This window comes from Culex quinquefasciatus, chromosome 3 (assembly GCF_015732765.1).
Source record: "Culex quinquefasciatus strain JHB chromosome 3, VPISU_Cqui_1.0_pri_paternal, whole genome shotgun sequence".
Classification (NCBI taxonomy): domain Eukaryota; kingdom Metazoa; phylum Arthropoda; class Insecta; order Diptera; family Culicidae; genus Culex; species Culex quinquefasciatus.
In genome coordinates, this window is record NC_051863.1 from 102,105,865 (window position 1) to 102,240,577 (window position 134,713).

General features: G+C 37.4%; 4 protein-coding genes and 1 long non-coding RNA gene across 6 annotated transcripts; all 5 read left to right on the top strand.

Moving 5' to 3' along the window:
- The first annotated feature begins 7,496 nt into the window (after positions 1–7,496).
- On the top strand, positions 7,497–9,495 carry LOC119770344 (suppressor of cytokine signaling 6-like). The gene is given in 3 exon segments (XM_038265026.1): positions 7,497–8,275; positions 8,334–8,398; positions 8,401–9,495. Coding segments are annotated over 3 exon segments (987 nt in total). The 5' UTR covers positions 7,497–7,604; the 3' UTR covers positions 8,652–9,495.
- Positions 9,496–14,636: 5,141 nt separating this feature from the next.
- On the top strand, positions 14,637–91,644 carry LOC6054015 (F-actin-uncapping protein LRRC16A). Of its 2 annotated transcripts, XM_038265514.1 has the most exons (18): positions 14,637–14,872; positions 15,835–15,932; positions 16,088–16,138; positions 19,625–19,753; positions 19,817–19,900; positions 19,960–20,103; positions 51,232–51,476; positions 51,541–51,638; positions 51,703–51,890; positions 51,952–52,029; positions 52,086–52,972; positions 53,038–53,290; positions 53,352–53,527; positions 88,420–88,582; positions 88,650–88,721; positions 88,884–88,904; positions 88,979–89,228; positions 90,883–91,644. In XM_038265514.1, exons 1-18 carry the CDS (start codon positions 14,836–14,838, stop codon positions 91,629–91,631), a joined length of 3,723 nt encoding a protein of 1,240 aa, XP_038121442.1. In that variant the 5' UTR covers positions 14,637–14,835; the 3' UTR covers positions 91,632–91,644. The 2 variants fall into 2 exon arrangements, with proteins under 2 accessions (XP_038121442.1, XP_038121444.1); XM_038265516.1 differs by lacking the exon at positions 88,884–88,904.
- Positions 37,280–40,900, top strand: LOC119770514. Its single transcript, XM_038265517.1, has 2 exons — positions 37,280–38,008; positions 40,425–40,900. Exons 1-2 carry the CDS (start codon positions 37,307–37,309, stop codon positions 40,443–40,445), a joined length of 723 nt encoding a protein of 240 aa, XP_038121445.1. The 5' UTR covers positions 37,280–37,306; the 3' UTR covers positions 40,446–40,900.
- Positions 71,298–74,921, top strand: LOC119770515. The gene is made up of 2 exons (XR_005278868.1): positions 71,298–74,244; positions 74,305–74,921. It is a non-coding gene; the product is annotated as an uncharacterized LOC119770515 (long non-coding RNA).
- Positions 91,645–122,663: 31,019 nt separating the features above from the next.
- LOC6052979 lies at positions 122,664–124,476 on the top strand. Its single transcript, XM_038263554.1, has 3 exons — positions 122,664–123,211; positions 123,270–124,348; positions 124,405–124,476. The coding sequence occupies exons 1-2, from the start codon at positions 122,870–122,872 to the stop codon at positions 123,621–123,623; spliced, it is 696 nt and encodes a 231-aa protein (XP_038119482.1). The 5' UTR covers positions 122,664–122,869; the 3' UTR covers positions 123,624–124,348; positions 124,405–124,476.
- Positions 124,477–134,713: the final 10,237 nt, after the last annotated feature.

Here is a 134,713-nt window from a genome sequence, read left to right on the forward strand (position 1 = left end):
GATCTATTTGGGTCATACTGTTTCTGAAGAAGGTATCAAACCAGATCCTTCGAAAATTGAAATAATTAAAATGGAGCAGCCCTAAAACGGCTGATGAAGTAAAGAGATTTGTAGCTTTTTCTAATTACTATAGAAAGCACATCAAAAACTTTGCCAAACTTTGCAGTCCTTTAAATAGACTAACAAGAAAGGGTGTAGATTTTGAGTGGTCGGAAGAATGTGAAAACAGTTTCCAGCATTTGAAAAATTGTTTTATTACTCCACCAATATTAGATTATCCAGATTTTTCGGATAAAAACACATTTACTTTACACACAGATGCATCAGGAAAAGCTATTGGTGCTGTTTTAAGCAACCAAAATGGTAGACCTATTGCATTTGCGAGTAAAGCATTGAATAAAGCTGAGATAAACTACAGCACAATTGAAAAAGAACTACTTGGAGTGGTTTGGGCAATCAGACATTTCAGACCATATTTGTATGGGAGAAGATTTGATGTTTATTCAGACCACCGTCCTTTAGTTTATTTATTCACATTAACTGACCCTTCGAGTAGATTAACCAAATTTCGGTTAGCACTCGAAGAATATAAATTTGATGTCATATACAAAAAGGGATCAGAAAACGTTATAGCGGACGCGTTGTCACGTATTTCTATTGAAGATCTCCAGGCACTTACGCCTCAAATAAATTTTGTGTGTACAAGAGCACAAAATAAAAATAAAATTAAATCAGCTGAGAAAAATGAAGATAAAAGTGAGGTTGCAACAGATTACATACAAATCCAAATTGGAAATAATGAAAATGAATTTAAGATTGAGGATGGAACTCTGATTATTAACCCTAAAACGTCAATATCTCACCTACGGGAGTATTGAAACGACTAGTGGTGTTTACAGAAAAGAATCCGATAAAAGGCCTAGTCATGCAAAATACGCAGACATATAAAAAATAAAAGAGCAAATAGAAGCTCTAAAAATAAATGGCATGCCACCTATCATTGTAATAGGAAATGAAATAAAACATGTTGAAAATAAAGATGAGCAACAACTCATCATTAATAATTACCACATATTGCCAACTGCAGGGCATGCTGGTATAAAACGAACACAAAATACCATCAAACAAAGATATTACTGGAAATCCATGGACCAGGATATCTCAAATTTTATTAAAAGTGTGGGAAATGCCAACAAAATAAGTCTTTCCGCACAAAAGTACCTATGACAATGACAAGCACAGCAAAACTGCTTTTGAAAAATATTTTTGGACATTGTTGGTCCATTATTACCAGACGCCTACGGGAATCAGTACATACTGACTACCCAGTGCGATCTGTCAAAATTCATAACTGCAACGCCAATTATTGACAAGTCAACAAATGCAGTGGCCAAAGCATTTGTTGAAGCAATAATTTTAAATTATGGCGTTCCCGACCAAATATTGACGGACAGAGGTACAGAATTCATGTCCTCTGTTTTCACAAAAATTTGTGATATGCTGAAAATTGAGAAACTCAATTCAACAGCATATCACCATGAAACAATTGGAGCGTTAGAAAATTCGCATAAAGTGCTTGGGAATTTTCTACGAATCCAAACAAATAATTCTTATGGATATTGGTCTGCTTGGGTGCCGTATTATAAGTTCGCTTATAATACTACGGTACACAGCGCAACTGGAAAACTCCATTCGAATTAATATACGGGAAATTATGCAATTTACCCTCAAGCATACAAGATGAAACGGAAATCAGTCCAGTCTACAACATAGACGACTATTCCGCTATTCTTAAATTTAAATTACAGACAGCTCAAAAGCAAGCTAGAGAAAGTCTGTTAAAATTTAAAGAAATGAGAATTGCTAAAAATACCGGACATGACGATAAAAATCTATATAAATCTAAAGATCTAGTACTCATTAAAAATGAAACTGGTTCCAAGTTGGAACAGAAATTTGAAGGACCATATGAAGTTCTAGAAGATTTAGGAAGTAATCTAAGAATAAAAATTAAAGATAAAATAGATATTATTCATAAGAATCGAATACGAAAATTCATCTAAAAAAAAATTTTTGAAGGAACAAGCAGAACAAAAGAAAATATATAAAACCACAATACACCATTATAACATAATACACTACACTTACATATATTATAACATCAACACATACTTACATATAGTACTTAGATTAATTTTCAAATAGTATTAAAAATTATCACTATAGAATAATTTTAATTTTTCCCAGAAGAGGCGTGTAGTGGGTCAACACAAGTTTTGTGCCAGTTTTACTGACTCATATTACAAAGTTGAGGCAGAACAATTATTTATGTTCTACTTCTTGGGCGACCTACTTGTCACCCAAATTCAGTAACACGATCATCAGCAGAATACTCGTTTCCTTGTTGATATTTAACACTGACCCTCTTTATGGGTACCAGATGTTGAACAAACAGGCACCGAGCATTCGGCTGTTTACAAGTTACCACCCGAAGAGTGCTTCGAGGTAAATAACTTGTATGACTGACTCTCGCCATCTCTTTCTGTACGTTATGTAGATGTAACGTGAGTACATTATGATTATGTAACTAGACTTAAGCAGGGTAGTTTAAGTCCATGACAAAAATAAAGAGGCATTCTAAAACTGGAAGTCGAACTGGTTAGATTTCTTTTATCACCGCCCGCTCCTAACAATTCACGATAATAAGCTATCCCTTAATGCTTACATATTCAAAATTCTCCAAAATGTTTAGATATTAATTTGACGGGCATTTGAAAAACCTATCAAAGTCACCCCGGGCTATCAAAATCACCCCAGTTTACGGTATTTGTCTAATATCTATCGATCTACATTGTTACATCTCGTAGTGGTTGATAAAGTATTGTTTCAATAGTCAACGCTAGCTTCTATTGTTAGTGTCCGAACATTTCACTTTCTTTTTATCATTCATGTATTTATCATTCATATTGTTGTCATAATATCGAGTTCTTTCAATGTGACTAGGTCAAACCAACGGGGTACAAACTAAATAATTCTTAACCACAAGTGAGCGAGTAGGCAAGATTCCATTCATTCTCATATCAGGTAATATAAAAAAAAATCTCATTTTCCGGGAAATGTCCATTCCGGGAAATGTCCATTCCGAAACGTCCATTCCGGGAAATTTCATTCCGGATAACGTCCATTCCGGAAAACGTCCATTCCGGATAATGTCCATTCCGGAAAACGTCCATTCCGGGAAATGGAATTCCGGTAATTGTCATAGAATCGACCTATACATGTCAGGGTACCAAAATTTTCGTTATTGAAATACGCAACTTTTGATACCCCAACATGTATAGGTCATCGCTGAAATTTTAAAGTTATCGCAGTTTTAGTGGAAAAAGTTGATTTTTTGCCGATTTTGTCATTTTTCCGTTTTTGCGCCCGGCGCGTTGAAAAATACGGATTTTATTTTCAAAAAATCGTATCTCAGAATATTGAAAACATAACTTCACCTTTTTTTGATATGTTGTGTAAAATTTTCCGAGGAATCTGATACAAATATTTGCAGACATAGGCTCTTTGGTCGCGAGACCTTCAAAACAGCGTTTTAAGTTTTCATACGACCTTTTCAAATGTTGAGCTAGGTTTTAGAAACTTCTTACTATTTTTCTTAAATAGCCAAACTAATCACCTTTCTTTTGCGCCTAGGACAGCAAATATCGGATAAAATGGCGGGGAGATATGGTTTTTTGAAAAAAGTGGTTTTTGTGAAAATCGACGAAAATTGCCATTTTTTGGCCCACCCTAACACGGCGTAGGCCACCCTAATGGCCAAACAAAAAAATACGGGTCTAATTATTTCCGCCAAGGAACCGCCAAGAGAAGTTGAAATCTGGATATGAAAATCAATCATCAGCTTGCCACGACCGGAGTCCCGATAGTAAAATCCGGATATCCACAGCACGCTTCACGTCGCCAAACCTATCTGCGAAAATATTTCCCGGATGAATCCGACACAACCGGTGGAACCGATATTCCCGGCGAAGGAGGAGAACCTATCTAACGAGATCCCCGAAGACCATTTCTAGCAATCGTGAAATCTGACCAGGTGTGAAGGTATTAATCACTATGTCCCAGTCAATCAACCCGAATTCTGGAACGGAATCTAATTAGAATCGTACACAAATTCCGTTTCAAACGCAACAACCGGTTCGAACACGGAACCGGTTGTTGCGTTTGAAACGGAATTTGTATACGATTCTAATTAAATTCCGTTTCAGAATTCGGATTGAGTTAACTGGGGTAGTGCTGCTACCAGGAGAGTAATTCTCTACGAAATCGGTCTTTTTTCTTCAATTTTATTTTTTGTATTTTTTAATCCGGCTGAAACTTTTTTGGTGCCTTCGGTATGCCTAAAGAAGCCATTTTGCATCATTAGTTTGTCCATATAACTTTCCATACAAATTTGGCAGCTGTCCATACAAAAATGATGTATGAAAATTCAAAATCTGTATCTTTTGAAGGATTTTTGGTCGATTTGGTGTCTTCAGCAAAGTTGTAGGTATGGATAAGGACTACACTGAGAAAAAAATGATACACGGTAAAAATTGGTGATTTTTTATTTAACTTTTTGCCACTAAAGGCTAGTACGCTGATCGAAAGGAAAGGGGTCAAGAAACAGCTTTACGAACAGCAGAACAAAGGAGAGGGAGCGATTTCTTAGGGCTTTTCTTCACCCTCTCTGACTTGCTTGCGCTGCCGCTGCTGTCCATTTGATTTTTTTCTTGACCGGTTCCTTCCGAAGGGCGTATACCGCTTAAAACTTGATTTGCAAAAAAACACTATTTTTATTTTTTTTTATATGTTTTAGAGGACATCAAATGCCAACTTTTCAGAAATTTACAGATTGTGCCAAAAATCTTTGACCGAGTTATAATTTATTGAATCAATACTGATTTTTCAAAAAATTGAAATATTGGTCGCAAAAATTTTTCAATTTCATTTTTCGATGTTAAATCAAATTTGCAATCAAAAAGTACTCTAGTGAAATTTTGATAAAGTGCACCGTTTTCATGTTGAATCCATTTTTAGTTGACTTTTTTAAAAATAGTCGCAGTTTTTCAATTTTTAAAATTAGTGCACATGTTTGCCCACTTATGAAAAAAATATTTTTGAAAAGCTGTTAGTCATGGTTTAAAAACTTTGAAAATATTTTTTTTTTTTCGAAAAGATCGACCATTAGTTGCTGATATATCGACGTTAGAAAATGGTGGGTTGTTTGGGTGAGACTTGGTAAACATCAATTTTCCTGTTTTTAAACCTTTGCATGGCAATATCTCAGCAACTAAGGGTCGTATCAACAAAGTTCAAAAAAGCAAAATATAAAGAATTTTCTCAGCCTTTCAAAAATATTTTTTTCAAAGGTGGGCAAACATGTGCACTAATTTTAAACAATGAAAAACTGCGACTATTTTTTTAAAAAGTCACCTTAAAATGGATTTAACATGAAAACGGTGTACTTTATCAAAATTTCACTAAAGTACTTTTTGATTTCAAATTTGAATTTACATTGAAAAATGAAGTTGAAAATTTGTTGCGACCGATATTTCGATTTTTTTTTAAATCAGTATTGATTCAAAAAATTATAACTCGCTCAAAGATTTTTTGCACAACCTGGAAATTTCTGAAAAGTTGGCATTTAATGTCCTTCAAAACATATCAAAAAATAAAAAAAATAAAAATAGTGATTTTCTGTAAATCAAGTTTTAGTGCCAAAAAGTTAAATAAAAATCTTTTTTACCGTGTATCTTTTTTTCCAGTGTAGTCCGTACCCATACCTACAACTTTGCCGAAGACACCAAATCGATGAAAAAATTTCTTCAAAAGATACAGATTTTTGAATTTTCACATATCATTTTTGTATGGGCAGCTGCCAAATTTGTATGGAAAGTTATATGGACAAACTGATAATTTTTTTTATTTATATTTATTCAGATTTTTTCTTTGCTCTGTCTGTTGACGTCTAAGACCGTAGAAGATCCATCTCGACATTCAGATTTTTTCTTCCATGTACATTCATTCAGTTAAAATATTATTGAGTGTCCAAACACAATCGATGACTTTTCACCTCAATTTTAAATACTAGCCGCTTTCATTTATTCATGAAATATTGTAGCTTTCGCTATTCAGTGATTTCAAATGTAGGAGGTCCTACATGTACAAAAGGGAAAAGGGATACCTTAAAACTAACTTATAAACTATATAAAGAGCGGATCAATGCAGCTGAAGACTGCAATGATTTTTGTCGAAATGCATCAATTATCTTATTGGACATAACATCCAAAGTGTCAACTTCGGCTAATTGATGAAGTTCACTGGTGCTGAACCAGGGAGGAAATTTCAGAATCATTTTCAGAATTTTGTTCTGAATCCTCTGAAGTTTTTTCTTCCTGGTTAAGCAACAGCTTGTCCAGATCGGCACAGCATAAAGCATGGCAGGTCTGAAAATTTGTTTATAAATTAACAGTTTATTCTTGAGACAAAGTCTAGAATTCCTGTTTATAAGAGGATACAAACATTTAATATATTTGTTACATTTAACCTGTATACTTTCAATGTGATCCTTGTAAGTAAGGTTTTTGTCAAAAGCAAGTCCAAGATATTTCAGTTGATCCTCCCACTTTAAATTTACCTCATTCATCTTTATAATGACAAACTGATGATGCGAAATGGCTTCTTTGGGCATACCGAAGGCACAAAAAAAGTTTCAGTCGGATTAAAAAAATACAAAAAAAATCGAATGACCGAAATCTGAGAGAACTGTTCAGGAGTCTTTCCCAGTCTAATCAATCCGAATTCTGAAACGGAATCTAATTAGAATCTTACACAAATTCCGTTTCAAACGCAACAACCGGTTCGGACACGGAACCGGTTGTTGCGTTTGAAACGGAATTTGTGTAAGATTCTAATTAGATTCCGTTTCAGAATTCGGATTGAGTTAACTGGGTTGCTTCAACGGACTCGACTACTCGCAGATTCTCAGAGGGAAAACTACGGTCAAGTTCATCGCTCAACCCAAAACCAGTGAATAGTGAATTTAGAATAATGTTTAAAATAAACAAATAAAACATGTTACATTTTTTAACTGCATTTTTTTGTTTAATTCGAAAATATGAAGTAATATAAGCCCATCGCAAACTAAAAACTTCATATGACATTCACTAAATAAGCATGTAAGATTCATAAAAAAAATCATTTAGCTTTTACGTGTGAAGCACGTAGAAACGACGTGAGATGATCTAGCTAGGCAAATTTCATTTCTACTAGGGCCGCATCGTAGAACTTACGTGAAAACTTTGGTGGAAAAATACCACATAGCATTTCACGTAACTTCAACTTGAATATTTTTTTGAGTGCTAATATGCACACTGAATGTTTTCTATGTTGATTTCAATGGAGCACCCGCCGTCGAGCTGTTTTTCGACAATGCATTTCTTATGGAACGAACTGTCAAAAACTGCTCGACGGCGGGTGCTCCATTCTTTTAGCGTGTTGGTATGTGTCTTTTTAGGCTGAATTAAGCATCCTACTGATGAATTGAATTACTGTGACAAAAACAAATGGATGAAATAAATCAAAATGGAAATGATCGACGATACAAGTGGTTTGTGGTTAAAAAGCGAACACCAAAAGCAGACACACAAAAAAAGAGTAGTTCTAAACTGTCGATCGATTCGAACAGATGCAGAAAAATTTTCTCCATGCGAGAAAGATTCCATCAGCTAACTTCCGTCAAAGTGAACGCATATGAAAACGAATTGGTAGCAAAATTATCAGGCAATACCATTGAAGATGATGATCGTCTAGCAGGGAGATCACCTCCAATCAACACTGTGCGATTAGTAAGTGAGAGACAAAATCTGAGCACACCGAACTCAATACAGTTCTTCCAAAACATTAGTTTGAATACAGAACCCTGCAGAAAAGTATCAATCTGCCCAGGAAATTCAGCCACACAAAGTACGAATGCAATTGTTGAGACAGATCATAGAGCTCTAAGGGAAAATAATACAAATATGGATTCGACGATTAAGAAAATGAGAGGTGAACTCTCTCGTTATGGCTGGTACTGGGGTAAACTAAACCGAAATTCAGCTCAAAAAAAATTGGCAAGGAAGGAAAATGGAAGCTTCCTGGTTCGTGATTCTCAGACAGAGGAACTTTTCACTGTAAGCTTCAGAAGCTCGGGAATCACATTACATTGCAGAATTGATTATACTAATAATTTTTGGTAAATTGGTCGAATAGTAGAAATAATTATCTTTTGATATATTGTTGCTCTTTTATAGGTCACTTTCTGGACTCAAAACTCCTACGAAATGTGGATCACTAATAGAACTGATTGAGGATACAATGAAAAATCAGAATTTGGTATAATTGGTTATGTAAAACAAAACTCATCGTTAACTCCACCGTTTCCAGTGCGTTTGACGAAACCAATCAATAGATTGTATGTAGTACCATCTCTTCAGCATTTATGTCGATTTACAATTCGGCAAAACATTGATTTTAAGGACATAGATGTTTTACCTCTGCCAGGTAAATTGAAAACATATATAATTGAGAACTTTTGGGATTTTAGAAGAAGAAAAAATACTATCTGCTGAGAAAAGCGTCGTCTACATATAACACAGTCCAATAAAATTTCTGCGCAGGCTCAACTTGAGGGGAAGCATGAAGTTTGGAGTCTCCAGAAACACGTGCGTTTTTTCATTGTTTTTGACAGAGTACTCATAACACTAACCTACAAAAATTGACAAAAATGACTGCGCAGGCTCAATTCGAGAGGAAGCACGAAGTTTGGAGTCCCCAGAAACACGTGCACCTAGAATTTTTCAAAAATAGGCATTAAGACAGGGCCGAATGGTTTTTCTCCAAAGTTTGTATAGAGAATTAGTGCTGTTTGCTACTCCCACATATAGCATGCAATATTTTCAACAGCGACGAACCGCCCTAATTCACCATACAAACTTTGGAGAAAAACCATTCGGCACTGTCTAAATACCTATTTTTGAAAAAAATCTAAGTGCATGTTTTTCTGGGGGCCCCAAACTTCGTGCTCCCCCTCGAGTTGAGCTTGTGCAGTCATTTTTGTCAATTTTTGTAGTACAGTGTAATCAGTCATCAGTCAAAAACAATAAAAAACGCGAGATCAAAATGCTATCAAGGCATTTTATGTGAATCGATCGATTTCCAAAAAATATTTTGTTTATGTTTAGCCATAAGCAAACATTTTATAATATTTTCCAAAACTGAGTTTTCTTTATCTCATTTGATCACGCGTATTACTGAAAAACCACAGACAAACAGACGAGACTCTCCATACAAATTGTCTGTGGAAAAACTATCTGTTTTGAGGATTTTCTTTGCGTCGAAAAGTATAATTAGCATCGATTAGTTAAGTAGTATTGCAATAGAATATATAAATTCTTCGTGGTTTAATATACGGTATAATTGCGTTATTTATTTAATCCGAATACACCAATCAAATGTACTTCCCCTATTAGGTTTTACGCCGGCTCGATTTGAAGGTCCTGAGCATGGGTAAATAACAAGGGAAATGCGTAATAATACATTTCTCTGGTATCAATACCAAATTTTGGACCCTTTAAAATTTGTCTTGAGGATTATGCAAGAGCAAAATGTGGTATCATACCAATTTAAGATATTGTTTTGATATTGCAAAATTGCAGAATTTGTCAATGGTCGAACACCACATTTTGGTATTCTTTTGGTATTACAGTATTTTATCAAATTCCTCTGAAACTATGGGAAAATTTTGACCAATTTTGACAAAATAACTAATTTTGCGCTAAAATGATGTCTCAAAGCATAGAATAGAGATAGGTAGAATTGCCACTTGCCGATTCCCCCTTGTAAACGTCAAGCGACTCTGCCGACAGCGCCACCACTGCTCGAAACGGGGAACTTCAGTCGAAATGCGCACTGTGCACTTTGATGGAACTGCCCTGTGCATTCTGGAGGGTGCGTTTTGTTTGACAGTGACAGATGGAAAAAGGCTTGTTGACGTTCAGTTGGCAATCAAAAATGTGAAATGGTGCTTGGAAGCCGGATGAAAAGACGAGACTAGTGAAGGCGGTAGAACGTTAGGATTAGGCGCAAATTGCGGTTTAAGTTGGAGTGCGGAGTCTTTGCTGGAACACCACGACCACTTTTCTTCACTCCGAACGGCAAAATAGTCATTTCCTCTTCCGATTCTTCACTTGGTTTGACAGCGACAGCGAAATGTCAACATGACAAAACAGATGTCTTGGAGAAGTGAAAACGGGTGTCAACTTATTTGGCATAATCTTGAAATTTAGAAAAAAAAAGATGCTGATGCGAAATAAAAATCATTTAATCTTATTTAAAACAAAATATCCTAGTTAAGGGATGCACTTATCTTGAATTTTCATAATTGTTTTGATTTGTTTTCCATGTTTTTTAAAATCATTTTACATTTTTAATAAATAATATATATGTGCCAACCAGTTCTCCACATTCTTGACAGTATTATGCGCAGGGTGTTGTAGTTCCCCGTTTCGCCGCTGGCATCAGTTAGGCAGCACAGTTTTGTCCCCCGTTCGGTAAATGAGTGGCAATTCTATCTTTCTCTATTCTATGGTACAAGCACAGAGAACAGATGTACATCTTGGTTCTAACTTGTGTGTAAACCGTGTAAACTAAAAAAAATGCGTTGCATACAATCTTGCATCAAAGAAATTAGAGTGTGCAGGATACGCTTGGCGGCGCCACCGTCGCGGCTGAGAATACTTGACTTAACAATGAAAAAGGCTCAATAATTTCGAAAGCAAATAAATGTTAACCTCGTTTAAATATAAAATTCACTTCTGTAGAATTTCAGTTGACTAAAAATAATGCAAAATGCATTAACATTAACGAAAACATAACATAAACATAATTCATTCAAAAATGGGGTTTCAAGCGTCAACTTAAAATAGTCCCTTTACACATGTTATGTCAGATTTCGTTTTGTTTACCTTCTTTGGCGCGTAAAATTGCAGTGATTAGATGGCCCAACGTTCTGCTACTGTAGGCCATCATGATTTTGGAAGTGGCGCTATCTAGGCGGTTGGTGCACACCCTAGCTCTTTTCAACGTATTTTGGTTTGAATTTTTACACACGTTTTTCAATGCTGTTTGTTCAATGATATACATCTGTTCTCTGTGTGGGGTGTAATATGAAAATCAATTTTCCAGCACAGCAATTTTTCAGTTCCTTTTGGGGTCCTAAACAACTCCCCAAAGTTTGAGAACGATTGGTTTAATTCTCACATTGCAAAGCGATTCAATTTTCCATATAAATTTGTATGGGAAAAACCATTTTTGGATTTTTATATTTTCACGCTGTACTAAAACCGGATTCATATTCGGATGCTCTGGAATGTACTCTAAAACTTTCCCTAAGAGAGTATGGTGCTAGCTTGTCGCTGAAAGAAGATACAGCGTCCTCAAAACTCGTCTAAAACGTGATTTTCGATCAAAAAACACGCTTTAGACGAGTTTTAAAAACGCTGTATCTGTTTATAGGAGCAAGTTACCACCATACTCTCTTCGGGAAAGTTGTAGAGCACATTCCAGAGCATCCGAATATGAATCCGATTTTAGTACAGCGTGAAACGTGGATTTTATAATTATAAAAATCCAAAAAAATGGGTTTTCCCATACAAATTTATATGGAAAATTGAATCGCTTTGCGAAAAGTGAGGACTAAACCAATCGTTCCCAATCTTTGGGGAGTTGTTTAGGACCCCAAAAGGAACTGAAAAATTGCTGTGCTCGCTAAATTTGGACAACTTTATTTTTTTCCATACAACCATATTACACCCTAGTGGTACAAGCTTCCCATGCGCCAGTGACAACGCACATCGCGGGTTTTGTTTTCTAGCTTCGGTACGAGTCTTTTTTGGTGTGTTAGTATTTTGGTTCATCGTACCAGCGCACCAAAACACGTATGAGCCAAGGTGGATCACTCGATACGTTTGCGTTTGTCGTAGTGAAGTCTCACCGAGCGCTCAGTCGCAGTATGCTTTCCAAACCCAAAAACGCCTAAATGCATACTACATAGTTTTCTGGCTTGCTTATTGAAAGATCACAATTTTGCCTAACGCCTAAATGACAGTTTAGTGAATTACAGTAGGCGTTTCAAAGCTTTCAAGAACATTTATGCGGCTTTACCGTTACATCGTTTACAACACGGCAAATTCTCGGGTGTGGAAACACTTTCTGCCAGTCATTTTGTAACCACTTTAACGCTCTGGAGCAAAACGGAATTATTTTGTTTTTTCGTTAATTCTTAATATTTTCAAAAGTGCAAAAAACACTCAGAGAATACGAACAATTTTGCGATAGGCAGAAAACATTATGAACATCGCAAATAGTAAGCTAATTCTCTGCCTCACAAATAATTTGTTCTGATTTAAAAAAAATCGAAAATGCTTGTGTGCGAGCACAGCTTACACCCGGCCATGGCAACTGAGGCAAAAACCAGCGCTTTTCAGTTTTATGAAAAAATCATGTTGAGTTTTGAGTTGATTAATGAATGGACCATTCTTTATTTTGCTATTTCTTTGAAAAAAATTCAACTGCCGTTATCTTCCTTTTGTAAGAAAGGCTCTATCTCACCCCAGGTGGGATTAAATCGGCTTTTTTTTTACAAAAAAGCCTCCAAATTGCTAGTGTTTGAAATAACCCATTTGAATGAAATAATATAAATTGTCATTGTTTTGTTTTACCACATAAAGGGTGGCTCCTCTTCCCCCAAGAAAATTATATTTAACACTTCCATTACCAACCACCTCTGAAAATATTCAATTACAGATTCAATAAATGATTTTTTGAATATGGACATTCTCTAAAATGTTCCGAATATGAGGGATGATTATAACTTTTATAAAGCTTACTGCTGGGTTTTTTGAAAGGTCCAATAAAACATTTTATTTTTTGCTTTTTTATGTTTTTAAAACCGCCATGAATCAAAACTCCGGATTCTAAAAACTAAAAATAAACATAATTTGTCAATTAGTAAATTTTTTGTACATTTCAGTGCATCTCTTCACGTCAATGAATTTTTACATTAAGAATGAGTTAGCTCTTCGTTAGCTCACTCAAGAGTGAATTATTTGTATAGGTTAATTCTGAAAAAAAAAAGATACAACGTATATTTCGATTCGCCGACAAAATCCATTTCATTGCTTACTTTTGTTTGTTTGACCACTTTCTTGTTTGTTTTTGCTGCCTGTGCAGAGATAGTTCTAGAAATTCGTTTCAAACAGGCAGATGCTTCAACAGGGAAAAACAACTACCTACTTTTGCTCACCAGCTCACGTGAGCGCAAAACGCTCCGGTGAGCGTGAGCGAGCACGAGCTACCTGATAAAACTCACGCTCCAGCTGGAGCGAGCACTCCTTCCGTGAGCGCTCGCTCATTCGCAACCCTGGCGAACAGTAAATTGGTTCCACTTTGACAGTTCAAAATTCAGGCCCAGGTTAACATTCAAGTGGCTCACTAAAACGTTTAAGATGCAATTCAGCACCCAGGTTAACATTCAAGTGGCTCACTAAAACGTTGGAGATGCAACATTAGGATGTAATATCAAAATCGATTTTCCAGCACAGCAATTTTTCAGTTTTTTCTAAACTCCCAAAGTTTGGGAACGACTTTGCGCAAAGCGATTCTATTTTCCATATAAAACCATTTTTGGATTTTGATATTTATAAAATCCACGTTTCACGCCTAAAACCGATTCATATTCGGATGCTCTGGAAGGTGCTCTACAACTTTCCCGAAGAGTTTTAGCTTGTCCCTGAAAGAAGATACAGCGTGTTCAAAACTCGTCTAAAACGTGATTTTCGAGCAAAAAACACGTTTTAGACGAGTTTTGAACACGCTGTATCTTCTTTCAGGGACAAGCTAGCACCATACTTTCTTCGGGAAAGTTGTAGAGCACCTTCCAGAGCATCCGAATATGAATCCGGTTTTAGTACAGCGTGAAACGTGGATTTTATAAATATCAAAATCCAAAAAAATGGTTTTTCCCATACAAATTTATATGGAAAATAGAATCGCTTTGCGCAAAGTGAGGACTAAACCAATCGTTCCCAAACTTTGGGGAGTTGTTTAGGACCCCAAAAGGGACTGAAAAATTGCTGTGCTCGCTAAATTTGGACAATTTTATTTTTTTCCATACAACCATATTACACCCTAATGCAACATACATCTGAGTCATAGCAAAAGCACGTGAAATTACCTTTTTGATTTTCGGAGTAGCTCACTTGAAAAATAATTTGATTTTGCTATGTTGGTTTCTTTCAGTGTATTATTTTTATATATGTCCAATCCCTACTCGCCACCAGGAGGCGTGCTTCAGCATCAGTTGTCAATCGTACAGTATTTAAAGAAATTACAAATTCTCTTTTATAAGTGTAAGGGAGCGTCCTTTTATTACGTAACGCAGTTTGGTTGGGGAGGTAGAGGGGGGTCGAAGACCGTGTTAAAAAAAAGAAATTTGTATGAAAATTTTGTCACGAATCCAAATTTTGCGTTACGTAATAAAAGAACGTTCCCTAAGTCTCCAGTGATGTTTTGACGATTGCAAATTGGAAGATAAAACTCAGTTGCCACACAAACTCAACCCCCTTTTTGATACGGAAAATTTGGATATTTTAAAAGAAAAACACTGTATTCTGATATGTGTTCATAAGTTACACTAACGCTTCTTCAAATTTATAAACAGTATTATACTTAAAAGTTAAAGAAAAGCTAACAACAATGTCGACCAGATCGCATTTGACAAAAGATTTGAACGGTGAGTAATTGAGATAGGGGCTCAAAAAAAAAACTGGGACTACTTGGCTCACAGAGACGGTTCTGGTGAAGTCTTATGTTCTTTTTTTTGTTGTTGTCAAGATTCATAAGCTACTAGTATGATTGACCTTTGAGTTTTTAGTATAATGGATGCTAAAGTTTGTATGATTCTTACCATACATCAGCACAATGTTCGCACTGAATCATCATTTACGATTGATTTCCAACATCCGAGTACCATTCGGAAGACTTCGGAACTATACATACCAAGATATACTACCAACTGTAGACTTCACAACTCCTTCAAGTTTAACTTCCGATTATTTTAGAACAATTTGTCTTATGTGTAGTAAATCTGTGTACTTCTACGATTAAGTTGCTTAGTTGATTGGATCGTTGTTTGCAAATACTTTACTGGAAGCTGATAAGATTGTTGAATCAACAATGATCGTTTCGTTTAATTATTTTAGTCAATTAAACTAAGCATTTAGGCTTGTCGTTGAATTATGGGACAGGCAAAAAACACCACTGACAATAATCCCAAATTTCTTAGAGGTTGTATAAGGCAAAACGGTTGACCCCAAACTGGTGCAACTCCAGAGCAAACCAAGTATTCAGAAAGTCACTCAGACCAGAGAGAAAAGATTTGATGGATTGGATATTAGGTTTGACGCCGACTCGATTTGGAGTTTAGAAGGAGTGCACTGTTTACATGGACTTAACACAGTTCGACGCGCTCGTCGATTTTGTTCGGGGAAAATCGTCGACAATCGACGAAGACCATGTAAACAGTGCACACGAGCTGTCAAATTAATAACATCACGGTGTAAAACCTAATATTGCAAGGATCGCTCGTCCGCTAATCTTATAAGTTGATTTAATCCGAAGAACACCATAATGCGATCAGAACCGTCCAACTGGTACTTATATAAATAAATTATGTTTTTTTAAATTTTATTGCAGAGAGTGTAAAAACAATTCTGGGGCGGAATGTTAAGATTTTGGTGAAGTATATGGTGAAATTGGAAACAAAAAGTGATAAATTTGAAAACAGAATGTTGGTAAGTTTTCAGTAGTGCTACCAGTATCTCATTTCTAACCTGTTGAGTAGAATTTGGACAATAAGCCCAAACTAGCCTTACTAAAACTAGACCATGAGAGATTTCCATGCCTTTAGTACAAAAGTTGTTATTAATTTCAATAATGTTTTTCGTAGGTTTTGACACCCGTACGCGTTTATTTGTTCACAGCTAAAGTCCCCACCAGGGTAAGTTTAGAATTTTGATTTAAAAAAATGGCGTAAAGCTGGTTTTACAACTTTATTGGTACGTTCGTTTGAAGAATCGATGCGGCACTGAGTGCCGCACTTGTCGGTGCCAGTTTTGGTTCAATCGAACGTCATTTGTCAGTGTGCGTGGAACTCGCATGAAACTGAAAAAAATATCGAGTGCGGCACTAGAGTTTCAGTTCCAAGATGGCGGCGAAACTCGTGCGGAACTAGAGCGAATTACTTCAAGGAAACACTTTGACAGCTCTGAGTGTGGCACTCAGTGCGGATCTACACCCTTACCAAAAATCATGATTTTTGAGTTCCAAATCCCACTTTTCATACGAATTTTTCAGTTCAACCCATATAATAATTTTGATGGTTGTAGTACCTCAAAAAATAAAAAAAGTGGGATTTGGAACTCAAAAAATCATGATTTTTGGTAAGGGTGTACCCTTCAAACGAAGGTACACCCTTACCCAGGCCTGCCCAACGTCCGGCCCGCGGGCCGGATCCGGCCCATGAAGCCATTTCATCCGGCCCGCGACGGCTTTTCAAAATAGTTGTATGACCGGCCCTTAAGGCTGTTCATGAAATATTAAATAAATAAATTGATTGTCTGAATTTAAAAAATAAGCTTTAAACTAAATTTTAACATATTGTAATAACATTCTTCATGTTTGAGTTTAATTCTTATAATTTCTATATTGATAATTTTAAACTGAAAAATGATGCAAGAAAACAAAATTATACATTTAAAATTGTGAAATGTATGAAAAAGCTTGGATTATTTTCTAAAAATGTACAAAAAGACACTAAATTTAAATTTCTCCATTTTTAACTTCAAACTGATGTTTTTTTCTATTTTTTAAAGAAACAGGTAAACAAAAACTAATGTTTTTTTTTTCTAGAACAACTTTTCAGTGATAAAGTGTTTTTTAAGCTTAAAAAAGCAAATTATTCATACTGATAAAAGATCGCATCAAATATTTTGAAAATATTAAAAATGTCTCAAAATGAGTCAAGAAATTTTGGAGCAAAATGTATATTTTCATAAACTTTGAATTTTGAAAATAACGAATTGAAAATGATTTAATATATATTTTTTACACTTTTTAAATTTTGTGTGTTTTTACAACCATTTTAAAATATTTTAACACTCATACGCTCGGGTAGTCATTTGACCCCTATTTTTTTTTCTTAAAAATCTCATAACTTTTGGTAGAATTGATCAAACTGGATGCTTCCGGTTGCAAAAGATCCAGATTTGTCTATATTTTGAACTGTCAGATGGGGGACAAATATGGTCCACTTTTACCAGAGATATTCCAGATTCCGTTGGGGTACCTCGGTCCTCCTATTTGGGGCTTTGGTCAATAGAATAAAAACCATTGCACAGAAAAATGCCGGAAATGACGCAAAACTTCAAGGCATCATTCTAATACATCATCCTGCATAGCTACATGGCATGGACAAGACCTTCGGGCACCGAAACAGGATCCAACCGGAAACGGTTCACTGAGCTGATGTCGATTGGTGCCCAAATGGAACCAGTTCCGGTGCCCCGTAGGACTTAACCATGTCAATTATTTTTGCTGGATGATGTATTAGAATAATGCCTTGAAGTTTTGCATCATTTCCGGCAATGATCTGTGCAATGGTTTTTGTTTTATTGATCAAAATCCCAAATAGGATTGCCGAGGTACCCCAACGGAATCCGGAATATCTCCGGTAAAAGTGGACCATATTTGTCCCCCATCTGACAGTTCAAAATATAGACAACTCTGGATCTTTTGCAACCGAAAGCATCCAGTTTGGTCAATTCTACCAAAAGTTATGAGATTTTAAGAAAAAATAGGGGTCAAATGACTACCTGAGCGTTTGTGTGTTAATAAAGGTGCACAACAACGTAAAAGTTTTTGTAAAGGATATTCGAATCCAAATTTCGTTTGAATAATTTTTATCATGTCTCATAGATTTTTTTTTCTATTGAAGTGTTGAGGAAATCAAACTAAAAAAAATTGCAACGAGCATTGAAATTTGAATGTTTTTTTTTTTCATATTAAAATTATAGCAAGGTTTTTAGTTACAATCGTCAAAAACAATAACTATACAATTTCTAACAAACAAAAATTAAAATAAGTCAAATAAACACATTTTTGAAAGTTATTTTTGTTTTTCATTCCTAAAATCAAGATATATGAATCTTATTTGCAACAATACATCTTTTATTTATTTACTTAAAAAGAACCCAATCACCAAAAATTAAAAAAAAAATGTGTTTACTTTATCAACTTTTATCAAATATTAGTTCCGGCCCGTCACTGCTTCAGAAAAATCAGATCTGGCCCGCAGGGCCAAAAGGTTGGGCACTTGCGCCTTACCAAAAATCATGATTTTTGATTTAAATCCCACTTTTCATACGATTTTTTGAGTTCAAGTACTACGACCATAAAAATGGTTATATGGGTTGAACTGAAAAATTCGTATGAAAAGTGGGATTTGGAACTAAATAAATCATGATTTTTGGTAAGGGTGTACCATTAGGGTGTAATATGGTTGTATGGAAAAAAATAAAGTTGTCCAAATTTAGCGAGCACAATCTTTTTTAGTTCCTTTTGGGGTCCTAAACAACTCCCCAAAGTTTGGGAACGATTGGTTTAGTCCTCACTTTGCGCAAAGCGATTCAATTTTCCATATAAATGTGTATGGGAAAAACCATTTTTTTGGATTTTGATATTTATAAAATCCACGTTTAACGCTATATCAAAACCGGATTCATTTTCGGATGCTCTGGAATCTGCTCTACAACTTTCCCGAAGAGAGTATGGTGCTAACTTGCTCTTATAAAAAGATACAGCGCGTTCAAAACTCGTCTAAAACGTGTTTTTTGCTCGAAAATCACGTTTTAGACGAGTTTTGAGGACGCTGTATCTTTTTTCAGGGACAAGCTAGCACCAAACTCTCTTCGGGAAAGTTGTAGAGCACATTTCAGAGCATCCAAATATGAATCCGGTTTTAGTACAGCGTGAAACGTTGATTTTATAAATATCAAAACTCAAAAAAAATGTTTTTCCCATACAAATTAATATGGAAAATTGAATCGCTTTGCGCAAAGTGAGGACTTAACCAATCGTTCCCAAACTTTGGGGAGTTGTTTAGGACCCCAAAAGGAACTGAAAAATTGCTGTGCTGAAAAATCGATTTTGATATTACACCCTAGTGTACCATATATTCATTTGAATAACTATTGTTTTTTTTTTGCAAGCAGTGACATAACCAAACTTTTAGGCACCCTCCGCAGACGTCAAATCAGTACAAAGTTGCTGATGCTGTATTTCTTCCGGAAAAGATCCGGCAACAAATTTGTATAGTTTGACGTTTGCAGAGGGTGCCGAAAAATGGCATCATATCACATTGACAATAAAGTTGGACGTAATTTTCATAACGAAATTAGAATTGACTAACCCGCAATGTTTATTTCAGATTGATAGCAATTTTCACTACCTTGACATACATACAATCGACAGTAAAGATCCAACACACTTCTCTATTTCAACATTAGACAAAACGTATGTGTTTTCTAGTATCGGAGATGCAGGAAATTTAAGTTCGGTAGGATCCCATTCGACATTTAATGTTAATATCTGAGTATCAAGCATTTTTTTTTATTTTCAGAATGCGGACGTTATCCTTACTGATTTGTCTTCTGCTATCAAGCAAATTTTTCCAACAGTGCCACTGAAATATATTATTAAAAAGGTTTGTTTGTCGTTTAACATTAAGCAGTTTGAAACTCAATAACCATTTTTTCCCTGCAGATTGAAGTGAATCCCATAGAACGTGCATCAATTTTTTCCGATGAACTTCGCCCTTCCGACCCACGAAACGTTGGACCATGCGGCGGGTTTAGCGTCCAATATTTTTGCATGTGTGATTACCACGGCGTTCAGTACCGTGAGGAGGTTAGTATTTAGATTCAAACTTGTTTAACTTATTGAGTAAGGCAGGGATGCAAAATGATCAGATGGCTGCTCATCGTTGTAGTCACTCTAGTTACACTGAGCAAAACTCCCACAGCGCATCGAAGTGTTTCGCACATGATCTGACCCTGTTGTACAGAGCACTCAAAAATCAATCGCAAAACACTTGAAATTTCGGTGATTGGCCATGAAATAATTTCAATACAAGCTGTATACATATTCTCGCTTGCTCTCGTCGTGCACTCTACCACTGCGCCGGCCGGCCAGTTGAAAACGGGAGAGTCGTTCTAGCTTCGCTTCTAGCCTTCGATAAAAGTCGCGCTAAAATCAATCAGTGAAACACATTTAATTCAAGTGGAAAATCACGTTGCCTTTAAATAGTGCTTAAGATCAATTTCAAGTGTTTTCCTCATCACTTTGAATAGTTCAAGACAGTGGGACAAATTCATGAGCAAAACACTTGAAAAGCTTGAGCCACCCGAATGAAAATAACGTGTCAAAAAATACCAAAAAGTCAATCGCTCAAACACTTGCATTCGATAGTGGTTTGGATTGATGTGGAAACACAAAACAATTAAATCTATGATGTGGTTTTATTCAATCATTCAAGTGTTTGGGCACTTGAATAAAAAGTGTGGCGTATTTTCAGTGTATAGTTTTTCGGTACAGCTATAAAGGAGCGGCCGTGGCTGACTGGTTACGGTGTTCGCTTTCTAAGCGAATGGTCCTGGGTTCGATTCCCATCTGCTCCCAACGAGAAAGTATAGGAAATATTAATCTTGAAACTCTGAACATGAACGAAAAATCAAAGTCGCCCGAGTCGAGGTTCGATCCCCCGTCCTTTGGATCGGCAAGCAAAAATGCTTACCACTACGCCATCACAGCTTTGTGAGCGATGACTGGAATCAGGAATACTGTTACTATCAACTATATACGCGCTGGGTCCTTGTCCATTTGACAAGGGTTCGGAAGTTCTAAATAACGTTTGAACCCGATTGGTGCAAACGTTCTTCAGGGCGGGGCTTGTCGATAAAGCTGAAGTACCTCGCGCTCGGCTAGCCAGCGTAGAAATGGGTCACCGAAGCTCGGCAGAGCTTACACCTTCCAAATGCCTATGCGAGTTATTTGCATGTATAGAATGAAGATCAAAAAATACATGGAAACAACTCAATTTGTAAGAAGCGACCGCGTGGTCCCGTTTGGTTGGTTGCACACACACACACACACATAGTTTTTCGGTACAGGTATCATATGTATTCGGATCCAACTATTTTTAGGACCTTTATTTGGATATTCTCTTGTTTACTTCATAAGTAAAAGCAGTTCTTTTCAAGGCTATTTTATCCAGAGCAGCAAAACACTGCCTCCAAATTGCATATTTCCTAATTGTTGGATGTTATTGTGCCTCCATAACTGTGGAACATCTGAATTTAACTGATATTTTCACGCAAAAAGTTATCATATCAATTATTTTCATAAATTTGAGTGTGTGAAGTCATTATTTTGTTTAAAATAAAATAACTTCTGGAGACAACCAAAGTTTGTTTACACTCGTGTACCGATTTTGTGGATTTCAAGGGTCAATGTATTTCTTTAAAAACTGGATCAAAAAAATCAAATCATCCGCTCTACAGCATTGCCTTGGCGTTCTCCATAGCGAGATTCCTACTCGAAACTTAGTGTCCGAAGGCTTGATTGTTGAGGCAATTGCAAACCTCTTTTTACACCTAAGCTTCCATCTACCCCGGGATTCGAACTGAAGACCTTTGGATTGTGAGTCCAACTGCCTACAAGCGACTCCACCGAGGCAGGACCCAGGGAGACGACTCCTACACCTGGACTGAGCTAACGATCTAACCTCTAGGTTAGACCAGGGCCAACATTTACTTCCCGTCCTACGGAAGGCGTGATCAGACAAATCTCGTCCGAAAAATGCCACTGGGACCTTCTGGGATCGAACCCAGGCCGACTGGGTGAGAGGCAACCACGCTTACCCCTACACCACGGGTCCCGGCTTGACTTGAAACGTAAAAAACTTGATATGAAACGTAAAAAATCACAGTCAGTAGATACATCACTCGAAAGATCACAAGAAAACCTTTCACATGAAGGTAAAAGCAAATTATTTTGTTCAACTATCGATTTTCTATGATTTTCTGAACACTGGCCGATAGACTATAATATATCATTCGAAGCAATCCTTCAAAAAATTCAAGGTATACGAACCAATTGCTTCAAAAGGGTTGGCCCTATCATTCATAGTTTTGAAAATATTTATCATCAAACTTTAAAAATCGATTTTTGATTTCGACATGCGACATCGATTTTTTGACTGATTTTTTAAATTTTAAATTGGTTTTCATTACCAAAGTGTTTTAGACAATTTAAAAAGTAAACAACACCGGTTATGCTAAAACTGAAAAGTGATGTGCTCTGAAAAACATTTTTCTTGAACAAATAATGTTGGTCTTATTGGTGAAAATTGAAAATTTACACATTTGAAAGAGAGTATGCAAATTTCAATGCACGAAGTTGATTATAAAAGGGGAAATCGAGCAGAAAATATTTCAAAGGCCATTTTTTTACACCATGAAATGTGAAGCCCATCAGTATCGGAAACGGGTGTATCCCATTTGGCATAAAGCCATTTGGCATAATGCCGTTTGGCATAACGCCGTTTGGCATAATGCCGTTTGGCATAATGGACGTTTGGCATAACGGTCATTTGGCATAATGGCCATTTGGCATAATGGTCATTTGGCATAATGATATTAAATTTTCAAAATTATGTCAATTCCATAGACTGGAATCAATCGGCACTACAGTTTGAATGAGGACAGCAGTTTTTAGTACATTTTAAAAGCTTAACATTTAGAAAACGATGCACTTTTTTGAATGTTATAGAATTTATAACACTTCTTCAGTTCTTCAGGCAGCTTGCTTGCCCACTGAGAATTTTGGCTCAAACCATGAGTCGATCTGGTTCGAGATCGAGCCCGAATCGAGTCGAGGCTCAAGCAAAATTCTCAGTGGGTGGTTACATGAGAGTAGCCTGCCTCAATATTTTCTGCAGTAGCAGCAAGTGCTGGCCGAAGAGCTTAAAGAAAAAGTTGAAGTTTTCAGCGGTGGTGTTATAAAATCTGTAACATTCTTAATATTTGACGGATCTTGGCACACTCTTCGGTTCCTTGGTTGTTCCTGGGTTGCTCCTGGAACACGAACTATGAGGTCAAATTCAATAATCAATAAGGGACTAAAAACTCAAAACCAAAACGCACCGATTATACGGGTTTAAATCCCATTTAAATTTCAAAGTCAAAGCGCCAGGTCCTGTCACAATCAATCAAGCTCATATTTGGGATTCGGGCTTTGTGCATCTAGGGAATCATGACCTGAAATGAACGCAAAATTCGCTCATTTTGTTACATCCTACCAATATATACTCATTCATATTACAGGGTAAATATTAATTGAATATTTTATCAGCAAGTGGCGCTACTTCCATTCAAATATACACAAAACTGAGATTTTTATTTGAAATGTAAACACGAATGTAAAGCATTCCACTTTGTCATATACGTAGAAACATATTCACCGTCTTCAGCTTTGGATCTAACCCAAAAAAGCTGCGGGTCATTTTTTCTGAACTTTCAACTGCTGACTCAAGGTTTATATTTCCTTTAAAGAAGGGGACACTTTCTAGGCTTGTGACAACTGCTGATAAAAGTTGAATTTTCTTCATTAAAAAGGGAATAATGCGCTTCAGCGGTGGTCACAACTCAAGCAAGTTTTCCCTTCCTTTAAAAATATTCACCTATATCAGCAGTCAAGGAGTTTTCCCTTCTTTAAAGAAGGGAAAATTCAACTTGTATCAGCAGTCAAGAGATTTTTCCCTTCTTTAAAGAAGGGAAAGTTCAACTCATGTTAGTAGTTATCTCAAATCAAAGAAAGTTTTCACTTCTCAAAGAAAGGTAAATTCAACTTGTGTCAGCAGTCAAGAAAATTTTCCCTTCTTGACTGGAGAGAAAATTCAAACATATAGGGATAATTCAACTCGTGTTAGTAGTTATCACAAGTACAGATAATTTTCCATTATTTAAAGAAGAAAAATTCAACTTGTGTCAGTAGTCATCACAAGTCAGTGAGTTTTTTTTCCTTCTTTAAATAATGAAAAATTCTCTTTACTTGTGATAACTACTAACACGAGTTGAATTATCCCTATATGTTTGAATTTTCTCTCCATTAAAGAAGGGAAAATTTTCTTGACTTGTGATAACTGCTGACACAAGTTGAATATACATTTCTTCAAAGAAGCAAAAACTTTCTTTGATTTGAGATAACTACTAACATGAGTTGAATGAGTTTCTTAAAAGAAGGGAAAACTCTCTTGACTGCTGATATGGGTGAATATTTTTTGAAAAGAAGGGAAAACTCGCTTGAGTTGTGACCACAGTTGAAGCCCATTTTCCCCTGTTTAATGAAGAAAATTCAGTTTTAGAAGGAAAATTCAATTTTTTTTAGAAAATAAATGATGGTAATATTCATCAGGAAATGGTGCCAGATTTTGAGTGAGACATCAGAAATTGGTAAATATTCATCAGTTTCTGATAAATATTCATCAGGTTCACATGTTTAAAAAAAAAATTAGGTAATATTACTCAAAAAGAGGTGATATTCAACCAACCAAATTTTCAACTTTCCAAAATTCAACTTTGATTCTGTGCAGTTGTCACAAGCTTAGAAAGTGTCCCTTTCTTTAAAGGAAGTATTTACCTTCATAAATGTCGAACACAGCAAAAAAAAGTTGAATTTTGGAATCTTGAAAATTTGGTTGGTTGAATATTACTCATTTTTTGAGTAATATTACTCAAAAAATGTTTAAAAATGTGAACCTGATGAATATTCATCAGAAACTGATGAAAATTCATCATTTTCTAAGGTAAAATTTATCATTTATTTTGCCACAAAATCTGTCACCATTTCCTGATGAATATTACCATCATTTTTTTTTCTGTGAACATATTTGGCTCAATCTAGGGGTCAATGGCTTAAAATAGCCCTGGGAACAATATTCAGCATGTGGAGCAACGTTTTGAACAAACGTTTCAAGTTCTGGGCACCCATACACAGAAAAAAAATGATGGTAATATTCATCAGGAAATGGTTTGTGTCGAAAAAATGTCTAATCATCAGGAATTGATGAATATTCATCAGTTTTTGATGAATATTCATCAGGTTCACATTTTTTATGTAATATTACTCAAAAAAGCGGGAATACGGGAATATTCAACCTACCAAATTTTCAACCTTCCAAAATTATTTTTTTTTGCTGTGTAGCCAGCAGTTTTTAAATAATCTTAAGGAAAGAAAAAAATCAGCTTTCGCCGGCAGTTATCACAACCTAATATGGTCTTCTTAAAGCAATTCCATTATTAACTTTATTTTGAAATTTTAACATCATTATGCCAAATGACCATTATGCCAAATGGCCATTATGCCAAATGACCGTTATGCCAAACGTCCATTATGCCAAACGGCATTATGCCAAACGGCGTTATGCCAAACAGCATTATGCCAAATGGCATTATGCCAAATGGGATACACCCATCGGAAACCTACTTGACCGAAATGTCAAGCTCATATATGTGTTTCTAATAATAGCTTTTCATCGATCTGATGGCCGAGTGGGCTAAGGCGCCAGTTAAATTTGATCGGTCACAAGCCTGTTACATGTTGTTTAAAAATACTTGAAGATTCTCTCTTCGCCATATTGAACGCCATCTTGGATTACACGCTACTGGGTCGCCGTGACCAATTTTCATGGTCATATTCGGGTTCAGCGACCCCAAATTAGTTAAATTTGATCGGTCACAAGCCTGTTACATGTTGTTTAAAAATATTTGAAGATTTTCTCTTCGCCATATTGGACGCCATCTTGGATTACACGCTCCTAGGTCGCCGTGACTGATTTTCATGGTCATATTCGGGTTCAGCGGCCCGAAATTAGTTAAAATCGACACGTCGACAACCTTCAGGAGTGCTACTGGGGACGCGCAGTCTTGTTTTTTCGCGATAATTTTCGTCTCTTTTGTGTCGTTATTTGTGTGCATGGGGTGATTGGTCATTATAATTGGATAATGCCTTCATAAGTGCATTGCTACTGGGGACGCGCAGTCCTGTTTTTTTCGCGATAATTTTCGTCTCTTTTGTGTCGTTATTTGTGTGCATGGGGTGATTGGTCATTATAATTGGATAATGCCTTCATAAGTGCAGTGCTTCTGAGGACGCGCAGTCCTGTTTTTTCGCGATAATTTTCGTCTCTTTTGTGTCGTTATTTGTGTGCATGGGGTGATTGGTCATAATAATTGAATAATACCTTCATAAGTGCAGTGCTTCTGGGGACGCGCAGTCCGGTTTTTTCGCGATAATTTTCGTCGTAAATGATCGTAAAAATTTATTCCAACTTTCAGTTTTAGTATTAACTCATCAAACTATCGATTTTATGAAGAGTAAAGCGTCATTTATTTACTATTTTTGAAATTTGCTCGCGTTATCTAAATTGTAAAAACAGTAAAATTATACTGATAAGCCCAGCCCATAGCACTACTGCTCGGCTGGCACGCGTTCGATAAAAATAAAACATTTTAAATAATCAATTATCTATCTTTCCGCAGCCGGCTGCCTAAGATTTAAAAATTTCAACCGATAAACAAAATGCTCATGGTCACATCACTGCCACTCGTGAATCCTGACCTCATACCCATCTACTAACCCCTCAAAACTCATGTGATACTTTGTCGGAGAAGCAGTCGATTGGGCGGTCTCTATCACTCAAGTATCGGACTAACATTCCCATCCACTTCCCCGTGACCCTACCACTGGTCGTGGCCGGCGCCGGTATTGATCAGCATGATAGGGGCCTTTGAGAAGTTGCGAAGCGAGGAAAGATAGCACCCACTCATCTTCCACGGCTCGTGGATGTAACTTCTGGAGGTCCTGGTCAATAACGGAGTAGCAACTGCGGGTGGGCACCTATGCTTATGCTTATGCTTAATCGACACGTCGACAACCTTCATACTGTGATATTGTTGACTTCTCTATATAGCCGCCATATTGGTCGCCATCTTGAATATCTCGCTTCCCTTAAGGAATCCGGCTTCGTGACCGCGATATTCGGACTCAGCAGGGTCGATTTAGCCTAGATCCATCAAAACCTGGCCTGTTACACGATTTGCCGTTAGACATGCTATTTTTGGGTTTTTAGCCCTGACTATATGTTCAATTATCGATTTTCTATGATTTTTAAACATTGGCCGATCTGTAAACCGTTTCGAATATGTAGGATGACTGTACTTTGTGCACGAACCCAAAAACACTATTTTGAAAAATATATTCAAAATAGTTTTTACTATAAAATGTGTTAGGTAAACTTGTTTCCGTAAGTAAAAATGTTTAACCTGAGCATATATTGTACGATCAGTACCTAGCTGGACTCGGTCACTGGAAACGACCGGCGGCTCAGTGACCGACGAAATAGGCGGCGGGCCAGATGCGGGCATAAAAATGTCAAAATCTCTTCCCCTCACTTCGTCTCACCATCCAGCTGCAGATTTGTTGACAAACAAACGGAGCACGCGGTCGCATGATGGCGGCATCGAGCCAGAATTAGGGGTGATCATGTGATTAAAAATGAAAGTTTATTCAAGAAAAATAATATTTTTCCGACCGAATAAAAAAATTGCGAGCATTTTCAAACAATTATTCCTGATGTCGGAGAAGTGATAAAAAAGCAAACTGTTAATCCATAATTTTTCTATAAATTGATTTTTCACTCCAACTGGGAACCCCTAGGTCTATCCACGACCGTTTCCAATGACCAGCTGCGGGGTAAATCCACAATATCAAGGCTACGGCTTGATTGTTTCATGAAAAACTATTGTGTTTCAAAGTTTCCCAAATCTTGTGCACAAAGTAGTCTAGCGCGACTTCTCGAAGTATAATCTAAGCTTGTTTGTTATCTATATTTTTAAACTACTGTCTATTTCTACATCTACTTGCTGCATAAAGCTTTTACTTGTTATTCTTTATCATACACAGAAAAAAAAGTTGAATTTTGGAGTGTTGAAAATTTGGCAGGTTGAATATTACCTCTTTATTTGTGTAAAATTACATAAAAAATGTGTAAAAATGTGAACCTGATGAATATTCATCAAAAACTGATGAAAATTCATCATTTTCTGGGGTAAAATTTATTATTTATTTTGCCACAAAATCTGTCACCATTTCCTGATGAATATTACCATCATTTTTTTCTGTGTACAATTATTATCTTTCTTTTACTACACGGAGAGACCGGCCGGGGCAAATCTAAGAAAATCTTGGTTAATTTAACTAAAAGTATGGGTTAATTTTTTACACAGCTTTTTTTCAACAATCGATTGTTGATTTTGTTAACCCGAAATTGCTGACCACTGATAATTAAAATTAACTAAAAAAATACTTGGAATTGCCATTTTTGTTGGTTAAATGGCCGAAAAAAATTCTAGCAGTCGACTGCCAGAATATTTTTTTTTTTTCAGAAAATTAACTAAAAATTTCTTGTTTTCAGCTGAAATATTGTGAAATATTCTGTTAAAAACTGGCTGGGAAATGTTTTTCAACTATTTTTCAACAATTTTTTTTCGTTGTATCAACCGAAATATTTTTGCATGCAGCAAATTATTAGTATTTTATAACAAAACATTTTTTAATTAGACATAATTTATGTAAGTGTTGATATATATTTTCTTTAATTATCTAACGATATAGGCTGGGCCGAATTTCTAGCTATATTTTAACTATTGTCTTACTTGAATTCAGAAAAATATTCGTACATGTAGTCAATAACTAGCAGTTGTTAGCGATATTTTTAAAGAATTTGCAGTAAATTTTGTAATAATGTCTCACAAATTAATGCTGAGTGTTTTTATTTTCGCATTTATTCTGCCTAAAAATTTATCGTTTTGTACTAATTTGTTTTTTTTTGCATGAAGTTAATAAGTTACTGTTAAAAGCATCAAAACAAAACTTTTTTTTAACTGTTGTTATAAAACATGTAAAGTTTGATTAATGTTTTAAAAATCTACGTTGCATTAAACTAAACATAATGAAAAAGCATATTACAAATTTTGTTAAACATATTTAAAAAAGATGTTTAATTTAACATGAATTCCTGAAAAATAGAAATCGAGCAAAATTTTCACCAAGTTTTAAGCTTATATTTTTATTATGTTGTATAAATTTAAGTGTTGTATCCACTTACCATCACTGTGAAATCATCAGATAAGTCATCATCATCTACAATGGTCTCAGGTTTAGTTATTTTTCTTGTGGTTGGAAACAGAATTTTCACTAAAGTGAACCTTTTGCTGCAAATAGACATGTGAAATGTATTAGTAATTTAATACAAAATTCTTAATTTCGGCTATAAACTGAAAAAAAAAGGAACGTAAATAAATGAAATTATATTGAGGAAAGAAGAAATATCAATAATGCTACTTACCAAAGTTGCATTAATTTAACAATTACTTTTGGCAACAAACTTTCATTGCATTTGATTCAATTTATTCAACGTACTTCGATTCCTGAAAAAAATATTTTGAGTTTTACTTACCAGTTTATTGAGCAGTCGTATTGCAACAAAACTTTCAAGATAATAGTTATCTTCTTTTATATATTTTATATTTTTTTATTTTTTTTTTTATATTTTACTTCATCTCTATTTTTTATGTTGTTTATGTTGCTTACACATGGCATTTCTATGTATTTTATAATTGATGATTCTGGAAAAAAAATAATGGTTCATTAAGATTTTATCCGTCGTAAGCACGGAGCTTTTTAATGATTCAGTTTTCTAATAAGAATCACATTAGATAAATTATTGTGCAAAAATAAACCCATACTTACTTGGATTAACCAACATTTTGTTAAATTTGCCCGGGCTGCTCTATCCGTGAAGAGTCGGCCCGCATTTCCCTTCTATTGCCCTCTCGTTCCATCAAACATTCTTCTAACATGTTCAACTCACTCGCATTGGAGGTCCTCATGGCAAATCGTCCTCTTGCTCTTCATAGTTTATCACCTGCAAAGAAATCATCAACAAACCTACTCACCAATTCCACCTCCCCAGTTGCAACACTTTGATGTGCCACTTCAACATTAGCTAAATAGTGTAATTTTCACCTTTCACATTCTCTCACTTCATAATTAACAACACAAACTCAACAAATCGACCGCTCTCGTTCGAATCCTGACTTCAAATGACAGACGTAAACAAACCCAAGTTCATCTTTTAAATATTCAACCAAATGTAAATTATATTCAACCAACAAAATTTTTGATTTTCCTAAAACCAAAGCTAACAGTCGAGCACGTTCATTCGAGTTCGGGAAATCTGTTAGCTTTTTGCCTCTAGCATTTCCAACAAACAGGTTATTAAATTAATACTCAATTTTAGTTATTCTAACGGAATATTGGCAGTAACAAGTACGTTTTTGTTAAAATTAACGAAAGTAAAATCAACAATTTTACTAGTTAAAATTTCTAGGCACGGTCTCTCCGTGTATTGATTCTTTATACAATAAATTTTCCTCGCTAAGGACAAAAAAATGTAACAATGCACAGAAAAAAAAGTTGAATTTCGGAATGTTGAAAATTTGGTAGGTTGAATATTAACTCTATTTTTGAGTAATATTACATAAAAAATGTGTAAAAATGTGAACCTGATGAATATTCATCAAAAACTGATGAAAATTCATCATTTTCTGGGGTAAAATTAATCATTTTTTTTTTGCCACAAAATCTGTCACCATTTCCTGATGAATATTACCATCATTTTTTTCTGTGTATTCCGCGACAGAAGAAATTGCAACAAATAAACATGATCCAACACTACACGCAGAAAAATATTTTGTACGATCAGCCTGTACGAGGTTTGATTCAACAAAATTTTTTGTTGAATATAATCAACGCCGATTTTGCGTTGAAACAAACCTTAATTATTTCAATCCCCCAAAAATTTTTGCTGTTTTGAAAAAGTTGCTTTGACGTTAAGTGTTGATTCAACAAAAATCTTGTTTTTCAAATCAACAAAATGTTTTGTTGATTCAAATAGGGGATTGGGTAACAAGCTAAGGAAATGTTCGTTATAACCCATTAAAAACTTGTAAAATGTGTCGGATTTTTTTATAGTCATCTTATTCCAGGTCTTGACTAAGACTTTGATAGAAATAGTTTTTAAAAAATCCTTTTTTTTTAATAAAAAAAAAGATTTAAAATTTTTTGATTTCTACTCAACTAGTGGAGCAAGACTAACAACCCGTTGGGGCTAGAGGAAAATTGCATGAAATAACATGTTAATTTGCTAACAATTGAACTGTTATCACTTAGATACATCAAATTAGAATGTATTTGAAACGTTTCGTTCACAAATGTTTATCAGTTTTTCTTACTTATATTTTATACAATTTGTATTTATTTCCATACTAAAAATCCATATGGTACACTAGGGGAGCATGAGCATGAGAGACCACCCATGGTTGTCCTTCTCCGTTGCTGAACAGGACCGTAATATCATATCAACACAACCGGTCATACGCTTCAACGATCAAATGATGTTTCCCTTATCAACAGCATGCATGAATGCGCTGAAAAGATTAAACATCACGATCATCAAACCTAGAGCCGTTGCTTATAGGTAGGGTTAGTGAAATTTCACGATTTCGCGGACAGCGTGAAATCCGTGAAATTTGGCTTTTCCGCGAAATCCCGTGAAATTTTGTGTTTGTGTGAAAATGTAACGATTTTTCTCAAAATAATTTATCAAACTCAAAAATGAATAAAAATAATCTTATGAACTACTCTAGAAATAAGCGAGTGAATATCCTGGTTTAATTATTAATATAGGGTTAGTGATTTTTGGACGATTTCGTGGACGGCGTGAAATTCGTAAAATTTATCAAATTTTCTTAAATCATTTTTTTTAATAACAGCTTAGTAAATATTTCATCCGAAAAGACTGTTTAATTAAATTTTATTAGTTTTCTATTAAAAAGCATGAAAATATATGTATGTGAAGTTAATATGAACCATTTAAAGTAATGTTCAGATTTTTGAGTTTTTTCATGAGAATACGCGTGCCCTACATTTTGTTTCAACATATATTTATAGAGCCCATCGATAAACCAGGAGGTTTTTTTTAATTAGGAAAATTTTTACATTCACAAATTTAGTGAAGATTTTTTCTAGTTTATTGAAGAATAACATATGAGTAATTCTCGCTGAAAGTGGACCACTCACTATTTACACAAGGTGCTCAAAAATCAAAAGCAATGTACTTTTCCAATAGCCCCCACCAAGTTATGAATGAAACCATGTTTGGTTGGTTGAATTTGTCCTCACCTCGGCGCCACGAAGCTAAAACATTTTTTTTAATTGGTAATTTTTTGACTTAGGCGCGTCCACAAAATTGCTAATAACTTTGCAAAACTTCAACGAACCCCTTATGTTTAGGGTGTTTTGGAAAGAAATGAGCAGAGCTTTCGAATGCACTTGTCAGAAAAATACCGTTCCATACATTTTTAGCCATAAAACAACAATGTATTTTTAAAAGTCATTTTTGAAGGCCGACGCCCCGCTTTATCGAAAAACTGACAAATCCATTCGAAAGCTGAGACGATTTCACATAAAGGACCAATAAATCTAAGGTGTTTGTTCCTCCTATCTTTTTTAATCTAATTTTGATTCACTTTTTTTCTCACTAAAACTCAAATATCTTTGCGTTGGAGTATCGAGAACAGAACACTGATGAAGTCTGCAAGTAGTAGACGAAATACGTATCTGTCAAGATATTAAAAATATATAGCGGAATTAAAAGAAACAACTCGTCTCTTTGTATTCATATCGAAATTACGTTTTCTCCTCGAGAAAAATGTTCGTGGTGAAATTTCCTACATGCTACATTCATTAGTTTTACTGTAAAAATGTCCACCCAATTGTAAATAAGCATTTAACAACATAAAAAGTAAACAAAAACAACTTTTCGACATTAAATTGCCTGGCAGAACCCAAAACCTTAAATATTGCTCAATTATCGATAGTGCATCTTGATCCTTGGATAATAAACTATCATTTAAAAAGTGAGCACCTATATTGTTTGACAAAACCTTAAATTGGGGCAAGCTAATGTAACATTTTGGGCGCCCGAAATACGAACGGAGCGCTGCGCTCTCAGAATCAAAATTAGATTAAAAAAGATAGGAGGAACATACACCTTAGATTTATTGGTCCTTTATGTGAAATCGTCTCAGCTTTCGAATGGATTTGTCAGTTTTTCGATATAGCGGGGCGTCGGCCTTCAAAAATGACTTTTAAAAATACATTGTTGTTTTATGGCTAAAAAATGTATGGAACGGTATTTTTCTGACAAGTGCATTCGAAAGCTCTGCTCATTTCCTTTCCAAAACACCCCTAAACATCAAGGGTTCGTTGAAGTTTTGCAAAGTTATTAGCATTTTTGTAGACGCGCCTAAGTCAAAAAATTACTAATCAAAAAAAATGTTTTAGCTTCGTGGCGCCGAGGTGAGGACAAATTCAACCAACCAAACATGGTTTCTTTCATAACTTGGTGGGGGCTATTGGAAAAGTACATTGCTTTTTGAGCACCTTGTGTAAATAGTGGTCCACTTTCAGCGAGAATTACTCATATAATGAAGTATAAAAAGTAGTTTCTGTGATTTAAACATAGGATTTTTAAAGTTATTTAACATTTTTAAAGTTCCGCGAAATTTGCGTGAAATTTGGTGTTTTGAAATTGAGGTCCCCGTGAAATTTGCTATTTTCGAGCGTGAAAAATCACTAAGCCTACTTATAGGAAACAGTCGTTGGCCACCAACGGCGACCGCCATGTCAGTTTGTAGATCTCGAGGGGATGGGACGGGAATGTTAGTTAGCACAGGCTGCTACCAAGGGTGGGTTCTATACGATATCCACACCCCCGCGTGTGTGGATTTTGTTGGTGGGAAAGGGTAATGGCCAGGATTCATCATAGTGGATGATGATGTGGCCCAATAATCAATGAATTTCGTTGAGTGATAGGGTTACGTATTATGTATTCTCAAGGCAAACAATCGGATGATGCGGATGAGACCATTCCCGGTCTCACCAAATAGGTGTTGAGTTTAGCATAAATGATTCAATCTTAGACAGCCGACTGTGGAAGGATAAAATCAAAATTATGTGTAATTAAAAGGTGAAATATTATACTCAGCGTAACATATTTACGTAGAGTTGACTTGAGACTATTTATACTTTTAAATTATTATAAGATAAGCGACCAATTAATTATTGATGAGTTATGAAAAAAAAATCCATATGGTACACTAGGGTAGAATAACCATTTTTTCAGTTCCTTTTGAGGTCCTAAACAACTCCCAAAAGTTTGAGAACGATTGGTTTAGTCCTCACTTTGCGCAAAGCGATTCAATTTTCTATGGGAATTCGTATGGGAAAACCCTATTTTTGGATTTTGATATTTATAAAATCCACGTTTCACGCTGACTCGAGCAAAAACACGTTTTAGACGAGTTTTGAGCACGCTGTATCATTTTTTAGGAGAAAGTTAGAACCATACTCTCTTCGGGAAAGTTGTAGAGCACCTTCCAGAGCATCCAAATATGAATCCGGTTTTAATATGGCGTGAAGCGTGGATTTTCAAAAAAAATCAAATTATTCGCTCTACAGCATTGCCTTGGCGTTCTCGATTGCGAGATTCCTACTCGAAACTAGGTGTTCGAAACCTTGATTGTTGAGGCAATTGCAAACCTCTTTTTACACCTTAGCTTCCATCCCCCCCGGGATTCGAACTGACGACCTTTGGATTGTTAGTCCAACTGCCTACCAGCGACTCCACCGAGGCAGGACCCAGGGAGACGACTCCTACACCTGGACTGAGCTAACGACCTAACCTTTTTAGGTTAGTCCGGGACCAACATTTACTTCCCGTCCGACGGAAGGCGTGATCAGACAAATCTCGTCTCGAAAAATGCCCAGGCCGACTGGGTGAGAGGCAATCACGCTTACCCCTACACCACGGTCCCGTGGATTTTATAAATACCAAATTCCAAAAAATAGGGTTTTCCCTCGGTTTTTCCCATAAATTCCCATAGAAAATTTAATCGCTTTGCGCAAAGTGAGGACTAAACCAATCGTTCCCAAACTTTGGGGAGTTGTTTAGGACCCCAGAATGAACTGAAAAATAGCTGTGCTCGCTAAATTTGGACAACTTTATTTATTTCCATACAACCATGGAGCAATTCCAGCTCAAATCAGGATTTTTTCTGGTACTTTTGTTCCCGATCCTCTCCGATTTCAATGAAACTTTTTAGACATGTTATCCTAGGCCTATATAATCTATTTGTGTGTATATGGAGCCAGTTGCACTCGATAATGATATTTGAGAAGGGCGTAAGAATTTCAATACGTATGTATTTTGTAATTTGAATATTGCTGTATCTCGAAGCCGTTGCATCGTATCAAAAAGTGGTCAAAGACAAACTTGTAGGAAATTAGACGAGCTTTTTGAAAAAAAAAAATACACTGAAAGATGTTTGTGAAAATAGCCTAAAATGTGACAAAAAGACTCATGAAAAATGCAGGATGGTATGTCTTTCCTAAAAAAATACAAAAATCATTTACTAAAACTGTTTTTTTCAAAAGTGGTCTAAACGTCAAAATTGTCAAAAACCGATAGTGGGAATCGATTTCCCAGACAATTTTACATAAAAGTCTCCATATTGATCATTGTCCTATGTCCAATCCTTGTGAAGATACAGCGGTTTTAAAAATAAAAATGTTGAAAAAATAAGTTTTTTAGTGTTTTTTGGCAATTTCTATATGATAGACTTGATTTTTCAGTCTCGTAAATATTTTTACCGGAAAGCTCGTCCAATTTCCCATAAGTTTGTTTTGACAGCTTTTTAATATGACTCGTTTGAATATTTAAAAAAAGCAAAGTAATCCACTTTAACGACCCCCGGGTCTTCTGTGTTCTCTGTTGCAAGTTTCTGCTCATTTCTAGGCGTCCGAAGGTTATGTGTGGTGAGTCACTCAAAACCTCTTTTACGCAAATGGACCGACGTTTTACTTCCCCATCCGATAGAAGGCGTGGTCAGGCAAATCTCGTCTCGAAAAATGCCACCGGGTCCGTCTGGGATTGAACCCAGGCCATACTGGGGTTTAGAGGCTACCACGCTAACCACTAAACCACCGGACCCGGCTCGTTTGAATATTAACGTAAGCTTATTTACTATCCAGGTTTCTAACACACTGAAAAAAAAACTGTTTTCAGTTATGAGCAATGGAATTAAGTTTATATCTGTAAGCCCATACATTCAATTGAAATGCTGTCAAAGACAAACTTATGGGAAATTGGACGAGCTTTCTGGTAAAAATATTTACAAGACTGAAAAATCAAGTCTGTCATATTGAAATTGCCAAAAACCTGTTAAAAACCTATTTTTTTCAACATTTTTATTTTTCAAACCACTGTATCTTCACAAGGATTGGACTTAGGACAATGGTCAATATGGAGACGTTTATGTAAAATTGTCTGGGAAATCGAAAATTTTGACGTTTAGACCAGTTTTGAAAAAAACAGTTTTAGTAAATCATTTTGTTTTTTTATGAGAGACATACCATCCTGCATTTTTCATGAGTCACATTTTAGGCTATTTAATAAAAACAAAAACAAAACAACAAAAATTTTGAACGAAAAAAAATCATGACATCACCTTAAAATTTAACATTTAAATTTGAAAATCTCATAGAATTTGCGTGCCTTTTTCTTTCAGTGTATTTTTTCAAAAAGCTCGTCTAATTTCCTACAAGTTTGTCTTTGACCACTTTTTGATACGATGCAACGGCTTCGAGATACAGCAATATTTAAATTACAAAATACAAAAATATTGAAAACTCTTACGCCCTTCTCAAATGTCATTATCGAGTGCAACTGGCTCCGTATACACAAAAATGGCTTTTATAGGCCCAGGATAACATGTCTAAAAAGTTTCATTGAAATCGGAGAGGGTAGGGAACAAAAGTACCAGAAAAAATCCTGATTTGAGCTGGAATTGCTCCATATTACACCCTAATGGTACACTTGCCCTACAAGAAAGGGCAAAGACTCGATTGTGCCAACTATCGAGGCATAACAATCCTCAACTCAGCGTACAAAGTACTATACCGAATCCTGTGGAGCAAGCTGAGACCGTTGACCGAGACCTTTGTCGGCGAATACCAGTGCGGTTTTCGAGCGGGTCGGTCAACGACGGACCAGATGTTCACTCTGCGACAAATCCTCGACAAGTTCCGGGAGTACAACCAGCAAACACACCATTTGTTCATCGACTTCATGGCGGCGTACGATTCAGTCAAAAGAAACGAACTTAGGAAAATTATGCTAGAACACGGCTTTCCGGCGAAGTTAATAAGACTGATTCGTGCAACGCTCGACGGAGCAAAATCAAGCGTGCGAATAGCTAACGAGACATCTGAAGCTTTCGTTACGTTGGATGGATTGAAGCAGGGCGATGCTCTCTCGAACTTACTGTTCATCATAGCGTTGGAGGGTGCTGCTCGAAGGGCAAGCGTGCAAAGAAACGGAACACTCATAACTAAATCGCACATGCTGCTTGGATACGCTGACGATATCGACATCATTGGTATCGATCGTCGTTCATTGGAGGAGGCGTTCGTACCTTTCAAGCGGGAAGCTGCGAAGATCGGACTGACCATCAACACTGCCAAGACCAAGTATCTGGTTGCTGGCAGAGCGCGTGGCAGTGCAGGTGAAGGTGTTTCGGATGTGGAAATAGATGGAGAAATTTTTGAAATTAAATATGTCTTTATTGAACTTTCTTATAATACAGCAATTCCCCACGAAAACAGCATGATTCGAAAAAAAAGTTCTCCGATCGGGCTCAAAATTTTTCTGGGGGATCCTTGGCCGAAATAATTAGACCCGTATTTTTTTGTTTGGCCATTAGGGTGACCTACGCCGTGTTAGGGTGGTCCGAAAAATGGCAATTTTCATCGATTTTCGCAAAAACCACTTTTTTTAAAAATTTTAAGTACCCTAACATGTATAGGTCATCGCTGAAATTTTAAAGTTATCGCAATTTTAGTGAAAAAAGTCGATTTTTTCCCGTTTTCGTCGTTTTCTGATTTTTGCGCGTGGCGCGTCGAAAAACCCAGTTTTTATTTTCAAAAAATCGTATCTCAGAGTATCGAAAACATAACTTCACCATTTTTTGATATGTTATGTGAAATTTTCCGAGGAATCCGATAAAAATATTTTCAGACATAGGCTCTTTGGTCCCGAGACCTTCAAAACAGCATTTTAAGTTTTCATATGACCTTTTCAAATGTTAAGCTAGATTTTCGAAACTTCTTACTATTTTTCCCAAATAGCCAAACTAATCACCTTTCTTTTGCGTCTAGGACAGCTAAAATCGGATGAAATGGCGCGGAGATATGATTTTTTGAAAAAAGTGGTTTTTGCGAAAATCGATGAAAATTGCCATTTTTCGGACCACCCTAACACGGCGTAGGTCACCCTAATGGCCAAACAAAAAAATACGGGTCTAATTATTTCGGCCAAGGATCCCCCAGAAAAATTTTGAGCCCGATCGGAGAACTTTTTTTTCGAATCATGCTGTTTTCGTGGGGAATTGCTGAATAATTACATTTCATTTACATTCTAAGTGGTATGGCTACATGCTCTTCATCTTTGTTATATTTTTCGTTTTCTTATTAACTGTTCACATTCATTTATTTACTTCAAATTGTTTTACATTTTTGCATTGAATCGAATACATTTGAGTAAAAAAGAAAAAAAAATCACTTCAACAACTAATCCTAACATAAAACTAAAAAAGCAAATTCATTGAAATATTCAAAATCATTAGAACGAGTAAACTACAAACTGTATTTTAAGATAAATCCTCCAAGCGTTCTTACTTGTTCCGCACGAGTTTTGCAACCACGCAGTGTTGTTGTCATCTCGATGAAAATGTTCATAAGTTCTTGTGGTGAAAACAGGTCACTACTGCCTTCATCCGTTGATGCTGGTTGGTTTCCCTCGGTTGCTGACTGAAGCCAGGAGGTGTTGTATTCTCTGCAACTTTTTGCCGCTGATTCAACGGCAATGGCTGCAGATTCGGAAACACTCGAACAGATCCCGCTCCAGGTGACGCCAAAGCAGGAAAATCCACGTCCGTGAAAGTTGGTGGTGTTTTGCGACGATTTGGTTGGTGCCTCGTCGTCGCTTGCTGCCGAATTTTCACAAACTCAGCACGTTTTGGGCAGCTTCGATTCTTGGTCGAATGGTCGCCGCCGCAATTGAAGCATTTGGCTTCAATGTTCTCGATGATTGTGGTGCAAGCTTGAGTTTTGTGCTCACCTCCGCAGGTTGCACAACGACTCTTGATGAAACAGTTCCTTCCACCATGCCCAAACTGCAAACAGTTCGAACATTGTGTCACGTCACGGTGCACTGGACGATAACGTTCCCAAGTCACGATGATGTTGAATATTGCCCGAACTGCTTTCAGCTCAGACGGCGTTGTCGATCCTTTCTCGAGATGAACCAGGTACAGTTGATCACGATACTTGATGTTCTTGTTGTGTCTCGTCATCTTGAAGACATCGATCACGTTCAACTTAAGAGTTTTGAGCTCTTCTTTCAGCACACTCACATCCATGTCGTACAGGCCACGGAGGACCTGTTTCATGGGGCGTTTACCTGGATCGTCATGGCTGTAGTATTCAATCTTTGTGTTGTTCAGGAAATCCCGAACGTAGTTGTAATCCTTTCTGGTAGGTAGCAGAATTTTGAGTCCATCAGCACACAAGCGAATGGAAGCTCGTAAAGCACCAGATTTGATAAATCCGGTCAGCCACTTTCGCACCGAATCCGATGACGATGTTTTCACAAAAATGGGTGGCAACTTTTCCCGCCGTTCGAATTCTTCCTTCTCACTAACGTCCACAGGGAGGGTAGCGAACTGGTTTCCAGACAATTTTTGAGCGTCCTTGCTCAAACTGCCTGGCTTTGCAGGTAGCGCTTCGGCATTCTTTAGCTTCTTCAAATCTGCCGATCCTGCTGGTGAGGACCGCCTCTTTTTCTTGCCGTGAGGCATTTTTTGCACTTTTTAGCACTTTTCTGGTTTGTGAGGGACGCACGTCTGACTCGCTTCTCTGCTGATCGCAATAGATGGAGAAAGATATGAGGTGGTGGATGAATTTGTATATCTTGGTACACTCGTGACGTGCGACAACGATGTGAGCTGCGAAATGAAACGGCGGATTAGTGCTGCAAACAGGGCCTTCTACGATTTTAGTAGCCAGCTAAGGTCCCGCAGCCTAAGGACGCCTACGAAAATCACGCTGTACAGGAGCTTGATACTCCCTGTAGCTCTTTACGGTCACGAGTCGTGGACGCTAAAGGAGGCTGACCAGAGAGCACTTGGGGTCTTCGAGCGGAGAATCCCGCGTTCTATCTTCGGCGGCAAGCAAGTAGGAGAAAAGTCATCAAGCACGACAGGCTAAAGTGGGCTGGACATGTAGCCAGAATGTCGGACGAGCGGGCGGCTAAAACGATATTCAGCAGCGAACCTGGACGGGGTCGTTGGCTTCGTGGAAAGCCTCGTACGCGTTGGCTGTGTGCAGTCGACGAAGATGCAAGAGCGGGCGACTGGAGACGAGCGGCCCAAGATCGAGCATCCTGGAAATTTTCGATTAGTTCAGCGTTGGGTCGATAGACCTGTTGCTGATATAGTAAAGTAAGTAAAGTACACTTGCCCTACCTGAACAAGATTTTTTAAAAGCTCTCAACAAAAATTACCAAATCAGCTAATTGCATTGCTAGCAACAATTCCTCATACTGGAAATAGTCAAAATTGTAAAAATTACGGCCGTTGGAGCGATTGTTCCTCTTGCCCCATATGGTCGTCTTGCCCCACCTTCCCCTATGCCTTGTTTTTCTGCGTGTAGGAAAGATTCCAGAAGAAAACAACCCGAGCAGACGGAAATAACTTGGGAATAACATTTTTTGATATTTTAAAATACTAAGCCAATAACATTTTATATAATTTATAACAAGATTTGTTATTCGTCGTTATGATTTTTTTTGTTATTGGATTGTTATTGTAATAACAGACTAATAACATTTTGAGTTATTCTTCGAACAAATCTCTGTTATTATTTTTTGATATTTTAACAACTAATCCGATCATCTCAATATTATTCTAAAGTTGTTTTGGCTTTTAACCAATATCAGAACAATAACAAATTTCGTTATGATAACATTAACTGTTATTTGTTATTGAAATGGCATGAATTTTGTTATTTGTTTATTTGTTTAATTGTTAATTTGTTTATTTGTTTATTTGTTTATTTGAATCATCCGACAACTTGTGGTCTTAAAGAAAAAACTTAACTTAACTAAAGATGCTAACAACACGAAACACAAAAACAGATTAAAGCTGATGAGAGTACCAGAGTCGGACTCGTTGTTGAAACTGCGGGGTGGAGATGTTGAGATTGTACAGGTGAGAAAATACGTTGAATCGGCTACACATGAAACGAACTGGTTCGTGCTGTCCATAGTTGGTGTTGCGGTAAGCAAGTTGTAGATATTGACGTTGACGAATTGGCCGAGCAGGTGTGTAGATTTGAATTTGAGCGCGAACCCAAGGAGTGTCAACTTCACCGGCCAGTACTTTGGCAACAAACGTTGCTTGTGAGACGTGCCGCCTCCGCTCGAGAGTCTCTAGCTGCAAGACACGACAACGTTCTTCGTACGTGTTCCAATCGGCAGGATTCCTTGCACGGCGAAGGGCAAGCCGGGTGAATTTTCGCTGAACTGATTCGATTTTAGCAGTCCAAGTGATCTGGTACGGACACCACACTACGGAGCAGAACTCGATGATGGATCTTACCAGCGCGCAGTATAATGAACGTAGGCACGCGACATCTCAGAAGTCATCAGCGATCCTAAAGATAAATCCAAGCTGTCGATTGGCTCTGGACACGATGTCATGGAGGTGGATAGTGAAACACAATTTGCTGTCAAGGGTAACGCCCAGGTCACGTACTTGGGTTACCCGAGCAAGAGTGTTTCCGGCGATGGCATAGTCGAAGACCACGGGTTTGAGTTTACGGTGGAAAGAGATTGTGCCACACTTTTCTACGACACCAGCACCAGGACGGCTCTGAAGGCTGCAACAGTCTGGACTTATCGGGCGGTGGCTGGATGACAACGTGGTGGTGTCGAGCAGGCGAGGGGCTCTTACATGGCTTTCTACGGCGCGTCCTGGCGATGACCGGAAAGCTTGTACAGCGTTTGGTGTCCTGACAGGAGGCGATGTAGACGATGTGGCGCACGAGCTGGAAGTTGGACGAGCATCAGGCAAGGAATATTGCGAGATAGAAGGGTACTTGCCGAGGGTTGCCCTTTAAGAGGACCGGAAAGCTCGTACAGCATTTGGTGTCCTGACAGGAGGCGATGTAGACGATGTGGCGCACGAGCTGGAAGTTGGACGAGCATCAGGCAAGGAATATTGCGAGATAGAAGGGTACTTGCCGAGGGTTGCCGTTTAAGAGGACCGGAAAGCTCGTACAGCATTTGGTGTCCTGACAGGAGGCGATGTAGACGATGTGGCGCACGAGCTGGAAGTTGGACGAGCATCAGGCAAGGAATATTGCGAGTTAGAAGGGTACTTGCCGAGGGTTGCCGTTTGAGAGACCCCTCCCCCGGCACCGACACCAACACCAGGACGGCTCTGAAGGCTGCAACAGGCTGGACTTATAAGGCGGTGGCTGGGTGACGACGTGGTGGTGTCGGGCAGGCGAGGGACTCTCACATGGCTTTCTACGGCGCGTCCTGGCGATGAAGCTAAAGATGGTCGCGTTACTCTTCCATGCTCTCTACCTCGAGATTCGGATTCTCCGATCCTTCCCCCGAAGCAGGGAGATTCAGTGACGTAGATTCCGGAGTAGTCGTATTCCCTGTTTTTACTCCTGAAGCAGTCGGGTTTGCAGACGCTGTTGCTATCGGCGCCCAAAAAATTTCCGTTGATCTGTCCTCAAACTCGCGGAATATCAGACCTTGCGGCCAAGTGAACCCGATCAGGGGTAAATAACACGGGAATACCAAATTTTGGTATTACTTGTGCCAATACCAGCGACCAAAATGTGATCTTGGTTGCCCAGTAATAGATGGTAAAATACCATGAAATCATACCAAAATCTTGTATGTGGAAGGGCACAACAATACCAAACCATGTTATTCCAAAGGTAAAATAATACCACAAAATAAAATCATTTCAATACCAACTTGAGATCTTCTGGATTTTTGAACATTGCTGGAATACCGAAACTTGGTATTGCCATGGTTTTAATTTTAGGTATTCCCGCGCCCTTGGAAAGTCATATTTAGGTATTCCTGTGATCTTCCACATACAAGATTTTGATATGATTTCATGGTATTTTACCATCTATTACTGGGCAACCAAAAGCACATTTTGGTCGCTGGTATTTGCACAAGTAATACCAAAATTTGGTATTTTCATACCATTTTTAGTGCAGCAGTAGCAGTTAGTGAAAAAACGGAAATGATCCATATGCAACAGCCAAATCTACTCACCTGATGATTCCATGTTGTTCTTAGTGATATTCTTCACCACACCGAATGCATTTGTCATTGATGAACGGCCTGTGCTTGAAGTTCTTGAAGCTTCTGAAAATAAAAAGATTGAAAAATAAGTATTATTAAAATGAAACTGGATTGAAATTCACCAAAATTCAATAATCTGTCGATTAACTCGTTTTTCAAAGTATTTGGTTATCCCAACTTAGAGAAATTTCAACGTTTTAAAAAAAATCTTAGTGGGTATATAAAAAAAAATGAAAATCAGCCTTAACATTTTTGGGTTTCAAGTCACTTTAGCGCAAAATTAATTATCTCATTAAAATTCATAAAAAAAATCCATAGTTTCAGAGAAAATTGATGAAACCTTTCAATACCAAAATAATACCAAAATGTGGCATCCTGACTTAGAAAATTTTCCACAAGTTCAAGTCATTTCTATAGGGGGTATATCAAAAATGTTTGAAATCAAGTTTGAAATTTCCGGTTTTCAATGAAAGCATTCGCTTTGAGACATCATTTTAGCGCAAAATTAATTATTTTGTCGAAATTGGTCAAAATTTTCCCATAGTTTCAGAGGAATTTGATAAAACACTTTAATACCAAAATAATACCAAAATGTGCCATCATGACTTAGAAAATTTTCCACAATTTCAAGTCATTTCTGTAGGGGGTATATCAAAAATGTTTAAAATCAAGTTTGTAATTTCCGGTTTTCAATGAAGGCATTTGCTTTGATACATCATTTTAGCGCAAAATTAATTATTTTGTCAAAATTGGTCAAAATTTTACCATAGTTTCAGAGGAATTTTATGAAACACTTTAATACCAAAATAATACCAAAATGTGCCATCCTGACTTAGAAATTTTTTTAGAATTTCAAGTAATTTCTTTAGGGGGTATATCAAAAATGCTTAAAATCAAGTTTATAATTTCCGGTTTTCAATGAAGGCATTTGCTTTGATACATCATTTTAGCGCAAAATTAATTATTTTGTCAAAATTAGTCAAAATTTTCCCATAGTTTCAGAGGAATTTGATAAAATACTGTAATACCAAAAGAATACCAAAATATGGTGTTCGACCATTGACAAATGCTGCAATTTTGCAATATCAAAACAATACCTTAAATTGGTATGATACCACATTTTGCTCTTGCATAATCCTTAAGAAATTTTTTAAAGGGTCCAGGAATACCAAAATTTGGTATTGATACCAGAGAAAGGGATTATTACGCATTTCCCTTGTTATTTACCCATGCTCGGGAAGGTTGCCAGAGCTTTTTCTTTCAGCGAGGTGTCCAACCCGTTTTGAACGAGATGAACGATATCGTTGACGTCCTTGCTTTTGGCAACAAGTCTGGTGACTTCCACATCCTGGACACCAAGGCGCTCAACCGCAAGTTTTGTCACTTGGTTCACGGTGACAGTACGAGAAATCCTTGTCATGTACAACCAGAACTTCGGCGTTGGTGCAGCCACAAGCATGGAGCTAAAGCTCGGTGAGACAGGATTATCTGTCCCTTGCAGCAAGGGCTGAGATTGCTTCTTGGGTTCTAGCTTGTCGTGAAAAGGTTTTTCCTTAGGTCCGGATTGTCCCCAGGGCGACGAGAAGACGTAGGCGTCAACGAGTTTGAGTTCTTCAGGGAAGCAAAGTTGGAGCGGATTTCGGCCTTCAATTCCGTGAGTTCACTCTTCATTTCGGCCACACTTTGGCTGTGAGTATCCACCAGCGATTCCTGGCCGGACATGAAGGCAGAGTGAACCGATTTGCGGTGGGGCGTGTTCAACAGCATGGTGGTACAAGACCGATACTTCCAGAAGACTTGCCTGTTCCCGTCGACTGCCGCGAGTAGACTTTCCGAGACACCGATGCACTTCAGGTGAAATACAGCGCTGCAATATCCCTGGCAGCAGATTTGGTGTCCAGAGACCTCATTAGAGCACGAGTGGCACACTGCCGCAACTTTCGACATCTTTACACTGCAGGTTTTTTCCGTGTATGATGAGTAGGTTTTAGCTATCCTACAGTAGATGGCGCACCGAATCGTCAGCTTGGGAACAAACGATGATGATGATGATTATCACGAACGGGGCAGCAACGAAGATGGCGACGACGAGTTCTGAGGTTGCTGAACTGTTTCGATCCACGAAAATAAGCACCAAATTGTCGTGATCGGGGACTTTCTTTTATAATAAAAACACAGATATTTTGCAATTAACAAACAACACGTCTTATTCCACAGAAATTAACCACAAAACTGATTTGACAATCTTCATTCTCTCTTTCGCCGGCCACGCGCATCTCTTTGTTTTCTCGCTCGTTGTTCTCTCTCGCAGCTCGCTAGCGCGCTCTCGCGCTCAATCCACAATCAGCTAACAAGGCAATTTTCATGAAGGTGCGCACTTTTTGTTGCGCTCTTAACTCTTATTTATGAATTATATCAATCTTATAATAAATACTCATTTAATAATTTATTACATATTCAATCCTGCAACCCGGAGGAGCAGCTGTGGCTGAATGGTTACAGTGTTTGCTTTGTAAGCGAATGGTTCTGGGTTCGATTCCCATCTGCTCCCATCGAGAAAGTTAAGGACATAGAAATACTTGAAATGCTGAATATGAACGAAAAATCAAAGTCGCTGAAGGCGGGGTTCGAACCCCCGTCCTTTGGATTGGTAAGCAAAAATGCTAACCACTAGGCCATGGCGACTTGGTGAGCCTAGATTGGAATTAGGAATACTGTTACAACCAACCCGCAACACCTTTCGAGGTGTATCCTAGGGTTCTACCTCTCCTACTAACATTGAGTCCAAAACCTCCCTACAAACATCTATACCACTAAGGTGACGTAGGGGTCCTTGCGCACTTTAGATAGGTGTTTACTAACGATCCTTCATATCCCTGAGGATAGCTTGGACCCGGCCTGGACCCCCTTATGCCCTGGGCTGTATTACACACTCATCAAAAGATGAAGACATGGTATCTCCCGTGTTGGATTATTGTTCCGGATGAGGGTCTAACACAACCAGACCAAACAGAGGGATAAGTGTTGTGGAGCCTTCCGGTGGTGGGGCGTCCTCCAAATGCTAATGCTAATGCTAATACTCAATCCTGCAACCCATAATCCCTACACAAATAAGGGATAATATCACCAACTAGGGGAAATATACCCTTTCTAATCAAATACCTATCTTCGTCATATGGAGAGTTTGATGCTTGATTAATGGTACGTTCGTTTGATGGCTAGTGCCACACTGAGTGCCGCACTCAGAGCTGTCAAAGTGTTTCTTTGAAGAAACTCGCGCTAGTTCCGCACGAGTTTCACCGCCATCTTGGAACTGAAACTCTAGTGCCACACTCGATATTTTTTCAGTTTCATGCGAGTTCCACGCACACTGACAAATGACGTTCGATTGAACCAAAACTGGCACCGACGAGTGCGGCACTCAGTACCGCACCGGCTCTTCAAACGAACGTACCATAAAGCTCCAAAAATACTATTTAGGCTGTAAACTTACCAGCAACAGCACCGCCTGGAGTAAGCACGCAAATGTATGCCACTTACCGGCCAAAAGATCAAATTTAATGCACTTTTGATCATAATTTCTATTTTGCGAGACCATTTCTCATCATTTTGGTGGCACACACATCCACACGCAAGATCAGAGGTTAACTGCTTAACGAAAGTCGCCATCAATATCATTTCACTTGCGCTAACGATTTCAAAGCGCTTAAGATATAAAATTGCTTCCAACTACCGGCAACATGTTCTTTTGACCGTTACTTAGTCACTCACTTGAAAAATAATCCCGTAACATGTAAATAATTAGCAAGCCCCATCAAACAAACAAACGCGCAAAGTCTTTTGACGTTTCAATTTTGACCATCCATTCTAATCGAAGGCTGAAGAAAACCGAGCGAGAAGCGAAGGCAAATAAAGAACAAAGGGTGGCCACCAACACCACCAGAAGCGCTTGTGGTGTTGTCAGGAAACTTTCTCTATAAATGCTACTTTTCGTGAGTGTTCGCTCAAAATTTCATCAATTTTGGCAGCACGAAGCAGACCCAAACGAGCGTTGGAAGAAAAAAAGAACTAAGCTGAAAATACAAAAATGGGCGTGGCCCAATGCACACGACTGATTAGAATGCGTTTTTGAAATATTTTTTTAAATGCTTGTACAAGGAATAGCATAACTTTTAATAAAAGTGAAAATAAACAGAAATGTTCACAAAAGTTGCTCTACTCGTTGGTGTACTTGGTTTTACTGAATTTCAAGGAACACTCCAGATTATCCAGCATCATTCAAACAAGACCGCTTATTAGGCTTAAAATGGGTTTATTTCCCCTAACACCGATCGGAGATGCGGAGAACACTTAAGCAACGGTTCGAATTACCGTAAACTGGGGTCAATCGGGACACATGGGGCGAATTGGGACAGCAGTTTTAACCATGTTAGATAGACTCTGGCCAACAATATGTGTACATCCATTTCCAAATTTAAAAGCTTTAAGGTGCTCTAAAACTGCTGTCCCTATTCAGACTGTAGTCCCGATTCACCCCAGATTACGGTAGTTTAAAAAATAAACGGGTAAGTTTAACACACTAAAAACCACTGGGAAAACGAGACACAGTGAAGAACGTGATGTAAACAAACAATGGCGATAGTATTACCGTGTGCCCGGGAATACCCAGTAAATAACAGTTAGATTTTGAAATCAAACTATAAATAATACATTTTTCGCTTAAATAAATGTTGATAGGCACACTGTGGCAGTGCGTGGCCGAATGATTACGCTGTCCGCTTTGTAAGCGGATGATTCTGGGTTCGATTCCCATCTGCTCCAACCTTCCATCGGATGAGGAAGTAAAATGTCGGTCACGGCCTTGATTGATAGGCCATTAAGTCATTCCAGGTGTAGGAGACGTCTCCATGCCATAAGTACAAACAACACACCAAACCAAGCCTAGTCCGGTGGAATCGCTGGCGGTGGTTGGACTCGCAATCCAAAGGTCGTCAGTTCAAACACTGGGGTGGAAGGTTCCTTGGAGTAGAAAAAAGTTTGGGTGCTCTCCCCATTAAAGCCTTCGGATTCCTACACAGAAAAAAAAAGTTGAATTTTGGAATGTTGAAAATTTGGTAGGTTGGATATTACCTCTGTTTTTGAGTAATATTACATAAAAAATGTGTAAAAATGTGAACCTGATGAGTATTCATCAAAAACTGATGAAAATTCAAATTTTCTGGGGTAAAATTAATAATTTTTTTGCCACAAAATCTGTCACCATTTTCTGATGAATATTACCATCATTTTTTTTCTGTGTAGGTTCGAGCAGAAACTTGCAATAGAGACCACAAAAGACCCGGGGGTCGTTAATGTGGATCAATGCTGTTAAACGTTGAAATCAACGGCGTTTATATCATCGATGTCGATGATCGTTGATTTAAACGTAATCGTAATCGCAGCCATCGTTGATTTAATCGTCAACGTCAACGGAGTCGTTGATTTAAACGGCGTTGATCAACGCGTTGATTATCGATAATCAACGAGTTGATCAACGGCGATAGTTTTCATGGTTTTCAGGGATGTGTACCAAGAGGGAAGTGACCGGAAACCGTAATTTAAGCCCTAGCTAATTGCTGGTCACTTTCATCTCCACTTTGGTTCCCAAGTCCAACCAGGATTTCTCTTATGTAAATGACACCGAGGACGGACTATTGGGAACCGAGATATGGTCGGATTAACACCAGAATTATTGTTCCGGCGGGTTCAGTAAGAGTCTCGCGTGGCTAAATAACGACAGAATTTGATTTTCTATGATACAATACTGAATTGATCACATGACCCATGTTCCAGAACCCAAATTGAGATCAGCCAAGATGTCAAACTTCATGACAGACCGAAGAAGCTTCCTGCTAGTAATCAAAGAGTAAACAAAATATGTATGACCTACTGCTATCGGTTTTCGGCACCACACGGAAGATTTATCTCTTGGGGTTCGATCGAAACTCATTTATCACCAACAGTAGGCTACTCCGGTCTGTCATGAAGTTTGACATCTTGGCTGATCTCAATTTGGGTTCAGGAACATGGGTCATTAGCGTGTAATATGGTTGTATGGAAAAAAATAAAGTTGTTCAAATTTAGTGAGCACAACAACTTTACAGTTTCTTCTAGGGTCCTAAACAACACCCCAAAGATTGAGAACGATTGGTTAAGTCCCCAGTTTGCGCAAAGCGATTCAAGTTTCCATATAAATTTGTATGGGGAAACCAAAAGGACCCCAAAAGGAACTGGAATATTGCTGTGCTGGAAAATCGATTTTGCTATTACACCCTAATGGGTCTTGTGGTCAATTCAGTATTGTATCATAGAAAATCAAATTCTGACGTTATTTAGCCAAGCGAGACTCTTACTGAACCCGCCGGAACAATAATTCTGGTGTTAATCCGACCATATCTCGGTTTCCAATAGTCCGTCCTCGGTGTCATTTACATAAGAAAAATCCCGGGTTGGACTTGGGAACCAAAGTGGGATGAAAGTGACCAGCAATTAGCTAGGGCTTAAATTACGGTTTAAAATCCGGTCACTTCGGTCCTCTTGGTACACCCGGATCCCTGAAAAACCATGTCACATCTATTTGAGAATGTTTTTATGAAAAATCGTTCTTTCCTCATCATACTCTAGAAAACTATAAAGAACGCCGTTGATCAACTCGTTGATTATCGATAATCAACGCGTTGATCAACGCCGTTTAAATCAACGACTCCGTTAACGTTGACGATTAAATCAACGATGGCTGCGATTACGATTACGTTTAAATCAACGATCATCGACATCGATGACGTTGATTCATCGATTAAAGGTAAGAACAAGATTGTCCGTCAGGCCTGGACGCAAACGCAAAATTTTGCGCCTGTCATCATAGCCTGCCAGTCATCGACCATTGAACAAAGCAACCCCTGTAGATTGTTTGACTGACAGTTGATGGAAAAATCGAACTGGCACAGCGTTCTGCGTTCACCAATGCGTCGAACGGACAATCTTGTTCATAGCTTAACAGCATTGATGTGGATGGTTCGATTTGAGGCACACTATAAATGGTTAGGCGCTAACACTTACATCAAACCCAAAACACTGTACCACCCCTGGCCGAGTTAAAATGCGTAACCGGAAACGAAGGTGTGAATGCCTGGCACGATTACTCACAGCGTGTTCTAGCGTGTTGCTCGTACTGACTCAGAGCAAGGGTGAGATGTAGGTGTAAGGGCAGTGCGTGTTCGTCGTGAACCTAGTGCATAAGATACGTCAAGGCCCGTTCTTACACTGAAAATGCGAAATGCGAATGTTCTTGTAACTTTCAGGTGGCATGGGATGTTGACACAATTTATCTATCGCATGATAATCGAGTGCTTAATTTGCACGATTTTGATCATCTGGAACAAAAAGATTTAATGGCAATTATATCGGCACTTGAGTATAATACATTTTTCCGAGGAATTAAAATAACAAATACACGCATGTCGACTGAAACTTTGGAAAGAATATTACATGTGCTAAAACGTTCCATGTGGCTCGAGGAAATGCACTTGGAGGCGCTTGGATTGCGGTAATTATGATTTCGATTGGAGAATTTTATCAGGGTTAATTTCGCTTTTTGTGTCTTTTTATAGATCCGACTTTATTCATAAGTTTTCTTTTTCTGTGATATCGAACATAAATCCCGCTCTTCGTTCTATTGATTTGAGCCACAATCTTGTTGAAGACAAGGGTGAGCCGTCTTGATTATTATCTAGGTATCTAATTATCCTAAAGCATATTATTTCATCCTCCAGGTGCTACTAACTTAGCGGGCCCAATTGCTAAAATATCCAAAGGTTTGTCTAAACTTAAACTCTCGCACTGTGGCTTGACATCGAAGGGAGTTAACCAGCTTGCTCAATCGTTATCCCAAAATCAAAACATTTCCAACTCATTAACGTTTCTTGATCTAAGTGGAAATAATTTAAAGGATGATATTACGGTAATACATCGATTATTAAGCTATGGTTTTGTTAAAATAAAATGAAACTTTTTTATTGCAGCACCTTTACAACTTTCTGGCACAACCAAATGTGATAGAACATCTAGACATTTCAAAAACTGATACAACATTAGAAAGCGTAATATTTAAAATGAATTAAAAAATGCTGTTTACACACACATACTTTATTTACAGCTTTTTGGTGCTTTACTTCGTGGGTGCTCCACTCATTTACTTCATCTTAATGTTTCAAACAATATGTTTGGCACAAAGAAAGGGAAGGAAATTCCACCGTCATTTAAACAGTTCTTCACCAGCAGTCTTAGCTTGAAACATTTGAATATTGCCAACTGTAAGCTTCCTCTAGAAGCGCTTAAGCATTTACTTTTGGGTCTAGCGTGCAACGAATCGACCGCCGGTCTTTATCTGGACCTCAGCGGGAATTCCCTTGGTGCCCAAGGTGCCCATGTTTTAGAGTCGTGTATTCACGGAGTTAGAGTATTGTCAAGCTTAGACATAGGTGATAATAATCTTGATTTCGAAATGGCTTCCGTTCTAACTGCCATAGGGAGAAATCCCTCGATTAGAGTATTACGTATGAGCAAATGCTTCGTAGGATTAAAATTGAAGCACATCGCCACTGTTATGGATGCTCTGGTGAATTTAATCCAGAAAGATGATTTCCAATTACAAGAGTTAGTTTTGTCGGAGAATAAGCTGAAGCACGACCTACACAACTTCATCAATGCATTAGGAAGCAACCAAAGTCTTCAAATTCTAGATATAACAGGAAACTTGATGGGTGACATAGGAGCCCGACTCTTGGCGAAAGCATTACAAATTAATAACCGTTTAAGAATTATTTCCTTAGATCGCAATAATATAACTCTTCAAGGATATTCAGATATAGTATATGGATTAGAGCACAATTACTCGATGCGGAACATTCCATTTCCATTATTTGACGTTGCTGCTTGTCTGAAGCAGCATCCGGATCGCACAGACATTCTTATGCGAAAAATGCAGGACATTTTGCTCCGTAACGGAAGTGGACTACAGCGAGGAAATGGACAAGGATTCAGGTAAGAATACCACAAAGAAACGGCGTCCTGAATCAATGTGTGTGAATTTTTCAATAAAATTTTAGATTGCAACATGGCTTTCTCCTTTCATCTACACACCAAATTATGGATAAATTAGTCTCAGAAACTCAAGAAATCATGTCACATAAACAGTGCTCTCTCGACAACGGATTGACTCGGCTGCTGGAAGACGCTGAAAATTGCAAACAATTATTGCCAAAACTACAGGAAGTCGCTCGATGCGAACCTCATCCCATTGAATCCCGGCTGGGAAAGATCAAAGAAGAACTGATTTTGTATATAAAAATGTATTTACAGGTGGGTGTTGTATTAACGTTTCAGTGAAAATGATCACAACCATTTGATTTCTATTTTACAGGACATGATGGAAACGATGCTGCGTACAGGCGTTGATCAATGTCCTCTAACTCTCGCTAATCAAATTGTGCTGGCAGAACTCCGAAAGAGCTGTGAGGAAAAGCTAAAGATATCAGAAGACTTTTTGCAAAACAGTTTGTCAAATAATTCCAGTGGTGAAATTATGTTTGGTGTTAGGTATGTATTATAGGGGTACTGTGCACAGAAAAAAATCAATTCCCGTAATCGTGAATTAAGTTCACGAATATGAGATCCACAAAGGAATTTATTCATGAGTATGGTGCGTATCAGAACCGGAGTCGGCTAGAGTTGGTAGGCCGGAGTTGGAGTCGGAGTCGGAGTCGGTTGGAACTGAAAGCCGGAGCCGGAGTCGGAGTCGGAGTCGGCTAATCTCAGAAAGCCGGAGTCGGAGTCGCTTGAAATATGACCCGACTCCGCAGCCCTGGTAAAATACAACGAAATTTCAGGTGGGGTTAGTCTTGAAAAGACTGTTTAGAATTTTTGGAAAATAACTCAGGTAGTATTTAAAAAGACTGTGCATTTTGTTTGAAATAATTCTGGTAGTAAAAAATACCGCAGCTCTAGTGTCCGTTCACCTCGAAGGTTCGCAAGACACTGGACATTAAAAACATTGTTCATAGCTTATGTTCGCTCGCGAATGCCTTCGTTGAAAACCGGAAATTTCAAACTTGATTTTAATCATTTTTGATATACCCCCTAAAGAAATGACTTGAAATTGTGGAAAATTTTCTAAGTAAGGATGGCACATTTTGGTATTATTTTGGTATTAAAGTATTTTATCAAATTTCTCTGAAACTATGGATTTTTTTTTTAATTTTTACGAGATAATTAAGTTTTAATTGACTTGAAACCCAAAAATGTTAAAGCTGATTTTCCTATTTTTGTGATATACAGTCATATTCGGAACACCCACAAATTCGGAACTTTTTTGTGGTAATTTGTCAACAGGATGCAAAATGCAACTTTTCTGTCGACCCTACTATTTTTAGGACCTATATTTCGACATTCTCTTGCTATTTCACTAGCAAAAGTAGTACTTTTAAACAAAAACCTGCCTTTCAAGACTATTTTATCCAGAGCAGCAAACCACTGCCTCCAAATTGCCTGTTTCATTTTGTAAAAAATAAGTACTCCTGGAGAGAAGAAAAAGTTTGTTTACATCGTAAGAAAAAAGTGTTCCGAATTTGTGGATTTCAAGGGTCAATGTTTTTCTTTAAAAACTTGATACAAAACGTAAAAATATTTGGCCGGTCTATACACCAATCGAAAGATCGCAAGAAAAGCTTTCACATGAAGGTAAAAGCAAATCATCATGTTCAATTATGGATTTTCCATGATTTGTTGAACAATGGCCGATCTGTAAACTGTTCCGAATATGAGGGATGACTGTACCACAAAGATTTTTTTTTTAAAACGTAGAAATTTCACTAAGTCGGGATAACCAAATACTTTGAAAAACGAGTTAATCAACAGATTATTCAATTCAATTCAGATTTCAATCCTTATTTTTCAATCTTGTTATTTTTCAGAATCTTCATGAACTTCAAGCACAGGCCGTTCATCAATGACAAATGAATTCGATGTGGTGAAGAATATCACTAAGAACAACATGGAATCATTAGGTGAGTAGATTTGGCTGTTGCATATGGATCATTTCCGTTTTTTTCACTAACTGCTACTGCTGCACTAAAAATGGTATGAAAATACCAAATTTTGGTATTACTTGTGCAAATACCAGCGACCAAAATGTGCTCTTGGTTGCCCAGTAATAGATGGTAAAATACCATGAAATCATACCAAAATCATGTATGTAAAAGACCACAGGAATACCAAAATCTGATTCTCCAAGGGCGCGGGGAATACCTAAAAATAAAACCATGGTAAAACCAAGTTTATGTATTCAAGCAATGTTCAAAAATCCTGAAGACCTCAACTTGGTATTGAAATGGTTTTATTTTGAGGTATTATTTTACCCTTGGAATAACATGGTTTGGTATTGTTGTACCCTTCCACATACAAGACTTTGGTATGATTTCATGGTATTTTACCATCTATTACTGGGCAACCAAGGGCACATTTTGGTCTTTGTTATTTGCCCAAGTAATACCATAATTTGGTATTCCCGTGTTATTTACCCCTGCTCGGGTATTCATGAATATTGTAGCGTCGTTTGGAGTCCACACATGAAACCCGTATTGAATCAGTGCAAAAATAATTTTTACTATTTGCTCTTCGTAGACTAGGGTGGACAGTGTTTCCCCTTCCTTCGTATATTGCACGCTGTATGTTAATAAGCTTAGAAACACTTGCAAAGCGTCGTGAATTTGACTCTCTCTCGTTCGTAAATGATCTTATTGCAAACTGAATTAATTCTCCAGAGTTGTTACAAACATTAAACATGCGTATTGAGAGCACGTGAGCCTTTCGCATTGCATTTTCACAGAACTGACTATGCCAAAAAACGGGCCCACACCCAACCGGTGGTCGCATGATTGTGATGCATGGTGGCATGAAAGTATATCAGAATCTGCATGAAAACTGCCCTCATGCATTTTTTGCGATATAGGGGTATGACATTTTTGCCCGTTACCGACAATTATCTACATTACCGACGGCTTTTTGGTTGTATTTCACAAAAAAAAACCCCTAACAGAACGAGGATTGAACCACCAACGTCTTGGGCGTCATCCATAAAGTACGTACGCTCTTAGGGGGGGAGGGGGGGTTACCGAAGGTGTGACAAGATGTGACGAAGGGGGGAGGGGGGGGGTTTCGAGATTGTGACGTCACGCTAGGTTTTTTTTATGATTGCATAATATTAATTTGAAATGTACACAATTTAATTAAATCCTGTTTTCTAAAATTGTTTGCTTACTATTTTTTTAGAAATACCGTCATCAAGGGTGACATTGGGTCTGGAGGTGAGATTGGGTCATACAAATTTCTGCATTTTTGTATGACCCAAACTCACCCCCCCAGACCCAATGTCACCCCTGATGACGGTATCACATTATAATTTATTAAATAGTCACTTTTTTTCAGCTGGAACTTCAATATTTTGCAAATTCTTGCTTGATAAAAATAAATGCTTTGAAAGCAGGGTGTTCATAAGAAAACTGCTTTAAATGGTTTGAACCTATTAGATACAAAGCTTTGAAAAACAGTTTTCAAGATTTTTAATACTTGAATGTTATACCAGGTCTTTTTTTTAAGAAGATACAGTAAAAATTTATATTGCAATGTTTATCCTAAAAAATGTATGATTAGAACAATTCAACATTTTTTTCATATTAAAATTGCCAAAAATACCAAAATTATGAAAGTTTAATGATGTAAAAGCTTTTAAAAAAATCCCATTGAAAACAAGGGGGGTCTGGCAAAATGTGACGTACTTTTTGAGGAGGGGTTCAACCTTGTGTGACAAAGTGTGACATAGGGGGGAGGGGGGATGACGCCTTGGTTATTGATCCGACACGCTACCACCACGCCATGGACACTTGATGAAAAGTGAGTGAAATAGCACAAACATATGCTTCTCTTTGGAGTGTTGCTTGGGGACGGGCCAGCCTTATATGTGTTGGTGAGAACTGCAGATCGCTGAAATATTTACATGCGGGCAATGACATTTTCTGCAGCAAATCCACTGTTACAGATTTTGAGATATATTTTTCCTTTGGGTGCATGAATATAATGATGGAAACTTATAACAAATATAATGACATAATCGTTTTTACAATGACAAAATCCACCATAAAAAACAGTCCTACATCCAAAGATAGATGTTCTCCCCTTGTAATTAGAAACTAAGCAACGATCATGCAGTCTACGTATGTTTGACAAAATATATAAATAATTTGCTTTTTGGGACTCAAAACTGTACCGAATTTTGTTTTATTTTTCAATTTTAAATTCGCACTAAATGAGTTTTCCTGAGTTTAAAGAATTTGTCTGTGTCGTGGTTGGTGCTGGTAGACATCCAGAGTTTTTTTTGAATAGGTCCTATTAACATATGAAACATTATAGTTTATTGGACCTATTTAAAAAAAAACCCTAGACATCAACTTTTCATTTGATTTTTTTTTATACTCAAACAAAGGTGCAAACATCATTTTACAAGATCAGGATTATTGCTATTAGACAGTAAGAATTTTAAGCAACATAGTAGTGTTTTCGTTTCAACTGTTATTAAGCAGTAAAGGAATATTTACAGTTAAAGGAAAACTGAACTGAACATGAACTGTAGGCTTTCCTAAACATAGTTGAAAATGCCATAAAAAATTGCGTGATCAGGCAAATCTCATCTCGAAAATGCCACCGGGACCGTCTGGGATCGAACCCAGGCTGACTGGGTGAGAGGCAACCACGCTTACCCCAACACCACGGTCCCGGATAAAAATGCCATGGTTTCACTTAAATAATGATTGATTTTGGTACATTTTCGAAACATGCCTCCAAATTTGAAATATACCTTGAAGAAAAGAAGTCTACTTATTTCAAATACCTTGAATTTTAATTTCTGAGCTGTGACTGCCAAACTGCAAGGTAAATTTTAGCTCCCCAACTTGGTGGTCGCGTCATCAATTTTAAATGTTGGATTTTTTTCAATTTTTATTTTCACGTCCTGAATTTGCAAATCAAAATAGCATTGGTAAAATTGAACTTAAAAATGGCTTTATGTTTGTCTTTTATGTATATGATTTAACTCTTCGTTTGTCGCTGATTGTACTTTTAATATTTTACCTCAATATTTATAAGTATCAAAATTCACGGGAGTCTCGACCAAATTTCCCGGAAATCGGGAGGCTCAAAAATTTCCCGGGAATTCCCGCTCGTCACCCTCCATGCGAGTACTAGCGCGAAACTTGCGGTGGTCTGTGGATTGAGGTTACGACACATTTCTCGCCACGAGGATTCTGCACGATGCCAGATACACCACCTGCGTCGCCTGCCCCGGCACCTGTCACCTCGGGGAACTAACTCCTGTTAAACCTGCTGCAGGGTCAGCAAACTAGTTTTTAATTAAATTCCCGATTAGCATATAAGGTGTCTACATTTGCTTAGAATTCCAGACACTCTTTTTAGCTTATTTACCTTTCAAATTTAGAGTGAATTTTCAAAGAACGGCATTTTTAGGTCTTAAAAAGGCTGTTTACAGGATGGCAATCGATTTTTTAAATATTTTTTTTTCAACTGGTCAGTGTTTATTTGGTACAATTTTTAAAAGCTATTCTACAATTCAAGTTTGAAATTATCTACACTTACATTAGAAATAGGATTACTTACAACAAAATGCAGATATTTAGCTACAATATGTTTGGTTCTTTGGGCTACTGGCGCTGATAGTCCTTGTAATGATGGAAACATAAAGTATTCGTTTTGCTTACATTGTAAACGTGGATCGAGATTCCCTAGCAAAGAACGAACATAATTCCATACAGTGCGAACTGTTATGCACCTGAACAATTTATGCTTTAGTGTTTCCGCTACGCCTGGGCATTCGTTGCAGTCCGGGTTATCTCGACGTTGTTGTCTGTATAACAAATCATTATGCTGAATCTTCTCGTGCACAATTATGTACCAGTTGGCACGCAGGGTTGAAGCCACTCGTTGATCAGCTAGATTTTTGAAGATCCGTTTCCACTGCCTTCGAGTTTCAAGTATCGGTGGATCACTCTCTCCATCGATTAGCTCCTTATAGATTCCGATTGAACTGTGATGCCGGATGATCTGCGTTGGAAGTGTTGATATTTCTAACGCTGGAATCTTAATTTGTGGAAAGGCGGGGGGAATTTGCAGAACAGGTGTGCTGCCCAACAAGTCACTAAAAAAAGGAAGCAGAGTTTGATTAGCCAGCATTCTATTACAGTGAGTCAAATATTTGTCCGTACCCTCCCGTACGGAAAATGTTTGTGATATAAAAGTACATAAAATTCGACTAAAGTACCATGTTTTATACATCAATCGACGCGGCAGAATGTCCTCTTGAAGACACTGTCATTGGATTTGCAAAAAACTTTTTCTAAAAAAAATGCAAAAATAGTTTACTGAAAAAAGTAAAAAAAAGAGGTCAAATAATTGTCCGTACCCCTAATAAAAGTACAAAATCTGATCGATTTAAGTGAATTCATTTATGAAATGTTGTTTCTGTGTCAAATACTAGTACCTCTAGCTAGTTTGTGACAGCTTTGAACTTCTGATAACTTTGTTTAGTTAGTTTATATTAAAAATTGGTTTAAATTTAGTTTTTTTAGGTAAAACTTATACAAACATTAGTTTATAAACAATGATTTTTATAAAATTGCTATTTTATGTTGTAAGAGTCTCTATTGAACAAGTTTCAACAATATTTGTTCAAAATATACATTGTTTTCATCTTTTTGACGTAGACTTACGTCTTTGTCGAAGGTACTGGGGTGTCATTCCAAAAAACCCGGGCCGAAGGCCTTGGATTACTGCGTCATCCGTCAAACGCTTATATCTTCCTTCCCTCTAATCGAATCGACACGATTTATGTGCCATTCGATTCGAAAATTATTCAGCAATTTGCTATAAAACTTTCATTGTTGGCAAAATAGTTTAACTATTGAAACAATTGAATGTTTTAAAATGTTTTCAAAATGCAGAGATTTTGCAAGCAAAATGAGCGCTTCCCACTCACGGACGGGAATGTCAAGTACCTATTTTGAGGGAAAATCATCCGAGCAACGCGACCGAGTGTCGGTCGCGAAAAGGAGGAAGTAGCGGGCCGAAATCATACATAAGAACGTGCGCCAGAGCCCATTCCATCATTCACGTCTCAGACGTCGGACCGGCAGCAGCAGCAGCAGCAGCAGGAAAGCTCAGCCCAGAGCAGCAGGAGAGAGACCAGAGCAGCAGCAGCAGGAGAGAGGGACCAGAACTGGAAAAGAAGTGCGTATCGCCTTCTCGTCGTCACCGTCAGCCAGTTGCCTCTCGATGGCCGGACCGTTAGGATCTTTCGTGGTTGCTGTGGTTCGGAGGTGCTTCAATCCACATCCCTCGTCCCACCCGGGACGAGGCATCAACAAAATGAGGCGCGCGCCTGCTGCATTCCGCCGAAAAGCCTCTCGTGGGTCAAGCCTTGGTTGTTAAACAATCGGGACATCCAACTAGCTCGTCGCATTCTGAAAGATTGACGTCTCATCAAATTCTAGTGTTGAAAGAGTTGCCCTCGTCCCACCCGGGACGAGGCAGCGAGCTAATTTGAATTTAAATTTCAGGAACAAATTTTGGTCTTCGGGGGCGACGGATTGCACAGCTTTCTGAGGCTGCTCTCGCCCCCAACCCCTATGCCCCCTCTCCCCCTCCCCCCATTCGGCTCGCTAAAATTCCTTCGTCTCTTTCTTTCCTCTCTTTGCCGTTCGAATGGGTGTTCCTTCCAATATATATATATAGCTAATTCTTCAAATTAATATATGGAAAACCCACATGTCCACATATCTAAATTTTACGTAAGTCTACGCCATTCCGGTTATGTCTGTGACATAACTACTTTGACTTTTTTATTGACAATTTTCAACCAAAAATACTGTTTCGGAACAATACCGTTGAACAATCCGGATTGTACCAGAACCGATTTAACCCCTCGGGGAGAAATTTTGTGGTGGTCAGATAGAGGACAAAAAACCATCCTCTTGCAATTTGAAGCATCCAATTTCGTCCACTACAGCCCTATTACGAGTCCCTAGTCTGAAATTTGAAATTTTTAAATTCCCCAAGCAAAACATTCTGACCCAGGAGGGTGCAGAAATTCTCGGCACGAAAAGTGAAAATTTCAAATTCCAGACTAGGGATTCGTAATCGGACTGTAGTGGACGAAATTGGATGCTTCAAATTGCAAGAGGTGTTTTTTTGTCCTCTATCTGACCACCACAAAATTTCCCCCCGAGGGGTTAAACCGGTTCCGGGACAATCCGGATTGTTTACCGGTATTGTTCCGAAACAGTATTTCTGGTCGAAAAATATCAATAAAAAAAGATAAAAACAATGTATATTTTGAACAATTATTGTTGAAACTTGTTCAATAGAGACTCTTACCACAACAACAATTTTATAAAAATAGTTGTTTATAAACTAATGTTTTTATAAGTTTTACCTTAAAAAAAAACTAAATTTAAACCAATTTTTAATATAAACTAACTGAACAAAGTTATCAGAAGTTCAAAGTTGTCACAAACTGGCACAAGGTACTAGTATTTGACACAGAAACAACATTTCATAAATGAATTCACTTAAATCGATCAGATTTTGTACTTTTATTAGGGGTACGGACAATTATTTGACCTCTTTTTTTTTACTTTTTTCAGTAAACTATTTTTGCATTTTTTTTAGAAAAAGTTTCTTGCAAATCCAATGACAATGTCTTCAATAGGACATTCTGCCGCGTCGATTGATGTATAAAACATGGTACTTTAGTCGAATTTTATGTACTTTTATATCACAAACATTTTTCGTACGGACAAATATTTGACTCGAAAAAAAAACGAAGTTGACTTTATAGCTGTCGGCCACCATTGCTAGTACCAACCACTAGTGTCTTCCTTTTAACTACAAGGACTTCGCCGCCCTGGGCTCCTAAAGTGTATGAAAGTATGGCACGGAGCGACGGCGCCGAATACCCATATTTACACAAAGAATTTTAGAGCGCCCGCCGCGGGATTCGAACCGGCGACCTCTGGATTGTGAGTCCAGTGCGCGGTCCGACTGATCCACACGAGCGGGACACTGATCCACACGAGCGGGACGGGATATTTGACTCACTGTAGTTAATAATGCAGTAGACTTCAATCCTGGCGAGTGTAGGTTTAGTCCTCCTCGTTCCTTAGGCAGGAACAAAGTTTCCAAACGAATGGGTTGCTTGTGTCCTATCCACAGAAAGTTTCGGTATTCCTTGAGGATACCTTTCTCGTACTTTTTCGGCAACGGAAACGTTGAGGCAGCGTACCAAATTTTGGATGATACAAAGGTATTCAAATGAATTACTTTCTGCAGTAAGTTCAGTGATCCCGAGCAGACGGAAATAACTTGGGAAGGTCAGTTTTTGATATTGTGAGAAGATCGAAATATGTTATTGGGATGATCGGATTAGTTGTTAAAATAACAAAAATCAATAACAAAGATTTGTTCGAAGAATAACTTAAACTGTTATTATGTTGTTATTGCAATAACAAACCAATAACACAGAAGGAATCATGAAGGAATAACAAGATTTGTTATTTTGTGCGGAGAGGTGGAGCAGCATAATAACAAAAAATGTTATTGAACTGGTCTCCATAACAAAAAAAAGTTATTGTTTTGGTTTATTTGTTATTTTGCAAAAAAAACCTGCAGTTGCCATAACTCCTCTGTACTAGTCAGGGCTGCAGAGTCGGGTACCTCCAAGCGACTTTGAATCCATACTTTGAAGACAACTCCGACTCTGGATGCAGGATATGACGTCAACGACTTCACAGATTCCGACTCCAAGGAAAAGTTGCTGAAAATTTGCTGAATCCGATGCCGTCTCCGAGGTCTCACTCCAGCTCGAACTTCAACGTCAGCTCTGACTTCCTGGCTCTGTGAAAATAATAACAGTTTTTGTTATTCACACATAAAAAATTCTCAATAAATAAATCAATTCCGTTAGGTAATATAACAAAATTTAAAAAAAATGAACTCTCAAAAGTTAATTTTATTGGATTAATTTTAGCTTGAAACCCCATTTCATGGTGAAATAAATGACCCCGATAAAATTGGACAAAATTATTTCATAGTTCTAGCCAATTTTAGTAAAATACCCTAGGGGGTATATTAAATAATTAAAAAAAATCAACTTTCAAAATTTCAACTTTTTAGAATAATTTTAGCTTAAGGACCCCATTTCATGGCCAAAATAATGACCCCGACGAAATTGGTTAAAATTATCCCATAGTTCTAGCCAATTTTAGCAAAGTCCCTTAGGGGGTATATCAAATAATTAAAAAAAAATCAACTTTCAAAATTTCAACTTTTTAGAATAATTTTAGCTTAAGGACCCCATTTCATGGCCAAAATAATGTCCCCAACAAAATTGGTCAAAATTATCCCATAGTTCTAACCATTTTAAACAAAGTCCTTTAGGGGGTATATCAAATAATTAAAAAAATCAACTTTCAAAATTTCAACTTTTTAGAATAATTTTAGCTTAAGGAACCCATTTCATGGCCAAAATAATGACCCTGACGAAATTGGTCAAAATTATCCCATAGTTCTAACCATTTTAAACAAAGTCCTTTAGGGGGTATATCCAATAATAAAAAAAAATCAACTTTCAAAATTTCAACATTTTAGAATAATTTCAGCTTAAGGACCCCATTTCATGGCCAAAATAATGACCCTGACGAAATTGGTCAAAACTATCCCATAGTTCTAACCATTTTAAACAAAGTCCTTTAGGGGGTATATCAAATAATTAAAAAAATCAACTTTCAAAATTTCAACATTTTAGAATAATTTTAGTTTAAGGAACCCATTTCATGGCCAAAATAATGAGCGCGGTTTAGTTACCCTCCAACTTCCCACCCTCCAGATATTTTAAACGGATCTTTACCCTCCACCCTCCCAGTTTCCAAGCAACTTTTTCAAAACGGCGTATGTTTTATTTGAATTAATACATACAACTTCTTTAAAAGATACTCTTATTCAAAAACTATATTTGAGAGCTCTCCGAAGAATTGACTCAATTATTTGTAGAGAAATCTCTTGCAACAACACCACCACCAACCGTCCTGTTCCGCTATCGATGGCTAAGTTATGTTTCAAGCAGCACCACTACCCACACTAGGAATGTTACATCAGCAATGGATAAATTAAAGTTTTTAATCTTTTGGGAGCGATTTAGATTAATAATTTGCATAATTTACCGTTTTTACTTTAAAACCAACAATTAATTAACAGATTAATCACATTTCGCTTTTCAATTAATGAATCATTCCTTTCTAAGATTTTTATTCATTTCAATCATTTTAAGCATTTCAATAGTTTGAAGTATGTTAAGTTGAATTTAAATATTACGAGTAATTTTTATATTTAAGGTATTTCAGGCATACGAGTGTATCAAGTTTTGAAGGTTTTTAAAGATTTCACGTAATTCAAGTTTTTTGCAGTTTTCATGGATTTTAAGTATAATAAGTATTTCCAGCATTTCAAGTATTATAAGTACCGCAATCAGGGGTGAGATTGGTTCATACAAAAATGCAGAAATTTGTATGACCCAATCTCACCCCCTCACGGTGCATCAAGTATTTCAAGGGTTTAAAGAATTTCAAGTATTCATTTTTTTCTAAGCATTTCAAGTAAATCAAATTTTCAAGTATTTCTTGAACCCAAGCATTTCAACATTTGTAACTATTTCAAGGATTTCAAGTATTTCAAATTGATTTTTAATATTTGTAGTATTTCAAGTGTTTCAAGTAGTTTAAGTAAATATTTCAAGTATCTTTTTCATTTATTTTAATTTCATAAAGAATTTAAAATATTTCCTGTACTTCAAGTATTTTGTGTTTTTCAAGCATTTCTAGTAATACAAATAAGTCATATATTTCAAGTAATTCAGTTAATGTTAATATTTTAATTTTTCTATAATTTCAATTTATGTTTTTTAGATTTAATCGTCTCTTACTAAGTTTAATCATGAAATATCTTTTTAAACGTTTCAGGAGTGATTGAAAATCATTTTTTTAGAGGATTTAATAAATTTTCAGTAATATGATTTTTTTTTATTTTATACATGTATGTAACCCTCGATGTGCACATCCAAATTTAAAATATTTCTAGTATTTCAAGTATTTAACGTAATTCTATTATATTAAGTTTTTAAAGTTATTCATTTTCAAGTGATTCCAGTTTTAAAAATATTTGGAGTGTATCAAATATTTTAATCATGTTAACACTTTTTATATTTTCAAGCACTTCAATCATGTTCATTCATATCATGTTTTTTATTTAATTTTTTTAAAGAAATTTGTCGATGTTTTCAAATATATGAAATTCTTCAAACACTTTAATAACATAAAACAGTTAACAGTTTAAAATTTAAAAATGTTCTTATGAAGTGAAAATCATTCTAAAACCCGAATAAAATGGTACTTGAAATACATAAACTATTTATTGTACTTTCAATATTTACAATATTTTCAAAGATTACTTGAACAGTTGGAATATTTTTGTAGCTTGGAATACATGATAAAATATTTAAACAGGAAGTATTTGACGTGTCAACAATTCTTAAAATACTTCAACAACATTTAAAACATTCGAAATCACTAACATATTTTTAAAACACTGAAACACGTAAAAAATTCAAGCTTCATATGATCAAAATACTCGACAAACCTAAAATGCTCAATATCATAACAAAAAAAAACAAAGCAGAAAGACTAGAAACTTGAACATTTAATATACTTGTAATCTTTGAAATAATTGAAATACATGAAAAATAAAAGTAATCGAAAAATGTTAAATCATTTCAAAATACTTAAAGTCCTTGCAAATGATAAAATGCTTGAATGACTTAAACAACTTGAATTAATTACATGAATCACATGAATTACTTAAAGTAATAGAAATACTTCAAGGTCTTGAAAAAACAAAATACTCGAATTAATTCAAAAAACAAAATACTCGAATTAATTCAAAAAACAAAATACTTGAATTAATTGAATAACTTGATATACAGTTAATATTGGAAAAACTTGAAATTCCTGAAACACACGAAAACACGAAATTCTTCAATTACAAGAAATTTGAAGTATTTGAATTACTAGAAATGTTTGAAACTTGTTTTACTTCTATAGTTTTTAAAGGTCCAATTACCAAAATTTTGCTGTGTTTTTGAATACTACTAACTAAATGCGGTTTCAGAAACACCAAAAACAAAAAAACAAACATGTGTTTACTGGACTTGAAAAAACCCCAGACTTGAAGTACTTGAAATTCTTCATATACTTGAAACACTCGAAATACTTAAAATACTACAAGTTTTTGAAATATCTAAGATCAATCTGAAATACTATTGATTCTTGAAACACTTTCGGTTCTCGCAATACTTTAAATCCTTGAAATCCTACTTCGAAAACTTGGAAAAATTTAAATACTTAAAGTACTTATGAGACTTAAAACCCAATACTCCAAAACTTGAAATGTTTGATGTACCGTCATCAGGGGTGACATTGGGTCAGACAAAAATTTCGAAATTTGTATGATGCAATCTCACCCCCAAACCCAATGTCACCCCTGATGACGGTACTTATAACACTCTTGAAATATTTAAAATCGATTTGAAATGTTTGAAGAATTTGAAAACATGAAGTATTTGAAATACTTAAAACATATTTATTTACTTCTATTGTTTCTTTAAAGGTCCAATTTTGCTCTGACTCTGACTCTCTGACTCTGACTCAATGCGGTTTCAGATACACCAAAAAGACAAAATTTTGTTCATTTGACAGTAAAAAACTCCAAACATGAAGTACTTGAAATCCTTCAAGTTCATGAAATCCTTGAAATTCTTCAAATACATGAAAATTGCTTGAAACACTCAAAATACATAAAAGACCGAATTCTTGAAATATTTAAGATCAATTTAGAATACTTAAAATCATAGAAATTGAAATACATGAAATACTTGAAATACTTTAAAACTCGAAATTTATGAAATACATGAAATCCTTGAAATATCTGAAAACATGAAGTATATACAAGTATATACAAGAAGTATTTAGTTTTTTTGAAGGTCCATACCAATATTTTGCCTGTGTTTTTTAATACAGCTAACTCATTGCGGTTTCAGAAACACAAAAAAACAACAACAACAAAAAACTAAATTTTGCTTACTGGACTTGAAAAAAACCCCAGACCCCATCAAGTACTTAAAACCCTTCAGATACTTGAAACTTGCTTAAACACTCGAAATACTACGAAATACTAAATTACTACAAATTCTTGAAATATCTAAGATCTATCTGAAATACTATACATTCTTGAAATACATTCAGTTCTCTCAATACTTTAAGAGCGAGTCCACGAGCAAAGCATACCCATCTCGCATCGACCTCACCAATCTACCTGAAATTTTCAGGGGTTGTTTGTACATATAAAACTAGCATCTGGCCAAAATATGAGCACTCTAGGTCAACGGGAAGTGGGGCAAATCGGGACACAAAATTTGAAGGTTCAAAAACGTAAAAAATCTTTAAAAGGCTATAACTTAGGCAAAATTCAATTTAATTCCAAAATTCAAAATGCATCTTGAAAGGCTTCAAAAATGCAACAAAATGCAGGGTAGAGCATCCCAATTAATTAATTCTAAAGGGAGTTATTGGCATTTTAGTGAAAAAATAGCATAATTTTCAAACTGAAATAAAAAAGTGTTCCATCCAGATATCAACTCGGATCGACCTGCAGCTTGTAGGGGACATCTGGGACTACCATCTGAGACTGAGACCGCTTTGGGTAAGGCAGTTTAACATATCAAATAAACACTTTTACTTTTAGTGAATTTTTTGGTAGTAAATTTTTGCTCGGAGGACCCCTTAGATCCCATTTTATGATGATAATTTTATCATTATCGTGTTCCTGAGACAATTTCACATTAGAAACATGCATAAAAATGTTTGTTTTCATCCATTTTAGCCCTTTAAAATATGAAAGTTAAAAAAAAACTTTGATTCACACTTATTGAAAATCAAGTTCGTTTCCAAGGATACTAGATGACACCAGAAAAAATGCAGCTTCTTAATTTTTTTTATCTTTCATTTTATAAAGGGTTAAAATGGATGATGATATACATTTTTATGCATGTTTCTATTGTGAAATTGTCTCAGAAACACGAATATGATAAAATTATCACCATAAAATGGGATCTAAGGGGTCATCTGAGCAAAAATTTACTACCAAAAAATTCACTAAAAGTAAAAGTGTCTATTCAATATGTTAAACTGCCTTACCCAAAGCGGTCTCAGTCTCAGATGGTAGTCCCAGATGTCCCCTACAAGCTGAAGGTCGATCCGAGTTGATATCTGGATGGAACACTTTTTTATTTCAGTTTGAAAATTATGCTATTTTTTCACTAAAATGAAAATAACTCCATTTAGAATTAACCAATTGAGATGCTCTACCCTGCATTTTGTTGCATTTTTGAAGCCCTTCAAGATGCATTTTGAATTTTGGAATTAAATTGAATTTTGCCTAAGTTATAGCCTTTTTAAGATTTTTTACGTTTTTGAACCTTCAAACTTTGTGTCCCGATTTGCCCCACTTCCCGTTGACCTAGAGTGCTCATATTTTGGCCAGATGCTAGTTTTATATGTACAAACAACCCCTGAAAATTTCAGGCAGATTGGTGAGGTCCAAACGACGTCCCATACAAAGGGGTATGCCCTGTTCGTGGACTCGCTCTTAAATCCTTCAAATTATACAAACACTTGATATACTTGAATACCTACTTCGAAAACTTGGAAAAAATGAAATACTTCAATTACTTATAATCAAAACTTGAAATACTTGAAATTCTTGAAATGTTTGATGTACTTATAAAAATCGAAATTCTTAAAATATTTAAAATCAATTTGAAATATTTGAAGGAATTTAAAATAATTGAAAAAATATATTATAAGTAATTAAAAAACTTGAATTGCATGAAATATTAAGATACTAGTATATGAAGTATTTAATAAACATGAATTAATAGAAACATTTGATATTTTTATTTACTTCTATTGTTTTTATAAAGGTTTGACGCAATGTGGTTTCAGAAACACAAAAAAAAACTAAATTTTGTTCATTGGACTTAAAAAAACTCCAAACATGAATCTTGTTTGAAACACTCAAAAAACATAAAAAAAACTACAAATTCTTGAAATATTTAAGATCAATCTGAAATACTTTAAATCCTAGAAATTTTTGAAATACTTGAAATAGGTACTTAAATACATGAAATACTTTGAAAACTTGAAATACTTGCAATATTTAAAATCCACAAAATACTTTACATACTTGAAGCTCTTGAAACACATGATGTTATTATTACACTTTAAATCCTTGAAATAATTAAAATCAATTTGAAATAATTGAAACTATTTAAAAAATAGAGTATTTGAATTATTTAAAAAACTAAAACTAATTGGATAAACAATATTTGAATAACTTGGAATACATGATATCCATACAATATTTGAAATACTTTAAGCACTTTAAATCCTTGAAAACTTTAAAAAACTTGATACACTCGTATACCTGAAATACCTTAAATATAAAAATTACTCGTAATATTTAAAATCAACTTAACATACTTCAAACTGTTGAAATGCTTAAAATGATTGAAATAAATAAAAATCAAGGAATGATTCATTAGTTGAAAAGCGAAATGTGATTAATCTGTTAATTAATTGTTGGTTTTAAAGTAAAAACGGTAAATTATGCAAATTATTAATCTAAATCGCTCCCAAAAGATTAAAAACTTTAATTTATCCATTGCTGATGTAACATTCCTAGTGTGGGTAGTGGTGCTGCTTGAAACATAACTTAGCCATCGATAGCGGAACAGGACGGTTGGTGGTGGTGTTGTTGCAAGAGATTTCTCTACAAATAATTGAGTCAATTCTTCGGAGAGCTCTCAAATATAGTTTTTGAATAAGAGTATCTTTTAAAGAAGTTGTATGTATTAATTCAAATAAAACATACGCCGTTTTGAAAAAGTTGCTTGGAAACTGGGAGGGTGGAGGGTAAAGATCCGTTTAAAATATCTGGAGGGTGGGAAGTTGGAGGGTAACTAAACCGCGCTAAAATAATGACCCTGACGAAATTGGTCAAAATTATCCCATAGTTCTAACCATTTTAAACAAAGTCCTTTAGGGGGTATATCAAATAATTAAAAAATCAACTTTCAAAATTTCAACTTTTTAGAATAATTTTAGCTTAAGGAACCCATTTCATGGCCAAAATAATGACCCTGACGAAATTGGTCAAAATTATCCCATAGTTTTAACCATTTTAAACAAAGTCCTTTAGGGGGTATATCAAATAATTAAAAAAATCAACTTTCAAAATTTCAACTTTTTAGAATAATTTTAGCTTAAGGAACCCATTTCATGGCCAAAATAATGACCCTGACGAAATTGGTCAAAATTATCCCATAGTTCTAACCATTTTAAACAAAGTCCTTTAGGGGGTATATCAAATAATTAAAAAATCATCTTTCAAAATTTCAACATTTTAGAATAATTTCAGCTTAAGGACCCCATTTCATGGCCAAAATAATGACCCTGGCGAAATTGGTCAAAATTATCCCATAGTTCTAACCATTTTAAACAAAGTCCTTTAGAGGGTATATCAAATAATTAAAAAAAATCAACTTTCAAAATTTCAACTTTTAAGAATAATTTTAGCTTAAGGACCCCATTTCATGGCCAAAATAATGTCCCCAACAAAATTGGTCAAAATTATCCCATAGTTCTAACCATTTTAAACAAAGTCCTTTAGGGGGTATATCAAATAATTGAAAAAATCAACTTTCAAAATTTCAACTTTTTAGAATAATTTTAGCTTAAGGACCCCATTTCATGGCCAAAATAATGACCCCGACGAAATTAGACAAAATTATCCCAAAGATCTAAACATATTTAACAAAAGAAAAAATAATAACAGATTGTGTTATGGACACTTAGAAACTTTTCCATTTGTGCGGTTTGTGGTAATTTTATTTCTAAGTCAGTATACCGAACGAATAACAAATTTTGTTATTAGGAGGGTTTTTGAAATGTATAACATTTTCTCTTATTAGCGTGTTATTAATTAATTTCAATACAATATCACTTCAATACCAAATTTTGTTATTTTATCAGAAACTGTTATTATTTTTTCTTCTTGAAGTTGAACTTCAGGATAAAATAATAACACTTTTTGTTATTTTAACAGGATTTGTTATTGAAATATTATTAATTTTGTTATTACCGTCTGCCCGGGATCTGGATTTGCACATCCAGAGTCTCCATTTTAAGTTTTTAAGAGTTTTCTGCCAAGTTAACTCAATGGATTGTTTGACGGAGTCGGTGAACGTTAAACCAAGAATTGTCAGTGAATCTTGGAAGTTGATCCAGGTAAGTACGCCTTCTGTACGCGGATTCCCAATTTTCATTGCCGTTGTTTTCGTCAGATTCAGGACAGCACCGGATACCTCTTCGAACTCTCGTATTCTATTAACAGCTTCAGCCAAGTTGTTGATGTCCCCGTCCACCATGCTGATATCGTCTGCATACACGTTCAGAAGACTCCCTGCTGCTCCAATTGTTGCCAGCTTGTCGACCAGTGGTTGAATGTACAGCACGAATAGCAGCATGCTCAGTGGGTCACCTTGCCTGACTGATTTTCTGATTTGGAACGATCTGGACAGCTTACCGTTTAACAAAATATTTGAGAAGGAGTTGGCATAGATTTTCCTTAGAAGGTCGATCAGCTGCGGGTTGCAGTTCATCTGTGTGAGGGTGTAGTAGAGAAAGTCATGCCTCACCCGGTCAAACGCATGGTCCATATCGAATGACACCAGCGTGGCTGACTGCCTTTTATGTTTCAGTGATGCAATCTTGTCCAGAATCTGTGTTGTGGCTTCAAAAATGTTGTGTTTCCCGTTCGAGCATTTTTGGTGTGGAAACAAAACGTGTTCAGCCAGCGGAATCATTCTGTTTTTTATCACTCTCGTTAAAATTTTGTAGTCAAAATTTAATAGAGTAATTAGTCTGTACGCTTTCACTGTGTTTCCGCTCTGCTTCTTTTTGACGAGGACCACAACACCGTTCATAAAATTTGAATCGGTATCAGGGTTACGAAGAGCATCATTGATAACGGAAGTGAATTCTTGGCTGATAATGCTCCATGTTTTGTAGTAGAATTCCCGAGGCAGTCCGTCGTCTCCTGGAGATTTCCTGGGACAACTGTTTTTGATGCACATAAAGATTTCGTTTGCGTTCGGGGTTGCAAGAGGTCGTCGTTAGCTGCAACGTTGTCAGGGATTCGTCTTGCTGGCTCAAATCCTGCCACAGGTGACCGGTTTGGAGTGGCCGAGAAAAGGGTTTCGAAGTAATTCACAATGTTTTGCTCTATTTCGGTTTCATTGTTGATAACATTTCCGTCCACATCCAGTTCACTTATCGTCCTGCCCTGTCGATTCTGCATTTTCTGCGCTACGTGGAAAAGACTTGTAGATTCTCCTTGTAGATATGTTTCATTCAACATACGACTTCTGTTGGAATGTTCTCTTTGTTTCTGGAGCATAAGTCCTTTAATTCTGTTAATCCGCACAAGCTGGTCATTGTCATTCAAGTACAGATTGTAAGCTCTACTTAACTCTCCGTTCAAAAGCTTAAATGTGTCACGAAAGTCACGGTACTGAAGAGACGAACGCCATTTTAAAAACGACTTTATTTTTGGCCACGTGTCGTGCAGTTCTCAGGGAATCTCGGGTAGATTTTGAGACGAGGAAACAATCTAGACGGGAGCCACATCCAGTGCGAACGAAGGTGAAATCAATGTCACGTGGGTTGATACAACGGCAAACATCGATCAAATTTAGAGCCAGCATCAATCGGGAAGTCATTTCGCTCCGCGGAGTGCCACCGGTAGCGTCTCTGTCATTCACAACGGAGTTAAAATCTCCTCCGAGAATGATTGGTCCGGTAACGTTTCGAAGGTAATGTGCACAGGTAGAATTGAAGAAATCCTCGCGCGCATTTCTGTTCTGGCTCCCGGTTGGTGCGTATTGTCGCTCTGGCACTAAATCGAACTGAGCGATTTCCACTCTCGCCGCGCTTTTTCTCTCCGCCTTTTTCTGTCTAGCCTAATTCGGTATTACTCGATCAGTGTGTAAGCCAAGTTTGTTGTGATTCCTCCATCTTGTTTTGATTGGCGAAAACTTATGTCGATGGATTTTAGCTGATTTAATTAAAAACGAAAGGAAATATGTACTTTTTTTACTTGCATAAATGGCCAACATCATCATCCAAAACCTACGACAACAACACGCAAGCACTGATTCTATTTAGTTAGACAAAAAATGCGGAGAGAAAAAGTGCGGCGAGAGTGGAAATCGCTCGTTTCGGTTTGGTGCCAGAGCGACAAAATGTTTTTCAATGACGTTTAACCTCGCGTTCAACACAAATTAGAGTTGATCAGTTTGCGGAGCGTAGTGTCAGATAAGTCGCCGCGAAAATTCGATTTATTTCCGAAACCACAATATATGTTGCAGAGAGTTGTCTCGTTTCTTAAGCGAATGACGATTAGTCTACTATCGAGAGAGTTTTCTGCTGTTACATGCTCTACTCTGTTTCCAAGTGCTACTGCCACCCCTCTTCCGGTGGTCGATATTGAACAAAATTGTGTATCCAGGTATAATTATTTGATCATTTTCAACCTCCTGCAGAAAAGCGATATCTATTTCGTTTATCCTTAGGGAGTTTTGAAGTGCGTCCAACTTTGTTTGGTTCGAAATGTTGTTGATGTTTAACGTTACCAAATTAAAACTTTCAGCCAGTGCTTTTTTAAAATGTTACTATCGAAGAGGGGCTGGAGATATTAGCGCGACAACACAGATGGCGCTGTTCTGAGCAAACCCAACGAGCAATCTCACACACACAGTGAAAACTTTGCCGTTCCCGGTCTCTGCTTTTTTGTTTTTTGACATCTTCTGTCAGGTTGCTTTGAGTGTCAGTGATGTTTATAAACAATATCGATACGCTCACCTGCTCAGACGGTGTTAGCGAAGACAGTTGGTATTCTCCAGATATCCAGTTTCTCTTCGTTGTCTTCAAGCGTTTTCTCGTCGTCGTGGCTCTCTTGTAACCCAGCAGGTGAGTTCCCATTGATGTTCTAAGTGGTGAGCGGTGCTGATTGTCTGAATTGATTGGAAGTTTTTTGACAGGAGTGGCAGTATCACTGAGCGCTTCGGCAAGACATATACCGGAGCGACTGGAGCCTTTTATCTTTAGCGGTATACGCACTCCGGAAGGAACCGGTCAAGAAAAAATTCAAATGGGCAGCAGCGGCAGCGCAAGCAAGTCAGAGAGGGTGAAGAAAAGCCCCAAGAAATCGCTCCCTCTCCTTTGTTCTGCTGTTCGTAAAGCTGTTTCTTGACCCCTTTCCTTCCGATCTGCATACTAGCCTTTTACAAGAAGGATGTCCAGCGAGTGGGAAAGCAACGTTGAGTGGCTGTGTATCGGTGAGTTCTCTGTGTGATCTCCATTGATGATAATTGAATCTGAATGACGCGTAATTTTCATTGAAAAAGGTGGCAGTATCAGCTTCGGCAGGACATATACCGCAGCTGTTACCTTTGGAAGCTGGTGCGGGCGCTGGTTGATAGCAATCGGTGTTGGCAGTGTATGGTATCGGATGAATCTGCGAGGATTTGAGACTTCTTGAGGACGGCAGTATCTTGTGGAGCTTCGGCAGTACATATACATTTGTGTTTGCTTACCCGTGGGAAAAGTAATGATGACGAAATAAACTTGATTTACTTTTTGGAGTTCAGGCTTGATGATCTTTTCTTCTTTTTGTTTTTCGGCGACGAGGGACGTTTCTTACGTCCTCCTTTTCCGAAGTCTGTATCCACATCTGACTGTTCCGGAGATTCAACTTCAGTAGCGGAGCGGGACCCATCTAATGCCGGAAGATTGTCATCATCCGATATATCGTTGAGAAGGGCTGACTGCGATCTTGTCCAGGTTCCTGGGGGGCTGATCATTGTCCATTGACAAGACTGGAGAAACGATTGGTTTCACTGGAGCTGCAGGAGTAGCTGGCTGCGCTGGAACGATGATCGGCTTCGCTGGAGCCGGAGGGAAAGTTTCCTTCGCCGGCGTCTTGTCCTCGTCATTCGGCACAATCGGGTTCATTCCACCAACAATCTGAGCAAGGGTCAGGCCGTTAGCGCTGTTACCGGACAGTGCCTTCTTGACATCCGAGCACTTGGATCCGATGTGTAGGTTTCTTCCGCAGTAGCGACAGGTGGCGATTTGATTGCGGTATTTTACGTACGCACATTCGTCTTCCATATTCACGTACGAGGGAATCGACTTCTTCAGCTTCATGCGCACAGTCTGTGTACCATTGGGAACTCCCGGGAAAAACTTTTGCCAGACATCATCTTTGATAGATAGCACCTCTCCGAAGGCTGACAAATGTTTGGCGATTGTTCCGTTTGGTAGATACGGAGGGAGGTCGTAGACCTTCACCTCAACAGAACCATCAGCCATGTACAGACACCGTTTTCCAAAAAATCAACCCCGAATTTCTGCAGAAAAAATAAGTTATTATCGTTAACCAGTTACAGGTAAAAAATACCGCTCATTTTGCTCAATGAGCAAAAATGAGCGCGAGCACGAGCGATGAGCATTTGCGCTCATAAAATAAATGAGCAAACATGAGCACGAGCAATGCCGAGCAGGGGTAAATAACACAGGAATACCAAATTTTGGTATTACTTGAGCAAATAACAGGGACCAAAATGTGCCTATAACAGGGACCAAAATGTGGTTGCCCAGTAATAGATGGTAAAATACCATGAAATCATACCAATGTATGTGGAAGGGCACAACAATACCAAACCATGTTATTCCAAGGGTAAAATAGGGTTTCCTGTGGTCTTCCACATACATGATTTTGGTATGATTTCATGGTATTTTACCATCTATTACTGGGCAACCAAGAGCACATTTTGGTCGCTGGTATTTTCACAAGTAATACCGAAATTTGGAATTTTCATACCATTTATAGTGCAGCAGTTGCAGTTAGTGAAAAAAAAAAACGGAAATGATCCATATGCAACAGCCAAATCTACTCAGCTGATGATTCCATGTTGTTCTTAGTGATATATTTTTCACCACATCGAATGCATTTGTCATTGATGAACGGCCTGTGCTTGAAGTTCTTGATGCTTCTAAAAAATAACAAGATTGAAAAATAAGTTAAAATGAAACTGGATTGAAATTCACCAAAATTTAACAATTTCAACGATTTAAAAATCTTAGTGGGTATATAAAAAAATGAAAATCAGCTTCAACATTTTTGGGTTTCAAGTCATGTTAGCGCAAAATTAATTAAATACAGTAGTTGTTCGGTAACTGGGCTGAGAACGTCACCGAATGTTGCTCGTTAACTGGGCTGAACAAAAAATAACGAGGGGACCACCGATGCATAATATTTTCCAGATGAAATATAAAAATAAAAATTACTCAAATTTATTTTCAATGCTTACTTTTCATTTTTCTTTAAATGTAACTTGAAATTAAACAAAAGTTTGAAAAAAGTTGTTTTATTTATTAAATATGATTTTTGCATCCATTAACCCTTAGGTCATTTTGGTTTGTTTTGGTGTTTTGACGTTTGTCTGCTTTTTAACTGGGCTACTGCCCAGTTATCGAGCGCCCAGTTAAACAACGCCCAGTTAAACAACGCCCAGTTACCGAACAACTACTGTATCTCGTCAAAATTTATAAAAAATTTCCCGTAGCTTCAGAGGAGTTTGATGAAACACTTCAATACCAAAATAATCTAATCTAATCTAATCAGACCCTAGCGCAGCCAATCTTTCGAAGGGATCCTGGAGAGTGCCTTAGGTTAGATGACGCCTAGCACTCTTCTTGTCATTTATTAACATTTGTAGTGCGCCATTGCATTAGAATTGAAACATCACAAGCGTTAAAATGGCCAGGCCTACTGCGTAAAGCCGTATCGCAGAGATGACTCGTAATTGGGTTGAGTTTGAGCACTGAGTGTTCGAACAACAACACAATTCTAAATCGACAGAGGAGGAAGAAGCCTCCGTGATTTGGTTGTATTCGTTGGGAGCACCATGCTAAGAAGGTTTGGCACTCCGAGACCCTCTGGGATGGGACATTGTATTTCCACGAATGCCCTGGACACTATTTGCCACAGAAACACTTCAATACCAAAATAATACCAAAATGTGCCATCCTGACTTTTCCACCATTTCAAGTCATTTCTTTAGGGGGTATATCAAGCTTCCCATGCGCCAGTGCCAACGAACACCGCGGGTTTGGTTTTCTAGCTTCGGTATGAGCCTGAACCCATTGTGTGTTGGTATTTTGGTTCATCGTACCAGCGCACCACGACAATCTCGGCTTGTCGCCTCGGTGGTGTGTATGGCACTCACTCGAGGCATGAACCCAGCGTGCCGTGGTACGCGCCGATGTATTGATGGTTTGTACCGCCAGCGCGTACCACGGCACGTACCTCGGCTCGTACCGAGTGGAGCACCTTGGTTCATACGCTGGGTTCATGCCTCGGGTGAGTGCCAGACACACAACCGAGGCGACGAGCCGAGATTGTCGTGGTGCGCTGGTACGTTGAACCAAAATACCCTCGGCTCGAGAGAGTCGGGTACGGGTGTAAACCGAACAAAGCAGGCGCAAAGCAAAACCAAGGTACAAGTGAACCGCGTGTACCGCACTGTTATGTAGAGTCTTTCTTTCCGCTAGCTCTTAATCCAAACGACCAAGATTTAGTTACATAACCTCGTTTATTGCCCCTTTAGGAGCGGCCGTGGCTGACTGGTTACGGTGTTCGCTTTGTAAGCGAATGGTTCTGGGTTCGATTCCCATCTGCTCCCAACGAGAAAGTTAAGAACACATAAATTTGAAATGATGAATATGAACGAAAAATCAAAGTCGCTCGAGGCGGGGTTCGATTCTCCGTCCTTTGGATTGGTAAGCAAAATGCTAACCACTAGGCCATGACGACTTGGTGAGCGTGGACTGGAATTAGGAATACTGTTACAGAGAGCGAGTTGTGGCGCTATAACCACGGCAAATAGTGTCCAGGGCATTCGTGGAAATACAATGTCCCATCCCAGAGGGTCCCGGAGTACCAAACCTTCTTAGCATGGTGCTCCCAACGAATACAACCAAATCTCGGAGCGTATGGTGGTGTGTCCCCACGCTTCTTCCTCCCCTGTCGATTCAGAATTGTGTTGTTGTTCGAACACTCAGTGCTCAAACTCAACCCAATTACGAATCATCTCTGCGATACGGCTTTACGCAGTAGGCCTGGCCGGTTTAACGCTTGTGATGTTTCAATGCATTCTAATGCAATGGCGCACTACAAATGTTAATAAATGACAAGAAGAGTGCTAGGCGTCATCTAACCTAAGGCACTCTCCAGGATCCCTTCGAAAGATTGGCTGCGATAGGGTCTGATTAGATTAGATTAGATTAGATTAGATAACCTCGTTTATTGCCCCTTTAACAACAGTTCTTATTTCTCACTTGTTCTTTTTCCTCTTCGCGGACGCTTCCTTTTCACGCTCTTCTTGAGCTCTTCCTTTCTTCGGCCCAACAAATCTCAGCTTTTTCTTCCTCTTCTTCTTACTCCGTCCCGGTTCTCCTCAGCAACGCTCTATCCTTCACGCGGTCGTGCGTCGCGGCCACCGGACCTTGTCCAGCCACCGCGCGCCGTCAATTCGCGGCCTCCCGCCACACGTGTTCCGCCGGCCAGCGATTCGGTGTCGTCCGACTCGGCCAGAAATATCCAGCTCCCGAAACGACCCTGAAATTCTTCCGCGTTAAGGGTCGACCAAAAATACTCCTCTCGAGAGTCTTACCTCACTGAGGGTCGAAGCAGGCGTCGATCACGAACGGCGGCAGTTAGGGGTTGCCGGCTAAGCAGCCTGCCCTGCGGATCCGGACTCAACCGGAGTGAGAAGCTTCCCGGATAATCGGCGACGACGCAGGCTTTAATTTTATCGGTCACTTGACGCGTCCACAGTCCAATCTGTGCCAACGGGAACTGAGCGAAATTGAACAACGCAGCAAGCTTTGACCCGATCTGCTCTCCCATTTTCTTGTCCTCTTCGTGAACCGGCTCACTCTCCCACTTTTATTCTCTCGACAGCCGCGCTCTCTTTCTCTGCCGACAAACTTGCCGGAAACAGCTTGTTGGTGTTGGTGTCGGCGAACTGCAGTGAGCTAGGGTGCTCGTTTGACAGAAACGACCTATTCTATTTCTATTTTTCTAGAACATTCTTATTATCAACGTTGTATTTATTCAAATTTGGGCCCAATTAACATCGAAATATTGCAAACGCTACAGCACGGTGCAGGAAGCTTTAAGGTATATCAAAATGTTTAAAATCAAGTTTGAAATTTCCGTTTTTCGATAAAAGCATGCGCTTTGAGACATCATTTTAGCGCAAAATTAATTATTTTGTCAATTTTTCAATTGGTCAAAATTCTCCCATAGTTTCAGAGGAATTTGATAAAACACTTTAATTCCAAAATAATACCAAAATGTGCCATCCTGACTTAGTCATTTCTTTAGGGGGTATATCAAAAAAATTTAAAAACAAGTTTGAAATTTCCGGTTTTCAATAAAAGCATTCGCTTTGAGACATCATTTTAGCGCAAAATTAATTATTTTGTCAAAATTTGTTCAAAATGTTCCCATAGTTTCAGAGGAATTTGATAAAACACTTTAATACCAAAATAATACCAAAATGTGCCATCCTGACTTAGACAATTTTCCACAATTTCCAGTCATTTCTTGAGGGGGTACCGTCAGTGGGGGTGACATTGGGTCTGGGGGGTGAGATTGGGTCAAAGTATTTTTTTACGGATTTTAAAATTTTTCAGGTACTTCTCAATGAAACTAAATTCTGTTAAAAGGGTTGTGCAAGGGACATCTTAAGATGACTTTTCTGAAAAGTCACGTTCCTAGAACAAATCCTGTCATTTTTAGCAGCTGTCTAAAGTTGAGGTACGTTTTTGGGCAAAAATGACCTCTCGAAAAATCAACTTTTTAATTTTTTTGTTGGAATTGATCAAAAAGTACCCAAATGTTTGAAAATCTCTACTTCAAATTTTTCAAGCATGTCAATACGATTCTTTCGAACAGGAAACACTGTTGGATGACTTGTTTTTACTATATCTTTGTTTTTGAGCATCATTTTAGTTTCATTTGACCCAATGAAACCTCAAAGGGGTGAGATTGGGTCAATTTTCAAACGATTGCCATTTAAGGTAGAGTCCATCAAATTACACCATATCTTTGGAAAATGTTGGTAAACTATCTAAGAACAATTCTACGATAAAAGATTTTCGATGTTATTCAAATTGTTTTTGTTATTAAGAAATTACGAGAGGTGTATCGTTTTTTGACCCATAGTTACCCCAAATTTCCGGTTTTCAATGAATGCATTCGCTTTGAGACATCATTTTAGCGCAAAATTAATTATTTTGTCAAAATTGGTCAAAATTTTCCCCTTGTTTCAGAGGAATTTAATAAAATACTGTTATACCAAGAGAATACCAAAATGTGGTGTTCGACCATTGACAAATTGGGCAATTTTGCAATATCAAAACAATACCTTAAATTGGTATGATACCACATTTTGCTCTTGTATAATCCTCAAGACAAATTTTAAAAGGTCCAGGAATACCAAAATTTGGAATTGATACCAGCGAGTAGGGATGCGGGTTTTGGCCGGTATTATTACGCATTTCCCTTGTTATTTACCCACCCAAGTAGCAAGTGAAATGCCTTATATTCTTATATATTTTTATAATAGTTTTAAAAATGCTACGAAGTTTTACTATGACTTTTATAAGAACCTACTGGTTTCGTTGACACAACACTTAATAATAGGATTAAGATTTCTTCAAGATAATGTTAAGAATTCATTGTAGAGTTTTAATTCGGTTTTATTCGCAACACTTTAAGCTATCTTGAAGAGATTGTTATGTTGCTTATTAACTTTAACGAAGCCTGCTTTAAATCGGTTCTGTCTTCAACTAGCATTTATACATTCCTGTTAGATTTAAACTGTCACTTCGACTTATCGATGTGAGTAACGCAAAACTCACCATATTTTTTTGCCGTGGCGGACGTGGACAAGTTTGAGGAGAAGCTGAGGCAGGTTTTGGCGCATTTGGGAATTAAGGATGGGGATTCGGTGCAGGTTAAACGGAGCGGGGACATTAGTGGGAAGTTTCTGTTTACGCTGGTGGCCACGGGAGTGATAATTGCGCTGTTGAGTTGGATGAGGGGCATCCGGAAACGATCGGTGTGATAAACAGATGAAGCGAGCCAAGCTTACGCGGTGAAAAGAAAATGATTTCAGACAGCTTATTTTGTCGTTTTAAACCGAAACAAGCCAAAAACTATATTTATTTAAACATTAACCTTTTTCAAAAGTTTGGCTAGATAATAACAAAGGCCGCCATCTTAGGCCCACTGGGCCCACAAAAAGGGGTACGCTCAGTTTGTATGGGAGCTGTCAACATGCTCCTGGGCTGGTGGCCACCGAGGTGCAGGTGCAGGTTCCATTCCTCAGCTTGAACGGATCGGAGTATATCGAAATGAACGGCGGAATAAACCCTGAATCAGTTGTTAGCCGAAATGGACGGAATGGCGTCTAATGAGGGCGTTCTCATCATGCTTGGTTGACATTTCTTAGTGAAAAACTTTTGAGTTCTAACAACCCGAGCAGGGGTAAATAACACGGAATACCAAATTTTGGTATTACTTGGGCAAATAACAGGGACCAAAATGTGCCTTGGTTGCCCAGTAATAGATGGTAAAATACCATGAAATCAAACCAAAGTCTTGTATGTGGAAGGGAACAACAATACCAAACCATGTTATTCCAAGGGTAAAATAATACCTCAAAATAAAACCTTTTCAATACCAAGTTGAGGTCCTTTGGATTTTTGAACATTGCTTGAATACCAAAACTTGGTATTACCATGGTTTTTTTTTGTGTTCCCGCGCCCTTGGAAAATCAGATTTTGATATTCCAGTGGTCTTCCACATACATGATTTTGGTATGATTTCATGGTATTTTACCATCTATTACTGGGCAACTAAGGACACATTTTGGTCGCTGGTATTTGCACAAGTAATACCAAAATTTGGTATATTCATACCATTTTTAGTGCAGCAGTTGCAGTTAGTGAAAAACCGGAAATGATCCATATGCAACAGCCAAATCTACTCACCTGTAATTCCATGTTGTTCTTAGTGATATTCTTCACCACATCGAATGCAATTGTCATTGATGCACGGCTTGCGCTTGAAGTTCTTGAATATTCTGAAAAAAACAAAATTGAAAAATAAGTTTCATTAAAATGAAACTGGATTGAAATTCACCAAAATTCAATAATCTTTCGATTAACTCGATTTTCAAAGTATTTGGTTATCCCGACTTAGAGAACTTTCAACGTTTTTAAAAAAAATCTTAGTGGGTATAAATAAAAATTTCCCATAATTTCAGAGGAATTTGATGAAACCACTCAATACCAAAATAAAACCAAAATGTGCCATCCTGACTAAGAAAATGTTCTACAATTTCAAGTCATTTCTTCAGGGGGTATATCAAAAATGTTTAAAATCAGGTATGAAATTTTCAGTTTTTAATGATGGCATTCGCTTTGAGACATCATTTTAGCGCAAAATTAATTATTTTATCTAAATTGGTCATTATTTTCCCATAGTTTCAGAGGAATTTGATAAAATACTGTAATACCAAAAGAATACCAACATTTGGTGTTCGACCATTGACAAATTCTGCAATTTTGCAATATCAAAACAATGCCTTAAATTGGTATGATAGCACATTTTGCTCTTGCATAATCCTTAAGACAAATTTTAAAGGGTCCAGGAATACCAAAATTTGATATTGATACCAGAGTAAGGTATTATTACGCATTTTCCTTGTTATTTACCCATGCTCGGGAAATACTGTTATAAATGTTCATGGTATACGAAAAGCAATCAGTAAAACTTTAACACCTTAAATTTCTCTGGAATAAAACGAATAAAACCCATCAGATTTAATTTTATGTATTGCTACGCATAATCATTGACAGTTGCGCTCGAAGATTGATTGGTGCTCTTTGCAAGTGTTCCCTATTTTTTCTGAATTAACTGTTTAAATCTATTAACATTACTATTTGTTATATTCTGTCTAATTTGCTGGTGAGATAAAGGTCCAAGTACACACCTTTAGTAAAAGTTTGCGGTGATTACAATGTGAAAGTGATGATTTGAACAGCGTTCATCAACCTACATGGAACAAGTTGTGTTTGTTTTTCATCAAGTGACCAGATGTGTTTTTAATTTTGGATGAGTTATTCGAATAAATAAATACCGTTGGAATGCAAGCCTGTGTTTTTTTCATGCAGTTATTTTGAAATTCAAGTTGTCCATCACCGATGGTGTTCTTTTTGCAGCTGAGAAAACACGCATGCGCTACGTTCCCGCCTTGTGCGATTTGATCTTGATGAAAGCCATGATAAATTTTGTTGGATCTGATTAAAGCCGTTGTAAAACTTTTATAAATCTTGTAAGTCTTGGCAAGTTTTGAGCCACTCCTGTTCAAGAAGGAATGGATTTAATGTAGATTTAAACAAGAACATTTATATTTCATGAACTTCGCCATGTTGCTGCAAGGTGCGAGCAGCCGAAAAGCATAGCCATATTGAATTTGGGAGCAACAATATGCAAAAACATTGTTTTTTTGAAAAAAAAAATCTTGACTTTTTATAGTGAATCGAAAGTGCGCATATTAGTTTTTCGAGCTATCTTCGAAAATTGGGTCCTAAAATGAAGCTTAGATTGCTGTTATTATTGTTTACAGCGATAAAGTTTTTTTTTCTGAGTACAATGACCCTTTGTACGACCACAAAGAGTTTAAAATAGATTTTTAAATAAATTTTGAAAAAAATACCTCGCGGTGCTTCTTGACAGAAAAGCTCCTACTTGACAGCTCGTTCCAAGGGCACCATAGTTGATCCATCGAAAAAATGTTGTCTCGTCAAAAAAAAAATTTGCATTAAAATGAAAAAAAGTGATCAGAAATGGTTTTTAATCGTGTTTTTTACCGTTGTACATAAAAATTCACATAGGGCTTTAGTACCCAATTGTTCGATGAATCACGGTACATTTTATGTTGAAACTCAACTAAAAAAATCAAACCATCCACATTAACGACCCCGGGTCTTTGTGGTCTCTATTGCAAGTTTCTGCTCGAACCTAGGAGTCCGAAGGCTTGAATGGGGAGAGCACCCAAACCTCTTTTTACTCCAAGGAACCTTCCACCCCAGTGTTTGAACTGACGACCTTTGGGTTGCGAGTCCAACCGCCGCCAGCGATTCCACCGGAGTAGGCTTGGTTTGGTGTGTTGTTTGTACTTATGGCATGGAGACGACTCCTACACCTGGAATGACTTAACGGCCTAACAACCAAGGCCGGGACCGACATTTTACTTCCTCATCCGATGGAAGGTTGCAGCAGATGGGAATCGAACCCAGAATCATCCGCTTACAAAGCGAACAGCGTAACCATTCGGCCACACACTGCCACTCAACTCATTTGTATTAATAATACAAATATTAAAAATTTGCAGTCAAATAATTTTTATCTGCTATCAGCAGGGTTGTTAAAATATCAAAATATCAGCTCTCAGCAACTACAATTATCCCGCCTGAATAATCATGCCTCAGTTACCCACTCGGCGCGTTCCGTTTGAATTCCGTTTAGAATTCCGCTTGAGCGAAAAAAGTTCGATTCGAATTCTAAACAGTGTTCGTTTTAGATTCTAAAACGAATTCCGTTTCAAACGCAACAACCGGTTCCGTTTGAGTTTTCGCCGCAAATCGGTTCAAGCGGAATTCAAACGGAATCGAAACGGAATTACGGGTTGGTTTTTGACAGCTGCTTCTTCTTCTTATTTTTTCTGTCTAGTTTTTATTCTTAGTTTAGTGAGACTAGAATTAAACAACTAATTGAACTTTTTTGCCTTTTTTCAAGAAATTTTATTGACATTCAAAAATTTATCATAAATAAAACACTCCCCACCGCAAATCCCCAGGAATTTAATAATATTTTGTTCTAACTTTCACAATACAGCAAATATTACATTCAATTGTGTCGAGACCGCACCTCGGAGGAACCGAACCGACGAAATCTGTTGGCCAAGTTGAAGTTGCTGAACTGAGGCGTAAAGGTGAACGGCCGCGAGAGCTTGAATTCCGCCGTTCGTCCGATCTGGTCCACGCCGTCCCGCTTGCCGCTTACCGACGGTGTCTGAACAGATCGTTGACGTGGCGTGGCTATCGAAGGTTGTCTTGCTGATCAGGACCGTTGCTGACAAGTGTGAAACGGAGGCTGGTCTTGTCGACGGCAGCCCGAACGAAACAAAAGTCCATACGGCATAACTTTTAAAGCACATCCTTGGAGATCGTATCCTGCTTGAGGTCACTTGCTGGCGGCGGTACGTGACAGTCGTCGGCCAATCGTCCTGCCATGATTCCAAAATGTTGGAACTGGTTTCCACTGATTCTGTAGAGATGAACGCCGCAGCTTCCTTTTTGTCCACAGAATTATTCGCTATACTGGCGCTGTGCGGTTCCTCCTCCTTCAGGTGACTAAGGTCAAACGAAGGTCTTTTTGCCGGCATCGGTCTTGGGCTTGACAGCGTCGGTCTTCTTGTCGTCGGACTTCTTGGCAGTCTTGACCTCGTCGCGCTTCTTGGTGGCTTCGGTCACCTTCTTAGCCTCCTTTGCGACCTTCTTAGCAGCCTTGAATACGGCCTTGTCCTCCTCCGGAACCGACCGAGCTGCGCGAGTCAAGCATCGACGACAGTCCTTCGACAGAACCTTCAGGTACTCGGCTTTGACCTCCTTGCGCGACTCAACGTGACGCTTCTTGATGACGGACGATGTCTCTTGCGCTACAGCACTACCGGCGTGATGAGACGCTGGATCTTGGGCGCCTTGGACAAGGTCTTCTTGACGTTCTTCTTCTGGCGGACGTGGTCCTTTGGCCAGAATGCACAATTTGCAGATGTTGGTGGCTCACACTCATCCAAGACAACGCGGCACGGTCGTACCGGATGATGCTGTGGATGAGCTAAGACCACCATAGAAAACTCCAGCCGCAGCAGCCAGCAAGCGGTCAGAGGCATTGATCGGCGAAGCGGCATTTTGTTGCTAGTTGCCTACGCGATGGGAACATCGTTTGTGATTGAGTTCGTTGTTCGGGTGTGATCGCAAACCCTTGCCTCTGTCCATCGCCATTCCACTTCCGCCCAGCTTCCGTCTCTGTTTCTTGGATCTGAAAATAGAGGTAAAAATTAGTAATCACTTTTGTGAGGTTATGTTTTCTGAGCACTACCGTCGATTCTTCGAAAAAATCGGAACCTGAAGTAGGCTATCCGATACATCCGGTCTGGCATACTTGGAGGGTTAAAAAAGGTAAGACTGACGAACACCTTGAGTCTCCGTCAGTTTGTTGCGCAGCAGGGAACAAAAAGTCGGCTTGTTCTTCTATCCGAGCACTTCGGTTTGTTAACACGGCGGGGAAAACTACAAAAAAACAAAACAAAATGTTATCTGATGAATAAACAAAAACTCAACTTTATGTTTAACTTACCAGTTTAATTATTCTTCAAACAATCTGAGGTTTTTTCCTGAAAACGTGGCACGTATTTAAGCAAAACAGGAATGAACATGTTTTGGCATTCCTTTTCTCAACACTGTGACGTTTGACTCACGCACGCATTGTCAAAACAACAACAAAACCGTTTGGGCGAAATTCGGAGGAATGTCACCGAAGTTCTATCGTACACCACCAGGTGTCGCAAGTGTGCCAAAATGGCCCAAACGGAATCCAAACGGAGTCCATCCGGAGATTCCGTTTAGAAAATTTCGAAACAATTTTCGAAGCGGAATTCGAAGCGGAATGAACCCGTCAAGCGGAGAACGGTTTGATTGGGTACAACTGCTCTTCTCTCCTCATTGAAACTCTTAGCGCCGAACATAGCCGAACACGTTTTCGTGTTTATCCACTCGCGATTGACATTTTCCTTTTCTCTCTCATTCCCGCTTCCACGATCATCCTACCGCAACAGCGTTTAACCACAAAAGCCGCCACAAAACCAATTTTGCAAACGCAGTTTAACGGGACGTCATGCGTGGTCGGCTCCTAATCGCCATCTCGCATTCTCTCATTGCTGTTTTCGGAGAGATTGAGAGACTCCGCGGTGAGAGCGCATAGACGAGGAAAATGGGAGGAGTGATAGAGAGAGAATGACATCGCTGGTAATCACGAGACACAAGCAGAGATCTCACAAGCTATAATGACGGCCGCTATACTCTCGGATATTTTTGGTGCAGAGATAATCTATTGATAGCTTTTCTATCACTCATTTGCAACACTGGCTATCAGCCTTTTGTAATTGCATGTAGGAATAATAGCTTTCAATCAAGTAAATTTGAAAACTACTCAGTCTATCACGAAGGCTTTTTGGTTTGCTACAAATACCGAAACATAAATGCTTTATGTTTTGTTGAAGGATTCAAGAATGCGCACAGACTACAAGAAAACCTTAATCCAAACCAAACAGTTTTACTCTTGTTTTGAAGAGATCAATAAAGTTTTAATAAAACACACATTAAAATTTGTACATGTGACGATGCTCCTCAATAACACTCTGGACAACCTCCTAAAATGGTCCATTTTGGTTTTAATGTTGATTTAACTCGCTTTTAACTCAGTATGTAGGACTAAATGGCATTTCGTTGAAATTTACTTGGGAACACTACAGAACCTCTTTGAAACTATTACAAAACTAAAATTGTTACTTGGGCATGCTCGGGAAACGTGAGCCAGCTCGCGTAGCGCTCCTCCTCACGAATGAGTGAAAAAATCCATGCGTAAACAATATTGACAGCGCCTCTGGCGGGGACTTGCGGAAACTGCATGCGTGTTCATGATTCCCCTCGAGTTGAGTTTGCTCAGAAATTTGGTTGGTCGGTGTTATGATTTATTTTTCTTGGCAAATCCGTAGTAACAGTTCAATAGGGCGAATCTGCGGGGCAGTCTATCCCTCTCTTACCTTACGTGAACTGTCACTTGAGCAAAAGGGATAGACTGCTTGTTTACAAACGCAGATTCGCCCTGTTGAAATGTTACTGCGGAAATATAAAGTGTATCTTTATTTTACTCAACAGCGAAGCAGAACAAGCCTTGGCAATCTTGATTTCAGATCGAGCAACGGATGAAGTCTTAGATGCCTTAACCCGCTATAAAAGAGGCTTAGGTATTTCAGACTCTCCCCACAGCTATGCGAACAGTATTCAGACCCCTGAGACTCCAAGAAGCAGATCTAGTCAAGTATGCACTTATCTCCTATATAAAAAAAAACATAACAAAATAATCTTTCTGTACAATACAATTGCAGGGTTCGGACCATCTAGCACAGTTTGATACAACTGGTCTTGACCTTCCAAAATTAGGATTAGATTCTCCTACCGTAAGTAGTTAGCTATTCTTCATTTAGTATATATAAAAACCCTGGTTTCACTGAACCACTTCAAATTCATGAAAATCATTGGAAATTTTGTGATTGTTAACCATAATCATCTGAATCAAAATCATTTTATCCCTTTTCGCATGCCCACTTCCCATAAAACAGAAATTGGAATATCTAAATCTTGTAAGTATTTATTTCTACCCTACATTTATCATAAAATTATTTTAAACTAAATCTCCATCATATTAAATAAACAGGCAACACCACAACTTCAAACCAAACGACGCTCATTGGCGCGGAAAGTTCGCCCTCAGTCTGTCGTTGGGCTCGGTATTGAGAACCTTAGTTTGACAAACATTCCTGATTGCGCGGAAAAACATTCCCCGGAAGAAAATTCGATCGCAAACAGTACGAAAGAATCGTCCATTTGGTCAGCTAAAAAGATCGAATGTGATAGCATTACCGAGCTTCCTAGTCAGTCTCTCACGCTCCAACATTTAGTCAAGAGTAAGTGACATATTCTCACAAAAAGCAAATCCGTCAATCAGCAGAAATCACATTATGTCGTTGCAAATATTTTTCAAAGTTTATGTCGCACCCCCACTCCCCCTCCCCTCTCTTGAACATTCAATGGAAATAGAAGTCTTATCAACTGAAAACAATCAAAAATGCCCTTTTCTTCATTGATAATCATATTTGGCATGTTTGGGCACGTTTAAAAATATTTCGAACTTTTATTAAATTACCCAATCCCCCCCCCTTGCTTTACCCGAGCAGGGGTAAATAACACGGGAATACCAAATTATGGTATTCTTTGGCAAATAACAGAGACCAAAATGTGCCCTTGGTTGCCCAGTAATAGATGGTAAAATACCATGAAATCATACCAAAGTCTTGTATGTGGAAGGGCACAACAATACCAAACAATACCAAGGGTAAAATAATACCTCAAAATAAAACCATTTCAATACCAAGTTGAGGTCTTCTGGAATTTTTAACATTGCTTGAATACATAAACTTGGTATTGCCATGGTTTTATTTTTAGGTATTCCCGCGCCCTTGGAAAATCAGGTTTTGGTATTCCTGTGGTCTTCCACATACATGATTTTGGTTTTGGTTTCACGGTATTTTACCATCTATAATTGGGCAACCATAGGCACATTTTGGTCGCTGGTATTTGCATAAATAATACCAAAATTTGTATTTTCATACCATTTTAGTGCAGCAGTTGCAGTTAGTGAAAAAACGTAAATGGTCCATATGCAACAGCCAAATCTACTCCCCTGATGATTCCATGTTGTTGTTAGTGATATTCTTCACCACATCGAATTCATTTGTCATTGATAAACGGCCTGTGCTTGAAGTTCTTGAAGATTCTGAAAAATAACATGATTAAAAAATAAGGATTGAAATTCTCCAAAATTCAATAATCTGTTGATTAACTCGTTTTTCAAAGTATTTGGTTGCTCGACTTAGAGTAATTTCAACGTTTTAAAAAAAAATCTTAGTGGGTATATCAAAAAAATATGAAAATCAGCTTTAACATTTTTGGGTTTCAAGTCAATTAAAAATTAATTATCTCGTCAAAATTAATAAACAAAATTTCCAAAGTTTCAGAGGAATTTGATGAAACACTTCAATACCAAAATTTTGGTGGCATCCTGACTTAAAAAATTTTGAACAATTTCAAGTCATTTCTTTAGGGGGTATATCAAAAATGTTTAAAATCAAGTTTGAAATTTCCGGTTTTCAATGAAGGCATTCGCATTGAAACATCATTTTAGCGAAAAATTAATTATTTTGTCAAAATTGGTCAAAATTTTCCCATAGTTTCAGAGGAATTTGATAAAATACTGTAATACCAAAAGAATACCAAAATGTGGTGTTCAACCATTGACAAATTTTGCAATTTTGCAATATCAAAACAATGCCTTAAATTGGTATGATACTACATTTTGCTCTTGCATAATCCTTAAGACAAATTTTAAAGGGTCCAGGAATACCAAAATTTGGTATTGATACCAGAGAAAGGTATTATTACGCATTTCCCTTATTTACCCATGCTCGGGTTGGCAAGAGTCGAGGGATATAAACTCTAAAAAAATATTTGCAACGGCCTAACTGAATCTCTGAATTAATTGTGTGTGTGTTTTTGTAATAGGCCGCCCAAAGCGAGCAAAAACTCATACATCGAAGAAAATCGTAAGAACGACAGATGCGGCCACGATCGGAGTTAACGATGGAATAGATACATTTTTTCGTTCCGGCACTGAAACTCCTTCAACTTTGACACCGTTGGTGTCACCGACCTCCGAGGAATGCAGTTCATTATCGTTTGTCGATAGCCCTACACTTAGTCGTGATGACGGTGGTCGTTTTAGCAATATGTCATCTGGCGAAATAACTCCAGTTTTGGAAGACCAGCGATCGGTCCGGCTGGATAAGGTATCTCCACTTATAAAGAACTCCTACTGGGCGCTGCGATCCAAGTCATCGGACAATCTGGAAAAAGACACACCATTGATCAAAAAACCATCACCGCTGGCTAAAAACAATGTGAAAAATGTTAAAGAACCCTCAACTGCCAAGGCTGAACACATAAAAACAACTGAGTATAGTGAACGTAAAGATAAGTTGCAAACGTCAGATTTTTTCAAGAGTCTTAATTGTGATCAGCAGGACAAAGGCCATGCAATTATGAAGGCCAAACCTCGGCCATGGTCGGTACTAGGCCATGAATCCGAAAATGAGTTTGGATGCAACGAACTAAGTAATCTAGAAGATGATTCAATAGACGACGATGGGGATGTTGTATTAATTTCCGGACAAACTCCTGGTGGGTCCATTGTTGGAATAACACCTGGTGCCATCTCTTGTTTTGGAAATAATTCAATAAATCCAAAACCCTAATTTTAAAACATGATCACATTTTTTATTTGAATCCGAAATTCCAAAAATGTTTTTGCAATTCTGTCGTGAACCTACTTACTTTTCCTGTAATTCTCGAACGACGAAACAGCCGCCAGTTAATTCAGTATACGACGTACGGGAAACCTACTGGTACATCGGCGTGTATCCAACTACCCGGGCAGACGGTAATAACAAAATTCATGCCATTTCAATAACAAATACTGTTATACAGGGCTGCGGAGTCGGGTCATATTTCAAACGACTCCGACTCCGACTCCGGCTTTCTCAGATTAGCCGACTCCGACTCCGACTCCGGCTCCGGCTTTCAACAAATGGTTGGCTCCGACTCCGACTCCGACTCCGGCCTACCAACTCTAGCCGACTCCGACTCCGACTCCGACTCCAGCTTTCAACATATGGTTGGCTCCGACTCCGACTCCGACTCCACATATTTTTAAATGTTTCAAAAGTTAGTTAACTATTATTAGTTAATTATTTTTAAAACATTGATAAATAGGATTATTTGAATACTCTCTAAGCGTCATGTTTTTCTCAAGAAAAATAAGTTAAGTAAAAGTAAAGTAAAGTAAATAAACGGAAAAAAAGTTTCTAGGTTACAAGTTTTATACGTTATGGAAACAGAAATCAAAAAATATCTTCAGTTTGAGAGGCATTTTGAGAAGAACAGTTATGTAAGTTAATTTGGATTTATTTGCTTAACCTCAAATTTGAAAATATTTTTTTCAAGGTAATAAATTTAAATAATAAATTATTATTTTTGAAAGAATAACTAAAAGAAACCTGGCCTTAATGATCTATTGAACATTAAAATTCAATTTGCTCACTTTCAGGCTGACATTTGTAAGAAGCACAGTGACAGGCACCTTGTTTTTAAAATGACAATTTTAAACGAAACATTTTTTTGTTTTTTAAGACGTACATGGACATCACGGCTGAAGGAGATTATTATTGCAAATCAATGTATCTAAACAATTTCTTCGTGAAAAGTACGCTTAAGATGTCCTTTTCAAATATCTGTGACATGGAAAATATTTTACCCTGGAAATTTTTAATTTATTTAAATTTTAAAATTTTATATACTTTAAAAGGAGGCGCACGATACTTCGTGCATCTCCACCTAAAACGAAGTTTTATGAATGATCTTGCGCCTCCATCGAATTATATGAAAAAACTTAAAATGTAATAAAAAACAAATATCCACAAGTAAAATATTTTCTAGGTCACAAATATTTAATTTTTTAAGGTACATTGTTATGCAATGATTATCACCTTTCGTCATATTGGCGTGGGACATACAGTATGAGAAAATTCGTACCAGTTGATAATATTTTGATTTTGTTTTTTGTATAATATTTGAAAAATAAATTAAAATCCTACATTTTGTTCTATAAATTTTTTATTAGTTCATTTTCTCTGAATTCTTGAGATTTGTTTTTTTGCAACGATATCAAAATAGTTTAACTAAAATCAACATCAACAATCAATGATTAATTCAAAATTTGTTGCAACTTCTTTTGATATTTTTTGTTAGTTTCAATTATTCAAATGCAACATATTGATTTTCTTGTACTTAGTGATAAACAAAATGCGCATGTTGAGTTCCAAGTAAGAGATTGTTATTATCGTTTATTATTTGTTACAAAAGTTAAACTGTCAGTGACTCTTTTTCGATTTGCAAAAACAGTGATTACTATTTTTAATCTTTTATGTATATCGTACCAAGACATATGCTATCGGGGTAAAAGATGATTGTGTGTGTACTTTTTTTTAGAAATATCTGGATGAAATTTGGTCAAATTTGAATTGAAAGGGCACATAAATATAGGCAAAAGGAAGCATTCAAGAATCAATTAGATATGTCTGACTACATAACCAATATTTTTTTAAATTATTTTTTAAATTATGATACTACATACTTGGGTAAGAGGTTATCATTTAGTGATTATAGTGTAATAACACAATTAGACCTTTTCAATCACAATAAAAGCTTCAAAAACACAATGGCATCTGATAAATCAATAAAAATATAAGATGTTTTGAAAATTAGCCTGTTCTATAGGAAATACTGAACAATAAAAAACATATTTTTTGTTGAATTTAAGATAACTCCGGCTCCGACTCCGACTCCGGGTTATCAGAAATCCTCGGCTCCGACTCCGACTCCGACTCCGACTCCAGCTCTAAAAATTTAGCCGACTCCGGCTCCGACTCCGACTCCAGCTGTTAGAGTTTTGACGACTCCGACTCCGACTCCGACTCCAGGTCCCCAAAAAGACCCGACTCCACCGACTCCGGCTCCGACTCCGACTCCACAGCCCTGGTTATAATAACAAAAAATGTTATGGAATCAACCTGAAAAATCAATTTTTGCATAAGATTTTAATAACAGTTTATGTTATCATAACAAAATTTGTTATTGGTCTGTTATTGGTTGAAAGCCAAAACAACTGGGGAATAACATTTTTTGTTATGGAAGAATACCGCCAATTGTTATTGGGATGATCGGATTAGTTGTTAAAATAACAAAAAATAATAACAAAGATTTGTTCGAAGAATAACTAAAAGTGTTATTAGTCTGTTATTACAATAACAATCCAATAACAAAAAAATCATAACTGCGAATAACAAATCTTGTTATAAATAACATAAAATGATATTGGCCTAGTATTTTCAAATATCAAAAAATGTTATTCCCAAGTTATTTCCGTCTGCTCGGGTATATTCACAGCGGCGAGATAGCCGAGATGGTTGGGGCGCCGACCAGGTTGATGTTATTTTTGGGGTGTGCAAAATTTATTTATTTTTCTTTTGTACATGCTTTTTTGTGTACACGTTTTCTCATACAATATTACATGCTTTTGCTCACACAAAGGTGATGTGCATGCTTTTGCATGCGATTTTACCATCGGATGTTTTGCTGTGTGGAGAACGTTTGTTAAACATGTCATAAGAACTCATGACCATAAGTTTCTGAACCGGGTTAGGTAAACGTTGTTAGAACCGTTTAACAACATCCTGCCCATCAGATTAAGAAGTGAGTTAGGCAAACGTTTTGAGAACCGTTTAAGAACATATCGTGGCAGGCAAGAATGTGAAAGAGGTTTTTCATAAAAATACGTCCCAGGTGTTCGCTTAAGAGAATTTTTTTCTTTATTTAATACTTTATTTGTGAGTAAAATGTCACTTTCCGACACTTGAAATAGTAGCTGAATAATAGAAAAATCAACCTTGAAAAATCATTCAATTTCATTATTATGGTTTTGAGATCATTTTTTTTTTGCAGTCATGTTTGAGTGCTAATCAACATCGCTTGCTAATACTCTGCTGCTGCTGCTGGTTCCCGTTGCAGCATTTTCAGTTTTCCTTTTTGATGAAGAATCCTCAGGGCAAGTATCGAACCCAAGATCACTCCAAATGTCAAGTCCGGGCGCGCGTCTGCATCTTTCCACGAGGGGTTATGTTGAATGAGCAGGCTTAAACGTCAATAAGAAGTCTGCGGTCAACTAGGTTTTACCAAGTTCACTAACAGTTTGTCAAAATTTCCTTTGAACATTAGCTGTTTCTATTTTTAGAAATATATGGGCTAGTGTTTCGCTACGGGTGACGACACGCACACCATTAAGGGGAGATTAACTTTGCCACACAGGGTTATTTTTTTCACTGTTTGATTTTTTATAATTTTTGGATTGAAGATATCGTAAAACCCTTTCAATCAATTGTTGTACACATCTTGGAGAATGTTTGGTGAAAATATGAACTTTTTTGGGGGTCATCCAAAGAAACTGGGTGGTCGATAAACGACGTACTTTTGGTATTTTGATATTAACCCGTATCCAATCCGATCAAACATAGGCAATATGGGTATCAAACTTCATGATTTTGAATGACCAACTCAGAAAAGTTAATTTGAGGTCAGTTCTTGAACCCTGGCCACTTCGGAACCGGTTCTGGGTACCCCCGGAGAACCTATGAAGTGGCCAATATCATATCAGAGCAAAGCCCATCAATATGGGTATCAAAATTCTTCATTTTGTCAACACATCTCAAAAATGGTCTTCCAAAATGATTTTCTGGCCACTGGCCACTCCGGAACCGATTCTGGTTTCCCCCCCGGGGAAATCTTCGAAGTGGCCAATATTATATCAGAACAAAGCCCATCAATATGGGTGTCAAAATTTTACATTTTGTCAAAAAAATTCAAAAATGGTCTTCCAAAATGTTTTTCTGGCCACTGGCCACTCCGGAACCGGTTCCGGATATCCCCCCGGGGAAATCTTCGAAGTGGCCAATATCATAACAGAACAAGTCCCATCAATATGGGTGTCAAAATTCTTCATTTTTCAACACATCTCAAAAATGGTCTTCCAAAATAATTTTCTGGCCACTGGCCACTCCGGAACCGGTTCCGGATATCCACCGGGGAAATCTTCGAAGTGGCCAATATCATATCAGAACAAAGCCCATCAATATTGGTATCAACATTTTTCATTTTGTCGCAAAATTTCAAAAATGGTCTTCTAAAATGTTTTTCTGGCCACTGGCCACTCCGGAACCGGTTCCGGATATCCCCCCGGGGAAATCTTCGAAGTGGCCAATATCATATCAGAGCAAAGCCCATCAATATGGGTATCAAAATTCTTCATTTTGTCAACACATCTCAAAAATGGTCTTCCAAAATATTTTTCTGGCCACTCCGGAACCGGTTCCGGATATCCCCCCGGGGAAATCTTCGAATTGTCCAATATCATAACAGAACAAGTCCCATCAATATGGGTATCAAAATTCTTCATTTTTCAACACATCTCAAAAATGGTCTTGCAAAATAATTTTCTGGCCACTGGCCACTCCGGAACCGGTTCCGGATATCCCCCGGGGAAATCTTCGAAGTGGCCAATATTATATCAGAACAAAGCCCATCAATATGGGTATCCAAAATTTTCATTTTGTCACATAATTTCAAAAATGGTCTTCCAAAATGATTTTCTGGCCACTGACCACTCCGGAACCGGTTCCGGATTCCCCCCGGGAAAATCTTCGAAGTGGCCAATATCATATTAGAGCAAAGTCCATCAATATGGAATTAAAATTCTTCAGATTTTCATTAGATCCCAAAAATGGTCTTCCAAAATATTTTTCTGGCCACTGGCCACTCCGGAACCGGTTCCGGATATCCCCCCTGGGAAATCCTCGAAGTGGCCAATATCATATCAGAGCAAGTCCCATCAAAATTCTTCAATTTTGTCAATAGATCTCAAAAATGGTCTTCCGAAATATTTTTCTGACCACTGGCCACTTCGGAACCGGTTCCGGATTTCTACCCAGGGAAATCTTCGAAGTGGCCAATATCATATCAGAACAAAGCCCATCAATATTGGTATCAAAATTTTTCATTTTGTCGCAAAATTTCAAAAATGGTCTTCTAAAATGTTTTTCTGGCCACTGGCCACTCCGGAACCGGTTCCGGATTTCCCCCGGGGAAATCTTCGAAGTGGCCAATATCATATCAGGGCAAAGTCCATCAATATGGAATTAAAATTTTTCAGATATTCATTACATCTCAAAAATGGTCTTCCAAAATGATTTTCTGGCCGCTGGCCACTCCGGAACTAGTACCGGATTTCCCCGGGGAATCTTAGAAGATATGATATTGATAATTCGATGATTTCCCGGGAGAAATTTGGTACCGGTTCCGGAGTTGCCAGTGGCCAGAAAAACATTTTGGAAGACCATTTTTGAATTTTTTTGACAAAATGTAAAATTTTGACACCCATATTGATGGGCTTTGTTCTGATATAATATTGGCCACTTCGAAGATTTCCCCGGGGGGGAAACCAGAATCGGTTCCGGAGTGGCCAGTGGCCAGAAAAATATTTTGCAAGACCATTTTTGAGATGTTTTGACAAAATGAAGAATTTTGATACCCATATTGATGACCTTGCTCTGATATGATATTGGGGTAATTCTCCGCCAACTCACACAGCAGTTGCCCCGACCCCTCTTCGATTTGCGTGAAACTTTGTTCTAAGGGGTAACTTTTGTCCCTGATCACGAATCCGAGGTCCGTTTTTTGATATCTCGTGACGGAGGGGCGGTACGACCCTTCCATTTTTGAACATGTGAAAAAGAGGTGTTTTTCAATAATTTGCAGCCTGAAACGGTGATGAGATAGAAATTTGGTGTCAAAGGGACTTTTATGTAAAATTAGACGCCCGATTTGATGGCGTACTCAGAATTCCGAAAAAACGTATTTTTCATCGAAAAAAACACTAAAAAAGTTTTAAAAATTCTCCCATTTTCCGTTACTCGACTGTAAAAAATCTTTTCGAATCTACATTGTCCCAGAAGGGTCATTTTTTCATTTAGAACAAAATTTTTCATTTTAAAATTTCGTGTTTTTCTAACTTTGCAGGGTTATTTTTTAGAGTGTAACAATGTTCTACAAAGTTGTAGAGCAGACAATTACAAAAAATTTGATATATAGAATAAGGGGTTTGCTTATAAACATCACGAGTTATCGCGATTTTACGAAAAAAAGTTTTGAAAAAGTTACTTTTTGCGTTTCTCTTTGTTTCGTCGTCCGTGTCTGTCGCGGGTAACCATGAACGGCCATGATCGATGACGACCAACTTTTTCAAAACATTTTTTCGTAAAATTGCGATAACTCGTGATGTTTATAAGCAAACCCCTTATGTCTATATATCAAAATTTGTATAATTGTCTGCTCTACAACTTTGTAGAACATTGTTACACTCTAAAAAATAACCCTGCAAAGTTAGAAAAACACGAAATTTTAAAATGAAAAATTTTGTTCTAAATGAAAAAATGACCCTTCTGGGACAATGTAGATTCGAAAAGATTTTTTACAGTCGAGTAACGGAAAATGGGAGAATTTTTAAAACTTTTTTAGTGTTTTTTTCGATGAAAAATACGTTTTTTCGGAATTCTGAGTACGCCATCAAATCGGGCGTTTAATTTTACATAAAAGTCCCTTTGACACCAAATTTCTATCTCATCACCGTTTCAGGCTGCAAATTATTGAAAAACACCAGTTTCACGCAAATCGAAGAGGGGTCGGGGCAACTTTTCCCGATTTCGTGTGAGTTGGTAGAGAATTACCCATTGGCCACTTCGAAGATTTCTCCGGGGGGAATCCAGAATCGGTTCCGGAGTGGCCAGTGGCCAGAAAAATATTTTGCAAGACCATTTTTGAGATGTTTTGACAAAATGAAGAATTTTGATACCCATATTGATGGGACTTGTTCTGTTATGATATTGGACAATTCGAAGATTTCTCCATGGGGGTATTCGGAACCGGTTCCGGAGTGGCCAGTGGCCAGAAAAATATTTTGGAAGACCATTTTTGAGATGTATGTATGTATGTATGTATGTATTTGAACCCCCGTCTTGGCAGGACTTGGCCATGACCACAGTATATTTCAACTGAGACGGTTCGGTTAGTAACCACCATATATCTCAAGAACCTTTGAAGCGAATACCTTTCTCTGGCTAACGATTTCTTCTGAAATTGTACAGCCATAGGTCGGTAATGCAGATAACTTGGGCCAGGCAATCCACGACTCCTCGTCCAGTTTATGAGTATATGAGATGGCCCTGGGCTGTTTTGAGACGGTGTTAGTAGTTATATAATGGTTTGATATATTATACCTTGTGACATTATTTCGCCACTACGGATCAATTCAGTTCTAGAGCATTATCTCCATGATGGCCGACTGGTTAGCATCCCAGACCATCAATCTAAAGGTGTGAGTTCGAATCCCACCTGCTTCTTAAAGGTTTTTTGTTCATATTCTAAGTTCAATTATTGATTCCAAATTTTTCAAGGGAACCGACCGGGATTTGATCCCTGAACCTTCTGCTTTCGAGGCAGAAGCCGCAACCATTAAGCCACGGAGCCGGTACTTGGAAGACCATTTTTGAGATGTGTTGACAAAATGAAGAATTTTGATACCCATATTGATGGACTTTGCTCTGATGATATTGGCCACTTCGAAGATTTCCCCGGGGGGATATCCGGAACCGGTTCCGGAGTGGCCAGTGGCCAGAAAACATTTTGAATGACGATTTTTGGAATTTTTTGACAAAATGTAAAATTTTGACACCCATATTGATGGGCTTTGTTCTGATATAATATTGGCCACTTCGAAGATTTCCTTGGGGGGGAAACCAGAATCGGTTCCGGAGTGGCCAGTGGCCAGAAAAATATTTTGCAAGACCATTTTTGAGATGTTTTGACAAAATGAAGAATTTTGATACCCATATTGATGGGCTTTGTTCTGATCTGATATTGGCCACTTCGAAGATTTCCCCGGGGGGATATCCGGAACCGGTTCCGGAGTGGCCAGTGGCCAGAAAATCATTTTGGAAGACCATTTTTGAGATGTGTTGACAAAATGAAGAATTTTGATACCCATATTGATGGGCTTTGCTCTGATATGATATTGGCCACTTCGAAGATTTCCCCGGGGGGATATCCGGAACCGGTTCCGGATTGGCCAGTGGCCAGAAAAACATTTTAGAAGACCATTTTTGAAATTTTGCGACAAAATGAAAAATGTTGATACCAATATTGATGGGCTTTGTTCTGATATGATATTGGCCACTTCGAAGATTTCCCCGGTGGATATCCGGAACCGGTTCCGGAGTGGCCAGTGGCCAGAAAAACATTTTGGAAGACCATTTTTGAATTTTTTTGACAAAATGTAAAATTTTGACACCCATATTGATGGGCTTTGTTCTGATATAATATTGGCCACTTCGAAGATTTCCCCGGGGGGGAAACCAGAATCGGTTCCGGAGTGGCCAGTGGCCAGAAAAATATTTTGCAAGACCATTTTTGAGATGTTTTGACAAAATGAAGAATGTTGATACCTATATTGATGGGCCTTGCTCTGATATGATATTGGCCACTTCGAAGATTTCCCCGGGGGGATATCCGGAACCGGTTCCGGAGTGGCCAGCGGCCAGAAAAATATTTTGGAAGACCATTTTTGAGATGTGTTGACAAAATGAAGAATTTTGATACCTATATTGATGGGCCTTGTTCTGATATGATATTGGCCACTTCGAAGATTTCTCCGGGGGGAATCCGGAACCGGTTCCGGAGTGGCCAGTGGCCAAAAAATCATTTTGGAAGACCATTTTTGAGATGTGTTCACAAAATGAAGAATTTTGATACCCATATTGATGGGCTTTGCTCTGATATGATATTGGCCACTTCATAGGTTCTCCGGGGGTACCCAGAACCGGTTCCGAAGTGGCCAGGGTCCAAGAACTGACCTCAAATTAACTTTTCTGAGTTGGTCATTCAAAATCATGAAGTTTGATACCCATATTGCCTATGTTTGATCGGATTGGATACGGGTTAATATCAAAATACCAAAAGTACGTCGTTTATCGACCACCCAGTTTCTTTGGATGACCCCCAAAAAAGTTCATATTTTCACCAAACATTCTCCAAGATGTGTACAACAATTGATTGAAAGGGTTTTACGATATCTTCAATCCAAAAATTATAAAAAATCAAACAGTGAAAAAAATAACCCTGTGTGGCAAAGTTAATCTCCCCTTAATAACCCTCCGCGAAACCCGACTTCGTCCGAACTAGGTCCCTGCACTAATCATAAAATGTTGTTTGATTGAGCATGAGCATGAGAGACCACCCATGGTTGTCCTTCTCCGTTGCTGAACAGGACCGTAATATCCTATCAATTCAACGATCATACGCTTCAACGATCTAATGGTGTTTCCCTTATCAACAGCATGTACACTAGGGTGTTTCGTCCAAAACCAAAAGTTCTCAGAATCAGGCAAACCGAGGTTCCCCTACACGGATAGAAATCCTGTCCGGGAAATCGACAACATTGTTCTCGATTCGTTCTGAAATTCGTTTCAGAATGTTGTCGACCAGTCGTCCGGTAACATTTGCATCAAAATCGAGAACAATGTTGTTGATTTTGAGTCGTCACGGTTGGTGACGCCTGGCAAAACAGAAAGCACGCAGCCATCCTGAACGATTTATTCGGTTTTTGAATTGACCGTTGGATTTGGTTTTGAATTGACCGTTGGATATTTTTTGGTTCAGTAAAACAGTTGATTCGTTTTTTTATTTATTGAGGCAAAAATACATCATTAATTAAAAACTACTATTGTGTGTGTGTGTGTGTGTGTGTGTGTGTGTGTGTGTGTGTGTGTGTGTGTGTGTGTGTGTGTGTGTGTGTGTGTGTGTGTGTGTGTGTGTGTGTGTGTGTGTGTGTGTGTGTGTGTGTGTGTGTGTTTGGAATATGGGAATACAAGAAATTTAGGAATTTGGGAATATGGGAATTTGGGAATTTATGAATTTGAGAATTTAGGAATTTGGGAATTTGGGAATATGGGAATATGGGAATTTGGGATTTTGGGAATTTGAGAATTTGGGAATATGGAAATTTGGGAATTTGGGAATTTAGGAATTTGGGAATTTTGGAATATGGGAATTTGGGATTTTGGGAATTTGGGATTTTGGGAATTGGAAATTTGGGAATTTAGGAATTTGAGAATTCAGAATTTGGGAATTTAGGAATTAAGGAATTTGAGGATTTGAGAATTTAAGAATTTAGGAATTTGGGAATTGAAGAATTATGGATTTGGAAATTTGGGAATTTAAGAATTTGTGAATTTGGGGATTTGGGAATTAAGGAATTTGAGAATTTAGGAATTTAGGAATTTAGGAATTTAGGGAATTGAAAATTTAAGGATTTAGGAATTTGGGAATTGAAGAATTAGGGGATTTGGGAATTTGGGAATTGAAGAATTAGGGAATTTGGGAATTTGGGAATTTAGGAATTTGGGAATTTGGGAATTCGGGAATTTGGGAATTTAGGAATTTGGGATTTTAAGAATTTGGGAATTTGGGAATTTGTGCCTTTGGAAATTGGGAATTTGAGAATTTGGGAATTTAGGAACTTGGGAATTTAGGAATTTAGAAAATTAGGAATTTTGGAATTGAGGAATTTAGGAATTCAAGAATTTAGGAATTTAGGAATTTAAAATTAGGAATTTAGGAATTTAGGAATTTAGGAATTTAGGAATTTAAGAATTTAGGAATTTAGGAATTTAGGAATTTAGGAATTTAGGAATTTAGGAATTTAGGAATTTAGGAATTTAGGAATTTAGGAATTTAGGAATTTAGGAATTTAGGAATTTTGGAATTTTGGAATTTAGGAATTTGGGAATTTGGGAATTTGGGAATTTAGGAATTTAGGAATTTGGGAATTTAGGAATTTGAAAATTAAGGAATTTAGAAATTTGGGAATGTAAGAATTTGTGAATTTGGGAATTTGGGGATTTGGGAATTTAGGAATTTGGGAATTTAGGAATATGGAAATTTGGGAATTTAGGAATTTGTTTATTTGGGAATTTGGGAATTTGCGAATTTTTAAATTTGGGAATTTAGGAATTTGGGAATTTGGAAATTTAGGAATTTAGGAACTTAGGAATTTAGGGATAAAGGAATTTAGGAATTTAGGAATTTAGGAATTTGGGAATTTGGGAATTGGAGAATTTGGGAATTAGTGAATTTGTTAATTTGGGAATTTGGGAATTGAAGAATTTGTTAATTTGGGAATTGAAGAATTTGGGAATTTGGGATTTTGGGAATTTTGGAATTTGAGAATTACGGAATTTGGGAATTTAAGAATTTGGGAATTAGTGAATTTTTTAATTTGGGAATTGAAGAATTTGTTAATTTGGGAATGAAGGAATTTGGGATTTTGGAATTTGTGAATTTGGGAATTGGGAATTTGGGATTTGGGAATTTGGAAATTTGGGAATTTAGGAACTTAGGAATTTAGGAATTTGGGAATTTTCGAATATGGGAATTTGGGATTTTGGGATTTCGGGAATTTGGGAATTGGGGTATTTGGGAATTTGGAAATTTGGGAATCTAGGAATTTGAGAATTTAGGAATTTGGGAATTTAGGAATTAAGGAATTTAGTAATTTGAGAATTTAAGAATTTAGTAATTTGGGAATTTGGGAATTGAAGAATTAGGGAATTTGGGAATTGGGGAATTTGAGAATTTGGGAATTTAGGAATTTGGGAATTCGGGAATTTAGGAATTTGGGAATTTGGGAATTTAAGAATTTGGGAATTTGGGAATTTTGGAAATTGGGAATTTGAGAATTTGGGAATTTAGAAACTTGGGAATTTAGGAATTTAGGAATTTAGGAATAAATGAATTTAGGAATTTAAGAATATAGGAATTTAGGAATATAGGAATTTAGGAACTTAGGAATTTGAGAATTTAGGAATTTAGAAATTTGGGAATATAAGAATTTGTGAATTTGTGAATTTGGGGATTTGAAAATTTAGGAATTTAGGAATTTAGGATTATGAAAATTTGAGAATTTAGGAATTTGTTTATTTGGGAATTTGGGAATTTAAGAATTTGGGAATTTGTGAATTTTTAAATTTGGGATTTGGGAATTTAAGAATTTGGGAATTTGGAAATTTGGAAATTTAGGAATTTAGGAACTTAGGAATTTAGGAATTTAGGAATTTAGGAATTTAGGAATATATGAATTTAGGAATTTAGGAATTTAGGAGTTTAAAATTGTAGGAATTTTAGAATTCTTGAAGTTTTGAATTTTAAAGTATTAGAATTTTGGAATTTTGGAATTTTGGAATTTTAGAATTTTAGAATTTTAGAATTTTAGAATTTTAGAATTTTAGAATTTTAGAATTTTAGAAATTTAGAATTTTAGAATTTTAGAATTTTAGAATTTTAGAATTTTAGAATTTTAGAATTTTAGAATTTTAGAATTTTAGAATTTTAGAATTTTAGAATTTTAGATTTTTAGATTTTAGAATTTTAGAATTTTAGAATTAAAGAATTTTAGAATTTTAGAATTTTAGAATTTTAGAATTTTAGAATTTTAGAATTTTAGAATTTTAGAATTTTAGAATTTTAGAATTTTAGAATTTTAGAATTTTAGAATTTTAGAATTTTAGAATTTTAGAATTTTAGAATTTAGAATTTAAGAATTTAAGAATTTTAGAATTTAAGAATTTAAGAATTTTAGAATTTTAGAATTTTAGAATTTTAGAATTTTAGAATTTTAGAATTTTAGAATTTTAGAATTTTAGAATTTTAGAATTTTAGAATTTTAGAATTTTAGAATTTTAGAATTTTAGAATTTTAGAATTTTAGAATTTTAGAATTTTAGAATTTTAGAATTTTAGAATTTTAGAATTTTAGAATTTTAGAATTTTAGAATTTTAGAATTTTAGAATTTTAGAATTTTAGAATTTTAGAATTTTAGAATTTTAGAATTTTAGAATTTTAGAATTTTAGAATTTTAGAATTTTAGAATTTTAGAATTTTAGAATTTTAGAATTTTAGAATTTTAGAATTTTAGAATTTTAGAATTTTAGAATTTTAGAATTTTAGAATTTTAGAATTTTAGAATTTTAGAATTTTAGAATTTTAGAATTTTAGAATTTTAGAATTTTAGAATTTTAGAATTTTAGAATTTTAGAATTTTAGAATTTTAGAATTTTAGAATTTTAGAATTTTAGAATTTTAAAATCTTGGAATTTTAGAATTTTAGAATTTTAGAATTTTAGAATTTTAGAATTTTAGAATTTTAGAAATTTAGAATTTCAGAATTTTAGAATTTTAGAATTTTAGAATTTTAGAATTTTAGAATTTTAGAATTTTAGAATTTTAGAATTTTAGAATTTTAGAATTTTAGAATTTTGGAATTTTAGAATTTTAGAGTTTTAGAATTTTCGAATTTTAGAATTTTAGAATTTCTGTTTTTTAGAATTTTAGAATGTTAGAAATTTAGAATTTTAGAAGTTTGGAATTTTAGAATTATAATTTTTGAAATAACAATTGCTGAATTGAAGAATGTTAGTAGGGTGTAACAAAGTGTGTGTGGATGGGCTGTGTGTGTGTGGAAGGGCTTGACTGAGATCTCCTCCAGGATACCGACGGAGCTCGAGTTCGGTAGATGCGTCTCGTCTCGTCGTGGAACCGTTGACCGGGTCGCTTTCCTCATTGCCGTGGTTCAATTCGAAGTGGCTGCAGATCTGGTGAAGATGTTGGCGTCGCTGCCTGTTGCGGAATGAAGGTCAATTAGGTCGGTCGATTACGAATAGGAGATTTTTTCATTATAATTTTATCAAGCTTTCGAAGGACGTACCTGCATCAGATGCGTGGCTAGCCTAGTGTTGACTACTTTCTTCAACTCGTCATGCAGTGAAAGTGGCCCCTACAGCAGGATGAGGATGAGGATGAGGAGGAGGAGGAGGAGGAGGAGGAGGAGGAGGAGGAGGAGGAGGAGGAGGAGGAGGAGGAGGAGGAGGAGGAGGAGGAGGAGGAGGAGGAGGAGGAGGAGGAGGAGGAGGAGGAGGAGGAGGAGGAGGAGGAGGAGGAGGAGGAGGAGGAGGAGGAGGAGGAGGAGGAGGAGGGCAAAAGCGTCAGTTTCGTCCCCGTCGCTAGTTTCGTAACTCTCGATGTTGCTTTTTTGTTCCGGCGATGCAATTATTCCGCAGTCCGCCTTCTCGGGCTTGTCCGTGGGCAATGGTCCCTATTCCCACTCCGGAACTGACACTCTGCTCGTCCTTTTCTTCACTCTTGCACGTCAGGATCGATGCTGGCGGTGCGGTTTGACCTCGCTCACTTCTCTCGGCCATGTGATTTCGGCACTTCCGAAACCTGCAGCTACAGCTGGACAGCACAGACGACCTACACGTCTTCCACTTGGCCACCATCCTCGGAACGGAACCTGCTACTTTCGGGCCACCAGTCACGATTTTTTTCTCGCAAACATTAAAAAAACTTTGAACAAACAAACTGTCATCAACCTCGGGTTGACGTTTTGATTTAGGCTGCGTTTTGACAGATGTTACGCTCCCCAAAAAGGGTGACGGAAAAGTTTCGCTTTCGAAAACAAAAGTTCCGCTTTCGAAAACAAAAGTTTTCGAAATCGAAGAAAATGTTTTCATATTTGAAAACATTGTAAACGAAATCGAAAACAATCGATGTTGTCGATTTTAAAACAATTAGTTTTCGGTTTTTCGGACAGGATTTCTATCCGTGTAGTAGAGTATATCCATAGGGACTCTCATGCCAAATATCAGCCCATTTGGTTGAGAATTGGCCTGTCCCCAGCGGTTCAAAGTTTACATGGAAATTACTATGGGATTTTTGTGCTTTTCGTTCAATCGTTCCTACAGGTCTGGGGACAACATGGATTCACTCGGAATAAAGACAGGTGTGTAGGGGATGGTCCAATGAACAAATTCCAGAAGGAATTAGGGTTGTCCGTTCTGTCCCCAAGGTGCGCATTGGATCGACGTCCGGTGTCTCCAGAATCAACGATTCACCCTTCAAACGTACGCGTTGTCCTTAGTATGCTATGACGGCCAGGTGAAAATTACGACGCCCCATGTCAGACGGTGAACACGTGACAGAGCATACACTCAAGTTTTGGCTCAGAAACATTCTTTAAAGTAATAAAATTATAAATATTGATGTCCCTGTAACAATTTGAACTATTCTAATTAACGTAACATGATGATTTTGTAATAATAATGCAATCGATGCCTCTCCACGTGTTCACCGTCTGATATAGGGCGTCGTAATTTTCACCTAGCCGTCATAGCATACTAAGGACAATGCGTACGTTTGAAGGGTGAATCGTTGATTTTGGAGACACCGGACGTCGATCCAATGCGCACCTTGGGGACAGAACGGACAACCCTAATTCCTTCTGGAATTTGTTCATTGACCATCCCCTACACACCTGTCTTTATTCCGAGTGAATCCATGTTGTCCCCAGACCTGTAGGAACGATTGAACGAAAAGCATAAAAATCCCATAGTAATTTCCATGTAAACTTTGAACCGCTGGGGACAGGCCAATTCTCAACCAAATGGGCTGATATTTGGCATGAGAGTCCCTATGGATATACTCTACTAGGGGAACCTTGGTTTGCCTGATTCTGAGAACTTTTGGTTTTGGACGAAACACCCTAATGTACACGCAAAAAAAAGCGTTCCCGTAGCCATGAACAAAAAATCACGAATTTAGCAAACAAACGTGTTCATGGAAACGTGAACAAATTCATGAAATCATGGTACAAAAATCATGAAATCATGATACGCACTTCATAAAGTTATGAACTAGTTCACGATGCTGTGATCCCTGTTTAAAGACGATAAGTTGCGTTACTTTTTCAAAGTCGACCCGTAACGCTTGGAAACAAAACAGACAAGTTTTGACGTGCTGACCAGCTGATTGGTAGAATTGGCTTGTGTATTTTTCTTCAAAGAGATTATTGAAGAAGTTTGATTTACAAATAAATGTTATAGTTTTGTGAGTGGAGTATCGACCGTTCGGCTACTTGGGGCGGGTGGTTCTGGTAAGTTTTGTAAAGGGTTATTGCCCACAAGGGCTCATGCATAAACCACGAGTTTTTTTTTTTTTTTTTTTTTTTGGGAAGAGGAGGGATAAAATTCAGGAGAAGAGCAACACATGAAAGGGGTAGGGGGGTTGGATTGGAAGGGTATATCAAACAATTGAAGCGTTTCGATAAATTCAAGTACATTCCAAGATTTTCAAGTAATTCAAAAATTCAAGAAATTCAAGAAATTCAAGAAATTCAAGAAATGAATTTAATTTGTCCAAACTGTCAAGAACTGTCCATTATCAGCGCTGCTGATTTGCTGGTAACGTGTTGTTTCGTTAGCTAATGAACACAATAATTGGAAACGGAGTGCTTTCTCTGATACAGCTGGTAAATGGTTCGCTGAACTTGTGATTGATTTTTGGTGATGAGAGAAATTTTTGTTGGTAAAATCACCCAAATTAAGATCTTATAACAATTTTTATAAGTAATTATTAGAAAACATTGCATTTCTTCCCACTCAATCAAAACATCGAGCAATAGTCTAAATCTTTACGTCGTGTTCAACAACCAATGACAAGTGTTAGTACATCGATCAAAGGTCACAACTCATTAGCGCTCAATTGATCGTCACTTGTAAAGTGTCGTTACAACTCTGCTAAACGCCACTCTCAATCCCGTAATTTGTCAGTTATTTACGCTAATCGAATGACATCTATATCATCGGCGTATTATACAGTTTCACCAACTAAACCCAACAGCAAACAATCTACGACCCGGTTCCATTCGATTCCGATGAGATTGAATTGGCGCGTCAACAGATCATCACACCAGTATCAATTCACATTCTTGTTCGCGGCAGAGTATTGTTCAGGAAACCAATTTCAGACCGATGAAGGCCGCGAGACGCGGCGTCGTTGTCGTCGGATGTGGACGTGGGTGTGTTCTACGCCGGGTTGGTATTCTGGCACCGTGGTACCCGTGACCGACTGCGAAGCACATTCCTCCAGACTGGGGTGTCAGACGCGTTGGAAGGGGGGCGGGTTTGATTTGCCTAAAATGCGTTATGATGTAATATCAGAAGGATCCTACAAAAGTGATCCGGTTTGGCTCAAATTTGGTTTTAGGAGCTCCTAAGCCAAATGAAAACAGTTTTTTGTTTTGTTTCCTATACATATCTTTTACGTACATTTCAAAATATAAACGAATAATTACACTATTTTTTTTAAATTCTTTGTCATCTGGAGCAAAAGTCTCGAATTATACAAGAGCAGATAATAACCGTTTCTTCAATTATGAGTAAAAGGTAAATCTTAAATCTCAAATATTGAAACAACATTTGATCTTTTCGGTTTATAACAAACTTTTCTTAAATTTGGCTACAAGCATTTTAAAGAGATTTTTACAAGTATATCGGCTGAAAATGAAACTTCTATGCAAAAAGGTTCAGATTTTTTGTATGACAGACATGACCAGTATGACAAAGAACATAGTTGTATTATATATAAAAAAATGCAAAAAAAAGTTCGTTTAAGAAAAATCAGTGAAATATGAGTTGGAACTCGGAAACTATTGGTCCAATTTTAAATGTTAAAAAAAGAAACTTTTGCGAAATTTGTGAACTTTTCAACAAAAATATTTCAAAAATGTTATGAGTTGGTCAAAACTATGACATCAAAGAAATATCTGTTTGCAGATCTTTTCAAAAGTAAAACTTAATTTTAAAATTTTGAAATTATTTTTATTGAAAATATCAGAAAATTTCATAAAAGCTTAATTTTTTTACATTGAAAATCGGACCAAAAGTTTTCGAGGTATCGTCAGTTGAAAATTACAGGCTGATTAGGTGACACTTTCAAAATTCATTTTCATCGTCTCGAATTCTTTGGCTGCATCGCAGAAATTAATTGCCCGATTTTCAAAGTTCAAGAGAAAAATGGTAGGAAATTTTCTCAGCTTTTCAAAAATGTTTTTTACAGGGATGTTTTTCCTATAAATTTTATTTTTAAAATGCAAAAAAATCGAAAATGTACCATAATGTAGCTAAAACTTGAAAGTGGTACATTTTATCAAAAAAAAAAAAAAAAAAAACGTTTCTCAATCGATTAGGTGGTTGGTGCCTTCCTCACATTTACAAAGTAATTCAACTCCTAAGTTGTCCTAGTCCAGATTTGCATTCCAAACCAGGTTCCAGCACTAAAAAGGATCTGATAAAAATAAGTTTATGAATGAAAAAAAAATTACCTGATTCAGACATTTCCAGAAAACATACAGACTCTCATTCGAAGCAATTTGGCAACCGGGCGTTTCACATCAGGCGCGACTCTCGCACGTAAACAAAAAGACCCGGCCTTTTGAGGTTATGCAAATAATCACCCTTTTTTGCAGATAGAAAAAACTTGTTCATACCATAACTTTTAAAATACTTCACTAAACTCAATAATTTTGAATAGGGTCATATTGGACCCCAAAGCGTTCATAAAAAAAGCAAACACGGTAAAAATCGATTCAACCAGTTTTGAGATATGCTTCTGAGTCGATTTGTATACGTGAAGGAATATCTAAGAGGTGTATTAAGGAAGTTCAATTTTCGAGTGATTTTATAACCTTTCCTCAGTGAGGAAGGCAAAAATGCTAAGTACTTATCGATTAAAAATTCAATTTTGCTTTAAAAAATTATTTATATTTTTTTCGAAAATAAAAAAATGGATTTTGGGAATTTAACTTTATTTTTCTGTGTACCTATTTGTTTCCTAAAAATTCTAATTATAGCCTAACATTTTGACATCAAATCGATCAGAAAATTCCTTCTCAAGATACAGAATAGATACAAAATGGACTAGTATGGCTTAACTCCGATCCAATTTCACTTCTTTTGACATAGGGAATGCATGGACAAAATTTCATCCAAATAAAAACTACAAAGAAAAATAGACTTGCGAAATCGAGGAGAACCACTCTGTAGCTAAAATTTCCTGTCCTAACAATCCTAACAATTGATCTATTTAATTGGAAAGAGAACAATCTAGAACTGACGAAATATTTTTCATACTAAAAAACATGCCTAAATACAAGATTTTTGCAAGAGACAGTATTTAACGTCAGAAAGGTTTGAAAAAAAAATACAATTAAAATAGTTGTTCTATAGAGCGTCCAATTTCCCGTCCCGGAAAAAAATTCCTGGGAATTCCCGGGATTTCCCGAAAAAAATATTTCCCGTTTCCCGGGAAATTTGTTATTTTCCCGGGAATTCCCAAAATTCAAGCGGAAGTATACATTTTCTTAAATTTTTGAACTATTTTTGAAAATGCTCTGAAAAAAATAATAAATGAACAAACTCAACATGATTTTGTTCAATTAAGTGTATTGTTTGGTTTATTTATAATTAATCAGATTATCAGAAAATATGATATCAGAATTATTACTGATCATATTAATTTTTGAAGCAACTGGGAAAAGATCTTGCTTAATGAGTATTAAATTATTAGGTAAGCTTTTAACAGATTGATGTTATTTCATCAAAACAATATTGACTCCTTACAACCAAATTAAAATTGAGATTTTTTTACGTTTTTGTTCACCATGATCAAATGAGATGAAATGAGTTGCGTTCGTAAAGTTGAACGGTGTGCGTCGCGGTCATCACGCAGAATTTTCGTTGCCGTTTCCGTCTTTGTTGTCTCCCCGATTGCGTTTGTTTTTCTATCCGGGCGGATTCGCGGAGTTTGACAGTTGCGTTCGTAAAGTTGAACGGTGTGCGTCGCGGTCATCACGCAGAATTTTCGTTGCCGTTTCCGTCTTTGTTGTCCCCCCGATTGTGTTTGTTTTTTTTTCTATCCGGGCGGATTCGCGGAGTTTGACAGTTGCGTTCGTAAAGTTAAACGGTGTGCGTCGCGGTCATCACGCAGAATTTTCGTTGCCGTTTCCGTCTTTGTTGTCCCCCCGATTGCGTTTGTTTTTCTATCCGGGCGGTTTCGCGTTTTCGAATATTATTTGGTTTTATCTTTCCACAGCCGGCTGTCTAAGATTGAATCATTTATTCTAAATCAACACCAAATAACCGGGAATAGTCTCATCCGCATCATCCGATTGTTTGCCTTGAGAATTCATAATCCATCACACTATTAAACAAAATTTATTGATTATTGGGTCCCATCATCATCCTCTATGATGAATCCTGGCCATTACCTTTACCCACTAACAAAATCCCAAGTAGAAGTAGTTTTTCCGGCACACGTGGGGTGTGGATATCGTATAGAACCCACCCTTGGTAGCAACCTGTGCTAACTAACATTCCCGTCCCAATCCCCCGAGATCTACAAACTGACATGGCGGGCGCCGTTGGTGGCCAACGACTGTTACCTATTTGCTCCAGATCTAGTTTTGATGATCTTGATGTTTTATCTTTTCAGCGCATTCATACATGCTGTTGATAAGGGAAACACCATTAGATCGTTGAAGCGTATGGCCGGTTGTATTGATAGGATATTACGGTCCTGTTCAGCAACGGAGAAGGACAACCATGGGTGGTCTCTCATGCTCATGCTCATGCTCAAATTCAAGAAATTCAAGAAATTCAAGAAATTCAGGAAATTCAAGAAATTCAAAAAAAAACAAGAAATTCAAGAAATTCAAGAAATTCAAAAAAATTCAAGAAATTCAAGAAATTCAAGAAATTCAAGAAATTCAAGAAATTCAAGAAATTCAAGAAATTCAAGAAATTCAAGAAATTCAAGAAATTCAAGAAATTCAAGAAATTCAAGAAATTCAAGAAATTCAAGAAATTCAAGAAATTCAAGAAATTCAAGAAATTCAAGAAATTCAAGAAATTCAAGAAATTCAAGAAATTCAAGAAATTCAAGAAATTCAAAAATCAAGAAATTCAAGAAATTCAAGAAATTCAAGAAATTCAAGAAATTCAAGAAATTCAAGAAATTCAAGAAATTCAAGAAATTCAAGAAATTCAAGAAATTCAAGAAATTCAAGAAATTCAAGAAATTCAAGAAATTCAAGAAATTAAAGAAATTCAAGAAATTCAAGAAATTCAAGAAATTAAAGAAATTCAAAAAAATTCAAGAAAATCAAGAAATTCAAGAAATTCAAGAAATTCAAGAAATTCAAGAAATTCAAGAAATTCAAGAAATTCAAGAAATTCAAGAAATTCAAGAAATTCAAGAAATTCAAGAAATTCAAGAAATTCAAGAAATTCAAGAAATTCAAGAAATTCAAGAAATTCAAGAAATTCAAGAAATTCAAGAAATTCAAGAAATTCAAGAAATTCAAGAAATTCAAGAAATTCAAGAAATTCAAGAAATTTAAGAAATTCAAGAAATTCAAGAAATTCAAGAAATTCAAGAAATTCAAGAAATTCAAGAAATTCAAAAAATTCAAAAAATTCAAAAAATCAAAAAATTCAAGAAATTTAAGAAAATCAAGAAATTTAAGAAATTCTAGAAAATTAAGAAATTCTAAAAATTCAAGAAATTCAAGAAATTCAAGAAATTCAAGAAATTCAAGAAATTCAAGAAATTCAAGAAATTCAAGAAATTCGAGAAATTCAAGAAATTCAAGAAATTCAAGAAATTCAAGAAATTCAAGAAATTCAAGAAATTCAAGAAATTCAAGAAATTCAAGAAATTTAAGAAATTCAAGAAATTCAAGAAATTCAAGAAATTCAAGAAATTCAAGAAATTCAAGAAATTCAAGAAATTCAAGAAATTCAAGAAATTCAAGAAATTCAAGAAATTCAAGAAATTCAAGAAATTCAAGAAATTCAAGAAATTCAAGAAATTCAAGAAATTCAAGAAATTCAAGAAATTCAAGAAATTCAAGAAATTCAAGAAATTCAAGAAATTCAAGAAATTCAAGAAATTCAAGAAATTCAAGAAATTCAAGAAATTTAAGAAATTTAAGAAACTCAAGAAACTCAAGAAACTCAAGAAATTCAAGAAATTCAAGAAATTCAAGAAATTCAAGAAATTCAAGAAATTCAAGAAATTCAAGAAATTCAAGAAATTTAAGAAATTTAAGAAACTCAAGAAACTCAAGAAATTCAAGAAATTTAAGAAATTCAAGAAATTCAAGAAATTCAAGAAATTCAAGAAATTCAAGAAATTCAAGAAATTCAAGAAATTCAAGAAATTCAAGAAATTCAAGAAATTTAAGAAATTCAAGAAATTCAAGAAATTCAAGAAATTCAAGAAATTCAAGAAATTCAAAAATTCAAAAATTCAAAAATTCAAGAAATTCAAGAAATTCAAGAAATTCAAGAAATTCAAGAAATTCAAGAAATTCAAGAAATTCAAGAAATTCAAAAATCAAGAAATTCAAGAAATTCAAGAAATTCAAGAAATTCAAGAAATTCAAGAAATTCAAGAAATTCAAGAAATTCAAGAAATTCAAGAAATTCAAGAAATTCAAGAAATTCAAGAAATTCAAGAAATTCAAGAAATTCAAGAAATTCAAGAAATTCAAGAAATTCAAGAAATTCAAGAAATTCAAGAAATTCAAGAAATTCAAGAAATTCAAGAAATTCAAGAAATTCAAGAAATTCAAGAAATTCAAGAAATTCAAGAAATTCAAGAAATTCAAGAAATTCAAGAAATTCAAGAAATTCAAGAAATTCAAGAAATTCAAGAAATTCAAGAAATTCAAGAAATTCAAGAAATTCAAGAAATTCAAGAAATTCAAGAAATTCAAGAAATTCAAGAAATTCAAGAAATTCAAGAAATTCAAGAAATTCAAGAAATTCAAGAAATTCAAGAAATTCAAGAAATTCAAGAAATTCAAGAAATTCAAGAAATTCAAGAAATTCAAGAAATTCAAGAAATTCAAGAAATTTAAGAAATTTAAGAAACTCAAGAAACTCAAGAAACTCAAGAAATTCAAGAAATTCAAGAAATTCAAGAAATTCAAGAAATTCAAGAAATTCAAGAAATTCAAGAAATTCAAGAAATTCAAGAAATTCAAGAAATTTAAGAAATTCAAGAAATTCAAGAAATTTAAGAAATTTAAGAAATTCAAGAAATTTAAGAAATTTAAGAAATTTAAGAAATTCAAGAAATTCAAAATTCAAGAAATTCAAAAAATTCAAAAAATTCAAGAAATTCAAGAAATTCAAGAAATTCAAAAAATTCAAGAAATTCAAGAAATTTAAGAAATTTAAGTTATTCAAGCATTTTAAGAAATTAAACTTTTTCAAGAATTTATTTTAATTTATGTATTTTAAGTACATTTAGTATTCACAATATTCCAAAATATTTCAAAATATTTCAAACATTTTTTTTTGTATTTTTGTAATTTGTATTTTTGTATTTTTGTATTTTTGTATTTTTGTATTTTTGTATTTTTGTATTTTTGTATTTTTGTATTTTTGTATTTTTGTATTTTTGTATTTTTGTATTTTTGTATTTTTGTATTTTTGTATTTTTGTATTTTGTATTTTTGTATTTTTGTATTTTTGTATTTTTGTATTTTTGTATTTTTGTATTTTTGTATTTTTGTATTTTTGTATTTTTGTATTTTTGTATTTTTGTATTTTTGTATTTTGTATTTTGTATTTTTGTATTTTTGTATTTTTGTATTTTTGTATTTTTGTATTTTTGTATTTTTGTATTTTTGTATTTTGTATTTTTGTATTTTGTATTTTTGTATTTTTGTATTTTTGTATTTTTGTATTTTTGTATTTTTGTATTTTTGTATTTTTGTATTTTTGTATTTTTGTATTTTTGTATTTTTGTATTTTTGTATTTTTGTATTTTTGTATTTTTGTATTTTTGTATTTTGTATTTTTGTATTTTTGTATTTTGTATTTTATATTTTTGTATTTTTGTATTTTTGTATTTTTGTATTTTTGTATTTTTGTATTTTTGTATTTTTGTATTTTTGTATTTTTGTATTTTTGTATTTTTGTATTTTTGTATTTTTGTATTTTTGTATTTTTGTATTTTTGTATTTTTGTATTTTTGTATTTTTGTATTTTTGTATTTTTGTATTTTTGTATTTTTGTATTTTTGTATTTTTGTTTTTGTATTTTTGTATTTTTGTATTTTTGTATTTTTGTATTTTTGTATTTTTGTATTTTTGTATTTTTGTATTTTTGACATGACATGACCTGGCAAATTCCGAAGTTTCCCCAAGTGGCTACCAGTAATCGGTGACCCGTTCCGGAGTGGCCAGGTTGGGTCAAAGAACATTGGTTTCACTTAAAACGGTCACAGTTTTTAATTTGATGAATTTTGATACGTCACATGACCTGGTTCCTTGCAAATTCCGATGTGTCCCCAAATGGCCACCGGTAAACGGTGACCGGTTCCGGAGTGGCCAGGTTTGGCCAGAGGACATTGGTATCTCTTAAAAGGGTCACAGTTTTTAATTTCATGAATTTTGATACGTCACATGACCTGGTTCCTTGCAAATTCCAAAGTGTCCCCAAATGGCCACCGGTAACCGGTGACCCGTTCCGGAATGGCCAGGTTGGGCCAGCGAACATTGGCATCGCTTTAAATGGTAAGACTTTTTAATTTGATGAATTTTGATACGTCACATGACCTGGTTCCTTGCAAATTCCGAAGTGTCCCCAAATGTCCACCGGTAAACGGTGACCGGTTCCGGAGTGGCCAGGTTTGGCCAGAGGACATTGGTATCACTTAAAACGTTCATAGTTTTTAATTTGATGAATTTTGATACGTCACATGACCCGGTTCCTTGCAAATTCCGAAGTGTCCCCAAATGTCCACCGGTAAACGGTGACCGGTTCCGGAGTGGCCAGGTTTGGCCAGAGGACATTGGTATCACTTAAAACGGTCACAGTTTTTAATTTGATGAATTTTGATACGTCACATGACCTGGTTCCTTGTAAATTCCGAAGTGTCCCCAAATGGCCACCGGTAACCGGTGACCCGTTCCGGAGTGGCCAGGTTGGGCCAGCGGATATTGGCATCGCTTTAAATGGAAATACTTTTTAATCTGATGAATTTTGATACGTCACATGACCCGGTTCCTTGCAAATTCCGAAGTGTCCCCAAATGGCCACCGGTAAACGGTGACCCGTTCCGGAGTGGCCAGGTTTGGCCAGAGGACATTGGTATCACTTAAAACGGTCACAGTTTTTAATTTCATGAATTTTGATACGTCATATGACCTGGTTCCTTGCAAATTCCGAAGTGTCCCCAAATGGCCACCGGTAAACGGTGACCCGTTCCGGAGTGGCCAGGTTGGGCCAGAGGACATTGGTATCACTTAAAACGGTCACAGTTTTTAATTTGATGAATTTTGATACGTCACATGACCTGATTCCTTGTAAATTCCGAAGTGTCCCCAAAAAGAAAATTGTAAGTAGTCTACATAAGCTTGACGAATAATAAAATTCCGAAGAAAATTCCGAAGTGTCCCCAAAAAGAAAATTGTAAGTAGTCTACATAAGCTTGACGAATAAACAATAAATCTAATAAATGGCCACCGGTAACCGGTGACCCGTTCCGGAGTGGCCAGGTTGGGCCAGAGGACATTGGTATCACTTAAAACGGTCACAGTTTTTAATTTGATGAATTTTGATACGTCACATGACCTGGTTCCTTGTAAATTCCGAAGTGTCCCCAAATGGCCACCGGTAACCGGTGACCCGTTCCGGAGTGGCCAGGTTGGGCCAGAGGACATTGGTATCACTTAAAACGGTCACAGTTTTTAATTTCATGAATTTTGATACGTCATATGACCTGGTTCCTTGCAAATTCCGAAGTGTCCCCAAATGGCCACCGGTAAAGGGTGACCCGTTCCGGAGTGGCCAGGTTGGGCCAGAGGACATTGGTATCACTTAAAACGGTCACAGTTTTTAATTTGATGAATTTTGATACGTCACATGACCTGGTTCCTTGCAAATTCCGAAGTGTCCCCAAATGGCCACCGGTAACCGGTGACCCGTTCCGGAGTGGCCAGGTTGGTCCAGGGTCCGTTGGCTGCCCTCGAATTGTGCAGGTTCCAGGTATTTGTCATTTGCGGCCAAAAATTCCAAAATCGGTAAAATTATCTAATTTTGCCATCCGATTGATTGTAGAAAACTAAATCCGTACCCGAGCCAAAATTGAATAGTTCGTCACGTAATCAGTGAATGATACCCTACAACTGTCACTTTCTCGTTAAATAATTTCTGAACGTTCTTCGTCTCTGTTTCAAAGCTGTGGCTCCGCCCACAAATTCATGTTTTTTGTTTGCAATAGCGTGAACAAATGTATGATTTGTTTCCTAGTACCATGAACGAAGTTTATGACTACGGAAACAAGAAAAACGTAACCAGACCAGGCGTTACGGTTTTTCGTGAACAAACGTTCATGAAAATCGATTGCAAACATGCATTTGTTTACGGTGCAAAATCTTATCATAAAATTTGCTTTGTTTCCATTTTCATGGTACGTTGTTCACGTTTACGGGAACGGACTTTTTTGCGTGTATGAATGCGCTGAAAAGATAAAACATCAAGATCATAAAAACTAGATCTGGAACAAATAGGTACCAGTCATTGGCCACCAACGGCGCCCGCCATGTCAGTTTGTAGATCTCGGGGGGATTGGGACGGGAATGTTAGTTAGCACAGGCTGCTACCACCCACCCTCTATACGATATCCACACCCCCGCGTGTGCCGGAAAACTACTTCTACTTGGGATTTTGTTAGTGGGAAAGGGTAATGGCCAGGATTCATCATAGAAGATGATGATGTGACCCAATAATCAATAAATTTCGTTTAATAGGGTGGTGTATTATTCTCAAGGCAAATAATCGGATGCTGCGGATGAGACTATTCCCGTTTATTTGCTGTTGAGTTTAGCATAAATGAGTCAATCTTAGACAGCCGTCTGTGGAAAGATAGAATCAAAATTATGTGTAATTAAAAGGTGAAATATTATACTCAGCGTAACATATTTACTTAGAGTTGACCTGAGACTATTTATACTTTTAAATTATTATAAGATGAGCGACCAATTAATTACTGATGAGTTATCTGAAGGACTTGAACAATCGCGTTGAAACAATATTTGTCACCGTGCTTTACGAGCTATAATGCTAAAAGGTATTTTCGCGGGAAACGAATGGTTATATCGAACAAACGACCGACGTAGATTTCACGAACAAGTACATACTGCTGTTAAGACCACTTTCGTTTATTAATTTTATAAGTTTTAAATTATTTGAAATGAATAATCTTAGGCAGTCGGCTGCAGAAAGATGGGCTCAACATTTAATTTATTTGAGTTTTGCTTTAATTTTTTCCCGTTTTTCCACATATTTATTATATATTTTTGATATCGGAGGAAAAAAAATCGAGAGTCATGATATGCAATACAACTAATTAAAAACGATCGATCACAAAAAAAAAAAAACCCGAAAGAAATGGTAATCAGTGCTTCGAAATGTATTGGAATGTTATTTAACGCCGTACAAAAACCGCGTGCGTTCAAATTTAAATAACTACCGTTATCTGGGGTGTCGGGACTACAGTCTGAATAGGGACAGCAGTTTTTAGAGTACTTAGAGCTTTTAAATTTGAAAATGGATGGATGTACACATTTTGTTGGCCTGAGTCTGTTCTAACCGAAACCAACATGAAAAATCAAAATATTGTGCTCCAATATGGTTAAAACTGCTGTCCCAATTCGCCCCATGTGTCCCGATTGACCCCAGTTTACGGTACAACCTTATGCATTCTTCAAAACACATATTTCTATTCATTTCTACAAAGTCTGCAGCAGAGTTGCATCTGCGCCATATGGCAACACTTCTGTGGAACGTTTACAATCCACATGATCCACAAATTTCAAACACTGCCGAAACTTCTCCCGTTCACAGGGGGCCAGGTTGCCAGATAAATCTGGCATTGCCAGATTTTTTGAGCGCCAATTAGAAAAACATAATTTTCTATTTCTTCCTCACATTGTTTTATTGACGTATTTTGTTTATTTTGTGAAGCTATAATATATAAAAAGTGAAAATACACAGTTTTTGAACAAAAAATAGCTTATTACTTTGAGAAAAGTGGCTTGCCAGATTTTTCCCAGATTTTTTGCCAGATTTTTTACTCTTCAGACCTGGTAACCCTGCCCGTTCATCCCAATCTCACTCACACAGTCACATACTTGCTAAACAAACAAAATGAAACGATCTCACCAAATTCAGCTTCGGTTGATTCCGGTGAGATGCTGGCCAAAGAACGGCCAACAAGCAGGTTCAATCCAGTCCTCCGGCCTTCCGGAAAGTTTGAAGTTTCGATGATTTTCACAAAATTACTAAAGCATCACTGCATCATAACAATATTTTTTGCGCATCTTCTTTTTTTTCTCTTTGGTCTCGTCTTGATGTTTCCCCCAACACACTATAGGCAATCAAACGTCAAAATTACCCCCCACTAGAGGGCGCTCAAACTTGGGGTGATGTTTTCATTATAACCTACAGCGAGTAAATTGGTTTGAAATTTGAAATTGTTTTATTTCATCATAAAATCGACATTAATAGCAAATTATACCATTTTCAGGTAAGAAATAAATAGCTTAATTGATATAAACGAAAATATTTGTGTGATGGTCGATTTAATCTGTTCATTATCTGATTCAAAATAAGGGAATGTTTTAATCAACAAAAACATAACTAATCAATTGAGAATGTAGATTTTTCAAGTGGACAATTATTTTTTAAAGTCACTTCTACCATAAAAGCAAAGATCTGCTTGAAAAATGATAATTGGATTTCTTTTCAAAATTAGCAATCTAACCTCATTCTCGCGTTTTCAATCCGGATCTCAGAATTTTCAATGAAAAAGGCAACTTAGCAAAAAAATCAAAAAGTCAGTCGATAGAACTTTTTATTTCTTACCTCCTGTTAACTTTATTTTATTCCAAAAGATAAATTTTCTTTTAAAAAATCTTAGAATAGTTTTCACTCCCCTTTGCACTTATCGCGCAAAACCGTAAACGTAACCTTGCACCAAAGTTCTCCTACTCGAATGTAGGTGGCGAATAGAGTTTTTAGCTTTGGTTTTGGGGGCCTATACTTTTTCCTTCCTCACAATGCACACCAATACTATCACACTACCACAGCACAAATACCCATAGAAGGGCAAAGCCCGACTTAATCATTCACACAATCCCGATGTTCGCGCGAATCATTTAAACCTATTTTCTCGAATTAATTTGCCTTTTCACACAAGAAAAACCGGATTTTAAAATCGCGTACACGGTTACTGAAAATCGCACTTTTGGGAGTTCAGAAATCGCACTTTTGACAGTTCGCTTAAACGAACTCAAAAAAGTGCGATTTCGCGAACTCCAAAAACTGTGAAAATCACCAAAAAGACGAGTTCAGTTATGCGAACTCCCAAAAGTGCGATTTTGGACTTAGCGAATTTTTTGAAATTCGTTTGAAATGTTTCTTCTCAAATGTTTCTTGTTTAGTTGTGTTTTGTGCTCCGGAGTTTCGAGTGGGATTTCAGGTAGTAAAACGGACGGATTTTTGGTGGTGAAAAGGTTTGGTCTGGACTGGTACTGGACAAGGTTTTGCAAGAGGAATCCGTCCGCCGGTGGACGGATTACCTGCCAATGTTGGCGAAAAGGTTCCGTCCACCGGTGGACGGATTACTGAACAAGGTTTGGCAAGAGGAATCCGTCCGTCGGTGGACGGATTACCTGCCAATGTTGACGAAAAGTTCCGTCCACCGGTGGACGGATTACTGGACAAGGTTTTGCATGAGGAATCCGTCCGCCGGTGGACGGATTACCTGCCAATGTTGACGAGAAGTTCCGTCCACCGGTGGACGGATTACTGGACAAGGTTTTGTAAGAGGAATCCGTCAGCCGGTAAACGGATTGCCTGCCAATGTTGGGGAAAAGGTTTTGCAAGAGGAATCTTTCGCCGGTGGACGGATTACCTGCCAATGTTGACGAAAAGTTCCGTCCACCGGTGGACGAATTACAGGACAAAGTTTTGCAAGAGGAATCCGTCCGCTGGTGGACGGATTACTTGCTAATGTTGGGAAAAAAGTTTGGCAAGAGGAATCCGTCCGCCGGTGGACGGATTACCTGCCAATGTTGACGAGAAGTTCCGTCCACCGGTGGACGGATTACTGGACAAGGTTTTGTAAGAGGAATCCGTCCGCCGGTAAACGGATTGCCTGCCAATGTTGGGGAAAAGGTTTTGCAAGAGGAATCTTTCGCCGGTGGACGAATTACCTGTCAAAGTTGGGGAAAAGGTTCCGTCCGCCGGTAGACGGATTAGTGGACAAGGTTTTGCAAGAGGAATCCGTCCGCCGGTAGACGGATTACTTGTCAATGTTTGGGAAAAGGTTCCGTCCACCGGTTGACGGATTACTGGATAAGAATGCAAGAGGACGGATTGCCTGCTAATTTTGGCGAATATTTTTCGTCCACTGGTGAACGGATTCCTGGAAAAGAATGCAAGAGGAATCCGTCCGCCGGTAGATGGACTGCCTGCCTATGTTGGCGAAAAGGTTCGGTCCAATTCAATTTTTTAAGGACTTTTTTTGCAGGAGTGATCTTCGTGATGTTTGCAAAAGGAACTGTGATACTAACTGGATTTTTTTTCGCAATTTTTGCAGAAGGAGTCAACTTGAAGAATACCTTCAAGGCCGCCTTGCACCAAAATGGACACCGTGCCGCCGTCAGGTTTTCCGGTCCTGTTGGACTTAAGGTCGCTAAAACGACATCGCGCCAGAGCTTTAAGGCGCCAACCATCACACAGGCAGTTGCGATGATAGACGGAGAGAAGGCCATTCCAGAGATTCGACGGAACCTGCGCCGTTCATGTACGACCAGAAGGGCCCGAAGTATGAGGAGTTTGCGGAACTTTATCCAGGACGCTGGCGTGGCGGACTGGTTCGAGGAGTTTCCGATGAGGCGAGATATGATCCTGCAGATCTTTTGCGCAACTATTGCGATGTTGACCACACGATGACGAGAGAACGGATAGGAAGATCAGGACGAGACCATTTCAACTTCGAACGTGATGGACACGGACCTCCGTTTGATGCGGACGTCGCTGCTTTGTCGCCATTCGTTCTTCCGGTAGTCCAACATGCCAACATTTTTTGCAGGAGGAATCTGGCCAAAGTTGAAAATAACACGGACTTGGCCGCCCTCAATTCGGTACGACCTGTTTTAGGCAGTATAAACTGGTCTTGAACTTCCTTCATTTTTCTTTTAGGCGATCCATGACCTAACGGCCTTGACCCGTTACGCTCGTCGAAATCCTGGGTTGATTGAGTTCATGATCGATAAGAACATGGAGACGCAGCGTGCGGCAAGAGAGGCTAGTAGGGTGGACATCCCAGTTAGCGATATGCACGATCTGCGGTCGGCTGACGCAGCAGGTCACCTGAATCTCAACCACTTTGAACAACAACAGCGAGCGGACTCCGAACGTCACGGAGCAGTTGAATCGCCTGAGGCACCCGGACTACGAGACCGTCTACTAGCTGTCCAACTTTCACTGGTCGTCGATCCTGAAGCTCTCCGGACGGTACGTTCTTCCCTCGATCAAGCTATCGCACGCGGTTAGTCCTCAAATAGCTCAGAAACTTAGCAATCTCGACGAGAAAGCCCCGCATCACTTCCATTGGAAGGCACTGGCCGCCGCGCTGGATCCGATCGACTTGAACGACGCCGACACCGGAGACGTTCCGAGCATTAACACCGGCAACGCACCGTTCTACCCAAAGACGCCGATAGAGATCCTGCTTTGTTGCATGCTGATCGCCATCAGTTTCTTCATGATCACATATCACAACGAGTGGCGAACCAGCTGGACCACGAACAGTGAAAACGAGCAGGAACCAAAGCAGGGACAGCCACCCACGAGCTTCGCCTTCAAGCTGAAAAAGAAGCTTTAGTTCAACTTTACCAGTCCGAATCAAAGCCAAGAACCGAAAACCGGCAAGGCTCCGTCCCTCTTTGACTCTGCGGCACAGTACGAGAAGAAGTTTACCCGCTGGTAACTCACCGGCGAACTCACAGAAACGACTCAGCAATTGCGGATTGGGAGCGGAGCTCCGAAACCGCTTTCTCACGTCCTCCGGTCTAAATCCGTACTACGAGACAGCCACCGTGCAGCAGCGACAAAACCACAACGAAGAAAAGTCCCAAAAACCTGGCAGCAGTACGGCTCGCAAAAAAAAACACCAAACCACGCCGATCTGGTGTCTGGACTTTCTGGATAATCTCATCGTGATCGGGTGCGCCGACGGGCGGCACGAGTTCTAGGAGGGCACCACCGGCAACTTAAAGGTAAGCTTGTAGATCTCAAGTCGTGTTGGCAGCTAACTGAGGTGCGTTTGTTTCAGGGCATCTACGAGACGGAGCACACCCGCAACAAGGAGGTCCCCAACATCAAGCTGACCGGGGACAAGGTGGTGGCGGCCCGGCTCAGCGGCCGCATCGACTTCCTTCAGCTCGAAACGTACACCCAGGGTCGGCAGATCGACTGGGGATTTACGTCCGCGTACCGGCGCAGTAAGTTTTATCAACTCAATTGTTCAAGGATCCATTTTAACAACTACCAAAATTTCCAGCGCACATTCGCACCGGTTCGGCGGGTAGCTTGAGCATGTTCCAGCAGCCGAACGGTCCGGCCAACGTTCATCACGGCTCGGAGGAGGAACTGCGCTGCATCCTGGAGTTTCACCAGATGCCGGTGACGTGTCTGGAAGTGGCCGGCGGAACCGTCAGACCGGCAGCATAGACCACACGGTCACCAACTGCAGTTTACGCTGCACGGTCACTATATGTATTTTATGAATGTTGTCGAAGTTTTGAGGGTTAAAATAATAAAATAATAATTGCGCCATGTTGTTAATTTATTTTAAACTTTGATTGTTTTTATTTCAATCCCAAAAGAGAAATCAAAAAACGCCCGAAGATAGGCAACCTCTAAACCTGTGAAATATTTCCCCAAGCTCGAACTCGGCAAATCATGAAAATCATAGGGCTTTTGTTAATTTGAGTGCGGTTAACCGCGGTGGATTTTCTTGAAATACTTCATGCGACGCGCGGGTGTCGCATGACACATTTCAGAATATTTCAAATGAAACATTTCTCTGCTGAAATTCCACCAAAACATTGACCAGGCTCACCACACAAAAAGCTGGGTGCAGCAGCTCACCAATGCGGTAGATTTTTGACAGCTGTTTGTTTTGTTATTTTTTGGTAGTGTTAGCAAGAGAATTTTAAGCGAGTCATTCCGTTGCTCGCAAAGTTTGCTTGGCGCAGGTTACGCAGGGTACCAAGGAAACCGGTTCCAAGTTTAACGGCCGCCTTCCCGTCTTCGCCGCCAGCTTGGAATTCTCACCCAACCTGGCGGAAGTGCCTCGTTCCAGCGCAAGGAGCAGGAAAAGTTGCAGCTCAAGACGCGAACGCCGACGGTGGACAGCGCGTCGGTGGAATTTTTGAACCCGTTCAATGCAGGCAAGAAGGCACTCAAGACGGTGGAGATTCCGATGGAGGACCGGCTGGAGAGGGGAAGTCTTCCGGGATGAGTCAGAAGAATATGGCCCATTTGCTGCTGCAGGGACTTCGCAGCAAGGACGCAGAAATTCGGCGCAGCGTGTTCAGCATGAACGAGCAGGAGCTGATTCAGCAGACAGCATTTCGGTGCTGCTGCGGGAGATATCCACGCTGATGAAGCAGGACAGTGTGCAGTAAGTTTTTGATTTTGTTCGTTTGAAAAGATGCCGCCATACAGGAAAACTTCGGTTTTGTTTACAGTGTCGTAACGGCTGTTTGCTGGCTCAAAGCCCTCATCCACAGTCACAGCTGATGGCGCTGGGCTCGGAGAATCTGCTGGCCAACTTCAGCACCTGTTTGGCCATCATCGAATACCGGGTGCAGCATGCCAACTCGCTGTCCAAGTAGGTGTTTGTTCGAGCCAAAATCGATCCGGTTGTCCCTGTAATTGTCTGTTCCTCGCAAAATTTACTTGGCGATCGGTGTTGTGCGGTCATCCACTTGTCCAGGAATGGCTCCAGTTGCACGTCAACCCTTCGTGGCTCATTCTTGGTCGATTCGATGACGTTTCCAACTTCTGTCCAGCTTGAAATCCAATGTGTGCGTGCTGAACAGTAGGTTGTTTTTTTGTAAAATTTTGCTCAGAATTGAAGATTTCCATTTTGCTTTTAGATTTACGGAATATCAAATCGGCCATGCGCGATCGAACTATAAAAAGATGGAGCAGAACATCTACAAGATCAACAAGGTGGGCTGATTGATACAGCACAACTAAATGGCGGCGATCATGAAAATTGTTCTTGCGCCGGGCCGCTTCCAGGTCAAGTCGCTCATGGAACAAACACTTCATCAGCGCTACCCGCCAGGCAACTCAGTGCTGATTTCGCTTGACGCCAACGCCAGCGGCCCACTACTCACCCGGAAGATGACTTCGCCTGTCGTCAGACCGAACTGGTCAAGCAGGAGTAATAATTTGAGCAACGGCTCTAAAAAATAATTGAAATGTTCATCTGCTCTGCTTTATACATTACTATTACAGTTAATCTACTATCAAAATGTGCAAAAACAACAATGAATTCATGAAAAAAAAATCCCAAAACTGTTACGCCTACCACCGATCTGTAGTTCAAAAATTCAAAATTCGTTAACTGGCCAAAAGCGAAAAAAAAATATTAAATTAAATTTTGAGCTGTGTGTAATTATTTTTATTGTCTCCAATTATGATCTTCAACAAGCATTGGAAAGAAGAACTATTTGAAGTTTGACTTGTTTTATTAGACTTTTCCAATGTTTTTTTTAATGTATTGATTTTCAGGAGTTATTTTTTACTTTTACAACCATTTCCTATATTTTAGGCAAAAATAAGTATTTTTGTTGTGTACCAGACTCTACGTATTTTTACAATTTTAGGTTGATACGGAGCTCGAAAGGAACGCAAGACTTCTTATAAAAAAACAAAAGCGGAAGGGTCACGAAAAGATTTTTAAGCAATATACGCACTTCGGAAGGAACCGGTCAAGAAAAAAATCAAATGGGCAGCAGCGGCAGCGAAATCAAGTCAGAGAGGGTGAAGAAAAGCCCCAAGAAATCATTCCCTCTCCTTTATTCTGCTGTTCGTAAAGCTGTTTCTTGACCCCTTTCCTTCCGATCTGCATACCAGCCTTTAAGCGGTACATACGCAGCTGATAAAAAAACAGAAACGAAAAATGGCGTTTGACATTTCTTTGTACTATGCTTGTTTGCAATATGTTTTAATAGAAAAAAAATCAAATAATTTGAATTTGCTTATTTGAATGCGATTGAAATTTACAAATGAATGAATAATTTTGTATTTGATATAATAATAAATAATAAAGCCAAAACTCAAATGCATCTTGATTAAAAGGATGGAAATTAAGTAAATCAAAGGAAAAGTCCAAATTTTCTGGTAGATTTTTTCTTTAAATTGAGTGGATTACCAACTCTAAAATTTGGCAACACCGAATCTAATCTAATCTAACCCTAGCGCAGCTAGTCTTTCGAGGGCATCCTGGAGAATGCCTTAGGTTGATTGACGACTCTAAAATTTGGCAACACAGAAATATAGAAACTCAGAAATGGAATAAGAAGTTCAAAAATAAAAATACATATTAAAAAAAACCATTATTTTAAATTAAAAAAAATAAGAGTAAATAAACAGTAGCTAACAATAAATTAATAAATTATAAATTCGAAGCATTAGATGTCTGAATAATCAAAATATTAAAATTTGTAATTATTTTACAAATTCAAAAATTTAAAAGTAAAGTATCAAAAATTATATTAAAACAAAACGTCAAAAATTTAAAAATTTGAAATTTAAAGAACATCAAAAATTAAATATTTAACAATTCTATAATTTAAACATTCTCATCAACTATAATTCCAAAATAATTCAAATGTAAAAATTTAGTTAATCATCATTTTTAAATCATCATCAAAAATTGAATTATTTAACAATTGAACAGTTGAAAATTCATAGAAATTATAATTTTTAAATACATAAACAATTAAACATTTGGAAATCAAAAATAAAAAAAAACTGTGGAAGGGACCATCCATAAACCACGTGGGCACTTTTTTTGGAAATGTGGACAAATTTTCATACAAAAAAAAATCTTTTTTATATTGAGCGTGGACAATCGCCGAAACCGAATATAAGAATTTAAGAATATAAGAATACAAGAATACAAGAATACAAGAATACAAGAATACAAGAATACAAGAATACAAGAATACAAGAATACAAGAATACAAGAATACAAGAATACAAGAATACAAGAATACAAGAATACAAGAATACAAGAATACAAGAATACAAGAATACAAGAATACAAGAATACAAGAATACAAGAATACAAGAATACAAGAATACAAGAATACAAGAATACAAGAATACAAGAATACAAGAATACAAGAATACAAGAATACAAGAATACAAGAATACAAGAATACAAGAATACAAGAATACAAGAATACAAGAATACAAGAATACAAGAATACAAGAATACAAGAATACAAGAATACACCGAAACCTGGCTGTCAACAACTACCCTCTCGAGTCAAATCTTCGGTACCGAATACGAGGTTTTCCGCTGCGATCGTTCTGCCGCGAACAGCTGCAAAGAATCAGGCGGAGGTGTCCTTCTTGCCGTCCGCTCCAGTCTCAAGCCACGCCAACTGATCCCACCGAATTGCACATGTCCAGAACAGGTGTGGGTTTCAGTCCCTCTCGCCTCATCCACATTGTTTGTGTGTGTTGTTTATATTCCTCCAAAATTTGACAACGATGCGACTCTCTTTGAGCAGCACAGACGATCTTTGACGTGGATTTTATCCAAGACGAAAGTCAATGACAGCATAATGATCGTCGGCGATTTCAACTTTCCGGGTATCCGTTGGACACGCACCCCGACGAACAAATTGCTACCAAATCTTGCTCTCACCCCCTCGAACAAGCTTAAACATGATCTCCTGGACGAATATTCGACTGCGAACCTGAGCCAGTTAAACGACCTGTGCAACAGCTCCAACAACGTGCTCGACCTTTGCTTTGCCAGCTCGAAAGTACCTGTTAACTGTGCCCTCCTCCCAGCACCTTCACCTCTCGTGAAAGACGTTCGTCACCACTTGCCCTTCCTGGTTTCTGTCTCGTGTACAGTGTTCACCTTTAGTGACACGAACGGTAGTACCTTCATAGACTACCGCAATGGTAACTACGAAGGTATGAACGAATTCTTGGCAACCGTTAACTGGACTCGACTGATGGCCAATCTCGACGCCAACGAAGCTGCTGTTACTTGGACGGAAATTTTGACGCAAGCTATCAACGTCTTCATCCCGAAGAAACAGCGGCAACCTCCTCAACATCCACCATGGTCTACTCACCGCCTGAAGAAGCTGAAGACCGTGAAACGTGCCGCACTCAAGAAATATGCCAAGCATCCGACAAATCGTTGGAAAAACCACTACAGAGCTAAGAACCGGAAGTACAGTTTGTTAAACAACCAACTTTTTCGCCGCCACCTAAACCGCATCCAGAGCCGCTTGAAACGTGAACCCAAAAAGTTTTGGAACCACGTCAACGAGCAGCGGAAAGAAACTGGTCTCCCAACCTCGATGGTACTCGACGGTGATGAGGCTACAACCACCGAGAGTATTTGTGACCTTTTCCGGCGCCAGTTCTGCAGTGTCTTCAATAACGAAACTGTAGCAGACTCGCAAGTTGCTAGGGCTGCTAGTAACGTTCCACTGAGACCTCCCATCGGACCTCATCCGGTGATAAGCTCCGAGTCCGTTCGCCGTGCCTGCGCCCGCCTGAAGAGTTCCAACAGCTGTGGACCGGATGGCATCCCCGCGGTTGTGCTCAAAAAGTGTTGCGATGCACTCGCGGAACCGCTGGCTCAACTCTTCAACACCTCGCTTTCCACCGGAGTTTTCCCATGTTTCTGGAAGAAGTCGTTTTTGTTCCCTGTTCACAAAAAGGGGCCTAAACGTGACGTCCGGAACTATCGCGGAATCGCTGCCCTCTGCGCTGTAAGCAAGCTCTTCGAAGTCATTGTGCTAGACTTCATCAAGTTCAACTGTTGTGATTATATCGCCCAGGATCAACATGGCTTTATGGCGAAACGTTCTACCAGTTCCAATCTGGTCACCTATTCGTCCTTCATCCTACGAACCATGCAGAAACGGAAACAAATTGACGCCATCTACACGGATCTATCGGCAGCATTCGACAAGCTAAACCACCGTATTGCTGTTGCTAAACTCAAGCGACTGGGCTTCAGCGGTTCTCTGCTCGAATGGCTTCGCTCCTACCTCACCGGACGAGAAATGAGCGTGAAAGTGGGCGACGTAATTTCTGCCATATTTGCTGTTTTTTCAGGCGTCCCACAAGGCAGCCACCTGGGTCCCCTGATTTTTCTCCTCTATATGAATGACGTGCATCCTCTGCTTAAATGTCACAAGCTGTCTTACGCGGACGACATAAAGCTTTTCACTGTTATCGATGAGACCAGAGACTGCCAGTTTCTTCAAGAGCAGCTCAACCGGTTTGCCAACTGGTGCTCCGATAACAGAATGGTTCTTAATGCAACTAAGTGTTCAGCAATCACTTTCACCCGCATACGCAACAAAATTTCCTTTGACTATACTCTTTCAAACACCACCATACCTCGGACTTCCTGTGTGAAAGATTTAGGCGTGATGCTGGATAGCAAAATGACGTTTACTGACCATATTACGTACATGGTTTCCAAAGCTTCCAAAACATTAGGATTCGTCTTTAGGATAGCTAAGCATTTTCGAGATTTGGGCTGTCTCAAAGCTCTTTATTGCTCGCTGGTTCGTTCTACGCTCGAGTACTGTTCTACGGTTTGGGCTCCCTTCTACCAGAACGCCATTCAACGCGTGGAGTCGGTGCAGCGAAAGTTCGTCAAATATGCCCAACGTCACATCACTTGGCCTGATCCTTTAAATCCTCCGAGCTATGCTGAACGTTGCAAAATGCTAAACCTTGATCTTCTTTCGGTAAGACGTGATGTTGCAAAGGCAGTGTTTGTAGCTGACCTCCTGCAGTCGTCCATTGATTGTCCCGCTGTTTTGCAACTGATCAATATTAACACCCGCCGGCGTGTACTTCGCAACCACTCCTTTTTGACGGTTCGCCGAGCTCTGACTAATTACGGACATAACGAACCAGTTTCTAGTATGTGTCGTATTTTTAACTTGTGCTCTGACCATTTCGACTTTGACCTATCCCGCGACAAAATCAAAATCCGTTTCCTTAATTTCCTCAAGTCCCTTCCCTGACAATACACACGTAGATTTTAGAACACTGTGATATTTTTGTTAATTTATTAAGTTAGTTTTAAAAGTGAACCCGTCTTGTATCATTTGAGTTTTGTGTACTTGTTGATGCGAAAAGACGAGGTGGTTTTGTGCCTTTTTGAGAGAGTGTCTTGGAATATGCTAGACACATCTCAAGGGGGCTTTTGTCCACCTCCTAATAAAGAAAATGAAAAATGAAAGACAAGAATACAAGAATACAAGAATACAAGAATACAAGAATACAAGAATACAAGAATACAAGAATACAAGAATAAAAGAATACAAGAATACAAGAATACAAGAATACAAGAATACAAGAATACAAGAATACAAGAATACAAGAATACAAGAATACAAGAATACAAGAATACAAGAATACAAGAATACAAGAATACAAGAATACAAGAATACAAGAATACAAGAATACAAGAATACAAGAATATAAGAATATAAGAATATAAGAATATAAGAATATAAGAATATAAGAATATAAGAATATAAGAATATAAGAATATAAGAATATAAGAATATAAGAATATAAGAATATAAGAATATAAAAATATAAGAATATAAGAATATAAGAATATAAAAATATAAGAATATAAGAATTTAAGAATTTTAGAATTTAAGAATTTAAGAATTTAAGAATTTGAGAATTTAAGAATTTAAGAATTTAAGAATTTAAGAATTTTAGAATTTAAGAATTTAAGAATTTAAGAATTTAAGAATTTAAGAATTTAAGAATTTAAGAATTTAAGAATTTAAGAATTTAAGAATTTAAGAATTTAAGAATTTAAGAATTTAATTTAAAAATTTAAAAATTTAAGGATTTAAGAATTTAAGAATTTGAGAATTTAAGAATTTAAAAATTTAAGAATTTTTGAATTTTTTGAATTATTGAATTTTTGAATTTTTGAATTTATGAATTTTTGAATTTTTGAATTTATTATATTTATGTGTGTGTTTTGTTTTCTGCTTTTAGTTCCTTGTTTTGTTTTTTTTCTGGTTTTTGTTTTGTTTTCTGTATTCTGTTAATGTTTTCTGATTTGTTTTTTTGTTTGTTGTTTTCTGTGGTTTTTTTGTTTTGGGTTTTTGTTCTTTTTTTGTGTGTTTGTGATTTATAAGAACTTGAAATTAAAAAAGCTGTTGAAAATTGGTTTTAGTGTTCGGTTATCGTAAACTGGGGAAAAAATGATGAAATTGTCATTTTTTAATTTTTGAACCAGCAAAGCTTGTTCTTTGAATTAGGTCTTAAGTTTGTACGATTCTTTTTGTAAGGAAAATAACTAATGCTCAGCGGAATTTGAATTGCGTTATTTATTTTGTTCAAAATATATAGGTTTGTTTCGTTTGTGGTTTGTCTTCCAGTACCCCTGAGAAAGCTCTTGGCGTGACATGCCTTCCTGCTTCTGTTGAAAGTGATGACGGAGTATGCGGGATCGGAACTTTCCGCGTCTTGCTAGATGATCTTCACTTTTTCATGGTGGTAACTTTTCGCCTCAACGCTCTTGAAATCGTGGTTATCCTTGCAGTCTTCCTTGAACAGTTCCTCCGTACCAAACCGCAGAATATCGTCCAACTTTTGTTTGGTAAAGTTGGCGCCCTTACTACCCATTCCGGTTAGTGGTCAACATTATTTTTGCTTGACGATCATTAGAACACGCTCTTCGATTGAGTCTGAATATCGTGCGAATTCTAATTCGATGCTAAGATGGTGATTGCTTCTGTCGTGGCCAAACTTCTACTCCTACCATGATCGACAGCAGGAAGCAAAACTGCAGCGCTCCAAGTGTGGTAGACTGGTCGAAGGTCCCCTGGAGCAGCATTCTGGTAATTTCTCCACGCTTGTATTTGGACCAGATCCCTCCCAAAAGCCTTTCATCGTAGTTTGGGACGTCATTACAAAATCACTGCATCACAACCGGAAGCGGCTTCTTCGCGTTGACCACCATGTTGTTCTTACTATTCCGTAAAGCTTAGTCAATCTGCAACACTCTGGTTCACTTTGTCCGCATCGCCTCGATTCGAAGGTCCCTCACACCCGAAACGTTCACTTCCTGCCGGAAGTTGATGCGATGCCTTTGCACCGGAACCTGAAAAATTCCAATCAAACTATAAATACTCGCAGAAAACATCCACAATTCGACGCTAATAATACCACGATTTAAAAACCATTTTCTGCTGGACCGCTTTCTAAAAGCAAAATTTACGCAGAACTTAAATCTCTGTGATATAAAATATTCCGAGACATTTATTTTGCGAAACATCAAGAGCAAGGAAAACATCAACAACTTCAAAAGTCAAATGTCAGACTGACAGATTTTTGGGATGCGTTCACAGAGTGCTGCGACATCAACAACGTTGAACACGCCCCATGTGCGACATCAAGAGCGGTGAACACGCCCCAAACATGCTACACAAAAATGTATCTGGAAATGTCAAAGTGAAGTATTTCATTTACCGCGGTAGACACCGGTGGATAATAATCAAATTAACAAAAGCCCTCATGATTTTGCCAGTTCGACCCACTTTACCAAAAAAAGTGTTATCCGAGTTGAACTCCAAAAATCATAGGGCTTTTGTTAATTTGATTTGGTTAACCGCGGTGGATTTTCTTGAAATAATTCGAACTGTCAAAAATCCACCAAAGGATCTACCGGTGGATACTTTTCTACCACAGTTTTTGTGTGATCAATGTGGTAGATGTTTTGGTGGATTTTTGACAGTTCGAAATATTTCAAGAAAATCCACCGCGGTTAACCAAATTAAATTAACAAAAGCCCTCATGATAATTACCATTTTTTTGGTTTTATTTGGTAAGCGTGTACCGAAATTCATGCCGGGTCCGGTGGTTTAGTGGTTAGCGTGGTAGCCTATAAACCCCAGTATGGCCTGGGTTCAATCCCAAACGGACCCGGTGGCATTTTTCGAAACGAGATTTGCCTGACCACGCCTTCTATCGGATGGGGAAGTAAAACGTCGGTCCATTTGCGTAAAAGAGGTTTTGGGTGACTCACCACACATAACCTTCGGACGCCTAGAAATGAGCAGAAACTTGCAACAGAGACCACAAAAGACCCGGGGGTCGTTAAAGTGGATTACTTTGCTTTGTACCGAAAGAGACCGAACCGAACTACGCAACCAGTGTTGCCACTGTGTTTTCTTCCCCTACACCGCTTAACAGTGTATCAAAAATTACCGCATTTTAACTAATTTTGAAACTGTTAATAAATCATGGCAAAAATTACTAAAATGCAAAATCAGTAATATTTTTGAAGAATTTGGTTTCATCAGTACCGGTAC

What these genes read in the sequence shown, in the direction of transcription:
- LOC6054015 (XM_038265514.1), top strand. Translation starts at nt 14,836, where the DNA reads ATGTCGACCAGATCGCATTTGACAAAAGATTTGAACG. An exon ending in GGAAATGGACAAGGATTCAG is followed by an intron (nt 52,973 to 53,037) that starts GTAAGAATACCA and finishes ATAAAATTTTAG; the next exon opens with ATTGCAACATGGCTTTCTCC. An exon ending in GAAATTATGTTTGGTGTTAG is followed by an intron (nt 53,528 to 88,419) that starts GTATGTATTATA and finishes TTTACTCAACAG; the next exon opens with CGAAGCAGAACAAGCCTTGG.
- LOC119770514 (XM_038265517.1), top strand. Translation starts at nt 37,307, where the DNA reads ATGGTACACTTGCCCTACAAGAAAGGGCAAAGACTCGATTGTGCCAAC. An exon ending in CGCGTGGCAGTGCAGGTGAA is followed by an intron (nt 38,009 to 40,424) that starts GGTGTTTCGGAT and finishes TCTGCTGATCGC; the next exon opens with AATAGATGGAGAAAGATATG.
- LOC6052979 (XM_038263554.1), top strand. Translation starts at nt 122,870, where the DNA reads ATGTACGACCAGAAGGGCCCGAAGTATGAGGAGTTTGCGGAACTTTAT. An exon ending in ACTTGGCCGCCCTCAATTCG is followed by an intron (nt 123,212 to 123,269) that starts GTACGACCTGTT and finishes TTTTTCTTTTAG; the next exon opens with GCGATCCATGACCTAACGGC.